Here is a 144179-nt window from a genome sequence, read left to right on the forward strand (position 1 = left end):
ACCTGGCTGAATGGGATGTGTAGTTATTGGGCTGAGACTTTGCAATATTACAACTCAAATGACTCCATAGCATGGAGTCATGGCAACTTGAAGAGGTGTCAAACTGTATTCATCCTACACTGTGTAGAAAGGGCGGGGAAAGAGGGCGGTGCCTGGTCCTTGGAGAGGGCAAGAGGGGGGTCCTTGGCTTCAGGTTGCTCTGAACTTTGCCTCGGAGGCTCCTCCTCCAACTCCTTCCATGCCAAGGCTGGGCTTCACTTGCCATCCCGCGGCCGGGAGGATGAGGGGAAGGAGGCGGAGGCGTGGGAGTGGGAGTGGGCGCAGGACCGCGCGGGCGTCGCCTCCTCTCCCTCCCCGGCGTCCCCTCTGAGCCTGCCTGCCTCCTTTCCTGCCTGCCTTCCTCCTCCTCCGCCCGCCACCATGAAACTCTACTGCAAGGCGGTGGCGCTGGCGCTGGGCTTGGCGGGGCTGCTCCTGCTCTACCTCTTCGTGGGCAACGCGGCGGGCGACCGGGAGGGGGACGAGCCGCCTTTGGAAACGGCCGAGAAGGAGCCCCGGGTCCCTTCGGGGGCCAGGAAGGGGGGCAGGCTCCCCCCTGCCGCCCCCTTTTACCACCAGACCGAAAGGGCGGCTGCTGCCGCCGCTGCTGCTCAAGTTTCCAAGCAGGAGCCACGTCTCCGCCTCAGGAAAGCGGCCGCCGGCAGAGGGAAGAAGTTGGCGCCCCCGAGGTAAAGAGAAAAGCCCTCCTCTTCTTCCTCCTCCTCCTCTTCTTCTTAATCTTCTTCTTCATCCTCCTCTTCCTCTTGTTCCTTCCCTTCTTCTTCCTCTCCCTCTCCTTTCTTCCTTTTCTTTTCCTTTTCTCCTCCTTCCTCTTCCTCTTCTTCTCCTTGTTCCTCTTCCTTTCCTTCCTTTTCTTTTCCTTCTCTTCTCCTTCTCTCCTCCTACTTCCTCTTTTTCTCCTTGTTCCTCCTCTTCCTCTCCTCTTCTTCCTTTTCTTTTCCTTCTCTCCTCTTTCTCTCCTTCTTCATGTTCCTCCCCCTCCTCTTCATCTCCTCTTCTTTCTTTTCCTTCTCTCCTCCTCCTCTCCTCCTCCTTCCTCTTCCTCTTCTTCTCCTTGTTCCTCCCCTCCTCTTCCTCTTCCTCTCTTCTTCCTTTTCTTTTCCTTCTCTCCTCCTTCTTCCTCTTCTTCTCCTTGTTCCTCCTCTTCCTCTTCCTCTTCTTCCTTTTCTTTTCCTTCTCTCCTCCTTCCTCTTCCTCTTCTTCTCCTTGTTCCTCCCCCTCCCCTTCCTCTCATCTTCTTCCTGTTCTTTTCTTTCTCTCCTCCTTCCTCTTCTTCTCCTTGTTCCTCCCCCTCCTCTTCCTCGCCTCTTCCTTTTCTTTTCCTTCCGCTCATCCTCTTCTTCCTTCTTCCAAGACTGCATCATTCTACACCAGGCATGGGCAAACTTGTACCCTCCAGTTGTTTTTGTAGGCTGTTAGGAATGGTGGGCGTTGAAGTCCAAAACCCCTGGAGGGCCCAAGTTTGCCCAGGCCTGGTCTACACTGTGGGGCCCCTTCCATGCAGCTGAATAAAATCCCACATTTTCTGCTTTGAACTGGAATACATGGCAGTGTGGATTCAGATAACCCAGTACAAAGCAGATATTGTGGCATTTTCTGCCTTTATACCCATATGGCTATGTGGAAGGGCCCTGGGATGAATGCAATTTGATGTGCACCCCCCCCCCCCCCCCCCCGAACTGCCTTGGCTCAGTGCTCTGGAAGCATTGAAGTTGTAGTCTTACAAGTTTTTTAGTCTTCTCTGCCCAAGACTAGTGGTGCCTCTGCAAGTTTACAGCTCCCAGGGCCCCTTCCACACAAATGAGTAAAATTTCACATTATCTGCTTTGAACTGGGATATATGGAAGTGTGGACTCAGGGCTCGTCCACACAGCCCTATATCCCTGAACATCAAGGCAGAAAATCCCACATTATCTGCTTTGAACTGGGTTATCTGAGTCCACACTGCCACATATATATTCCAGTTCAAAGCAGACATTGTGGGATTTACTGCCTTGATATTCTGGGATATAGGGCTGTGTGGAAGGTCCCATAGATCCAGATATTGTGGGTTATCCTGCCTTGATATTCTGGCAGCCCTTTCACACAGTCCATTAACCCAGAATATTAAATCAGGAAATCCCACAATATCTGCTCTGAACTGGAATATATCGCCGTATGGATTCAAATAACCCAGTTCAAAGCAGATATTGTGGGATTTCCTGCTGAGTTATATGGCTGTGTGGAAGGGCCCAAGGTTCTCCTAGCATTGAGCCACGACAGTGGAAGTGGTGTCAATCAGCATCCATTCTACAGTGTAGATGCACTCACAGGCTGCGAAGGGTTTTGGGATAGCAAGCTTGCAAAGAAGTGGTCTCAATGGGTGCATCTGCACTGTAGAATTAATGTGGTTTTTATAGCCCTTTTAACTGACATGGCTCAAAGCTATAGAATTGTAGTTTGGGGCTCTTCCATACATCCATATAACCCAGAATATCAAGGCAGGAAATCCCACATCTTCTTTGAACTGGGATATCTGAGTGCACACTACCATATATCCCAATTCAAAGCAGATATTGCGGGATTTTATTAAGTTGTGTTGAAGGGGCCATAGTGAGGCACTACTAGCACTCTAGCAGAGGAAGCTAAAGGCTTTGTGAAGCTACAACATTCCTGATGCCTTAGCATTGAGCCATAGCAATTAAAGTGGTACCAAACTACATTAATTCTACAGATGTACCCAAAGATAACATTCACTTCCTTGCTTGACTGCATGTGCCACAAGTACAAATGGCTGTTTTCATTTCTATTGGCTTTTTTACATTCACCGGTTTTGTCACAAATTGGGGTGTTCTGGCATCGAAAGAGGTTACTGCGCTGGGTGACAGCAACCCAAGTTATATCACTGGGCTCTGATGCATGATCCTGATCCTCGATTCAGGTATGGTTCTAGTATTTAGCTGTGCCAGGGCTCAGAGGATTGAATCCTTCCCAGGGCTTTGTGATTAGCAGGAACAGTTGCATTATCTGCCATCTCTTTTGCAGTCCCCTGAGTATTCTGATTGTTGTAATGCCTGATATAGCTGGAAGAAAAACTGTTTTTCTCAATAGAATTGCATTGTTGTGAGTCTTCTCCATTTAAAACAAAGGTGTTTTGGAGCAGACTGGTTTTGACTAGACAAGAGCTATTAGCTGTACAAAAGACCTGCTACTGCTGATAAAAATCAGGTTTTATTTTGTTTTAAAAACTATTGAGCAACAGAGCTGTTTGTACTTTTGGATTCTTCTTAGAGGTGTACCTGTAGGCCTTGACCCTTCAAAATCTATCACCCCACCATTGTTTAATTCTGAAAACACATTTGCAGGTTATCGGGATCAGCATTATAATATTGAACCACATTCCCAAAACATGAATTCAGTGTAAGTTTCCTTCATTGCAAGGAGAATGACTTTGAAGAAGGGTGAGCATTTCCAGCCTCAGGGCTTCTTCATTGACTGTGCCTAATGGACCTCACAACATGTGGAAAAAATAAATATGCATCTCAGTTTTGCCCACCTGGTAGGTAACTACAGAAGTAAAGCTGTTTTGTTCCACGAGAACAACCCAAGTTACAAAACCTACAGGTTGGCAGTAACTTTCTTGAGAACCGACTAAAATTACCCAAGTGTGCGCAAGCTTTTTGAGTTTAGAAATCCAGAAGCCTTTGTTGTTGTGTGCCTTCAAGTTGTTTACAACTTATGGCAACCAAAAGATGAATCTATCATGGGGTTTTCATGGCAAGATTTGTTAGAAGATGTTTGTTGTTGCTTTCTTTTAGGGGAGTGTGTATGGGTTTCTATGATTGAGCAGGGATTTGAACCCTGGTCTCTAATAGTCTAACCGTACTCTTGGGCCCCTTCACCATGCTCTCTTTCAGCAGGGTAGACCATATAAAATTCTGAAGTAGAGAGGACAAGATGAAAAACAGAAGACCAAGTATTTGGTGGAATGCTGTAGTTTAACTCAGCAGACATATATGCACTGTATGTATACATTTATGGGTCGAGTGTATTTGGTGGAATGCTGTAGTTTAACTCAGCAGACATATGTGCACTGTATGTATACATTTATGGATCCAGTTGTTTGCAACTGTAGAAGAAAATGTGTGTTTCATGTGTACAGCAGAATCTTTATAATACAGTACCTGCTTATTTTGTCATGACTTCAGGGCCATTTGCCATTTTGCCCTGGGTTTGGATAGCCCGAGTACCAATACTTATCTGCATTTTGGCATCAGCTCTAAAAGATGTGAAATATTTTTAAGAATAGGTGCCAAGATGCTTACTGTTTATCCTTTTGTTTGGCCAGAAATCACAGCCATATGCGATTCACACAACTGCCTCAAGGCAATTTGTACTGTGGGATTGTACCTAAGTATGAACTGTCAAGTGAGAAACAACCATGAGAGCTCAGTACTTAGTCTACAGCTTAAAAAAACCTGACGCGGGTGATAGCTATAATCTGTTGCTTCATCCTATAATATGAAAAGCATGTACCTGGACATTGTGGCTCAAGGCCGAGTCCAGAAAAGAATCCAAACTGAAAATCTGTGTCTTCAAGGAGGGTGTAACCTGATCTAGCATAGTCTTTAAGTACCTGTTCCCTGATTTGTCTTTTGGCTGATCATGAGTCTTGTCTGGATTAAGCTTCTTTGTTCACTTTCAATCAGTCCATTATTGGCTTAGTACAGTGATGGGTTGAAGTAGAACAGAATTATAGGGCTTTGTGCCAAGCACATATTGATGGTTCGAGATCCCAAAATCATCTCAGTGGTTTCATTTATATAGCAGGGAGAACATTACTAAGCCTACGGGATCTCACAGGCCAATGATCAAGCTGCACCACTTTAATGGTTTGTAAAAAATGCATCCAAAACCCACTCCTGCAATGCTTTCAGAAGGATACTGTGGTTACACTTTCCTTGTGCAGCTTCCAGCATATCCCTAAGGCAACAAAAGCTGTCTCTGTCCTATAGCCTGGACTGAAATTAAATTAAAATGGATCTAATTAATTCATTTCATTCCAAAACTTCCAGATCAGACTATCCATTCTCTGTTTATCTTCAATTGTGAAATGTTAGCACCTTATCCTTCCCAGCGTTGTTTGAAACTTGACTGTTTTGCTACATACAGATAAATAAGTAAAGTGCCCTATTCATTGTGTTGAGAAGTGTATGCTATCTTCCTGGACCATATGTTTGGCTGAAATAAGTTCTGACAAGGCATTTCACAACTGTTAAAGCTTGGAACGATTTGTTTGGGGAGATTTGTTGTATGCCTTTCGACTTACGGTGACCCTATCATAGGATTTCTTGGAAAGATTTGTTCAGAAGGTTTTGCCATAGTCATCTTTTGAGACTGAGGGTGCATCTACACAGTAGAATGAATGTAGTTTGACAGCAGTTTAACTGTCAATGCTATGAAATCCTGGGAGTTGTAGTTTTATAAGGACTTACATTTTTCTGCCAAAGGGTGATAGCACTTCACTTAACTACAATTCCCAGGAGCATTGAGCCATGGCAGTTGAAGTTGTGTAAAACCACATTCATTCTACAGTAGTATAGATATACCCTGGGAACCTGACTTGCTCAAAGTCACATTAGGGGCAAGAGTTCCCAAAATATTCTAGCCAGTGCTATATGATCAAAAGAGTAACTTTTCCCAGCTCTGTAGGAAATATCCATGTTTTGTAATGTCATGTATTGAGTGATGGACCTTTCATTTCCAGGACGATTTCTTCCTGAGACCAGTCAGAAGTTCAGACCATCCCTTCCCCTGAAGAAAAAAAGTCTCTAGCGTGATAATGTAGAAGTATAGTAAAATCTCTAGGGTGATAATGTAGAAGTATAGAAAATTTCCCATTTCAGTGTCTTACCCTTGATATTATGGGTTCCCATATTCACGTCTTTCTCTTTTTTTGCTCGTGAGCCTAGTGAGTGAGTGAGTTGATAGCTCTTTAAAGATAAGCTTCAGGCAGAATTTTAAAGAGACTTTTTTCATAAAAAATCTCCTTGACTGACTTTTCTTTTTAAACAGTCATGGCTACGTTTATATTAATAGTAGCACAAGAACATCCTGAACTCTAAAGATGTTTAAGATTTTTCATCTGGCCTGTTTCACTGCAAAGGCTTCAAAACTTACTTTGCAATAATAAAATATAATTAAAATGAAATAAAGCTGTCATGTCTGGCTCACAGTTGAAAGGCTTGCATGTGACAGTGGAGCTTCCCTATTTTAGGATCCTTGCAGTCTGAAATAAATGTGACATTGAAAATCCCTGTTCTTGATGGCTCCATCTCTTTCTCTCTCTTGAAGACCAATGATTTGGATCAGGACTAAAGCTCTTGAATCCCCCAGCTAGCAATGCTTGTAGATACTGCAATCCAAAATTTCCCAGATCTGGTTCTAACAGGAAGGAGCAAATCACACCTATTTCTTTAATTACCTCATCACATTGAGATGGGAAAGCATGAGTGACCATCCTTTTAGCATAGAGAGTAGCCCTTCTTATATCAACAGCAGTTCTGTTTCAAGTTCTGCCTCCTCATCACACTCAAACGTGGAAACTCAAGAGCTGGCAATACATTCATCTCACATGCATCACATGGTCAGTATTGGGTTTTTTTAATCAGGAGAAACAGCAATATCAGAAAGCCAAGCAATCCCTTACCCTGTCCAACACCCTTACATTAAAAGAGACTGACACCAGTTTAAAACCACTTTTTTCCATGGGGTAAAATTGGTCTGCCCCAAACCACATATTATACAAGAGATGGTGTTCCAGGTTAAAACCATTTCTTTCCATGGGATATTATTGTTCTGCACCAAACCCTATATGCTACAAGAGGCTGCTGACAGCTGTGTTCAAAGTTCCTTCCTTTCAAGACATTTCTGCCTCTTTTTAGCCCTGGAACATGTGATAAGCTCCATGGCTCTCCATGCTTGAAAAGATGCTGAAGTGTCCTATGACAAGGGGGAGATTTCTCAATGTGATGAGGTCAGATTCCCCCCTTTCAGGACACTTCTGCCTCTTTTCAACCAAGGAGGGCTGTGCATGATGGCCAGAAGCAGTTTAAATAATGTGATGAGATCAGTGCATCTCCGTGCTTGAAAAGAGGCTGAAGTGTCCTATGACTGGGAAATTTCTCAGTATGATAAGGTGGTAAGTTAGGGTCTGTCTACACCAGGCATGGGCAAAATGGAAAAAAAAGAAGGGAATGGAGGGAGGAAAGGGAAAAAGAAGGTAAGTCAAAAGGGAAGGAGGGAAGAAAGGAAGAAAGGACAAAAGGGTAGAAGGGAAGGAAGGAGGAAAAAAGAGGCAGGTAAGGGAGGGAGGGAGGGAAGAAGGAAGGAAAGAGAAGGAAGGATAGAGTGGTGAGAGAGAGGAGGGCTTGAGAAAAGAGGGGATGCATCCAGCCCCTGGGCCTGGGCTTTACCTATATCTGATCTACACTGTAGAATTAATGCTGTTTGACACCAGTTTAACTGCCATGGCTCAATGCTATGCAATTGTAGGAGTTGTAGTTTCACAAAGTGTTTATTTCTCTCTGCCAAAGAGTGTTGGTGCCTCACCAAACTACAACTCCCTGAATTCTATAGCATTGAACTATGGCAATTAAAGAGGTGTCAAACTTCATTGATTCTACAATGTAGAGGCACTGAAAGTCTTGGTTTTATTGTGGAAAATTTATTGGCACCCAGTCTAATGTGGGACTCCAGTTTTCTCACACAGATAAAAGATGTGTGGTAGAACCTATCTTTTTTCAAAGAGAAACCAGACTGAAAAAACAGATCTTGAATTTATTTATTCTAAGTGGTGCTCCTGTTTAGATTACTGTGGCGATTTAGAATAGATCTGTCAACACTGAAAAGCTAATTTGTTTTGTCTTTTCTTCCTCCCAGCTCCACAACACACACACACACACACACACACACACACACACACACGGGTATCCAAATTAAAACAAAATGTCATGACAGGTGTGTGTGGCTTCATTAAGTAACATGGAGCCGGGTAATTAACTGAGCAGTCAACATGCCTTTAATGTAGACATTAATTAGAGCTTTTGATATAATTGCAATTAGAAAAACATACTGCAATTTGTGCCTGTTATGATCTTTCAAAAATAGGGTGAAGCTGAAATGCTAGAAAATAATAGGCTTTTAATTCAGGCAAGTATAGATAATTGCTAGGTGGTTTCTCTGGGCTGGAAATCCGCTCTCCCATCCCCTTTCCAGCTCAGTGTGACCTCATCTATCAAACCAACCCTGTGTGTCTTTGATTCATGATTTCACAGAGATGTTCTGAATGAAAGACTGCCCCATTCTCCAAGATCTTATTCTTTACCCCATTAAAGCGGCTGGTTTTTTGCCGGCATTGTATCTGATTGAGACCAGGGGATGTTTACTGTGACCAGGAAGTGGATCATGGACTGAATTCTAATGGGTGTATTAAGGCAGGATTATTTTCCATTAGCAACTGTACCTCCTGGAGCCGTTTTTCTTCATAGCATATCTCTTAGATTATCATGGACGTTTGAGGCAGGACTAAATAAATGAGGAGTTATTTGTGGTAGAAGCTCCCCTGGAAAGTGTAAATGAGAGCACAAACCTCTCATTTTATCTACACAGGCTTTAGCAATAGCAAAATACCTGCTGTGTAGGTGGCATTTTAGATTCTTCCCTACCATGTGGCATCTAGCAATGCCACTTGGTAATACGTTGCAGTTGTCAGACATGTTGTCGCTCAAAGGAAAGGGCAAGATGGTTTTCCACTCCCAATTCCATGAACTGGAATTTGCTGATGGGACAAAATCTCCCATTGTGATGTTTCTCAGCTGTTTGCTTTCTAAGTGTTTGGACTTCATCTTCTAGAGGTCCCTGCCAGCTTGGGTAATAGCCAGGGATTAACAACAACAACAACTTTATTTTTGTACCCCACCTCCATCTCCCCGAAGGGACTCGGGGCGGCTAACATGGGGTCAAGCCCAAACAATTAAAATACAACAAAATAAAATGCATACAAAGCTAACATAGTAAAACAGTAAATAGTAACAAGAGCATAATAAAACATAATATAAAAACAGTACAATAAACTGGGTGTTCAAGTCCAAAACATTGAGAGGGCCAAAGTTGGAAAACCACCACTTTGAGATCAGTAGACTAGGTGATGGTAAAGCCCTTGCTGGTGATACATCAGTGTACCTCCTTCATCAGCACAACTCACTCAGCATACCTGATAAAATGTGGATACATATGTAGGAGAGGGGAGGTGTCAGACCCCTGGCAGCTGGGCACCAAGAACCATACACGGAGGCCAGTCTCTATCTAATATCTTTATTAAGGAAATATATAAAAGCAATAAAAACAAGTGAAGAATATAGTTCAGAAGCAGACCTTTCAAATGAGGTCAAATATAGTCCAAAATGTATAGTCCAATAAATGATATTAGAGTTCAAAGTTCTTTATCCAATATCGAAACACACACTATTGCCAAGCAATAGCGTGCGGAAATGTCAGAATCTTAAGAGTCCAAGGTAGCTTGACAACAAGGCTGGAACAAGGCTGGATATAACTTGGTTCTTTAACAAGGTCCGTGACTAGGTACAAAGGTAACCCGTGAATCCTGGAACAAGGTCCGTGGTTGAAAGCAAAGCGATGCAAAACTTGAATACTTGATCCGGGAGGCAAGGAACTGGGTTACGAAGTCCACACACGATCTCACTCCTGAAGCTGATCTGTTGACTCCGCAAAGAATCTCCCGCGCCAAACACCTATATTGGGTCTCGTTTTCCCGCCAACAATCTCTTTCCCTAGAGAACGAGAAGCGAAACCCAACTCTGTCCAGATGCAAGACTCCTTAGAATTTCCCAAGGGAAGCAGGCCTAATCAGCCTGTTGTTTGGCAGCGATCCGTAAACTCCTCCGACTTGCTTCTCTGACTCCTCTGTCTCTAGAGTAAGATTCCCTCCTGGGAAACGGATGTTTTTACCATCCTCTTGGAGGCTTCCCCTCATGGGAAGCTAGAGCTGACAGATGAGAGCTCCCCCCGCTCCCCAAATTCGAACTGCCGACCTTTCGATATGCAGTACTGCCGGCACAAGGGTTTAACCCATTGTACCACAAGAGGCTCCAATGCAGAAATGAGGGGAGTTGACTTTAAATTTGGGCCATCCCTATGCTCTCTATAGGTCCTGTAGATGCTGTCTACTTTTTTGTGTTACATTAAAAAAAAATCCGTAGTTATGAGCAATGCAAGAATTCAAACTCTGTGTGCAGGGATGCCTATCCTTTTTTGTTTCTGTTATCTTATTTTTCATGTAGTAACGTAATGAAAATTTCAGTGGTACCAATATATCTGGTAGGTTGTATGTTGTGAGATAGGATGGGATGGGATGAAATTGTGCCCCCATTTTGGCATTTGTGGGGTGGCCCCTCCATGTCCAGCTAACACAAAGCTTCTATGCAATTTCATTATATCTTCTCTACATTTCCCCCAAAACTTTGCCATATCAGAGACTGGATGTCCATCTGTCAGGAGTGCTTTGCTTGTGTGTTCCTGTATGGCAGAATGGGGTTGGACTGGATGGCCCTTGGGGTATCTTCCAATTCCATCATTCTATCATCATCTCTATGACATCACTGTACTCTGATGTGTTGTCAGGATCCACCTTTGGGTATTTTTGGAGCAGTATTTTTCCTCTTTCTGTTCGAATCCCTAAACTGAGATATCAATATGCCCAGTCTGGCCTATAAACATCATGTGCCTGGCACACTGCAGTGCCGGAATGAGTCTCCCACTGATATGACTCCAAATAATCTGATGTCCTAAAGTTTTGACGTATCTGGTTTCTATTTATTTGCAGAAGCTTCAAGTACATCTTCATGTTGACAGGCATTGTTCATCAGCAGAGAATGCTTCAGAATAAAGATGCAGAAGTAGAGAGTTTATCTTCTTATGCTTTCATAGTCGTTGTCGTCCTCTTTTTAAAAGTCCATATGGAATAACAGTTTGGTTTGCCCAAAGTTACACTGATTTAACTATAAATAATGCTAGTGAGAAAGAACATATCCTTACATTTTATCAGATAATGTTTCAACACTGAAAGATAGAGATATTGGTTTTTAATGGAAGTCATACTTTTAGCAGAATTGAATGCTAAACTTCTATGTTATCACAACGATTCAGACAAGCATTAGAAACTCGCATACTGAAAGATAGCATTTTGGGGAGGAGGGGTAGAGGGTGGTAACAAATGGGCACAGTGACTGGTTTGGGTAGATATAGTGAACTCCTGTTATGTATCCCCCCCCCCCCCCCCGACACCAAATCTGTGGATGCTCAAGTCTCATGATATACAGTGGTATAGCATGGTATCCCTGATATAAAATGGCAAACAACTGAAACAAGTGCTAGAGAGAGTGAAATGGCATAAGATTATATAAGGGTATGCCAGCATATCAGCCTAATGCTCGGCATGCAGCAATATCAACCTTTGTTTTTAGGATTTTTATTCTGAATATTTTTGAATCATGGTCGTTAAATCTGTGGATATAGTCCTTACGGATACAGAAGACAGACTGTATTTCCTTAGAACTGATAGCTCATTTGTCTCTCTGCAACCAGTACAATTATCCTATAATAAGGATCATGTGAAATGCGAGAACTGAAATTTTCAATTTTTTTTGTTTAGAAATATTTGGAGAGTGTGATCTGTCAGTCTTTTTTCCACTGGGCACATATATTTGAATATTCATGTATAGCATCTTATTAAGAATGGGACATTGATCCAAATTGGGACATACATACACACACTCAGTAAATTTGAGGGGTCAAAGGCAGAGCACTTGTTTTGCATTAAGAGGATTAAGGTCTTTAGCCCTTAGTATCTTTAGCAATAGCTTGTAAACCATTTTTTGAAGCTTTGGAAAGTTGCTGGTACTGACTGTTGACAGGACTCTATTAGATGGAATAATGGTCTGATATGGTAAAAGATCACTTCTTAGATTCCTTTGAGTATGTCAGTCTAAAAAGCACACATGAAAAATAGAGCGTGGGACTCGGAAATTTTAAAAAAGGTACATGAAATAAGATTAGAAGATATAGAATTGTGGTATACTGTACTTTGGTGAAATAAATTAGTCAAGATCGAGGTTCCTAAGGATTTTGTATTGAAATCTTGACTAATCTCTAATGACTGTGGCATTCTGGTAGACCAAAAGAGTAATATTTCCATTTGCTGTTGCTTCTAGTTTGTAAATTACCTTTTCCCGCAAAGAGCTGGTTATTGACAGAATGACAGCAATAATAACAGCTGGAAAGAAGCTGAGACCACCTGGCTGACCTCAAGTAATTGCAGTGGAGTAGTATTACTAGAGAAATAATACTCTGTCTCTGTTATCACTGCATTAATGTTGTGTCATTCAGATTTCTTTTTCTTTAGAATTGAAGATCTTACAAGGCCTGAGTTGTCTGTGAGTAACTACTTGATGGCTCACTCTGATATGCAGTTGTGTAGTGGAGCCAAGATTCCCCAGGTCAAATCTGAGATTTTCTGAATAGCAGGGAGTATGATTTCATTTGGCATTCTCTCTGACTTTCCTGTTCTCTCTGGTTTAACTGTAGTGTCTGCAGCAACAGGAGGGGAAATTGACATTGCTAGAAACAATTAATTGGATTGAGCTGTTCCTATTGTAATTCAAAGTACATTTTGGAATATCTTGGGGTTCATCTACACCAGTGTTTTTCAAACTGTGCTCCCCAGGTGTTTTGGATTTCGGCTCCCAGAAATCCCAGCCAACTTACCAGCTGTTAGGAATTGTGGGAGCTGAAGTCTAAAACATGTGGAGGGGGACATTTTGAGAAACTCTGATCTACACAAACCACTTAATCTGGTGTGTTCTGAGACAGACCATAGGGGTGTTTACACTGCCTATCTCTATCTTATAGCAGTGATTGGATGGATTCCAGACCATTCAGCCAGGCCAATCTACCCAGCCCCTTCTTTCTCCTTGGTTGCTCAGGTACCTTTTCCTTATGTAGGCAAAGTGCCCAGTAATGGCCAGGAGCTCCACAGAGCTCCATGCTGCTCTTCCACAGCAATGGGCACTTTGATTCATCCGGTTTGCCCTGCAATGTGGCACACAGGAAAAAGGGGGTTGTGGTGCCTGACTGTGTGGGCAGTGGACCAGTTCGAATTAGAGCTGCTATAGCTGTCCTCACTAACCCCATGAAACTCCAGAGCATTCCCAATCTTCTCCTGCCATGGATTAAAATGGGTTCACTGGTTTTACCTTACATTACAAACTAGAAGTCTCTTGATGTCATGTGGATATCCAGGAGTGATTTAGTGGATATCCAGTAGTGCTGATTTTTATGGACCTTATATGTTTGTTTAGATAATTATGTTATTCAATTATTAATGTTATTTTCTTGTTTAATAATTTATGAGCTTATAATGATGTTACTTTGTACTGTTTTTTTGGTTGTGTTTGCTCATTGAATAGTTGCCTTTTTTTCTTGGAAGCCACCCTGAGTTCCCTAGGGGAGATAGGGTGGCCTATAAATAAATAATTATTATATTAGTATTATTTCTGGATCAATGCTTGGTGTAGAGTTAATGAACAAGACCTGCCATCATTGAGAAGATCTCTTAGTACTACAAAAATCCCAATCCTGATGAAGATAAAAAGTGGTAAAAATGCATTCAAAGAAATAGATCAACCCACCTATCTAAATTTTTGGATTCTACATCATGATGTGAGGATTTACAACTACATCACCACTGATGTGTTTGCAAGGCCCTTAAAAATCACATCTGCTCTTAATTGCACTCCACACTTGGTTGCATAACAATTTCCAGGAGGCCTCCAAAACTTTGTTTAGTTGTTGCATGCTTAGGGTGTGGACACAGTTCTTTCAACTGTTTACTTGGTGATCTAGACTCTTGCCCATTCTTGGTTAACTGTTGCTTGCCAGGTCAATTATTATCAGTGCTGTGAGTCAGTGGTTTTTTAAAGAAGTAGAGCAGGTGGCTTGTAGATCCATGATATCCTATATTGGAGTTTTCCTTATGGAATTCTTTCCCAGGGAATTGTGTTCGGGGAATTCTTTGCATGTGTTTGTAAATGGAGTGAAGAATTTGCACATATTTCCTGTGCAGGCTGCAAATGTGTGAATAACTCCACTGAAAAAAAATGAGTAAAGATGAGTAGGATCATGCTGTGTGTGCTCATAAGACTGTGGGTTATTGTTGCATTTAGATTTAACAAGGTGTGTATTGTAAAGCCTGAATTATGCCACATTTAATTCTAAGAATACATAACTGACATACATGGTTGACAGCAGGGTGTAAAATTTCTAGGGCTGTCTCTTGACAGATAAGCACTGTTTTGTCTAGATCTGGAATTGCTCAAGAGTGATGGGATTTAAGCTGTGTAAGGATCAAGTGAAGTTTATCTAGTCTTCCTGGCAAACCAAAGCATTGCATCATGCTTGGTGTTTGGCCACAAAGTGTATGCTAGCTCAGATTAAGATGCTAAAAGATGTGAGCTCATTTGGGACTTGAAACCACTGGTGCTTCCCTTGCTGTTACACATTTGGTGGCGTGTATTGAGTGATATTCTTAGCAAGTACTCTTTTAGGGCTTTTGTGTCATGTTTTTTGAAGTGTTCAGTACAGTGTGCTGCTTAGGCAAGCTGCCAATTTGTGCTTAGGAGATAGCGTGTAATAAAGAGATTCCTCAAAGTCCCTCTGCTGTGCTTAATTCTTGTCCACAGCCATTCAGCGCTCCCTCACCCCCAAATGTGTATGGCTCTTCTCTGTTCCAGCCTGCTCCTCCCTCCTGGATAGATTCTGTTTATGGATTTCAAGTCAAAAGAGTTGAAGATATCAGAAACCATGTGTTCTAGTTTATATAATCACGCCAAGTTTGGGTTTCAAGGCTGTTTTTTGCAAGCAATTTCAACCAGCATTCCAAAGGAGAGCAGCAGTTTCATCCTATGTTTATTCACTGAGGCTGATGCCACCTGCACTTATCTTCCCCTCCTAGGCACACAACAAGGTGATTGCAAATTTGGACATTTATATCACAGGTGATGGTCAGAATCAGAGCTTAGAAAATCTACTTTTGGGGACTAGAACTGCCCGTCCGTAGCTGATCATGCTGTCTAAGGCATTTTGGGAGTTGTAGTACAGATATGCCTCAGTTAGCAAAGTAGACGTGTTCTTTCTTTAACATAATTTGGTATGAGAGGCAGAAATAACATGGGAAGAATAGGGATATGATCCTGGTACCACAAAAAAAGAAGACACAATATATTTCAACCAACTTTTCATTCAGAACTTAACAATACAGTATCCACATTTGATATCAAACTATCAAGTTATGTAAGCCTTGCATAGATAAAGAAAAATATTTTGAACCTTTCAAAGACTTCTTGAAGACCTCTTCCAAAATATATCCCATGATTACTTTCTTTCACCAGCCTCCACTTTTTTATGATTTTTATTTTGGTGGCCAAGCATACAGATCTATGTATTTCACATGTTAGGAGTACTTTACAAGGCAAATACTCTTTTTCCGCTTTCCCTAACTGTTGTTTATCTTTTATTTTGTAGGCAGACACATATGGTTACAGTAGGATCAGCTAGAAACCTATTCTTTTTCACCTCTATCTTAATTTATTTATTTACACTAGAGGTACTGCTGTAACCCAACACCAAACATCTTGTATTTCTCCAGCTCTCCTCCAAAGGTTGATGTAGCTAAAAATTATCTAGCTGAACAGAGGATGAAGAATAACAAGGGAAACATGCTGGATGTAAAAAAAAAAAAAGACCCTTTTGAAAAGGAGCTTTTTTCTCAGAAACGTTGTCAACTGAGGTTAACTTTACAACAATTAACCTTTTAGGTTCTCGTCAAAATGACAAAAAAGCCTCTAGAAAGCCTCGGGGTGGAATTTTTGAGAAATTAGGGCATCCTGGTATTACATGATATGAGGAAAAATGCTGAATTTTTAAAAAGTAGGTCACCAGATTGTTTAAAAAAATTTGATGCACTTTCAAAAAAGGGCAGCCTTGTTGATTCATCTCCATTTTCCATTAAAGGCAAACTACTATTGTTATTCCAGAAGCAGCACCATTTTCAGAAATCTGTGCTATCACCTGAAACATGCATGGTTGCCCATTCCTATCTCTTTTTGTACCAGTGATGTCCACATTTTTAGTTTTTCTCTATATTCTGATCACTTTTTTAATTATTTTCTCCTTACTAGCTTTGCTTTTGGTTAGGTGTAAATCTCAGCTCAATATAAGTTGTAGAAATGTGCAGGATTGCGCTGCTAGGCTTTATACGAGAAGCTGTCTCATACTTATAAATCTGTAGTGTTTTGTAGTGTTTAGAATCTGCGATTTAGGAGAATGAAATACCTTTTGGGCCAATCATGTTTTCTGTCTACCTCTTTTAGCTTGACCTACCTTTTGGAGTGTTGTGAAGGTAAAGTAGGGAAGAAGAGAGCCATGTATGCTGCCTCTAATTTGATGGAGGAAATGCAGGATAGAAAAATAATTGGTCAATTAATAGACAATATGTACATAATAACAATAGCAACATGCATACCTACATCATAAAGCATCATTAAATACATTTTTCTCATTCCAATTTTCATTCTACAGCAGTACATGGATATGGAGAGAAATATTATTAATATTTGGGAATTAACTGTTTTATGTATTTTCTGCATGTTATATGTTAAGTTAATCAAGCAGCAAATCTATAATAATTGTTTTCTCATCTGTATGTATCGAATTCGTCACCATGAAGATGTGAGTCAGGTAATGGAAAAAACCAAATACTAAATATAGAATTTCTCATTAATTCAGAGGAAGTCCAATTTAAAAAGCTTAAAAACCCAGATGTTAGTACCTCCAGGTATCTATTGACCTGGCTTCAGTTTGTAAAAAGCCATATGGAAGAAAACGAGTTGCAACTATTACACGGTGAAATAACAGTATGCCTCAGAAAAACAGTTTTCTCAAAGAAATTGGCGTAATACACATTGACATAAAAAGGGTCCTGAGAGTCAATCATGGGAGAAAAGTAGGATATAGACCACAATTGGGTTGCAGCCGTGGTCCTTGGACCTTGGTGTACAGGAGCTCAGTGATGAGGCCAAGTCGATAGGAGTGTATCTGTTGGGTCAAACCGCTCCAGCCCTGGAGAGTCATTTGGGAGACTTTGTTGGGTTAAAGCTGTTATTTCTGTTGGGGCAAGGCTATATGTTTGTTTATGTGAGTTGAATGGAGGCTTTTTTGCTTGCATGTTTATTAGGGCTCTATTGTTCTGGTGTGTAGCCCCAGTCCTCTACCTGATCCCCTGGTCTCAGGAGGTCAGGGAATCAAAGATTTGGTTGGAGGAGTTGTTAGCCACCACTACCTCTCTGTATAGTTGCACTCTAGTCCCTGGAGCATTCGTTGTTGAAAAGGTGCTGAACAAATGCAGAGCTTTGAGATGCTCAAGGATTATTTTAATTCATTTCTTGAATGATCATTTGGATATTCCACCAGAAAACTTATGTGCAACATGTGAGGAACAGGGAGAGCATTTCCATCAAGATGTTAAGGAGATAGAAGAGATACCAAGGCTGGTGCAACACATTGAGGCTTATTGCTGGATGCTTCGTTGTGAAAATTGGGAAGTAGGGCATAAAAGAAAAAGCAACAGATGCAATTTCACTGGCAAAAGAAAAATGGGATTACTAAGCCCTTTGAATAAGTTACAGATGTACATAACCAAGTTTTATAGCTTCTGTAAATAAATACTGTATATTCAAAACTGGTCACAAAATGGGTTTCATGTGGTAATTTTTAATGACTAATTCCATTCAGTCACATATTACAACATAAAAATGTCAAAGCAAGTTACGCAAAAAAACAAGTTGTGATAGTGCAAATCTGAGATCATTTTTAGATTTGGAAGGCTAAATCCTATAAAACCAGCATACATTTTAAAAAGGTTTTATGACCTTCATTTTTGTAGGCCTTAATTGGAGAACACCCCAACGTCCCAATGGCTTTGGTTCCAACTGAAGGGAGGTCTTAAGTGGAGTGCTTTAAATTCTATCCTGGGCTCTTACTCATCAACATTTTTATCACTGACTTAGATGGCAAGGATAGAGGGGATCTTTATGAAGTTTGTAGAAGACACAAAACTGAGAGGGGAAGCTAACTCATTGTACAATAGGAACAGAATAGGAAAGGATCCTATTACATAAATTGAGCCAAGTTAAAGAAAAAGAAATTCAATGGAGACAAATGTACATTTCTACATTGAGGCCACAAAAACCAAATGCCACAGGCATAGGATGATGGATACTTCCCTGAGCAGTATTACACATTAAAAAGATCTTGTGTTGTTTGTTTATCATAAATTGAACATAAGCCAGCAGTGTGATGTTGCAGCAAAGAATGTGAATGCTGTTTTAGCCTACGTTAATAGAAGCATAGTTTCTAAGTCAAGGAAAGCAATTGTTCCAACATATTATGCATTGATAAGGCTTCATCTCAAGTACTTAATTGACTTCTGGGTGACTTGGTTTAAGAAGGATGTAAACAAGTTTTAGGAGGTTCAGAAAAGAGTAACAAGGATGATAAATGGTATGGTAAAAAAATATGAGGAATAGCTGAAGGAGCTAGGCTTGTACAGCTTGGTGAAGAGAAGACAGGAGCCACATAATCGCATTCTTTAAATACCTCTAGGGCTGCTATAAAGGCAAGGGGGGCAGGTTTTTTCTCAGAGGATTCTTTGCCTATGATAACAAGAAAACATTCATGAGGTTGCCATAAATTGACAGGCAATTTGAAGCAATACACGTGCATACAGTAGAGGGGTGTTTTTAAGTTTTACTGTTCATTGCATGCTTTTGTGCCCAACTACAGGCTATATTAATTCTACTTTGAAATAGGTTTATTTAGCAAACTCATTTTAATTTTGGGAAAAGGTAGCTATGGGGCTAAGGATTTTCTATTTGTGTGTGAATGGATGTTCTGGTTTACAACATCAGTTGGCTATAGATATGGTTGGTGTGTGTTGATTTCACTGTCTCAGCAAATAATTCCTGGAAGTTTCCTCACAGTTACAGCCATTCTTCTGTTTGTTGTTGTTGTTATGTGCCTTCAAATCATTTCCAACTTACGACGATCCTACGGTGAATCTGTCATGGAGTTTTCTTGGCAAGATTTCTTACGAGGAGTTTGCTTTTGTCTTCTTCTGAGGCTGAGAGAGTGCTATTTGCCCACGGTCACCCAATGCGTTTTTGTGTGGGAGTTTGAACCCTGATCTTATAGAGTCATCATTTGACACTCAAAGCGTTATAACATGCTTAATACATAGATGGAAAAGCAATAGTTAAGATACAGACCAAGGATTGCTGGTGTATCTGTCTGTGTTGCTGACTGGACAGATACTGTCTGACAATCTGTTTTTTCAATGTGCTGTTGGGATTTTCCTGGGCCTACGATGTTCAACTTACAAAAATAATTGGGGTGAAGGAATGCTCATTATGCACTTGTGTCTGAAATCCTTTGCGTTCTAGGGAATCCCCCTCCAGCCCACTCAACCTTGACAGGAGCAACGTTAAGTGCCAAGAAAGACAGCTTTGTTGGTGCTGACAATGGCAGCTTTGTGGAGTAATTCAGAGCTGGGGAAAACAGCGTTGTCTTTTCTTCTGTTTTCCTTTTATCCTTCCAGAGCATCATCATTCTACCCCCATCTACCCTTCCTTTGTCCCATACGGGTTGTTTTTCTCTCTAGGATTCATGTTATTCCATCCTTCTCTGTATATCAGCCACCCGTCAGCATCCCTCACTGCTTTAATGCCTTCCTTCCTCTTTTAAAAACCTGGATCCCTTCACACTACACAATTATAGTGTTATTATTCCGCTTTTACTGCTGTGGAATCCTGGGATTTGCAGTTCAGGAAGAGTACTAGTTCCTCACCAAACTAAATATCTCAGGATTACATTGTCTTCCCATATCTGTCAAAGCAATAATTTTCTAGTGTGAAAGGGCCTGGGGACTTTTGCATACCCTTTCCCCCGTGTTTGACCTACACATTCATTCTTGCACTATGAACCAACTACACTCCCAACCCTTTAGCAAATCATCTAAGCATCCAGCCTCTGCAATCCTTTGATGCTGAAGTCGTCTCTTATGCCAGTTCTATAACACCAGAGATTCTCTGCACAAATTCTCAGTATGTACCTAACATGCAAAGGCTACCAGGGTAGAGTGGGGAAGTCACCTCAGGATGCAGATATGGGGTGGCGTGAGAGGGCAGCTCATTATTAGCTATTTAACACATCCCTATTTACCTCAAGGGTTGGGGAGCAGCATTTAAGACATTTTCTTCCTATTGTGCTGGAAAAACTTGGTTGGTTTTAGGTGCTATATACCTTGACTTGGATAGGAAGAGAGTGCCACTTACTGCTCTACCTCAGGCAAAACATCTTGAATTCCCCTCTCCAATTCAAGTCAGATAGAGCTGGCCAGAGGATTGGCGGGACCTAAGTCAGATGCGATATTGGGGGTGCTGCCACTGCTACCTTTTAAAAAGGAACTGGTCCAATTTGGAGCTTCAGTTCACCAGGCGTGGTCTTTTAACTTCTCCTAGAGCAACGGTTCTCAACCTGTGGGTCCCCAGGTGTTTTGGCCTACAAATCCCAGAAATCCCAGGCAGTTTACCAGCTGTTAGAATTTCTGAGTGTTGAAGGCCAAAACATCTTAGGACCCACAGGTTGAGAACCACTGTCCTAGAGTTACACGTAAAGGAAAGTTCCCCTTAACTACTTAATACACTGATCTTCCAACAGTTAAGTATTTGTCATTGTTGATACAATCGAGAGGTGGATATGTGTTTAATAAAATGTAATGTCAAACCCTACCATCTGGCGGTTATACTTTACTACATTATATTTTACTAAATACATAACCATTAATGTTTCCATTGTGCCACTGAAAATTACAGTAAAATACTGCCTCGTTCTCTCCTCATCTCTGAGGTGTACCGAGGATCACCCACTCCTTCTCTAAACTGTCCCTCATAGCTCACACCAATCCAGTACAAGTATACACCTATGCTGATGTTTGGAGCAACCAGCCTGATAATCCCTTAGTAGCCTAGATCACTGCTTTTAGAACTGTGGGCCCCGACTCCAAATTGCTCAATGTTGGGGTCCCAAAGCATCTGACAACAACAGAAGTTTTCTGAATATCACCTGATGATGATGATGATGATGATGCTTTATTTGTATCCTGCCTCCTCTCTCAAAAGGAACTCGGGGCTACTTACAACAAAAATACAATATACATAGTAATAATCAGCAACCAAAGCATGTATGTATTCACATAAAATACATATATGTGCATTTTTAGAACCATGATTCAAAACCTCATATAAGAAAGATTTTCCATTTAAAAAGATATAACTGTGGTAGAAAACGTTAGGCCTTGATATGATAAACAGCTGCCATTCTAATCTTCTTTATGGAAGAAGCATGGACAAAGAGCATTATTGAAACATTCATCTTGATTTAGAAGTACAATTAAGGGCAGGCATAGAAGAAGCGTGCAAAAAATCAGAGCTGTAAGCAACGTGAAAGAACATTACCAATCCAATCCAAGTAACCAGCCAATTGTGCATTTTAATAATTCAGTAATTTTGCACTTAATTGGCTGGAAAGTAAATAATATTTGCATAACTGTAGTGTGCCATTATTTATCTACTGCAGAAACAGGGGTTTAATTAAGACAAAAGTCCATGGACATTTAAGCAATTAATGAAATATATTGCCTTGCTGAAACCAGTCAGGTACTGAAAGTTAGCATCCCTTAAGGCACAAGTAGATTTATGCTGTAATATAAAATAGCAGCTATTAAAGACTATATTTTAGTTTCAGGGGGTAGAGAAGCCTTTTTTTGCCAAGGAAGCAAAGATTTCTGAGCCAAAATAATTTATTCAGATTAATGGGTTTCATTTGCATAAACAATCTCTATATGCATCTAGTCTAAGAATTTCTGGAAAATGCTGAGTTTGTTAGTGTATTAGATAACATGTATGGTAGGACTGAAATATCAGCCCTAAAGTATCCTTTGAGGTGGAGCACGAAGTTTGGATGAGCTCTGAAACAGAGCAGGAAGGCAAAAAGAAAATAAACAATACCTTTGGCCAAATACAATACCAAGTACTGTACTAACAGCACTGACCCAGATAGAGTTTATTTAAAAAAATCCGTATTTTAAAGGATTTTAGAGCTACAAAAAAGAAGACAATGTGAACATGAACAATAGCTAACATATACATAGTTCCCTTCAAGAAGGAAAAAAGAGGATTTAAACAATTACAGTCCAGTCATCCTGACATCAATACCAGGAAAGATTCTGGAGCAGATCATTAAGGAGGCAGTCTGCAGTCACTTAGAAAGGAATGCTGTGATTACTAAAAGTCAGCATGGATTTCTCAAAAACAAATCATGCCAGACTAATCTTATCTCTTTTTTCAATAGTTACAAGCTTGGTAGATGCAGGGAATGCTGTGAATGTAGCATATTTTGATTTCAGTAAGGCCTTCAACAAAGTCCCCATGACCTTCTTGCAAACAAACTGGTCAAATGTGGGCTCGGCAATGCTACTGTTAGGTGGATCTGTAATTGGTTAAGCGACCAAACTCAAAGGGTGCTCACAAATGGTGCATAAGGGCTGATCATTAGTTTAAATTTAATAGAGGGACTGTTGGAAAATCAGCATGAATGGAAGATAATGGTACTGTATATTAAAAATTCTGCCCCCAGAACAGAGGAACTCCGGTGTTTTATCATTTGCAGAGCTAACTACCACAATCAGGAAGGCTGCTGACCAGATGTCCGATTCAGTTGTAACTTTGGCTTGCAATGTTTCCTGTAACATTTAAAGCCACCCAGACTTTAGCTGACGGCCATAAATGTGTTTCCAGATCTTCCACCTTAATTGTTGTTTGAACAGCTGAAGTATGTAATGGATTCTGCATAAGGAAATGATTGTGATGATGGAAGATAATTATGTTAGTACTTTAAAAGTGTGGTCGACTGATTAAAAAGGTCTCTAGCAAATTCTTGCAGTCAACTCTTAGTAACACATGTCTTCCTTCAAACAAAATGAAACAACTTTGTATTTGTTTGATGCCAGAATTCCAAAAAACGGTAACTGTCACACTCAAGTATATACATATCTATAATTTTTAGGAGACCAAAGGACCAGAAGCCTCCTACGCCCCTGATCTCATCTCCACAATGGATGCATTTGGCAGTTGTAGCATGTGGTGACCGGCTGGAAGAAACTCTCATCATGTTGAAGTCAGCAGTTCTGTTCAGCAACAGGAAGATCAAATTTCACATCTTTGCTGAGAACTCCCTGAAGCCTGAATTTGAAAGGAAAGTGAGTCTCCTTCAGTAATTTCTTTTCTCTTTTTTTTTTTTGGTTTTTTTTTGGGGGGGGGGGGGTCTGTTAAGAACAGGATGCCCAACTGAGCATAGATCTTTGATTGTAAGTTTTTAGATTCACTTGAAAATGCTTGAAGTGCCATATGTTAATGAGTGGATAAACACTTTCTAGTAGCAGGTCCTGAGCTTTAGCTCAGCTTTAGTAAGGGATTTGCCTTGATTTGTTTGTCTTTGAAACAATAGCCTAGCCACAAGTTCTAATCTCTCATTTTCTTCTTGTGCTTTACAGTTGCAAGAATGGCCTCCCTCATTCACAAAGAAGTATGAATATCATGTCTATCCAATCTCTTTTTCTGTTGGAAACGCTCAGGAATGGAAAAAATTATTCAAGCCATGTGCTGCCCAGCGTCTCTTTCTTCCGGTAAGGTGATCGGACCCCCCTAAACATAACGAGTCTGATCAGATTGAAATGGGTTTAGAAAATTAGTCATGCTAAATGCCTAAGTACGGTAATGCTAGAGATGACCATTGCTGATGTATTTTTTTCTGGAGTTTTCTGACTCTATACGACTTGGCTCATTTCTGTTTCTTGGCTTTCTGTAAAGTTTGGCTTCGGTGAGTTCCAAGACCCTGTGCTATTATATTAGACACATGTGTTTTGGGAGGCTTCCTCTTTGAAAATTGGTTTCTTTCCCTCTTTAATTTTGGTGAGACAGTTTGCTAGCCTTGTATGTGTTTCAATACCAAAAGAAAGGGGGAGGGGATAAGAAGGGGTGGCAGTCTTTTAGATAGTAGGTTGTACAGCAGCTCTTGCTTCCTGGAAAGGAGGTAAACAGATGTTCTTCTGCTTCCAACATCCTTTGCTATGAACTAGTCAGTCCAGAGATATTCAGGATTGGAGGCCAGCAACATTTGGAGGGCTGCATGATTCTCACCTTCCCTTAGTTAAATGTTATGATATAATATTCTTTAACTACTTTTAATGATTTAGCACATACAGTATAACAGTTTCTGGTACTGTGTAGTTTTAATTTGGAATTCTTTGGAGAGCTCTTTCAAAAAAATTTTTATTACATAGCATGGCTGCAGTGTCGCAGTGGGATAAACCCTTGTGTTGGCTGAACTGCTGACTTCAAGGTTGATAGTTCGAATTCGCGAGATGGGGTGAGCTCCCGTCTGTCAGCCATATCTCGTGTGGGGACCTGAGAGAAGCCCCCTGCAGAATGGTAACACAACCGGGTGTTCCCTGGGCAACGTCTTTGAAGATAGCCAATTCTCTCACACCAGAAGCGACCTGCCTCAATTCGCTTCTGACACAATATAAAAAAATTAAGACATTTCTTTATCCTTATTTTTAGTTAGAAGGTTTCCCAGTGAGTGTTACGTACAATCAGTAAAACAAGGCAGCTCCTTCCTGCAGGTTTACAGTCTCAAACATGACACTGAAAGGAAATATGATGGGAAGAGAATGTATTTGTTTTTCATTTAATTAAAATACATGTATATCACACCCTGAATCGGTGAATTTTAGGGTATTGTATAGTACAATCAGGATAATTTTAAAAGGCTAAAAACATAGTAAACCATTTAACACTTAAAATGAGGCAATTCAAAACCAATTACAACAATTTAAAACAATTTAATGCGTAACACATGTGCAAATTGGAAAAAAATCAATTAGGAATTAAAGCAAAACCAGACTCATTCTTTAAGTTAAATGGTTGGTCTTATACTGGCCAACAGGAAGGAAAGAGTTCCAGGAAAGGAGCCCAATGGAGGTGTATTTTCAACAAACGTGAAGGAGTGGGCCTGTATCCCATGAACATCTGTTCCATCTTAAATAAATTAGCCCAGAGAAACAACACATAGATGAGAGGGAATCTTCTCATTTATGTCATTTACCAGAGCCTTGAGTTACATGAGATGTCCAAGTATTATTTCCAGCTTTATGAATTGAAGATGGGATTATCTCTCCTATTTTAGGCTGTGTAACAAGGCGAGTTAAGCCTGTTGAACATCACACCTCTGATAAAAGAGCCCACCTTTTGATCAAGCCTTGGAAACCCATATTACAGGAGTAATATGGACTGTGGCGCAGGCTGGATAGCAAGCCAGCTGCAACAAATCACTCTGACCAAGAGGTCATGAGTTCAAGGCCAGGCCGTGCCTGCGTCTTGTCTCTGTCTCTGTTCTATGTTATGGCATTGAATGTTTGCCTTTATGTGTGCAATGTGATCCTCCCCTTCTGGGTGAGAAGGGCGGAATATAAATACTGTAAATAAATAAATATGTGTTCCAACAGAACTACAGGTTTCTTAACTTGAATTCCCCTTGGTCAAATTTGGTTTGCTGGATATAGAACTTGACTAATAAACAATACTGAAAACTTTATCCTTAAATACTAAGGCCTAAAGTGAAGTGCAATGCTTATCCAACAATACTCATCTAGATTCAGAGTTTGGTTCATGCTATATGATGCTAGAGAAAGCTGGTAGTTTATGCCTTCATGTTTCCTGTCGATTTATGGAGATACCATAAAATTCATAGGGTTTGCTGGGGCTATCAATTCTGAAGTGATTTGCCATTGACATTGAATGTGTCACAGTAAATAACATTACTTATTTTATTGGTGGTACCCTAGATTCCACTGCAGTCTGTGTGTGCATGCACACATTTGAAAGATTGAAAATAATAATAATAATAATAATTACAAAATCATAAACAACTTTGAACTGCAGTGTAAAATCAAAAAATATGTAGCAAAAGTGTCACAATATTTCTAAGTGTAACACATATTTTCTTAATTGGAGCTTTTCTGATGTAAAACACATCTGCATGGAATAGCAACCTATGCCACCACTAGTGCCACATGGCTAATCCTAAAAGCTGCAGGTAATAAACAGAAATGTCCCTGGAAAATAGACTGGTTTTTATTTATACCATACAAATATTTATACAATGTATTTATACAATGCAGAGTATCTGTCTATAAGAAGTGTGGCCTTGTTTATGTTTAACCAGTCTGTTTTTTCATCATTTTGGACAGATTATGACGACATAGTTTCCCATGCTGGGAGATATTCTATTAAATTTGAGATTCAGATGTTGAGACCTTGAGGCTAGTCAAATGACCAATCAATTTAGACTAGCAGTCAGGAATATGAGAGCCTTTTTAATTTGGTAAATGTCATCATATATGTTAATACATGCTAGTTTTGTAGCCAGTTTCAAAGCGTACATGGTTTTCTGGTTATATTTGTATCCCTTCCTTCTTACAAGGCCCCTAGGTGGAATTTGGTCCCCATTCACAGTTACAGGGATGCAGAAAAAAAGTAAGAAATATGCTCAAAAGCCACTTAGTGACATTAATGGTGTTTTAACCTGGGTTTCTCACCCAAAACTCCAACTTACTGTCATAGTTGTGTAATATGAAAATTATCTGGGAAAGAAGACAGACATGCATGATAATAATAATAAAGTGAAAAAAGGAAATAGGTGCTCTGCTACTTTTGAAAAAATATTGAGATTTACTATAGTGTCTTTTAAGAAATAACTGAAATTGTGAATGGATACGTATGAAGCTGATGGCCACAAGAGGGCATATGCCAAATAAGAATAGCAAGATTCCCCTTTTGCTATACAGACATTGAAATAACTAGTAAATTAATAGACTCAGAGTTGCAACAGAACACAGGTATCATCCAGTTCAACCCCTTAATTGCCAATAGAGGATATTGCAGTTTTGTCCCAAGATTTTAAAAGTTGACCAGACAGAGAGAGACCTACTTAGAGTACTTCCTGTACAGGCAGAAGGTCTTCGGTTTTGGGAGAAGAGCTGGAAAGGACTTGTGACAGAGATCTTGGAGGCCCAATTACAACTGGAGAAAAGAGCGCAAAAGCTAATTCTTAGTATTGTGTCTCTATGTCTTGATATTGTTGTGTGTCTTCAAGATTTTTTCCAACATATGGTGATTGTAAGAAGAACATATCACAGGAGTTTCTTGACAAGATTTGATCAAAGGAGAGTTGCTTTGCTCTGAAGATAAGAGAGTATCATTTAACCAAGGTCACCCAGTGGATTTCTGTTACCAAGTTGGAACTCAAAACTGGTCTACAGAGGCATAGCCAATGCTCAAACCACTATTCTATGCTGGATCCTTTTCTCCTCTTCTTTAATCATTCACATATATCTGAATGGACTGTATTAGGATTTTTAATTAAAAGTACCTAGGTCAAAAATTTCTGGAGAATGGAATTAGAGTGGTTTGTGTTTATGTGTGTACATTTGAGTTGTAAGTTTCAAACCTTGATTGTTGCTAATGGATGTTTAAGAGAGACTGATTACCTAAGTCAAATGTATCAGAGCCACTGGCTCTTGTACAATGCTGCCCATATCATCACTCTGAATAAGACAAACAGATGTGTTTAGACAATTTGATTGCACTAGGAAACACACAGAGAAGAAGACATCTGCACATTCCTGGGATCACTCGCTCATTACATAAATAGCAAGAGATATTTTCCTTGTTCTGAGGTATATTGTCAACAGAACCCAGCAAGTGTGCATTGCTGCTTCTTGGCTCTGATAGACAAAATCTGTGCTTAACATGCCTTCCAAGATGCAAACTCAAGGTGAGATACTCGGAAGAGACTAAGAATGGCAGGGAGGCTGAAATTATTAATGTTCTTCTTCAGAACCTCAGTTAACATTATGGATTCTAGCTAACCAGCAAGAATCTTATTTAATTATAATTCATTCATGTGACTGGAGTACCAGTAGTTGAGGAAAGTCCACAGTTATAGGAAGGCCCTCTCAGTATTTGAAAGTGACTGTTACTTTGTCTCTTTTCACATGATGACCTTATGTGAACAAATGATGACATAATCACTGTTTAGTAAAACTATAGGGTGAGGCACTTGCTTGATGATATGAGTTGAGCCCATATTACATCGTTATTGATCTTGTTTTTCAGCAGTTAAAAATATTTTTATTGTTTGTAGTAATATTTTTACTTCTAAAACTAATTTAAAGTTGCTTTTTTAAAAATTAATTTCCAATTGTTGCCTTTCTTTTGAGGGCACAAATTCAACAGTATGATATGATTATTTTAAAGAAAAATAATGAACATTTCCACTGGCATACCGCTTTTTAGTTCTTTTTTCTCATGACCTCCCCTTTTTGGGGTGCCACAGTGTTAGATTCCTCTTTCTTATTGAGTATGAGATGTATATTTTGTACATCTTCTGATATAGAATATACTGAGCTCTATAGGTTAGATGAAAAAATATGCCAGGCTATTGTCTTGCTCTAATCTCTCAACTTTGGTTTTCCTGTCTCTTTGTGAGTGTGTTTCTATGAATACATTCTGTGTTTCCCACCCCACATCCACACTTTTCTATTCCATCTCCAAAGATGATTTTAAAAGATGTGGACTCCCTTCTGTATGTGGACACAGATGTCCTCTTCTTGAGACCCATTGATGACATCTGGAGATTTCTGACAGCATTCAATTCCACACAGCTGGCTGCAATGGCGCCAGAACATGAGATACCAAAGATTGGCTGGTACAGTCGCTTTGCTCGCCACCCATATTATGGAACAACTGGAGTCAATTCCGGTGTCATGCTGATGAATTTAACCCGTATAAGAAATGCCCAGTTTAAGGTAAGATGTGATTTTTTTTGAAGGAATTCAAACTTCAGGATCATGCTTTGCGTCTTTCTTTCTGCATACCCATATAAAAACGTCAGGGGAGAATACTTCTGGAAAATGGCCATACAGCCCAGAAAATTCACAGCAACGCATATAGAACTTTGTCAATCCAAATTCTTTCCTTCATTTTTATATAGCTGACCATTTATGACAGCCCGCTCCAGTTTGGCCCCAAAGCTCCAACCTTTGGGCTTCTGTAACGCTTCATGTAATGGTGCTTCATGCAGTCATGCCGGCCACATGACCTTGGAGGTGTCTACGGACAACGCCGGCTCTTCGGCTTAGAAATGGAGATGAGCACCAACCCCCAGAGTCGGTCACGACTGGACTTAACGTCAGGGGAAACCTTTACCTTTACCTAACGCTTCATTGCTTACCTTCAATATCTGTTCTTTAGTTTGGGGCTTGAGCTTTTAGATGATTCCTTTTGTGGTCAAATGTGTTGTTTGTGTTGGTCAGTGGTTAAGCGTAATAAAGCATGACTGGTTGTCCCTTATCAGTTATTAAAATAATACCTTCAGAATGATATATAAAATAAAATAGTTTGTTTTTGTTAACATGATTTATGTATATAGCTCTATCAAGAGTACAAGCAAACATTTATTATATAACAATTAGGTTAAATTCTCAAAACCTTTTCCTCATTAATAAGTCCCCAAACCTTTTTAGATCTTATCCATTCCCATCTTCCTAATATCTCTTTCACCAGCCTAACTCATTCCCAAAAACGTCTTTAGCTTGTGGCCTTTGCCCCTCATAGGCCTCCCTTCACAACTTGCTGTGAGCTGTGTTATTGTCTGGTTTTACCCATGCTTACCTAGCCTCTCACTTCACACCATGGGACATTCAGAAAATGATGTTTTAAGAATTGTGTATTTTTTTTACTGGAATGAATAAAATTTCTAATAGAGCTCAGAACATCATAGATAACTTGACTATAAATGACCATGCATTGGGATGAAAGATTTCAAGTGCTGCTACAGGTGAGAATAAGGTTTGTGTAGCTTTGTGATCATGAGGGGTTTTTGCAGACCCAAGAAAGAAGAGGAGCTAGTCTCCACACAGTATTTCTGCTAATTCTTAAGGCCCACCCCAAAAACGACCGATGCTTCAAATGTGATCATGATACTAAGATAAATATGGCAGTGTTCCTTATTGCTACATTTTTAAAGTACATTTTTAAATTTCATTTCAGAACAGTATGATACCGACAGGCCTGACATGGGAGGAAATGTTATACCCTTTATACCAAAAGTACAAGAACTACATTACTTGGGGAGACCAGGACTTGCTCAATATTATTTTTTACTTTAACCCAGGTACATGCTGCATTAACTACATTTGTATATATTATAGACTGTGTGTGTGTGTGTGTGTGTGTGTGTGTGTAATGTGATTTGAATATGTGAAAGAGTAGTCTGTAGATTTTTCTTTCTTTTCTTTTGAATCTACTGTTTGAATTGCTAGCACTGAAGACGAGAACAGATGCAATGTTTGGCCCTTCAAATTGTTCTCCATGGCCATAGTTGTTTGGGGAGCACTTAGTTGCTATGCTACTGGAAGCCACAGACAAAAAATTATTTTGCTAGTGCAGAAACGTAGGAGATAGCTTCTCTTTCTGTGTAGATAGAGCCAAGAACCAGACAGTCTTACCCACCAAATCAGTTTATACATAGTTTGTTTATCCAAGCCATGCTTTTAGGGGAATGACATTTTTTAATATTTAAGTTTCTGTGCTGTGAAAGCTTTACCATCGTGAATGTAGCTGTGCCAGAATAAAGCAGGGGTGAAAATATATTGGCCTTTAGGTGTGTTCATGTAGCATTAGATCATGGCAGTGGTTCTCAACCTGTGGGTCCCCAGATGTTTTAGCCTTCAACTCCCAGAAATCCTAACAGCTGGTAAACTGGCTGGAATTTCTGGGAGTTGTAGGCCAAAACACCTGGGGACCCACAGTTTGAGAACCACTGGATTATGGTTTAGTATTGCATCTAAACTATATGTGCACATTATTTTAGGTCTCCTATTTTTCCTTTCTCTAAAATATTAGCTAAATTGCATAAGCAGAAAAATTACAATAATTAAATGTATGTCTGTCTCAGCTGTAGGTTTTGCATGACAAAATTCAGATATATTTGTAGATTTGTTGCTATATGTTAAGACTCCCTCCCCCTCCGTTTTCCATTTGTTCTCCAAATGGGTTTTCCAGAATGTCTCTACCTGTTTCCTTGCCAATGGAACTATCGGCCAGACCACTGTATGTATGGCAGTAACTGTAAAGGAGCAGAGGAAGAAGGAATTTCCATTCTCCATGGGAACAGGGGTGTCTACCATGATGATAAACAGCCTACTTTCAAAGCACTCTTTGAAGTCATACGTGATGTAAGTTTTTGTTTATTTCTTTTTAAGCTGTTGTGCTCTACTGCTATAGTAATACAGTGGCAAGGAAGGCCTTAGAATACACTGAAAAAATGTCACTCTACCTCTAAAGCTGTAGAGCAGGTAGGTAGCCCACTGGAGAGTGTTGAAGGAAAATCACTCTAGTGCAATTAAAGACAGTGGTTTTTAAAAAAGAAAAATAATAAGGTGGGGAAACTTGTGTCCTAAATACCTAAAGCAGGCATGGGCAAACTTCGGCCCTCCAGGTGTTTTGAACTTCAGCTTCTGGTTTTGTTTAGTACTTGAATGGGATACTGCCAATGCATACCTGTTGCTGTAGGCTATATATCCGAAGAAGGATCAGGCAAACCCATCCCTGAGTATTCCTTGCTTAAACATATCCTATGAAATTCTTGGGATCACCATAAGTTGGTAGGCAATTTGAAAGCACATACACAGGCTGTGCAAAAGTAACAACAGCCTTTCAGTAAATAGTCAGATAAAGATAAGAGTTAGGTAAGAGTATGGGGGTGGTCCTAGTAAGCCATCTCAAACTAATCCCCTGTGTGGCCAAGTTATAGCATGAACGATAGCTACATTCACAGGGCACCAGCAGACAGCCTATCCCAGCTGCTCGAGACTGTGTCGGAGTGGTCCTTGAGGTTCCCCAGACTTGTTGTCCTGGGGGATTTCAATGTCCACGCTGATACGGACTCTTGCTCAGCAGTGGCTATGGACCTAGTGTCTACCATGGAGACACTAGGACTCTTGCTCTGCAGTACTGGGCCCACGCATCAAGCAGGACACACGCTAGACTTGATCTTCAGCGCAGGAATTCAAGTGACCCAAGCCTCTATTTTAGAGGTTCCATGGTCGGATCACTGTGCCCTGAGAGTCAGGCTGGAGCATGCCTACCCACCTGGCAAGGGCGACGAGCCGATTTGGGCTCGCCCAAGAAGACTTATGGAACCTAGTAGGTTCCAGAATGCTCTGAAGGATCTGGAGCCTGTCAGTGACTCAATCGATGTGCAGGTGGACACGTGGAACATCAGGCTGTCCAATGCACTCGACGAGATCGCCCCTAGACGCCCTCTCCAACCCCGCCGAAATTGGTCTCCTTGGTTCACCGAGGAACTTCGATAGATGAAGCGGGAAAAGAGACGGCTAGAGGGCATGTGGCGAGAACTACATGAGAGAGCTTCGAGATCAGCTTACAGGGCATTTATGGAGTCCTATGAGCATGCTACCATCGAAGCAAAGCGAGTATACTATGCCTCTTTGATAGAGTCCGCCAGGTCATGCCCGGCAAAATTGTTCAAAATAATTAGATCTCTAACGACGGTTCCTACCAACCCAAAAAGTGATGATCAGGCCCCTTCAGCCGAGGCTTTTCAAAGCTATGTTGCTGACAAGATCTCACTACTACGCCGGGTCCTCCCCGCCACAACTGATACAATGAGAGAACTTGAGACTACGTGGCCACTTGCTGGGCCCACCCTCGACCAGTTCATCCCACTGGACGCAGAGGCTCTCGATAGGCTCATAGCTGCAGCTAGACCGACCACTTGCTCCCTCGACCCGTGTCCCTCTTGGTTGGTAAAATCCTGCTTGGAGGGATTACGTGACCCGCTGCTGAAGATAATAAACAGCTCCCTTGAGCAAGGAGTCTTTCCAGAGGGATTAAAAGAGGCAGTGGTCTCTCCTCTGCTGAAAAAACCAGATTTAGATCGTTTGGTTCCCTCCAGCTACCGTCCAGTTTTGAATCTTTCATTTCTGGGCAAGGTGATTGAGAGGGCAGTAGCGGTGCAGCTGCAGCAGTTCCTAGACGACACAGCCGGACTGGATCCTTTCCAGTCTGGCTTCCGTGCGGGGCATGGGACAGAGACTGTATTGGTTTCCATCACAGATCATCTCCGATGCCAGCTTGACCGGGGCGGGTCGGTGGTGCTTGTGTTATTGGATCTCACAGCAGCATTTGACACAGTCGATCACAATCTTCTGACCCACCGCCTTGCCGTTGCTGGAGTTAGGGGGACAGCTTTAAATTGGCTGGCCTCCTTTCTTCACAACCGTGGACAGCGAGTGGAGAGGGGAGGCTTGGTCTCTGAGAGGTCCCCTCTACATTGTGGGGTTCCTCAGGGGGCCATTCTCTCCCCTCTGTTGTTTAACATCCATATGCAACCACTTGCTCAGCTGGTCCGAGATTTCGGGCTTGAGTGTTATCAATATGCTGACGACACTCAGCTTGTGTTAAAGATGGAAGGCCAACCGGAGTCTGTACCCGACAGTTTTCACCAGTGCCTCGAGGCCATTATTGGATGGTTGTGTTCCAGTAGGTTGAGGGTGAATCCAGCAAAGACGGAGATCCTATGGCTGGGCCGACCGGGCAGTGGGGATATCCAGTTGCCAACCCTGGATGGCGAAGTGCTACGCCCGTCTTCACTAGTAAAGAGTCTGGGAGTCCTCTTGGACCCTCCATTGACGATGGAGGCCCAGGTCTCCGCCGTTACCAAAACTGCCTTTTTTCATCTTCGGCAGGCTAGATGGCTAGCCCCCTATCTATCTAGGGACAACCTGGCTACAGTGATCGAGACTGGATTACTGTAATGCCCTTTACATTGGCCTTCCTGTGTCGGTGATCCGGAAGCTCAAATTGGTGCAAAATGTAGCTGCCCGGCTCCTTGCGGGAGTCCCGATAAGATGCCACATAACACCAATCTTACGGCAGCTGCACTGGTTACCAATTGAGCACCGGATCACTTTCAAAGTGATGGTGCTTACCTTCAAGGCCTTACATGGTCTAGGGCCGATGTACCTGAGGGACCGCCTCACCCCCTACAAACCCCAGAGATCCCTCCGTTCTGAGGACCAAGACCTGCTGGATGTCCCCAGTTTTAAGACCTTGCGTCTAACTGCAACTATACGCAGAGCCTTTTAAGTAGTGGCGCCATCTCTGTGGAACACCTTGCCACCTGAAGTTCGTGCCTTGCGGGACTTGTTGGCCTTCCGCAGGGCATGTAAGACACACCTGTTTCGGCAAGCTTTTGAGTTCTGTTGCTGATGTTTTAAAAGGTGCTTTTAGGATGTTTTTAAGATGTTTTTTTTTTAAAGATGTTTTTAAAATGTTTTTTAAATTGTTGATTTTAGCCGGTTCTTGTAAGCCGCTCCGAGCCCTAGGGGAGTGGCGGCATATAAGTTTGAAAAATAAATAATAAATAAATAAAATGTGAAACGTGAAAGACAGCATTACAATCTCAGTAGCTTAGTGGTATAAGCTGTGCACTTCTTCGGAAGAATGAGCGACTAATGTGAAGATGCAGCTAGACTGGAAAGAGGAAATCACACTGGAAATATGTCTGAGGGAAAAAACATGATTCAGTGAAAGAGGTTTTTTTAAAAGAAAAAAGAATACAATGAAAAATGTAACAAGTCTTGTCTGTCTTTTTCATTTTTAGTTTTCATTTGAAGACAATCTCTTCCAATCAATGTACTACCCACTTCAGACAAAATTCCTTGATACTGTGAACACTTTATGTGGTCGAATTCCACAAGTGTTTTTGAAACAAATTGAGAGAACTATGAAGAAAGTGTATGAAAATCGAGTAATTGTCAACATTGGGGCCAACTTCAGGTTGTAATTGTGGATATTGACGTGATTTTCATAGTTTTATACAACCTGCTTGAAGGATCTGAATTAACTGGATTATGATGTTTAAAGCTGCAATCTTTTACATCTACTTCTGAGTAGACAAGTATAGGGTTGCATTGAGGCAGACAGTTGTCACTTAATCAAAACTTGTCAGAGTGTTCTTAATGTTTGGTTTTAATAGTGCACACATGGTTAATGAGGTTGGCGACAATGAACATCAACATCTGGAAAACATCTCAGAATTTCAGCAGAAGACTTGGAAAATATGAACAAAGATAATATGACTTTTTTAAGATTGACAATTACGAAGCCCTTATTATGGGCAACTCCAATGGAAGTAAATGACCTTTCAGCATGAAGAAAATATTATCACCATTTAATACAGCGGTGGGGCCAATTACCTACATAAACCATCCTACAAACCATCCACTCCCCACAAGAAGCCTTCCTCAATGTTCCTCTCAAAGTGGCAACAGAAAGTATGTGGCCCTTGTGCATTTTCATGTGTTTTCATGCATTGGGAGATCCTTTCTGCATGATTTGAGAGCAAAAATTGCCTGAAAATAGTGCTGAGTCCTAAAAAAGCAAATTGGAGGCTGGGGAATTTGGGGAAATGGTGTGTTTTGAGGATTGAAAAGTGGTTCCATGCCACTCAATTTGCTCACTCTTGATCTAGTGTATTAACAGGGCTATTCTATACATATTTACTCACACGTGAACCTCATTTACAGTGGGAATGAGATGTGTATAGGACTGCTGCTTACTTTACTAAGTTTCAGCTGCCCAGGAAAATGAATGGCCTGAAGTGGGATGATATAAATATTGGCTGAACACTGAATTTTTTCTGTGCAATTATGTAAGCCTTTAAAGTCATTACCTGGTATGTAAAAGTAATTGCGCACACTATGCTTACAGCGACCACTTACATTTTATGGCAGAGGACAGGAATGAATGCATTCTCATTGAATGTACTCTTTTTTTTCTTAGACATTATAGCATTTTGGATCTGGTCACTTCTCACACGAGGCTTTGTCCTCCTCTGGAACCACCAAATTCAGTCAAGCAAGTGGCCGTGTGGTTCCCACTTCAATAACTGGACCGACCATATGGATAGCCCACAAGGGGGAAAACGGTTTGCAATAACAGTCATGGCAGAATGGTAATTGATTATTAATTAACGTCTGAGTGTGACACATATAAAATGAAGGGAACACCATTATTGTTACAGCATGCTTGCCTTATAATGCCAATTAACCCTTTCTGTGGCAACAAAGGTAAGGTGACAGTGACTACAGCATGAATACATTACAAGCAAACTCTACTAGAAACTGTAACAAAAGTTAAAAATAGAGGTGTAAGCAGTCCAAGTCCTTCAAAGTCCCAGTAGAGCCAATGTGCCTCCCCCAACATCTGCTAATATAGCAATTTGAACTTCTGATGTTGGCAAAATCTTTCTATCTTGTAGCATAGTACAAGGATGAAAGTAACATTTTCAAGAGCTTGGACAGATCTGAGGATATTAAGCTAGCAATCTTTAGGGGCTCACGTATGCAACTGTGTTTAAAATAATGCTAGCATTAAGGCTTGCTTGTTTAAATACAGCAAGCTGGGTATGTTTATCTTGGAGAAGGTTAAGAGGGGATATGATAGTGTTTAAATATTTGAAAGAGTGTTGTATTGAAGGGAGAACAAGCTTGTTTTCTGCTGCTCCAGAGATTAAAACATGTAACGGATTCAAACTACAGAAAAAATATATTTCACCTAAACATTAGGAAGAACTTCCTGACAGTAAGAGCTATTCAGGATATGCTGCCTTGGAGAGTGGTGGAGTCTCCTTCTCTGAAGGTTTTAAAACACAGGCTGGGTGGCAATTTGTTGGAAGTGTTTTGTTTATTCCTGCATGGTAGAATGGGGTTGGACTGAATGGCCTTTGTGGCCTCCTCTAATTCTACGATTCCATATTATCACTGACAAGTGAAAATTTTAGTTTTAGCACCAAAGGCACTCAAATAACACCAAGAATAAAAGAACAAGCAGCAGTAGTGTGCAATGCATGGCAATAACTACCAGTGTTTCAACTACATAGTGTCATCTCATGTAATTTATTACCTCGTGGGCAGGTGGGGTGAGGTAGGGAAGATTTCTCACTGCAAGTGTTTACAAAGCAAATGACAACAGCGCCGTTGATGTTATTTCCTTTCCATGGATGGGCAGGATTATGTGTAAAGGACCAAGTAGGCTCTTTTTACTTATGAAGACCCATTAGCCAGCTGTTATGGTGACATGAGACTCTGTAGTTATGATGCAATACGGAGTTAAGTGTCCTTAAATCCATTAATCTCAACAGGTTTAAAGTGTGCTTACATCTGTGAATGATTGCACCCTTTGTCATCTCTGTTGACAGGTTAACACAGCTGTTCTTCAGAAATTTGCCCTATATAGCTGTTAGCGGGGGGGCGGGGGGAGGCTTCAGAGTGAAATCTTTTATGGAAATACAGAATGCTGCATTTGGAAATTTTTGAAAAGATAAAATCAGTTATCTTATTGCAGCAGAGACAACCAAGAATATTATGATAACATTAAAACAAAAACATTTATTATGATGTAGGCTTTTATGGCTACATAGGTCACCGCTTCAAATGCATGAAAAAGTATTCAGATTTTCAGATAAACACAATGAGTTCAGAAGGCAATTAAATGAAAGAATAGTACTTTCATAGTGACACTATTAACCCTGCCAATTAAAAAAAATGTTGCATATAACACAACTGTTTTGTGGTAATTGCCACCATCAGTACTTTTTACATGTAATTGCTCTCTGACAAAAATTAATATCAATAGCCAAACAATGACTTGGAAATAAAGCTGAAATTCTGGACAACATTTAATGTGTCCGATGGCAATGGATTGTATTTTACAGTCCTAGAAGCTCACTTTGGGCCTGTGGAACTTGTTTTAAAAGTGATAAAAATGCCAACATTTGATTTTAGACAGGTTGTTTTTGCCTTTAATTTTTTTGTAACTGGAAGAAATAGATGCTACATCTCTCATTATCATACACTCTCTGCAGGAAGTGCTGCACCTTCAGTGCTTTTTCCTTCCTCAAGAAAATTACATTCCTGCAGAAAATAGTCTGGTAGCTCTACTTTCAATATTAATTTTTGAAGGAACAAGGGTGTGGATACCTCTTGAAATGTCATACAGAAATACAAGAGACCCTACAGAGTTCTTAGCTGCCAGGGTTCTCCAGATGCAGAATACTATATTACTTCAATGATAGAGTAATCTAGGTGGCAACTGCATATGTTTTATTCAGAGGTGAAAACCACAGAATTGAGCCAGAAGGAGGTATGTGGTGCATTGGCTAAGAGAGAGAGAATAGGTGAAATAAAGCCTTTAAGTACGCACACAGTGTTGACAACAATACCAAAACAAAACCTCACACTAACCAAATGTGTCAAATATCACAGTATGAATTAGGTTGATTGACATATAGTACTAGAAGAGCATTGAATTGTTGCCAGGCAATAATCCCTGAGCTTATTTAAACATTTTTTTCAGTTGTGGTTTAGCAACGTCCTTGTTTAGTCTGGTTCCATGCAGGATATAAATGTTTCTGTAAAATGCATAAAAATGTAACTTTAAGTATGCTGGCTTCTTTGGACAATTTCTGATATGTTCTTAGGTTCCACAACTTGTGTAGCCCCCTCCTCCCAAAAAACTTTATTGATTCTACATTTCATATACCTTTAAGACTTGACAAGATATTTGAAAATCTACCTTCAAACATTGTACATAGGAACAAGGAGAAACACTATCTGAAAACAACCCATTCTAGTCACCTACCTTTCCTTTCCAAATGCAAATCTGTAATCCATTCTGTGTATTCCAACTTTCTGTTCAAAACCAGAGTTCCACTGGGTTTTTTTTTTTAATCGTGTCAGAAGTGACTTGAGAACATACTGCAAGGTGCTTCTGGTGTGAGAGAATTGGCCATGAGAGACGTTGCCCAGGGGATGCCCGGATGTGTTACTGGGAGGCTTCTCTCATGTCCCCACAAGCTAGAGCTGACAGACAGAAGCTCACCTCATCTCACAGATTTGAACCAACAACCTTCAGGTCAGCAACCCAACCTTCAGGTCAGCAGTTCACAAGGATTTAACCCATTGTTTCCATAATAGGAACAAAACAGGGTTGGTTACTACCAAGAGAATCAAGAGACTTGACTTTGTTGAAGTATTTTTTTTCATAGTGCTTCATTTGTTTACAGATGTTCTTGTTTTTCATTTTTTTACAAGAAACCTTTTTGATATATGAAGGAGTTAAATATAAAAAACGTTCTGCATAGTATCAATGGAATCATGCAAGATAAATATTTTTGTTATGCGTTGTTATTGTGCATGTGCTTGACTGCAGCTGTGAGAATGTTTTGAAACAATTGTATGCTTTTAAAATGTTTACCCATTTAATCATAATTTATACTTTTCGCACTATATCACATTTCAGTTTTAATTGTAACTTGCTATTGTATTAATATTTCATACTTATTGCTGATTTCTTTTTTAAAAGCTTTCACTTTTTCCTAAATAACTGAATATATATAAGCCTTTCTGTCATCTTCCTCAGCCATATACATTGTTATTATAGTCTGGCCTAGCACAAGTTCATGGGAAGGACATTTTCTATCTATTTTGACTAAGAAGGAAGATAAGTACAAACCAATATAAAATAAAGTCACAAGATGGAAGCACATGAGTTAAATATATGTTTCAAGATAAATCCTGTGGTAAAGCCACAGTGTTGATCACCTACTTGCCAATTAGCCATCTGTACTATAATATAATCTGTACTATACTATAATAAGCTCATGATGCATTAAATGTAATCAGTGAGTAAATTATACATAAGTGCTGCTTAAGCATCCAATACAAAGGACTGGCAATTGCCCATTGACCACAACCATCTCTTCTTTCCTACAAACTTGAAGTGCACCATCACCAGTCCACAAATGAACACTTTGTGTAGCACTGTTGGATAGCATTCAGATGCTCATATTCAGGGTGATAGTTTATGCATGTCAATATCAATTTCAGCCTTCTCTAACTGAACAGACTTTTGTGACATCTTAAAGCAGCAGTGTCCATTACAGACTAGCCAATACTGGGTTATATTGATAGTTGTTATGAATCCACAAACAATTGCAATACCTTCAGTTACAGAAAAGATGAAACTGAACCATATAACCACCTGTATTACAGGTAACATAAACTGACCATTACTTTTGTAGTCATGTTTAAAGTAAATCCTTTAGGAATCAGTACTAACTGTATTCTAACTATTTATATATGCAAATTTATTTAGGTCAACCCCCCACATTCACAGCTTTCTTTTGCAGATTTGATTATTCACAAGTTTGTAGTTGCAGCTTAACTATCTCGACCTCATCACCTCACTCCTCCATCTGCTTTTCTATTTCCTGCTAAAAGTACCAGCCCTTCATTCCACTTCCTACCTTCCCATCAAGAAAACTGTCCTGTTGCCAGACTTTAAAACCCTTTCCCCATTGACTCAATACCTCCAACCTCCTCTTCTGCTGCCATATTTTAAATCCCTTTTTCAAAGTGATAGACTTGGCAAGAAAAACTTGCCTCTCCCTTTGCTGCCAGATTTTAAAACCCCTTTCGGCAGGAAATGGGTTTGAAACCCGGCATCAGACAGAGAAGGGGTGGGTGGATAGTTGGGAAAAGGATTTAAAATCTGATTAAGTCTTTATGGTAAAAAAGGGGGTGACATACCAGGGCTGTTGGTGGAAAAGGAGTCTGCAGCGTGTATGTTTGGGGGGGGGGAAGGGTCTTGGCCTGGGTCTCTAACTTCAGTGAATGGCACATTTCTGTTAAAGGATGATCCTATGCAGTATTAGATTTGGCAGCATTTTTATTTTATTTCAACCTCAGACATGCCTATCTGTCCATACTATCAGGCTGCAAGTATGTTTGATTTCAACACTTGTCTGATCTTTGCCTCAAAGGGTTTGAGGTTTGATGTTGTTTTGATGATTCAAGCTCAAGAGATCTTACAAGAACAAATGAAGTTTTTCAACATCAAGCATGTCAAGAGCTACCTTGATCCGGATAGGTTTTTATCAATAGTTAAGTTGTTTCTGTATGTGAAGCTAGAATCTTTATAACTTCATGAAATTTGAAATTCAAAACTGCTAGCTTATGTAGACTTGCCAAGCAAAAACTAAAATCTCCGAACTTCCCCTGGAAAATATCTAGAGAATCGTACGGCACACTCAGATCTTCAGCACTTTGCATAAAACATCTCCCATAGGCATATAGTATTTCTGAATAATGTGTTTAGGTGTGCTGTTATACTCTCATTTGTTCAACACAAAAACTTGAAAATGGTTCCTGAAACATTTCCTTAAAGGTATTTGATGAGAGAAATGAAAATTTTACAGTGTTTTTTATCCCAACTAGTGATGAGTCCATTGAGGTCCTTGTTCTATGTAGCTCTATGATTACATGTAACAAAGTAAGACACTTCAACATAAACTGAAATGCGAATGGAAATTACAAAATGTCTATTGTGTGTGTGTGCGTGTGCAAAAGTGTTAGCATGTTGGTAAGGAACTGCAATCAATGTCATGTCAGTTCAGCATCTTGCTTATTTTTTATTTGACAAATGCACCAAATGTTTATACCTCCTAAGGAGGTAATTATAGTGCATTTCAAAGTCATTTAAAATGTTAGGCTTACCATGTAAATAAATGAACATTTGAGCAAACTGCATGCTTGGGTAACCTTTTTTTCCCTTGAACAAATACAATAACTCATGCTGCATGATTTTAGTAAATACTGGCTAAGATGACACATGAAAGTGTTAGATATAAAGCAATCAGTTCACTAAATATGCAATAAAAGTGTGTTGCTGTTAGGCTAGTTGAGAAAGTAAAATGTTTCACAAAAAAAGGACAAAGATGTACAAATTAAATGTGACAGACCATTTGAAGACAGAAGACTGCATGCCAAGCTGTGAAGTGCAGGTTTCTTTTTAAGTGTTGGAAAGCATAGCTCATTTTCATTAATTGCATTGCTTGTTGTCAGTCACTTTGGGTCAAACTTCTGAGAAAAAGCATAGTATAAAATAACAGCACTAACAGACATCAAGTGCTATATTAGAAAAAATGGCTGATCTCCACTGGTGTTTTGTGGTTTTAAAAAGGGGGGTTGGAGTGGATGGCCCATGAAGTCTCTTCCAACTCTACTATTCTATGATTCTATGAATTGATGGCATCATTATTCAGTATCCTGATACCTTGCAAACAACCTTTTCTCCATTCAGAACTAACACCTTCTCTAACAGCAAGTAGAATTTATGTGTCTTTCACATTAGTTAGCAGCTACTCTCATCTTATTTCAGCTACTATTTGGTTGAGAATGTTTTGGTAGTCATTGGTTATCCTTGTCTTTGTTCTCAGCCCTTCAAAGATCTAGGACAGAAGAGAGTTGCCTTTGAACAAGTCCAGACTTGTAAGACTGAGCAACACATTCTTGGCCCTTTTCCATTCATTGTACAAGCCAATGTGCCAAATGTTAATCAATACTAATGAAATCATTTAAAACATCAACTGGAGATTCAGTTATCCATGTCTATAATTGTCAAGGGCAGTTTTTCTCACACATTAACAAAAATGGGAAATTAATCGTTGCTGGATAACTGCATGATACTCTATTTGGACGAATCACTAAGACAGATTGCCCTGTTCTAAGGAGAAAGAAAATACCTTGGGCAGATGTGCATGCCTCTTAAGACTGAATCAGTCTATATTGGAGAAAAGGGGAAAAGATCCAAATTGGACAAATCACCAAAGTTAGAGGTACATAACTACTTTGAGCTCAAAATGTCAACTTTTGGGGGTGTATAATGTACATTCTTTCCCTTTCTAGATACTTAGATCTCTAAAATTATGTGGCTTTAAGATGAGATGTATCTAATACTAGCATTATTGATGTCATGCTAGAACCATGACTTGGAAAGGGTATTTTGCTGGGAATTGTAGTTCAAGAGCTAACTTCTCCAAAGTTCTGGTCAAAACATTTAAAAAATGGCTTTTGAATTGAAAATTATAATCACAGGACTCCCTCAAATGGGTATACACAACCAGATTCAAAATTAATGCTACTTAAATCAACTCTTTCCTCCTTCTGAAGGTAGAAAACCTTGGAGATATAAATCAAGGTAAGGAAGCAGGTACACAGACTCATTATCTGAGCAATGATAATCGGGGGAACCTTTCACACTATACAGTTAAAGCATTATGGCTGTATCCTTTGGATTTGCATTGTGGCTGTATGCTTTGTATGTAGTTTGGTGAGGCATTAGAGCCACTGAGAGTCCGTGCCTGGCGAGACTAGAAGCTAAAACCTAATGCTCCCCAATCAAAGACATCTCACCAGTTGAAGAAGCCACCAAGAAATTTATTTGATCCTGCCAGAAAGGATGACAGCCAGCGGTAAGCCGCTTAAAGAAGCTGACATGTTTTGCAAGCATAACACATATAGTACATTTTTTATACAGTGCAGTCTTTTGTTTTTTGTGTACCCACCCAGCAAGGGCTGGCTTCATGCTGATTGGCGGAGCCGGCTTTGATGTCCCAGACAAATGGGAGGGTTCCCTCCATGTGGGCGGCAGCCTCCAGCAGCCAATCAGAGTTTTCCCCACTTCCAATGCAGATTCCTGCTCTCCCAACAGGGAGACGGGTGACCAGTGGAACAAAAGTTTTGTAAATGAATTACCATGTCTCAATCTTGAGATAAAGAGGAGCCGGCCCTCAGATCCCATGGGTTTTATTGTCTGTGTAATGGTCCTGTGAGTCTAATGCCCATGGCACTAGTGTCCATTGTGTTTCATCTTGGTATATTGTCCAGGGTGATGGGACTAGATGATCCATCCTTACGAAAGAGGTATGGCAATAAGGAAGAACAGTAGCAGAGCTTCCTCAAATTCCAGGAAAAATGCATGGGTGATCGTGAGTCCTTTGTCCATGTGGCTGGCACAAAAGAAGCTTGGCCCAATTCAGGGTCCGGTAATCTAGTTCTATTGATCCTGGAGATTATGGTTGTTTGACTTCATTGTTGGAGTGATGACCCAGAGGACGCATGAGGAAATCTGGGTCATGGTGTGCCGGTGAAAGGTTGCCAAGGTGGCTCCGTACTCCAAAGAGCTATGTATATAAAATTATAAAACACAAAAAGGTTAAACACACACGTAAGGGTCCCGGTATCCGCTCACCAGCAAATCCCGGAGGCAGCAATGGCCCGGGACTTTGGGGATTTGGGGTTGACTCAGGGGTTGGGGCTTCATGGGGAAGGGAAAAAGAAAGGAAAAGGTTAGCTTGTTCAGAAGTGGGAAGGCAGGGAACCTCAGCTGGGAATAATGGGGTCTGTAGAGACAGAAGTTGGCTGTGGTAGCAGAGAAAGGAAAAAAAAGCTAGTCAAGAAGGATACAGAGAAGCAAGCATAGGTTAACAAAAGATACTTTTTAGTGGGGAATAGTTTCATAGTTTAAGGGAGAAACAATGTATCTCCCGGAACTGGCTCTGCTGCAAGTCCTCTCCCAGTCTTCTGTCAATTCATAGTTTTCCAGGAGGAGGGTGGTTGTGGCCCAACATCAAGGCCACTGCTGAAAAAACCCTCCCTGGATCCCCTGGACCTTAATAATTACAGACAAATGTCTAACCTCCTTTTGGGACAAAGTGATTGAAAAGGCAGTTGCCCTCCAACCCCAGGTGGTCTTGGATAACACACACTTCCTTGACCTATTTCAAATCAGTTTTAGAGCAGGATACAGAGTTGAAACTGCCCTAGTGGATTATTTCCGTCTCAACACTGACAGGGAGTGTGTCCCTGTTGGTGCTTCTAGACCTCTCAGCAGCCTTTGATACCATCGACCATAATATCCTTCTGGAATGCCTGGAGGGGCTGGGTATCAGAGGCACTGTGCTGCAGTGGTTCAAGTCATACCTCTCAGGCAGGTTCCAGATGATGGTACTTGGGAATAGCTCCTCCTCAAAAAAGGGGCTGCTATGTGGTGTCCCACAATGTGACATTCTATCCCCAATGTTTTCTAATGTTTATATGAAACCACTGGGCAAAAATCATCTATAGGCATGGGGCAGAGTGTTATCAGTATGCTGATGACACTCAAATATATTCCTCCATGCCTTCAAAAAGAGCTACAGCTAAGGATAGCATGTCGCCTCTGAATGAATGCCTGGAGAAGGTAATGGCTGGATAAGGAAAAGCGAATTGAAACTGAATCTAGAAAAACCAGAGGTGCTTGCCATCAAGGGTCCTAATCTGGGGATGGAGGTGTGTCAACAATCAGTTGTGGATGGGGTTACACTTCCCTTGAAAGACTTGTGTTCACAGCTTGGGAGTGCTCCTGGATCCGTCTCTCCAGATGTCAGCCCAGGTAGATGCAATGCTCAGAAGTGCTTACTACTAGCTTCGACTGATACGCCAGCTGCACTCCTTCCTAGATTTGAAGGACCTTAAGATGGTAGGAGCCCCGGTGACGAAGTGCATTAAAGCACTGAGCTGGAGACCGAAAGGTCCCAGGTTCAAACCCCGGGAGTGACGGGAGCGGCCGCTGTTAGCTCCAGCTCCTGCCAACCTAGTAGTTCAAAAACATGCCAATATGAATAGATCAATAGGTACCGCTCTGGTGGGAAGGTAACGGCGCTCATGCAGTCATGCCGGCCACATGACCTTGGAGGTGTCTACGGACAACGCCGGCTCTTCAGCTTAGAAATGGAGATGAGCACCAACCCCCAGAGTCGGTCACGACTGGACTTAACGTCAGGGGAAACCTTTACCTTTACCTAAGATGGTAGTGCATGCAAGGTTGGACTTCTACAATGCACTTTACACTGTGCTACCTTTAAACCAAGTTCAGAAACCCCAGCTGATTCAAAATACTGCAGCCAGATCAGTTACAGGAACATCTAGGAGTGAGGATATTACACCTATCTTGAGGAGAATGATGATGATGATGATGATGATGTTTATTATAGTGTGGACCTCTGGAAAGATTCTTTGTCAGCCCAAGAACAGAAGAAACATTCTTAATGGCAGCTTGTTGTAATGATGACTGAATTAGGAAACATTTCATATGGTCATCTGAACCCTTATGTTTATCTTCTAAACATTGCTCATGGAAAGTTACTGAAGCTAGGACTCTAAAACAAAGTAAAGATTGTAACTGTTTCACCACACAAGTATGGATGGGATTTGTTTTGGCCTCAAACATGAAACCCTGCATTGAGTAAATTGTAGAAAGACAAGTTTCCTTTCCTTTGACACAACAGGAAATGCGTTCTGTGCATCACTTTGTTTTATTGTTGCTGCTGGCTTTACTTTTGGTTTTATTCTAGCATTGCAAAGAGAAATACACTTCTGTCCTCCAAACATTCAATCCAAAATCTCAAATTACTTCCAATGGAGAGCGTCTAAACTCTAATAAAAGGCACTGTGTACTTTTTCTGTATAATAGACTTTTAAGGTTAAACAAAAGTGATGATGGAAGCAATAATGAGAAAACATGGAAAATGAGACAACTCTAAAATTCTAGGGCATGCTTCCCAAACTTAGGTCCTCTAAATGTTTTTGACTTCAACTCCCAGCAGCCAGTTTGGCTAACAGTCTGGAATTTGGGGAGCTGAAGTCCAGAACAACTGAAGAACCAAAGTTTGGGACCCACTGCTCTTGGTGGTATATATATCTGCATTATACAGTTATATCAGTCTGATATCACTTCTGCTATTATGGCTGAAGTCTGGGAAATTTGTAGGCCGGTGAGATACTCTGATAGAGATCGCTAGTTCACATCTCTGATCTCTGAGTTTTCTGACTCTGAATAGAGAGGGACTGAGTACACAACCAGTTTAAATAAATAATGTAAACAGGCATTTAGAGTACCAAAATTATAGTCCAGGGTATATTGAAGACAGATATTATATTGAAGACACACTTTACCTGTGAGGAAAGATTTCTGCATAATAAAATACTTGATTTCAGCCTCAATCAAGTTAAGTAGAAGATCAGATCTCCTCAAAATAGACAAGGAGATTCAGTCTGGATAGGAATTATAACACCAGTAATTATGAATCCTGTTCATGTACAGAAAATTATGGCATATAGTCCAAGAGCTACAGAAAAGTGAACCTACTTACATGGAATCAAGAACATTGTTTTTCTTGAAGAGCAACTCTGAACTGCCTTTGCTCAAAGCATGCTGGGCAATCTCTACATAATATGCAGATCTCTTCCTTTGGTCTTTCAAATACTTCTATTGCAGTAATCTCCCTCACCTCAATAAAGGATTTTCAGTATGCTAATATCTCTTCTCTGCTAAATTCTCACCAAAACTAGAGCTACTAGGCTGGATCAAGTAGATCCTTGACTGGTTAGTGTTATGTCACACTTCTTTTGTCCCCTGGACAGCAATTGTTTCCTGTCCTTATTGGACATTACCGAGGCATAATATAATATGCACAGCCACCAGGAAAAATGTTAAAAGATGGATGAGCCTTGTCAGTTATTCCATGGAATGACAAATTGGCTCTGCTGTTCTGAAAATTGAAAAGGAGGAGGAAAATACTCTCTCTGTCTCTTTTCTCCCCCAACAGCCTGCTGTGACTTGAATGCTATGATAATAGCCCACAGCAGCAAAGAAAGGGTATTGTCTGGTGGGGTGTGTTAAATCCAATTGTATTCAGAAATTTTCTAAAATATATTAATACTTCAAAGGCCATTGATTCATTAGTGTTTTTACATTTCCTCCTACTGTGTAAAAGAGAAAGAGATGAGAGATAGGGAAAAGCACCCCAAAATAGAAGAACGAAGAAAGAGCTGGTGTCTGACATTGGGTGCATCTATACTGTAGAAGAAATGCTGTTTGTCGCTACTTCAACTGCCATGGCTCAATCCTATGGAAACCTGGGATTTTTATAGTTTGGTGAGGCACTTTGGTGAGCATGTTTTGGTAGAGAAGGCTCAAGACTTCGTAAAACTACAAATTCCATAGCATTGAGCAATGGCAGATAAAGTGGTGTCAAACTGCATTTGTTCTACAGTGTAAACATACTCATTAGTAATATATGATATGAAGGCGGTCCAGTACATGTGTCTGATTCCAGTACTCAAACAACTAAAGCAGAGCTTTCCAAATAATTCATGTTGGGGACACACTTTTTAGAAACTCATCATTTCACAACACAGCAATTCAGTTTTACTAGAAAAACAGGCTAAACCAACTTATTAAAGAGGATGGGGACACATACATAAATTATATTAACAAAATGAATGGGGATACAACATATCTCATGAAAACATTTCATTTATATTTTTAAAAACAAATGATTTGTAAGATAGATAAAGGTTTCCCCTTGACATTAAGTTTAGTCATATCCGACTCTGGGGGTTAGTGCGCATCTCCATTTCTAAGCCAAAGAGCCAACGTTGTCCGCAGACACCTCCAAGGCCATGTGGCCATCATGTGGCCGGAACGGTACCTATTGATCTACTCACATTTGCATGTTTTCAAACTGCTAGGTTGGCAGAAGCTGGGGCTAACAACAGGAGCTCACCCCACTCCCTGGATTCGAACTGCTGACCTTTCAGACAGCAGCAGCTCAGCGGTTTAACCTTCTGCGCCCCCGGGGGCTCCAGTGATTTGTAAGATAACATACATTTCCAAGATTTTTGTCCTTTCTCGCATGACACACTTACACGATGCAACCGACACACTAATGTGTCACAACACCAAGTTTGAAAAGCTCTGAACTATAACTTGTGGCATATCAGAAGAAGACATGCAACAATACTTTGATCCTAAGAAATACCTTGCTGACGAAATTTGGCTGGTGAGAGTTCAAAGAGGTAATATTACACAGAACAAACCTGCTATGTTCACAATAGAAATAGACTCTTATTATTCAAAAGACCCACTTAGTGGGATGGGTGAAGTATTGCAGAGCTTTTCGTTAAGTTGCTGATATGGTTTCATTCTGTTTAGCTGATTCCCTAGGAATTATACCCTAGAAACTTTTGTCTGATCTAATTAGGTTAGCTAGAGGTTCTATTGCTAGGGCAAAAAGTAGTGGGGAGAGAGGGCAACCTTGTTTGGTTCTGCTTTTTATTTCAATAATTATTGAATTTGATGCTGGAAGGCTTGTCCCCACAAGCTTGAGCTGACAGACGGGAGCTGACCCCGACTTGCAGATTCGAACTGGCAACCTTCAGGACAGCAACCCGACCTTCAGGTCAGCAGTCCAGCCAGCACAAGGGTTTAACCCATTGCGCCAACATCGCTCCTTTCTAATGTGGCTTTTAGCCTGATATATTTTAAGAAGAGAGTTGTTTTGTTTGGCAGAACACATGGAGTCAGTTATGCAGTGATATAATCTATATACATATTTATCACTATATTTTGTAAGAATCAAGTACAGACGACGTAATAGTCCTAATAGGCACAATGGAGGACTCGGTAAAGGCAGTAACAGAAGTAATTAAAACATTTGAAAAGATTTCAGGCCTAACTATTAATATTGAAAAATTTGAAATTTTACATAAAAACCTGAACTGGAAAGAGTTAAAAGAAGCCCAATCTATCCTAGGGGTGAAACTAGGGGGAAAGAAGTTAAAATACCTATCTAGGCATTTATATACCTAAAAATTTAAGCAATATAATCCAGATAAATTATAATCAATTATGGAAAAAGTAAGTAAACAAATTAATGATTGGAAAAATGGAATTGGGACATTACAACAAGGCTGAAGGCATACAAAATGATGAGATTACCCAAATTTTATACTTATTTCAAACCCTCCCATTTGGTAATGAGACAATTCAATTAAAACATGGATAGTAGGTGCCAGTGAGAATAGAATTGCTAACACAGTATTTTTCACTCCACAAGAAAATGGAGGCTGGGAGCACCTTGCCTACGAAACTGCTTTGAAGCCTGCCAACTGGCCAGGTTACTTGAATTGAATATTGGCGAGCCCAAAAGATGGGTCGCATTAGAGGAACTAATAAATGGATGGGAATATGGATCATGTCTGAAAGGGAAAATTGGGAAAAAAGACCTAAAAATATTAAAGGAGGCCATTGACCTCAACAATGGTATGTTGGGGAAAGTGGCAAAATAAACTTCCAATAAATAAAATAGACAAAACTCTCAATAGGATCCATAGAGAACAGAAAACCCCAGCTATACCGGAATATGTTAAAGAAATTAGAACAACATTGTATAACAAAGATCAAGGACTTACTGTCATACAATGGGAAGAGATAAAAGATAAACGCGGGCAGGGTAATTGGCTACTATGAGGAGAGTTGTCTAAAAAGCTAACAGAATGGAAGAGTAAGGAAACTCCAAAACCAGATCTTGATAAAATAATAAAATGGAAAGTAGAGAAGGAGAAAGGAATCATGAGATTCATATACAAAATTATCACGGAAAAATAATATAACACAAAATATACCCTGATAGAAGTCTGGAAGGAGGAATTAAATTGCAACGAGAGAGAAACAGACAATTGGATAAAATGAATTAATAAAATCAATCGTTTAAAGCAGGGGTCCCCAAACTAAGGCCCGGGGGCCGGATGCGGCCCATCGAAGCTATTTATCCGGCCCCCACGGCACAAGGGCAGAAGTGGGTTGGGCTAAATGACTCAAGGGGTCTCTTCTCTTACAACCATTATTATTATTATTATTATTATTATTATTATTATTATTATTATTATTATTATTATTATTAACATTGAGGATGGGTGGCCATCTGTCAGGGATGCTTTGCTTGTGCTTTTGGTCCACAAAGGCAGAAGGGGGTTGGACTAAATGGCCCAAGGGGTCTTTTCCAACCCTCTTTATTATTATTATTATTATTATTATTATTATTATTATTAACATTGAGGCTGGGTGGCCATCTTTCAGGGGTGCTTTGCTTGTGCTTTCGGTGCACAAAGGAAGAGAAGGGGAGTGGACTCAATGGCCCAAAGGGTCTCTTCCAACCCTCGTTGTTATTATTATTGTTGTTGTTGTTATTATTATTATTAAGGTAGGTAAAGGTTTTCCCCTGATGTTAAGTCCAATCATGTCTGACTCTGGGGGTTGGTGCTCATCCGTAGAGACACCTCCAAGGTCATGTGGCCGGCATGACTGCATGGAGCGCCGTTACCTTCCCACCGGAGTGGTACCTATTGATCTACTCACATTGGCATGTTTTCGAACTGCTAGGTTGGCAGGAGCTGGAGCTAACAGTGGCCGCTCCCGCCGCTCCCGGGGCTTGAACCTGGGACCTTTCGGTCTCCAGCTCAGTGCTTTTACACACTCTGCCACCGGGGCTCCATTATTATTATTAATTATTATTGCTTGGTGGCCGACTATAGTCCGGCCCTCCAACGGTCTGAAGGATCTTGAACTGGCCCCCTGCTTTAAAAGTTTGGGGACCCCTGGTTTAAAGCTTAAGGAAATGCAACGGAAAATACTTACAAAATGGTACAGAACTCCTGTGCAATTGGTTTATATAATGGGAACCTGCCCAAAACAATGCTGGCATAATTGTGGGAAAACTGGAACATATACCCACATGTGGTGCGAATGTGAAAAAATCCAAAGATTCTATAATATAATTAAGAAGGAAATGGAAGAGCTACTGGGGACAAAAACAGACTGGAACAAAACACAATTTTTTTGTTCAAAAAATGGAAGGCAATGGGGAACTTAAAGAATGGGAGGAAATAATAAAACACCTGTTAGATGCAGTTAAAGCCTCAGTTGCCCTAGGATGAAAGGACCAAAAGAAATGGGATACAAAAAATTGTATAAGTATTTAGCCGACTACCTACTTCAAGACTATATTAGTGAAAGAAAAAGCTGTTATAGGATGGGCCAAACCAAAAAGACCTGGGAGGCAATATAGAAGAGTCTCATTTCCAGAATAAAGGGGAAGGATAAATATAAGGAATTAAATAAGATTATCCTCATGATTGAACAACTAAAATAAGCATACCGGTAGTAAGATCAGTAAATTGTTTCCAGGGGGGGAAGACGGAGGGGGGGGGAGGAAGGGAGAAAGAAAGAGGGGAAACAATGTAAAACAGGATACAGGATAAGGAAGAAAATAAAATGAGTATTTTTGAGAACCTCAGACAGACGGCTATGTATAAGATTAATAGGATTCTGAGTGATAATAGAATAGCTGGTGAAATCAAGAGAAATGTTTACATGCTTGATCACACTGAGGTATAAATATTCAATAGTATTTCTGTACCCTCGTACTACGTAAGGATATAAGTTCATGGGTGAGAATGGGGAGGTGGCGGATTGGGGAAAAATACTTGTATTTTGAACGTGGAATATCAAGATTGTATGCCTCTGTGTGTGTGTGTGTATATATATATATTCCACAATAATTTTTTTTAAAAAGAGTCACTGATGGTGCTCATCTCCATTTCTAAGCCGAAGAGCCAGCGTTGTCCATAGAAACCTCCAAGGTCATGTGGCTGGCATGGCTGCATGGAGTGCTGTTACGTTCCTGCCGGAGCTATATCTATTGATCTACTTACATTTACAGTAGAGTCTCACTTATCCAAGCTAAACAGGCCTGCAGAAGCTTGGATAAGCAAATATCTTGGATAATAAGGAGAGATTAAACATCAAATTAGGTTATGATTTTACAAATTAAGCTCCAAAACATCATGTTATACAACAAATTTGACAAAAAAAGTAGTTCAATACGCAGCAATGTTATGTTGTAATTACTGTATTTACAAATTTAGCACCAAAATATCACGATATATTGAAAACACTGACTACAAAAATGGCTTGGATAATCCAGAAACTTGGATAAGCGAGGCTTGGATAAGTGAGACTCTACTGTACATGTTTTTTAACTGCTTAGTTGGCAGAAGCTGGAGCTAACAGTGGGAGCTCCCTCTGCTCCCTGGATTCGAACCACCGACCTTTCGGTCAGCAAGTGCTTGACATAAACTGTAGAATTAATGCAGTTTGATACCACTTTATCTGCCATGGCATCATAGGAGTCATAGTTTAGTGAGGCAGAGGACTCTTATGACTGAACAGCATTAGGCCATGGCAGTTAAAGTGGTGCCAAACTGCATTAAACCTACGTTGTAGATGCAGTCATGGTTACTGGCCACAATTATAAGGGGATTGTTGTCAAAATATGTAACTTTTTACTCAAAGGTATGCTGAGAAGCGTGGAAAGCCCCACTTTAGGGACTCCCTCAAAACCCACCTTCTCTCTTCCCTCTCCTCAGACGGAATGAAGAAAGGAAGAAACCTGGTTTACATCGGAGCGTGACGTCACCGAGAGTGGGCGGGGCGGAGAACCAATAATAAAAAAAGAAGGCACCTCCTCTCGAACCGGTTCCCACCGAAGCCTGACGTCACCCGGAGTGGGCGGGGAAGAAGGGGGGGAAAAGAAGAAGAAAACCTCTCTCTCTCTCGGCAAATCCGAACTCGAGCAGTTCCTGCAAGGCTTTCAATCATTCTCGGGCTGTGACGTCACCACCCCTCCTCCTCGCGCGCCTTTGCGTGCGCGCCCCCCGCGGCCGGCGGGAAGAAGCGAAGCTTGTTTCTTCGCGGTGCGTGCGTGAGTGCGTGCGCGGCGGCGGCGCGCACGGCGACGGCTTGGGCGCCATGTTGGAAGGTTGCTGAGCCCGGCCGCCGGGGGGTTTGCTTCTCTCTCTCTCACTTCGAGTGTGTGTTCCCTCTCTCTTTCTTTTCTCTTGGGGTCTTTCGCCTCTCGGTCGTTTCCCTCTCCCTTTACTCGCTCTCGGAGTGGCTGAGGCTGAAGAAATACCTTCCCGGTGGCCGCTTCTGGAGGCCTGTTCCCTGCGTGAGGGCCCGAGGGGCAGGAGGAGGAGTAGGAAGAGGTAGCTGCGGACCATGGATGTCGAGAGGCTTCAGGAGGCACTGAAAGGTGTGTGAGGGGGTTGTGGGGTTTGGCTATCTGGCTGGCTGTGGGGGTCTCTGGGTTACCTTGAGGTCATGCAGAAAAGGAAGAGGACACTTCCCTCAGGAATTGGGGGGCACGAGGCCTCGGCTTCACTTTAGTCTCCTATCGATCCCTATTATTATTATTATTATTATTATTATTATTATTATTATTATTATTGGTTGAGCATCCCTTGAGCATCGCATAAGCGGCTGAGGGGGAAAAGGAAGGGGGCTGAGGCTGTTAGGAATGGTGGGCTTGAAGTCCAAAACACCTGGAGGGCCGAAGTTTGCCCATGCCTGCTCTACACAATAGAAGGAATGCAGTTTCAGTGTCACCACTTTGACTGTGTTGGTTCAAGGCTATGGAATCTTGGGAGTCGTTGTTTGACAAGGCCTTTAACCTTCTCTGCCAAAAACTTTTGGTGCCTTGTTAATAATCATCATCATCATCACCACTACCACCACAATCATCTTTATTTATACCCCGCCACCATCTCCTAGGGCCCTTCCACACAGCTCTATATCTCAGAAGAACAAGGCAGAAAAATCCAAAATATCTGCTTTGAACTGGGTTATCTGAGTCCACACTGCCATATACAGTAGAGTCTCGCTTATCCAACATAAATGGGCCGACAGAACGTTGGATAAGCGAAAATGTTAGATAACAAGGGAGTAAGTAAAAGCCTATGAAATGTCAGATTTAGTTATGATTTTGAAAATCAAGCACCAAAATATCATGTTTTATAACAAATTGACAGAAAAAAACAGTTAAATGCATGGTAATGTTATGTAGTAATTACAGTAGAGTCTCACTTATCCAACACTCGCTTATCCAACGTTCTGGATTATCCAACGCATTTTTGTAGTCAATGTTTTCAATACATCATGATATTTTGGTGCTAAATTTGTAAATACATTAATTACTACATAGCATTACTGCGCATTGAACTATGTTTTCTGTCAAATTTGTTGTATAACATAATGTTTTGGTGCTTAATTTGTAAAATCATAACCTAATTTGATGTTTAATAGGCTTTTCCTTAATCCCTCCTTATTATCCAACATATTCGCTTATCCAACGTTCTGCCGGCCCATTTATGTTGGATAAGTGAGACTCTACTGTACTGTATTTACGAATTTAGCACTAAAACATTGCAATGTATTGAAAACATTGACTACAAATAAAGATAAAATTGCATATAATGAACGTACAGTAACAACATTGTCGGAGGATAAATCCGTAAAAAGTCCAGTCCTGTGAAGTTTTTTTAAAATCTGTGAATCCTTGCCTGCCTAGAGAAACAGCTGTGGATCTGGGCGGGAGGCAGACTGTGTTGGGTAATACAGAACGTTGGATGAGTGAGGTTGGATAAGCTAGACTCTACTGTATTCCAGTTCAAAGCAGGAAATGTGGGATTTTATTCAGCTGTGTAGAGGAACTTGGGGCGACTTACAAAGCACTCAAAGGTGCAACACACAAAACACGCAGATGACCAGGCGACTTGAAAGGCGCAGAACAGATTGCACTCTGGCACCAAGAGATGCAGAGCCAGTCTTAAAAACTGGGTCCACAAAGTGGAGTCTGCAAGTGTGGAGAAAATCAAACCACAGACCACGTATTACAATGCAGTCTGAACCTGGCCAAATGCACAATGGAGGACCTTATAGCAACACCAAAGGCTCTCCCAAGTGGCCAGCTATGGCCAAAGGATATATAGTATAATGCCAAGTTGTTAACTTTGTTTGTGTTTTTAAATACATTACAACTGTACCCTCAGTTTATTTCTGATATTATATAATAATAATAGTAATAAACTTTATTTATACCCCACCACCATCTCCCAGAGGGACTTGGAGGCAGCTTACAAAGCACTCAAAGGGGAAACACACAACATATAAAAATTACAGAACAATAACATAAAACAGTAACAGCCAGCCTAAATATATCACTTTACAAAAACCCCTGGTGAAAATCAGAAAAATACAGCAATAGCTGCAGGTATAAAACAACAGTAGTCAATCTCAGTCATGTAAAGTGTTTGGTGAAATCTGTAGATCCGCACATATGTTCATGAAAGACATCTAAATATGGTCGAAGACTTGTCGGGAAAAGGATGTCTTTAGTTGTGTGTGGAAGGCTTGCAGGGTGAAAGCTAGTCTGCTTTCCCTCTGGAGGGCATTCTAAAATGGGGCATCCCCACCAACCGCAAATGGGGCATTCCCACCAACCACATTTGTGATGGAGGTAGGACCGAGATGAGGGTCTTCCCAGTAGATCTTACACTATACTACAACTCATGCCATGCCATAGCAGTTTGTGCTTTCATTCTACACTGTAGATGGCTCAAGGGAGTGGAATCATGGGAGGTGTAGTTTTGTAAGGCCTTTAAGCCTTCCTGTCGAAGATGCCTTCTCAAACCACAAATCTCAAGATACAGTTTGACCCCACTTGAAAATGCCATGGCTCAATGGTAGAAAATCATGGGAGATGTCATTTTAAAAGATATTCACCCTTCTACCAAAGAGTCACCAAACTACAATTCCCATGATTCCATAGCATTGCACCATGGCAGTTGGAATGGTGTCAGATTGCATTGATTCTACAGTGTATGCATTCTGAGATCCTGATACTTTTGCCAAACCAGAAATCTCAAAATACAGTTTGACCCCACTTGAAAATGCTATGGAATCATGGGAGGTGTCGTTTCACAAGATCTTCGGCCTTCTCTGCCAAAGAGTGTCACCAAACTACAACTCCATTGCGCCATGGCGTCAGTGCATTGATTCCACAGTATGCACTTTGAAATTCTGACACTTTTTCCAAACCATAAATCTCAAGATACAGTTTGACCTCACTTAAAACTGCCTTGGCTCATTGCTATAGAATCATGGGAGGTGCCGTTTCACAAGATATTCGGCCTTCTCTGCCAAAGAGTGTCACGAAACTACAACTCCCATGATTCCATTGCATTGCGCAATGGCTATTGAAATGGTGTCAGACTGCATTGATTCCACAGTGTATGCACTCTGAGATCCTGACACATTTGCTTTCTGAGTGTACAATGCACACAAATGTTGTTTCCTTCACAAAAACGCAGTGTAACATTACATTCAGACTATGTCTAAAAGGTGTATGTGAAATCTTGATGAATTTTACTCCAAGACATCGCATTCTCTGCATATATGCAAATACACGTATTTCAAAATTGGGGGGGGGGGGGGAATCCAGAATATAAAACATAATTTGGTCCCAAGGATTTTGGATAAGGGATTCTCCCAGTCTGTATTGTTAATATAATGTTTTATCTCCAACATTGGGATTCATAGTGGCTCACAATTTCAAAGAATAACACAGCTAAAACATATAAAAAGTAAATATTACCATAGAATGACATCCTTTGGGAAAAGGAAGACATCTTTCTGCTTTACTGCTTGGGGGACTGGGAGAAATGGAAGCCATTCCTTCCCTCCCCCTGTTTTCAAACCATTTTTGGAGAAGGTAGTCATACAGTTCCCCAGTGGTTTCACCTTTCAGCTGATTTTCATACCCCTTCCTTAAAAGGGTTTTTAGTGCCTTTTCTTCAGCATTATCCCTTTTATCTGTTACATGACTGTACACTCTTCTAATCTTCATTTCTGGTAACCTTTACCTCACATTTATCCTCCCCTTCCCACCCACTCAATGAAACCACTGGATTGCATTGGCTTTCACCTTGATTTCCTACCTGTAGTCTAGCTAGTATTAGAAACTAGCTTTGAAATAGAAGTTTAAAATCAGCTGTCCAGATGCTAAAATATACTTGATGTCCCTTCAGAGGCCTGTTAAGGAGCATGCCTGAGTGTGTTTACATATCCATGTTAGTTGTGTGCTTTCCATTTAGAATGCAAGGTATTTAGAAGGTGAATATGGTACGTAACAAAGAAGTGTGTACTTTTAATAACTATTTTCTTGTTTTTCTGTCATCTTTGTAGATTTTGAAAAAAGGGGGAAGAAGGAAGTGTGCCCAATATTGGATCAATTTCTTTGTCATGTTGCCAAGACTGGAGAGACAATGTGAGTGAGTTTAATTGATTTCTAGTTTCTTTCTATGTTCTTGGATGAGTCAGAAAGAAAGTTAGCAACTGAATGCCTTTTATGTGTTGATCTTTTAAAGGTACCTACATTCCAAATGAATAGTTACGCAGTGTAAGTGTTTCTCAAGTTTTGCTAATTAGGTAACTTTCTTTTAGACTTAAAAAGCTGTTCATCAAAGATTAAGAAGTATCTTTCTGAGTACCTTTGATTCTTTCTAGCGTTGCTTGTTAACTTTAATAAATTCTCCTGAATGCAATAAACCCAATGCTGTCGCTATATTACACAGTATTCCTACTTTAATAGGCAAAACGTGGACAGACATTGTGTGTTTTGCAATCAGTTTTCAGAGTTTTGAATCAACATGGATTCTTATTAACAAGTGTGAAAAGTGGAATTGTATTAGACTTATTTCACAAAGATGGACACACTGTTCTTTTCTTAGCATTTGACTTGTAAATTAGCACATTATTTTTTCAGATAAATATAGTTCTGCAATTATTTAGCAAAATTAGTTTAATAGCATTGAATAAATATGTCCAAATGTTTAAAGTATATTAATTAGTCATGGGAACTGTTCACAACACATCTTTTCTGTGTGCACACACTTCTTGACCCAAAAATAAACCCCATATAGAGATGTGCTTAAGAACCAATTTCTCTTGGGGGTGTAGAATGAGTACTGTTTGACACCACTTGAGCTACCATGCCTCAATGCTGTGGAATCCTGGGAGTATTAGTTTGGTGAGGAATCAGCACTCTTTCACAAAGATTGTTAAATATCTTGTAGAACTACAACTCCCATGATTCCAGAGCATTGAGCCATGACAATTCAAAGGGTGTCAACTTCATTCATTCTACAGCGTATGTGCAGCGTTGTTCTTTTTCAGGTTCGGTTTAGATATGGGGAATTAATGAGAAGCATAACTTTTTCAAAACATATTCTTTTTGGGGGGTTGATTTTCCTTCTTCATATCACTTTGCCTAGTTGCACGTCCTCATTCACATGTGGACAATGGCATCTGAAATATATAAACACAGGAGACCAAGAATAGACTTGGATGACTAACTGTTCTTTATTGGGCCCAGGGTTCTTATTTTGAGTTGGAACCCTCTTACTTCATCTGAGATTTCAGGTAGTGCTTATTTAAATGTGTGTTGCTTCTTACCAGAGTGATTAACTGTGTGGTTGAAGAGGCAAGGACTGAGATGCCAATGTGAATGAAATGCTTCCTTTTTCTAGTTATGATAACATACCCCTTTCCTACTCATTTATTTTTGTCTATGCAACCAGTAAATGATTATATTCCTAGTGGTCTCATTCACTCCCGATGAAAGCACACACAATCCTCTATCATAACCTGCACCATAGTCCTATTTTCTGACCCTGTCCACTCTATTAATTTGCAGTGGTGAAGATGATTTTGTTTTACCACCATTTCATTAAAAATAATAGTAAAGAAAAGTAGACTATTATAAATTACCATATTTGAAACAGTTTAACTAACTGTTTAGTATGCTAGCAGCACTGACAAATTAACTAGGAGGCAGTAATGGTGGTGGCTCCCCGGTTCTGGAACTCTTCCCAGGGAAATCAGATTAGCCCCCACCCTGTCCACATTCCATAAAGACTTGAAGACATTGATGTTTCAATGTGCCTTTGAATAACAGGCAGCTCGTAACTATCACTGCCCAGTCCTAATTGTTTACTGTTTTGATTTCCAGTACTTTATTCCCACTCCTGGTCCTATCGCCTTGTGTTTTGCACAAACCCTGTCCTTCCCTTACAATGTTTAATAGCCTCACTTTTTGGTTCCTTGTTGATCATTGATGTATTTTATGATGTTTTTATTCTGTGATTTAATTGGTTTTAATTATATTGTTTGTCATGTGTTTTAAATTTTGTATCTTTAATACTTGTCTTTCGGGCTTGGTCCCCATGCCAGAGTTCCTATGGGGAGATGGAGGCGGGTTATAAGAATAACATTATGATTCTGATTATGATCATTATTAATGTTGACAGGTACTGAGAAGTCAAGCATTTGTCACAAATTACTATCTATAATTCAGTACAGGATATAATAATGGCACTTAGAATAGTTCAATTGTGTTAAAGACGTCATGGAATAAGTGAATTTTAGAAGTGGGTTTGAAGAAAGTAAGGGGCATGGCATCATAGGTGGATAGCAAGAGAAAGTGTTGAATCTTTGAAGGGAGAGAACTATTTTCCGAGAACATAATATGGTGTAGGTGAAGGCAGGGATGTATTGGATGTAAGAGCGAAGCAATTGAGTTGGGGAGCTTTTGCTTGATTTGATAGCAAAAGGGGTGGCAGAGTAGGAATGTAAAGGGGGGTTATTGTAGCCACTGATTAAAAGAGTGCAGGGATACAGGTGAGACAATGGAATATGAGTGAGAACAGTACTGGAGACATTGGAATCTGCTCTATACTGAGTTGATCCATTGGTTCATCTCGCTTAGTGTTGATTGCTGTAGTGACTGGTAGTGACTTTCCAGAGTTTGGGAAGGAAGGCTTGCCGTGTTTTGCATAAGAGTGGCAGAGTTGAATCTGGGACAACTGTTATGAAGCCTAAGTATATTAACACAATGTTTATTTGTTCATTACATTTGTATCTCAGCTTTCCTCTAGTGGACTCAAGTTACAGCAGTCAGGACAAGGAAATACATGTGCTTGTATATCTAGATTTTATTTTCTGATGTTGCTCTGACTTCCTTATTATCTTACCACTTAGCAGAAAACCTTGTAGTGTGTGTAAATATTGTGTGTGTGTGTGTGTGTGTGTTTTGTTTGCTCCCAAGCTGGCATAGTGTGGTAGAGTACTGTTAACATATGCTTCGGGGGGGGGGGGGGGAATGCTTATTTCAGTGAGCTCCAGCTTACAAAGTACAACTGTTCTTTATCATTGGACACTAGAAATAACAATCCCTGAAATCCTGTCTATTCTTTGAAACAAAAGGTTCAGTTACTGTTATGGTTGAGCCTTCTGGCTCTGATACTAGGAGACGAGGTCGTAAGACTCCTCGAGAGTCAGACTCTTTTGAGGAGCGCGAAAGGAAACGGCTCCGGGACTTATTTGCAGAACCAACAGACGAAGACTCCTTTGAGAGTTTTACCGAGGGAATGGAGGAAGAGATGGTTAGCTCAGAGGAGGATGATATGGAATGGACTCGTGTGAGGGAGGGTTTGAGTGTCACCGGCAATGATAGCATGGGAGGCGACTGGCGGGTTGCAGGATCGGACCCGTGGACGGGCTGGAGGGATGGAACGGGATCCACAGCTGGGGATGCTGTGGGGCTTAGTCAAAGGTGTTTTAGTTCTGATGAGGATGATGATGAGGAGGCACCTGGAATTAGGATAGCAGCTGACAGCGATGAGGAGTTATGAACTGGCATAAAATGGGGTCTAGAATCAATGGCTAATTGCGTTGGGCAAGGTAATCTGGACGAACGCTTGGGCTCTTGTTGGGGAACTTCCTGAAGACGGGTGTGATTCGTTTGCTGGATACGTAAGTTACCAAGGACACTGGGTATAGACGGCGGGAGGAACTGTGTGGGCTTTTTCTGTGCAACTTGTGTTTAATCTTGATAGCTTGGACCTCCGTCGTCTTTTTGACGGACATTAATTGCCTACTCTGGATTGACGCTGGACTGACTGACTGACTACGACCTCGGACTATCCCTTCTGTGGCTATCGGTGGAACTTGTGAACTTAAGACGTCTGTACCTGGCTTTCGACCTTGGACCGGATTGGGACCCTGCTGACCGTTGCTACCCTGATGTGCCTGGACCTGGATTTCGCTCGTTGCACGGAGGAGTAACAACCTGAGTTACTCAATTGTAGCTTTTGAGTAGCAGAGAGGAATCTGCTGCCAGTTATTTGTGTTATATTGAATCTCTCTTTATCAACTTTTGTTTGTTTAAATTGCCAGGCTGAAGTAAGCATTTTTGATTTAACCCGGATTAAACTCCTGTTTAATCCGGTTTATCTTTTGAACCGTTTTTTATACGAGCGGAGTCTTTTCTGTATCTTTTCACATTGAAGGCAAGTGTTTGCCTAGTCCTTTGTTTCTTACGGGCATTTTTTAGTTCTGTAACTTTAATAAACTGTGTTGAACTTCATTTGGTGGCGTTCTGTCTGTGACAGTTACGTAAGAACAGAGTTTCCTTCCAATTTTCCTTAATAACAATATATGATCAACATAATTACATTTTTCACCCCAATAAGAGTTTACATCTAGCATAAGTCTAAACTTGTTTAATAGATATACAGGGTGTTTGAAAAAGAACTCCCTAGTTTTAATGTATTTATATTTAAAACTAGGGAGTTCTTTTTCAAACACCCTGTATTTAATGATCTGGAATTATAGAGTTTGGAAAGTTTCGAGCCTAAGTGTAGTATAAAGCAAATATCATGATGCCACAGCTGTTCTAAAAACTTGTATGTATATATTCTGTGGATTGACTTTTATATTTTCTATTATCAATGTGAACAGTCTAGCTCTTTAGGTGACATAAATCTTAGGACTTCATCACCCGAGAGCATCTATCCATTTTTAAATTCAATTGCTGTCTCCTGCAGAATTCTGGGGTTTGTAGTTTAGGGAGAGGCCTTTAAACTGCTCAGCCAGAGATGTCCTGGGCCTCACTAAACTACAAACCCCAGAATTCTGCAGGAGGCAGCAACTGGATTTAAAGTGGATAGGTGCTCTAGTGTGATGAAGTACTTGTTACTGCTTTAATACAAGTATTGATCCTCAGTATTTTTGGCTTTTGAAAATACATGTTTAATATTTAACCCTTTGAAATTTTAAAATTCTACTAGCGTGTAACATTTAAATAACAATTTAATAACTGTCAACATATTAATTTTAAGTAGAAATGGTTAAAGTGGTCCCCCGAGGCTGCATTTGACCTCCCAAGGCTATTTCTACAGGTGCCTTTAGATTACCTGTTTTTCTGCCCTTCCCTTCCAAAAAGAGTGTGTCACTTCTCTTGGAGACCTCCAGAAGTGTTGTGACATTTTTTACATACATTGCACCCCCTCCACATTGTTAACATTTTTAAAAACCCAAGATGTTCAAAATTGGAAGCGGATTTTTGGCCATCTGGTGGGGGCAGGGTCATTTTTGGCAGCCCATGTGGTCCCTGAAGGGTTGCAAGGGCAGGAAATTAGCCCCAGGCCCTCTACAGTTTCCCTCACCAGTTTAATATTAGCCACAAGAATAAGAATAGTTATTGAAGCATTTAAAAATAATTGTAGGCTTTGTGTGAGTTGGGCGTCCCCAAGCATAGAAGCTAGATACCAGTACTTAATTTCTTAAAAACACCTAGGGGGTTCCTGGAGAGGGGAATTCACAAAAGAAACAACTTTTGGTTTTGTGACAATTTATTGCAGTGTGTAAGTTTGAATGGAGCATAAATTCAGTTTGTTACTGTTTGTAAAGTTCACTGAGTACTTTAATAATACCAGATCTGTGTCCCATATTTAGTTCCCTTAACCCAGGCATGGGCAAACTTTGGCTCTCCTGGTGTTTTGGAATTCAACTCCTACCGGCTGTTAGGAATTGAGGGAGTTGAAATCCAAAACACCTGGAGGGCCAAAGTTTACCCATGTCTGCCTTAACCTGTCCTTAGAAAGATATGTTTCTCCACTCGCTACATAGTTTTTAAAACCATTTTAAAAACACTGTGCGCTCTTTTAGTTAATACAGGTATAGTTAACAATGCCTCTGAGAAAGAAGCCTCTCTTTACAAAGCTTTTTTTATGGTTGCCTACTTAGCATATTTCCATCCATGTCATCTTTGTATACATTGACAGGTTGGTGGTCAAGTGGAGAAACAGACTTGCATTATCATGTTGCAACAGGGTGTCTGTAGTAAACAATGCAAAGAATGCAATTCTGCTCTAGCCAGTACTGTTACAGTAGAGTCTCACTTATCCAAGCCTTGCTTATCCAAGTCTCTGGATTATCCAAGCCATTTTGGTAGTCAATGTTTTCAATATATCGTGATATTTTGGTGCTAAATTCGTAAATATAGTAATTACAACATAACATTACTGTGTATTGAACTGCTTTTTATGTCACATTTGTTGTAAAACATGATGTTTTGGTGCTTAATTTGTAAAATCATAACCTAATTTGATGTTTAATAGGCTTTTCCTTAATCCCTCCTTATTATCCAAGATATTTGCTTATCCAAGCTTCTGCCGGCCCATTTAGCTTGGATAAGTGAGACTCTACTGTATAACTTGTTGGGTCTGCCTACAATAGACAAGTTAAACAGTAGTCCTTTACTCAACATGTATGAACAGCAGAACAACACGTTTTTCTGTAAGTTTGAACACCAAAATTGAAATCATAAGGAAAATAGAGATTATGGAAAGAAAAAAAAAGTTATCTCTGGGTGTACTTAGGAGGGAGCTTTCAGGTAACCCCTAGAAGATTCCAGCATAGTTTTGTCTACTTCTACAAGATTTACCAGGTCTTTGTTGATTGTAGCATATTTGTATTTTTATTAAAGTAAAGGTAAAGTTTTCCCCTGGCATTAAGTCCAGTCGTTTCTGACTCTGGGGCTTGGTGCTCATCTCCATTTCTAAGCCGAAGAGCCGGCGTTGTCTGTAGACACCTCCAAGGTCATGTGGCCGGCATGACTGCATGGAGCGCCGTTACCTTCCCGCCAGAGTGGTACCTATTGATTTACTCACATTGGCATGTTTTCGAACTGCTAGGTTGGCAGGAGCTGGAGCTAATAGTGGCCGCTCATGCCGCTCCCGGAGTTTGAACCTGGGACCTTTCGGTCTCCAGCTAAGTGCTTTAACGCACTTCGCCACCGGGGCTCCTTTTTTATTTTTATTAGTTTGCCTCAATTTGTTTGAAAAATGAAGGAAGACAACTGTTCCATTTTTTTTAACCTGAGGCCAGTTGCTGACAATATTATAAAGGGTTACTTGGTTTAAAGCAGAAGTGGGAAACTTGTGGCTTTCAGGTGTTGATCTGCAACTCTTATCTGATTACAGTGTTCCCTCACTGCTTCGCGCTTCGCTTTTTGCGGACTTGCTGTTTCCCGGTTTTCTAATAAATACTAAAATAATATTATAAATCATAAAAAAATTATGGTTTACAGTTGCAGTGGTCTCTGTCGGGTTCAGGTGGCGGGATGGAGAAGGAGCCCAAATGGCAGCAGGAGGAGAAGGAGGCAGTGTTATGTTCCCCTGGGTCTTTCTTCCCTTCTTCCCTCCCTTCCTCTCTCCCTCCCTCTTTCTACTTCCTTCCTAAGAAGAAGCCTAGCATTCCTACTTCGCGGATTTTCACTTATCACGGGTGGTCTTGGACATAACCCCTGTGATAAGTGAGGGAACACTGTACCTTGAATAGGCTGGAAGACAATGTGGGTTGGCACAACCTGAAGGGCCATGGATTTCCTCACCTGGTTTAAAAGTATGATTTCTTGATAAAAAGCAAATGTGTTTTGTCCATGGTAGATAACTGGATTCTGTAAATCTTCCTCAGTTGAGGTAGCATAATAGTGCTGTAGTTACGTTTAAGAAGAACTTCTTGACTTTCAGCAGTGGAACTCACTACCTTGGAGTGTGATGGAAGCTCCTTTGGAGGCTTATAAGCAGCTTTGTTTGTGCTTTTTTCCCCCTTTGCATTTGTTAACCCAGTTAAGAGGCTGACTCATTCACTTTCATTTGTCTGTACTTGTTTAACCCATGCATGAATCTATCCGTTGTATAACTACCTTTAGTCTGCTCTGTGGTTTGTGCTTCTCCATCAACCATTGTGATTCTTGCACTTCTCGTTATTAGAGTTTACAGTGTGTGCCTACCAGTGGCAGGTGAATATTATTCCCAGTATTACAGAGTAAATAATGTGAAAATAGTGTGTTCTGCCCTTTTTTATTATCAAAATGCCAGTGATGATGAATTTAGTGCTTTTCTAAATATCTGTTTCTTATTGGCAACAATTAGCAGGAAAAAAAGCTATTCTATGTGTAGAACACCCAGGAGCAAAATATGTGGGCATGTGCAAGCCGCACCATGGGCTTTAGTTAGATTGGGAAGTCTGAATATGCTTCCATATCCCCATTATATTCTTTTCCCATTCCCTGAGTCGAGAGACCATATAATTGGGAGAGAAAAGGGAGATTTCAAAGAGTTGCATGAAGCACTTGTGCATCTCTCATAGCTATGTGCAATAAGTAAAGGGTGGAGGAATAGAGCAGTTTTGAGCTAGTGAGATTCTAGTTTGTTTACTGTATAGCCAGATTTGTTTGTTTTTGTCTGTAAACTGAATTAAAGCTTTCATCAACTGAAGGAAACCTATTCTAAATGACTATATATAAAACACTTGCAATTTAAAAGTATTCAAAAAATGAATAGCAGAAATTGTGGTATCCATAGCAGATGGTATCCCCATAGTCTTACTATCCATCAGTGGGAAATTTTCTTTGCAGAGGTTTGTTTGCTCTTGTAACAATTGGCACCTGGATGTCTGTGCTCTGACCTCTAGCTCTCTGGTCTAAGATCTGTGTTCCAGAAATAGGTGTCCCTTGGCTTTTTCAGTAACACGCTTTGTAAGAGCTACTTTTTAATACTACAATTTACCACTCACATAACATAGAAAGCAGTTTTCTTAGGTAAGGATCAATGCTATGCATTTTGTGGGATTTGAATGCGTCTTAATTCGGAATTGCTTAACGAACACAATGCAATGTACTTAGACTTGCCTTAGTTTAGATCAGTACTATTGCTGACTTGGACTATTTTATCCTGATCATGAGAAATCTAGCTGGTACTGATGAAATATATGATGTTTTTAAAATGGTTTTCATAGTTGCATTTGATTTCATTTAATGCTGTGTATGCCATCAGATGTACATATTTACTTGGGAGAGCTGCATTTAGTGTCTAGTCTTTCAGGTTTCAATTTCTAATCAAATACGTAATGTCTTCCTTAAGCTGATAAACTCTTAATAATGTCATTAATCATTATTTTGTCTGCAAGCTAGCTTTTAAACAAAAGTCACCTCTTCTTGGATAGGTTCCTCCCTCCTCACAATAGTGCCAGCACTTCAGATGTTAGACACAGAGAACTCTGGGATTCAGTCACAGTAGAAACAATACAGTATTGTTTGAGAAAAGAGCAGTTTACCAAGTACATTAATAGTATCACTTGAGGCATAACTGATTATGAAAGTTACAACATCATAGGATTGAATGTTTGAAGGGAACATGTAATCAGCTCTGTCATCAAGGGGAGACAGTATTTTTTTTACAAGGAGTTGATACTGGTGGCATATAGATTATTAGAGAGTAAGAATGAAGTTTTTTTAAGTTTGAAGAGGCCAGCTCATTTGTAATAAAATGAATGCCAAATTCACACTGTCTGGGGCTGTCTTCAGTATCTGCAAGAAAGAAGAGCATCTCCCTATTCTAAAGAAATTGTTTTAAAATGCCAGTAAAATTCCTTATGGAAATCAAGCTTTTTATAGTCTCTGAAATGATAGAAATACATTAAAAACAACGTACTTTGCAGCTTGTAATGGGAATAGCATAGTTCATTAAGCTATTATTATGGTGTCCTTTTTTCTTTTGTTTTTATAGATTTTCTTTTCTGTATCTGCACAGTTGCTCCTGAGTAACTTCTCACCATGTTTAGCTATGAACATATGATGCAGCATGTATCTAGCTCTCATGGTGCCATAACACATAAGCCATTCTTCAGGGGTAGAATTTCCTATTTAGGCATTAGTGCTTAGTTAGGGGAATAAATTACTCAATGCCATACTTTTGAAATGCCACACAAATTACAGGAAATGAGATTCCACCTGAACATTAGGAATAATTTCCTCATCATGTGAGCTGTTCAGCATTGGATCTCTCTGCCTTGGACTGTGGTGGGAGTTCCTTCTTTAGAGGCTTTTAAACAGAGGTCGGATGGCCATTTGTCAGGGTACTTTGATTGTGGTTTTCCTGCATTGCAGGGGGTTGGACTAGATGGCCTATGTGGTCTCTTCCAGCACTATGATTCTATGAAGCTACACCTGACTGAGTTACTGAGGTTCTGGGTTTCAGTTCCTTGGTCTTTGGTGTACAGATCAGCTTACCTGTCTGAACGCATCTCCTCCTATGAACCAGGACGGATGTTAAGATCTTCTGGGGGACTGCTCTTGGTTCCACTCCCTTCGCAGGTGCGGTTGGTGCGGACGAGAGACAGGGCCTTCTCATGGTGGCCCCTCGATTGTGGAACTTCTTTCCTAGTGTTCTGAGATCAGCCTCCTCCCTCCTGGGATTCAGAAGACAAGCAAAATCCTGGCTTTGGAACCAGGTGTTCGGAGACTAGCTATAATGGAATAGACAGCTGGAATTAATATGACTGTAACTGAAATGACTCATGGACCCTGATTACAGACTATTTGGTTGTTTTCATTGCTGTTTTAAATCCTGTTTTAATTGTATGTATATGTTTTATGTTTAATGATTTAATGTTTATTTATAATCTGTTATGTTTCGATGTGGCATCTAATTGTGTCAAGCTATAAGCCGCTCTGAATCCTTCTTGGTGAGATAAGGTGGGATAGAAATACAGTAAATAAATAAATAAATAAATAATGCAAGAGCCCTGCTTGAACCCAGTGCTTATCTGTCCAGCACTTAGTTCTGCTATGGTCCTCCAGATACACTAAGATGGCAACAGGCAAGGCATGAAGACAATAATCCTCTCATGTTATTGTTTCCAGGCATGGACTGCTAAGAGGGATGTTGTCCACAATCCTGCAAATGCTTAACAGATAGCTTTGAGTAGTCTTGTCCATGATTTATGTCCTATTTTAAAATTAAGTTGATGATTATCACCATGCCCTTTAGAAACAAATTCCATGATTTCAATATGTACTGTTTGAATAAGAATTAGATAGGAAACAAAACAAAACCAGAAATCCTTTGTGGCAGGGGAATGTTTTCCTTGCATGAGCATGGTTACCACATATCTTTGTGTATTTTTAAAACTATTTTTATTAACACACTTTTTGAAAAGACCTCTAGAACAACAGCAAGAGAATACCTATGTATGTTACTTAGCAGATTACACACACAGGGAGGGATAACATACATTTCTCTCCCTTGTTGAGATATATATTTTTAACTTCCATTATATCATATTTCTGTTGTACACTATTATATTCCTCTCCTATTTATTGAAAGCTAAGGCTGCAATATATCTGCATTTTATTTTTTTTAAGTAAAGAAATAAATGTTCCCCAGACTTCTAAAAATTACCTATGAGCTGTCCTTGATTAGCATTGTCAGTGTATCTGTTTCCCCTAACTCCAAATTGGTATAGTCTGAAACAAAAATAACAGCTAAAACATTCATTTTATAACAGAAATTCCACCTAAAAGTTACAATTTCAGTTTTAACCATCTCTGCAGACCTTCCTTAATTTCATTCTAAGTAATTGTATAATTGTTTTGAAATAATTTTGAATTCTTACTTGTCATATTTACACCCAAATATTTGACCCTTAGCCTCTTCTTAAAGCCACCTTTCTCCTCCACATTTTTCTGTTCCATTTTAATAATATTTTAGTTAAAATAAGTCTTATCTTCGTTAATGTTAAAGCCAGTCAACTCTCCATAATTTGTCAATCTTTTATTCCAAAACTGGACACAACCCAAAGGATTTCCCAAAAATAACACCAAATCATCAGCAAACATATTTAGTTTATAGTTCTGGGCTTTTATATTCGTTTGATTGACCTTTCCTCCCTTGTTCCCTATCCAGATCATCCAACACTTAGAAAAATAACAGTAGCGAACCTTATCTTTTTCATCTCTGTATAGTTTGGATAGCTTTCTGTTTCTCAAAACATATGCAGTGAGATTTATCATATATCAGTTTAATCCAGCCAAGAAAATAGTCCCCGTAGTCCATTTTTCCATCACTACAGATGGATAATGTCTACATTATCAATAACCTCTACATCCAAAAAACGTTAAGACAATTTGTTTCTCATTTTGCTTATCAAAATATCCGATACACATCTAATGTTCTCTCAAAGAACCTTATTTAGTAAAAATTCTGCTTGATCATCATGAATTACGTGTTTCAGTACTTTTTAACAGTCTTTCAGTTAATATTGTGGAAAACATAGCATACACGCATTTTGTCTGTGAAATACTTCCTTTTGTCTGTCCAGTATTTTACCATTCAACCCCATCAGTTTCATGTGCAGGTGCTAATCTTAAGAAGAAAGCGACACATTTTTTTACTATTAATCTATTGTGAGAATTGCAATAGACCATTTGTTACAAAAGGAAAGGTAAATGGAAAGGAATTATTTTTCTGTCTGAAGGTTTAATGTAAAGTTAAACATCCCCCAAGCAGCTTAGAAATAGAGGCCATGCCCACATGCTCCCCTGCTGGTTTTCCCTCCACTTAGTTGCCTAAAGAATGAGTAAATAACAGAAAGATTTGGAGAAACTTCATGTGACTTGAGACTTTGGGTGTTGTATATGATTGCTTAGAATATTGTCATGCATTATGCAGGATTCATCCAAATTTCAGAATAATTCTGGCGAGCAAATGTGCTAGACAAAAGAATTTGTGCTAATTTTTCTTTCATGAAAGTATAACCCTCAGTTGCTGAATAAGCTACTGTGCTGTATTCTCTTTGAGAGTCTTGTTGCAGCATTGTTTTGATGAAACCATGGTAACTAAGAAGAACTAAAATGTCAGTTGGCAGAATTAAGTTATAGGTGAAAGTTTCCAGTAAAGAAAACAGTTTTGCAATCAAACTGATAAAACTGCTAAGCTCAATTGGAACTCATGCAGGTAACGACAGTGGTTAAGAGTTTGACTTCTTATGATAATTTATCTTTTTAAAATTGTCATCTAATCAAAATCATAGCACTAATGGTTTAAAGAGATTTGCTTCTTTTGAAAATATCTTGCTTGCCTTGGATAAGCGCATTTGAAAACTCTTGGTGGCATTTGTATTTGTTTTGCTAGCTCACTCCTTCTGCAAAATATTAAGAAGTTGATAGGATCTAGGTCAGGGGTCCCCAAACTAAGGGCCGGATGCGGCCCATCGAAGCCATTTATCCAGCCCCCACAGCACAAGGGCAGAAGGGGGTGGGCTAAATGGCCCAAGGGGTCTCTTCTTCTATTACAACCCTTATTATTATTATTATCATTATCATTATTATTATTAAAATTGAGGCTGGGAGGCCATCTGTCAGGGTTGCTTTGCTTGTGCTTTGAGTGCACAAAGGCAGAAGGGGGTTGGACTCAATGGCCCAAGGGGTCTCTTCCAACCCTCTTTATTATTATTATTATTATTATTATTATTATTATTATTATCATCATCATCATCATCATCAAGGCTGTATTTGTTCCCGTTTTGTTTGTTTTTTTTTACTTCAAAATGAGGCATGTGCAGAGTGCATAGGAATTTGTTCATAGTTTTTTTTAAAAAAAAAACTCTAGTCCGGCCCTCCAACGGTCTAAGGGACCATGGACTGGCCCCCTGTTTAAAAAGTTTGAGGACCCCTGATCTAGGTGTTGTGACTGCATTAGTAATCCTATCTATTTTAATTCATATTTAAATGGAAAAAAATCCAAGTTTTCAAGATTTAGTGCATATTGTTAGTGCCTGTTTCTTACCTTTCTGTGGTGTCATTAGTGTATGGAGAGCCAAATTGGTGTAGTGGTTTTGAGTATTGGATATGACCGTGGAGACCAGGTTTTGATTCCCTCCTTAGTCATGGAAACCCACTAGGTTTTTTTTTTTTTGTGTGTCAGGAGCAACCGAAGTTGCTTCTGGAGTGAGAGAATTGGCCATCTGCAAGGATGTTGCCCAGGGGACGCCCGGATGTTTTTGATGTTTTTACCATCCTTGTGGGAGGCTTCTCTCATGTCCCCGCATGGAGCTGGAGCTGATAGAGGGAGCTCATCCGCACTCTCCCCAAGTGGGATTCGAACCTGGCAACTTTCAGGTCAGCAACCCAACCTTCAAGTCACTTAGTCCACTACGCCATCTGGGGGCTCCACTAGGTGACCATGGGCAAGTCATACTCCATTGGCCTCAGGATAAGGCATCAGAATCCCCCTCTGAACAAATCTTGCTAAGAAAACCCTATGATGATTTGCCATGATTTGGAAACAACTTGAAGGGACATAACAACAACATGGTGCTTTTCATGAGTGGTTTGCAGTTTTTAATTTGACAATAACCTGCCCTCAGACTTACAATTTAAAAACATACAAGGAAAAGAGCATGGCAGTTGAGAGGGGATTAGATTTCAGCATATATTGGTGGCTCTTCTCATCCTCTGTGGCCACAGCAGTGGCAATTGAGAGGGAGGGAAGTCTTCATCAGTTATTGTGTTGAGGCATGTGTTTGCCTATTCTTCTGTGGAACAGAAACATGAGAGTGCTGTTGTATGAGTGAGCTTCCTGTGATGTTACAACAACATCACAAATTCTGTATAGGTGTAATTTTTATCAGATTTTAGAATACCCATAAGAATGAATATTTATGTCTCATTCATTGTTTTTCTTTATTCTAAGAAATTATTTAGGAGCTCTTTTATATAAAATATGAAACCTGTTTAAAAGTATAATAAACAATTGCTAAACCTCAGTATGCACCTCAGTTCAGACTTCTGAATAGAAAAATAAAAAGATCTTTACTTACTATGTGTAGCATTGAGTTCAAGTACATCCCCTTTTATTGATGTTTTTGGAACTGAAAAGAGAAATGGCATCAGACATAATCATGTTTTAGTCAAAAGGATTAATATAAGCTTACTGTATATCCACAAAAATATTAAAGGTTTACATAGTTTAGGATCCATTTCACAGTGTATATAGGGAGTGAGATCTTGACATAATGGAACAATGGATGGTGAATATTGTCCTTTCGCTTTGGGGTATTTTAGCTACAAGATTCAGACTTGCTGCCCATGAGTTAAATAGAATGTCACAGGTAATGTCGACTCTCCATATCCGCAAATTCAACCAACCATAAGGGGTGGGGGAGGCAGAATCACCGGCGCCACCATGGAGAACTTCCCACTAACAGTTTGCCTTGCTCTGAGCCCTCCCCAATCTTCCCTTCCACTGGGGTGAGGATGGGTGAGTCGGTCAGACCCAGTTGTTCAGGGGATTTTATCCTGAGGCAGCCCTGGGCCCAGCAGCAAAATGCCTTGCCTTCTGGTCTGTGCTTTCCAACCCCCTCTTGGCTGGCAACAGGACTGCCAAGCATCCCATTGGGCTGCAGGGCTTCTTCTCAGCATGTTCCCAGAAGAGGAACATGTTCCTCCACTACAAATTTGGGGCAGGAAGCCAAAGGGAGCTGGGAAAGAGGCCTCTCCTCGTCCTCCAAGCTTTTCGCCATGGACAGACTGGCAGATAGAGGGGATATTGCCCTTCTGTCCTTCCCAGCTGCTCATCTGCACCCTCCTTTTCATGATATATCCTTCCATCTATTCCAGTGCTTGACTTGTACCTTTATTGCTCTCCTTGTCACTGGTGCTCAATCAGATCAGAGGCAAGTGAGCCCTGAACCTTACAAAGCTCAGACGGGCTGAAGGTGTCCCTTTGACCATAAAGGCCCTTGCCCCAGTTCATTCAAATAGTCACCCTATTTCTCCCTTATCCCGCTTTTTGCACCTGCTTCAGCAGCTATTAGGTTACTTCTGTCCGTCTGTCTTCAGGAATAAAAGAAGTCAGATCCCACTGGGATGGAGCACACAAGGTCCTCTGGAAGCTTAGAACTACAACTCGCATGTTCTCCCACCCATGGTTATGCTGGCTGAAGAGAGATGGGGTGAAGCAGCAATCTGATTCTAACCAGTTTGTACTGTCAACATGAAATCTATTATCAGGAGTGTCTGACCTCCAGAGAAAGTCTGGTCAGTGCAAAACTCACCATCTTCCATGCATGCCAGCAAGTTGAGCCCCTCCACAGCTGCACAGCATTTCCCATCACCCCCTTTCCATTGTTCCTCTCAGTGCCCTTAGCTCTGCTTTTGCAGTGGTCTTTCTGTCTATGGGTATAGGAGTGCTGAGCAGGAGGAAAACTGACTTTGTGTAAGCTGATCTGTTTTTTCATACATCAACAATAACTGACCACCATGAAGATCTGAAAACCTGTTTCACCATACATAGCCATTTAAAAATTGGCTTTCCACCCCTCCTTTTATACTGCTAGAGACTGAAATGACTGCCTCTTTGAAAACTGCCACTCCTGCAAATCTGAATTAGACACAGCAAATGTTGCAAGGAGAACTTTTGCTCTCTCTTGCTGCCCATATCAAGGAGAGGTGTTAAGAGCTATTTGTGTGTACACTAACATGTTTGGAATAAATACCTAATACAAGGATGTGATGCTTATGGAGCAAAAGCTATGTTGAGAGATAAATGGAGACCCTCTGGAACTGTGTTGAGCCCCATGGCTGTGACTTGGTAATTACTACTTTAGAAGCTATGCTTGCTTAAACAAGAACAAAGAGCTTTGTATCCTTGGACACTGGCAGTCCTGGGGTTTTTAAAACCTGTGTATACTTTTCAGTCTTGATTGGATACAGCAGTAGATAGGAATGTGTGATGCTTTATACTTTCTTTGATAAGAAGGATACTTTGTGATGGCACAATCATTGGATTGGGCATTATTACTGGAGGATCGTGTGATACTTGAAAGTTGACAGAAATTTAATTTGGACTTCTTTGGGCACAGGGGAGTAGCTTTTCTGTCACTTGAAAACAGTGAGAAGAAGTGACGAGGAAACAAAAAGAAGCAAAATGGTGCAGGAGTTGCCATAGCTCGATCTCCAGCCGCTGAACCTACAATTATTATTTTTTTTTGAAAAAAAGTATATATTTGTCAAACTAATTCAGATTAATTTTCAGTGCTGTAAAACATCAATCCCACCTTCTACCTTTTCTTTCACTGACAGGCTAGCTGTGTTCTTTGACATGCCAATCATCTTTAATTCCAGTCCACTAGATCTATTCTGCCACCACTTTGGCAGCAATGGGAAATGGTTCCCTAGTCCTTCTTGGAGTATAATGACTTGTCTCAATTGCAAAGAAATGGGTGGCGGGCCAGAGGTTTGTTAGATATCAGAAAGTGCTGTTTGCCACTTTTTCCAGGACTGGGATTTCTGTACCCCTCCTCAGCTATTTTATTTGATCCTAGTTTTCATCAACCAGACCCTGGTTTGTTAATGATTTAGGTTTGGCTCTGAGGCATAACAAAATACACAATATGAAAGTTTGGATCTCTGTTTTGTCTTGCTTGCCTGCAGGTAAATTTAAAGCTGACTATGCTATGCTTGCTTTATTGCTTTAATATAAATATGGCAAGCATGTGGTTTTTCATACACTGTTAAGTACGCTCTGTGTTTCTTTTTTTAGGATTCAGTGGTCGCAGTTCAAAGGCTATTTCATTTTCAAATTGGAGAAAGTGATGGATGACTTCAGAACGTCTGCTCCTGAGCCAAGAGGCCCTCCTAACCCCAATGTGGAGTATATTCCCTTTGAGGAGATGAAAGAACGTATTCTGAAAATAGTCACTGGCTTTAATGGGTATGCAATCTTACATCAAGTCCTACTTGTTGTTTGGAATGCATGATTTATTATTATTAACTTCATATTGTAGTAATTTTCTGCCATATGTGCAACAAAGTGAACCACAACTATTAATAAATGTTTAGTGGCAAAATTCAAAATATTGTAGAAAACTTTCTGAATTATCCTTGTAACACAAATCACTTGTTTACCTCCTCTTTGCTCAGTTTGGTAAGAGTTGATGAGTTGTCACCCTTCTGAGATTGATCTTTTTAATTTGAATGACAGCTTTTTAATTGCTTACTGGATGATTAAATTCCAAGTTACTATGATGTAAGAGCAGAAGAGTTGAGCTACTCATTTTGCTGAAAGTTGTATTTTAAGTTTTAAGGCAATGCAGTTAAAAATATGAATATGTCTGAAACAAAGTCATTCTTAGTTTTAATCATATTCATAGTTCAGACATAATGCAGCCAGCCCTCCACATCTGTGGGTTTAACTTTGTGATTTTGATTATTTATTGATTTGATTAATATATTCTCTGTAGAAATCTTTGGGTCCTCCAGTGCAACTCTATGAACAGTTTCTGCTGGAAGGTCCTAGAAGACCCAGAGATTAATAGAGAACTGTCCATTTTCTCTGGGGTTCTGTGCCCCTAGTCCCAGTGAAAGTAGCTATGTGTTAAAAATCAGGAGTCAGCCTGGATTGTATATATCTTCACCTTAGTGTGGTTAAGCACAGAGAGGCATGATCATGATTTCCTGCGTTCCTCTTCAACTTTAAACTAACTTCAAATCTTGATTTATGATGCTGGTTAAATAAGGACCCAAATTATCAGCCAAACCATGGTGTATCAAATATGCTCTTTAGTAGGCATAAACATTTCTGACACTAGCTCACAATTGTTAATAGAGTTAACATGGAGCCAGAGTTCAATTTGTACCAGCTCATCTGCAAACAAATTAAGTTCTTCTTTGCTCAGTTGTTTGTGGCATTTGAACCAGAGTTCAGCCAGGCTTCTCATTCACCTTTCACTTCTAGAAACAATAATTTACTACTGGTTTTGTTTTGTTTTTTGTTTTTTTGCTATGCTGAGACTTTAATTATAGAAACATAGATCATGGCAGAATTAAATTAAAGGTGAAAACATAACTTTTCAGCTTCTTGGCTGAGCAAACTTAGAAACCCAAACTTCTTGGTGTAGTGGTTTAAATGAAATCTTGAATTTTTAACAATTCTTAATTTGATTGCATTCAGCAATACACCAGCCTTTTGCATTGTTCAGAAATGATCATCTTGACACAAAATATCAGAACAGTGCATAAAAAGCATAAATGTGTTTTCAAAAACGTTATTTGATGATGAAAATTTTAAGGCTTAACTAGCTGAGGTGTAAAATTCACGAAAAGCCAACCTTTAAAATTCAGAGCATTTGACTCACTGACTATACACTGATGATACATTTTCATAAGCATAGTGGCTTGCAATATTTTTTTCTTCTGCCAACACAAAAAAAAGGGCTTTTGAGAATTATGAAGCTACCACTTTCTCTGCAGGCATAGAACCCCAATTTAGTCTCAAGAATACTGTTACTTTTACTTAATAAATTCTCCCATTTCACATTTTGATCAGTTATATGACAGATGCAGTATATAATCGCAATGTAAAATAGTTCTGTCTGTAGTGTTTAAAAGCTACATTGGGACATCAAAATTATATATATTAAGATTGTCCCCATTGGTACAAACATTTTAGCTATGGCACCAAGATTATAGAATAGGTTTTAGAGTTCATACTAGACCTTTCTTCCAAACAAATTGTTTACCATGATTCCAATCAGCAAATTTTGTGGCTCTCCAAATGTTATACTTCAGATCCCAGCAGCCACAGCATAGTCATTGGTGTTGATTAAACTCTTTAACTGCTCTGTTCACTGTTCACTGAAAATTGACTTCATCTATAGTTTTCTTTTTAAAAAGAACATGTTTATTCTTATTTGAAAATAACACTTCAGTTCAAGGTTATTTTGATTGATTGATTGATAGGTGTTGACATGAAAATATTTTTATCGGACCATACCACTTTTAAATCCATGTTCTGTTAGATTTGGAAGACAGGTGTTCCTGAAAGCCTATTTAATAGTGCAGGTGTTCAGTAGTTTGCTTCTCTGACCAACTATATGATAAGTATTTTCTTTTGAATCTTTCTGAATTTCCTCCAACATCTTGGGGCATTTTGGATTTGAACTAATTTTGGTGCTATAGTATTCTGTGATACTATAGCACCATCTACTGTTTATTGAGGCTGTTACGTTTTGAGAGGTACTAAACAGATGTGTCCAGGGACTTTGTAGTTACAGTACTCCTGCAAACTCACGAAACATTGTATGAGACAATTGGATGCAAAATCTCATTCAAAAACAGAATTTAATGTCTTTGCATTTCCCCCCCAGTATTCCCTTTACTATTCAGCGACTCTGTGAGCTGCTGACTGATCCAAGGAGGAACTACACAGGAACAGACAAATTTCTTAGAGGAGTTGAAAAGGTAATGTCTGTTACCTGGTTAAATGTTTTGCTTTACTTAAATTCTGTGAGTCATTTGTTAACTTAGGATGGCCCCATTAATGTCCTAGGTTTTTCTTAGTCAAGAAATACTCAGAGGTGGTTTTGCTAGTTCCTATCTCTGAAATATAACCAACGGTTCCTGTTGTTCATTGGTGACTCTCCATCCAAGTCCTAACCAGAGCTGACTGTTAAACTTCCATAAATTAGCAGTATCTAAAGTGTTTAGGATATCTAGTCCTCAAATAACAATGTTACATACCTTGATACTTAAAATGTCAAATATTTGTTACTTGATATAAATTGCTGTTACACCTTGTAACACATAACATCTTTTAAAAAGCAAAACAGGTAAATTGTGGTTTCATGTTATTACTGAGAAATTTTTCATTCTCTTGATGAAAGGAGTTGCTTCTACTTCTTCCTGCAACTATTTCTCTGTTTATTCTTTTTCTAAAGTATCTGACTATAGTTTATTCAGTGATGTATTGACAAAATCTGCAATTTAAATAATTTCAAAATGAATAGAGAAATGTTCTGAAATAAATAAGCATTTTAGAGCCATTGTAAAATAGTCACATATTTAAACAGTCCCCATGTGGTGCAGAAGAAGTTAATACATGGCCTGACATTATCATATTTGATAGCAGTGGCTTTTCAGCAATAGTTTGTGAAAATGTAATAGGGGAGAAAATCCAAATTTGCATGTGATAGATTTGTAGGTGGGATGCTATTACTTCCACACTACTGTGCATGTACATTGGGTCTTTGTATTCTTTCTCATGGGACAACACAAAATAGTCAAGTGTTGTGTATTGAACAGAGAAAATATTGCAATTTCAGATTCACTTTATGTAGTACATAGAGATTATGTTGTTTAAAGTGAGGGCCCTTCTCTTTTCTCTAGCTGTCTCATCAGGGAATCTTATGGGTCTTGGAGACTATGTAACATGCACTGATAACCTATAGTACTAGACTGCGTCAGAAGATGATTTTGTTAATTGATTTCAAATAACTAATCACCATTTGGCTGCAGGAACTTGAAAGTTTCTGTATTCTGTGGTTTAGATACTTTCCCAGTATAACTGAAGAATTTTTATAAGCACTTTGTTACCAAAAGATGCTGGTTAGGACCCTATCCACGGCCAAGAATATGGTTTGGGGAAATTGATGCTTGTGTTGCAGAAGATACATTTTAATCTAGATATTTTTTTGTTCTCTTTTCATGTGTCCTATAGAATGTCATGGTTGTCAGTTGCGTATATCCATCTTCAGAGTGAGTACAATCTTTGCTTTTCTTAATTTTCCAAACAAAGCTCAGGGGAATTTTCTTCCCTGTTAGAGACTATGCAACCCTCTATAATGTTAATAGGGTACTGTTTTCAAAGTTGATAAACTATCATATTCTCACTAGAACTGCTTGCTGTGTAAGAAAATGGCCTCACTGACATATAATATGGGATCTACTATAATAGTAATTAGATATTGATTTATAACTAACATGGCTGCATGCTCTGATTAGTTTAAAGTTTATATTTTAGGTGGTCACTTTTGACAGGATGCTGCCTCAAATCAGTTTTGGCACAGTTTGATGGAAAGATTAAAATCAGACCCAAACCAAATGAGCAAACAAACTGCAATTTGGGATACTAAGTAATAAAATCCAGCTTGCTGGTAACTTGCAGGAGGCTTCTAGCTGGATCTTAGCAGAATAATGTTTCCATTTGGCAGAATTTGAATAGACAGGGACAGTACGATAACTTTCCAGCACACTTTGCTGCTAAAACAGAGTTAACATCAGATGGCATGGAAATCAGAAATAGGTGGAGTTATGTGTGTACCTTTTGACCTACCTATTACACCCAAGTCTCACCTTAGTATTTTCTTCTTGTATTCTGTTGAAACCTAACCTACATGTGGTTGGCCAATGAGAACTTGACTGGGTAGCTATGAAACACCCTGTTGCCTTTCACAGTAAGGGAGTGACCATGGAAATGGAAGAGTGCTTTGTTTTTCAACAAACTTTACAGGAGTGGTGTTGCTCTTTATTTAGTTCATAAGACTAATTGACAATTGCAGAGTTGGGTTAAAATGCTGACTTGAAACCGGAAGAACCTGATATGAACCAGGGTGTTTCAGTTTCATCGAACTTAGAAGTAGTCCTTTTACATTACATAGTTACAGTGCTATGATTCCACTTTAGTTGCCATAGCAACATCTTGTGGAATCTTGGCATTTCTAATGTGGAGAGCTGCATTTTGAAGTCCCAGAGAGCTCTTGTGCCTTAATGAACTATAGAGTCCAGGATTTCATAGTGTGTTGCTATGACACTTAAATTGAAATGTATACATGTGTAATATAAAAGGTCCTCTAGCATGACATTTGATAATCATGTCTTGGAATTACTTGGCAAACAGGTTGGAGAAGCAAATGTAGAATAAATATAAAACAGTGCATGCTTTTCAAGGTTATACATGATAGCAAAGGAAAATGGGAACAGTATTTGCAGAGTCAAGAAGAATGGAATGTTCTTGAAAAGATCAGGAGACACTAAAAAGGAAATAGCTTGAATTGCAAATGAAAAAAAAAGTAAATATGGCAGTGTTTAAAGCTGTGATTCTCTATTGGATAGTATCACATTGCATAATTTCGTGCACATAGCAGCTGGTTTCATTTTATACATGCATTGTTATGACAGTTTTGCCCTGCGATAGATGAGGAGAGATTAATTTCTTGATGATCTGTACAGTTTCTTATTGTATGCAATTTCCCCGAACAAGTGGTGCAGCATAATTAAAATTAGTAAAAGGTTTTCCCCTGACGTTAAGTCCAGTTGTGACCGACTCTGGGGGTTGGTGCTCATCTCCATTTCTAAGTCGAAGAGCCGGCGTTGTCCGTAGACATCTCCAAGGTCATGTGGTCGGCATGACTGCATGGAGCGCCGTTACTTTCCCGCCGGAGCGGTACTTATTGATCTACTCACATTGCCATGTTTTTGAACTGCTAGGTTGGCAGGAGCTGGGGCTAACAGTGGGCGCTCATTCCGCTCCCGGGATTTGAAGCTGGGATTTTTCGGTCTGCAAGTTCAGCAGCTCAGCGCTTTAACACACTTTGCCACTGGGGCTCCATAATTAAAATAAGTCACTGATTTTTAAAGTCTTTGACTAAATACACATATAATACTTACATTCTTATATTTGTGAGAACAACTTGTGAGTAAAGCCCTCATAAACATGTTTGTGAATGAAAGGTAGCAGGATGCAATTTTCATTTAATGTATTTCATTGATTCTAAGACACTATTGATTGTAAGATGCACATCAATTTCAGTACCACCAACAGAAAAAAAAGCTTTGTTTAAGTATATAAAAAGCACCAGTGATTCTAAGACACCACATTTTTAGAGATGATTATATGGGGGGAAAGTGCATCTTAAGATTGAAGAAATGCAGAATTCCCCCCTTCTCCATGCAGCCCATTGCTGCCCTGAAAATTTGCTCCAGAGGACTGGGATACCTGGTACAGGAATTAGGTTCTCCCTGTTTTGTCTGCTGAATCCTCTGCTGGACAGATAACCTTTCTGGCAATGGAAAGAAACATTCTGCTTGTGAAAGGCAGACCTTTATCGAGCCCATATCTAGTTATTAACAAAATTAGAAGTTGTGCTCTTGAAGGATTGATTAGTCAATGAACTCTCCAGATTAGAGAGTTTGTTGAGTATAGCACTGCAGGGGTGTGGGCTCCATTACCCTACATATAAAATTGTCCACTTATATTTGTTTGTGTGTATTTCATTAAAGCCCTGTACATAACAACAAAGAACAAACTGTGTGGCTACTTAAAACTCTATTTTGTTGAGGTACAAAGTTTGCAGCAATATGGAAGAAGCTGGTTAGTCAGTATAGTGTGTCATTTTGAACATGAGCATTGTGCCATAAGGCACTACTTACATATTTGAATGGAGAAGACCCTGCCCTTGTTTCCCATTTGCAGGACCTAATTGATCCCATAACACTGAAAAGTTGTGAGAAGCAGAAACAAGACATGATAGCTGGTTTAAAAATAGTATATTGTGTTGCACAATAAGAGTACAGTTTTGTTTCTTGGTTGTATATTTTCCTGTTTAAACATGTGGTGGGTTTTGTTTGTCAGGGCAGAGAGTAGGTAATGGCCTTTCAAAAATTACTAGTATCCTAGAGAAATTATACTTGTGTTTTCCTGCATGGCAGGAGGTTGGACTGGGTGGCCTTTGTGATCTTTTTCAACTCTATGATTCTATTATTCTACTTAATAGGATTCTTAGCTGGACATTTTTAGCTAAAAGTAAAAAAGAATACTACAGAAATCTTACAGTAATTTTATTTCTTGTAGGAAAAATAATTCCAACAGTTTAAACAGAATGAATGGTGTAATGTTTCCTGGAAACTCACCAGGTTATTCTGAGAGGTAAGAGAAGAGTGTGCTTAAACACAGTATGACTGCTGTGGAAAATGTAAGATGATGGCTATAACATTTGTGTTCCTAAATCTTTTTAACATTTGATATTTAAACACAATTTCAAATATTTTGGATAAGCTCATTTTTGTCATGAAAAGATAACCTCTGTGGAGGGTTAGGCATGTATTATTTTTGGCATCCATAAAGAAATGAAGTTTTCCTGGGTTTCCAGGTACATAAAGACTAAAATTCTTTTAGGGGTATGCACATAGCGAAACTTATCCTATGCATATGGATGCTCTTTTTCAGGCATTTAAAAGGGTTCCTCCCTCTGGAGTAACCCCCCCCCTTTCTTTTTCTTCTGAAATGTTACTGAAGTCCTCTGCACAGGTGTACTGGCAGAATCAGAAAAACATCTGGCTATATTGCTGTTGCCAGCTGCACAAGGATGACATCATTGCTGAAATCCATCACAGTCCTCCAGAGGTCTTAGTGCTGCTTTAATCATTTCATGTCTGCCTGTGCGGAAGCAAGTCGAAACATGGATTGACTGTGCATGATGGCTTCTCTGGCATTTCAGTAGGTTGGGGGTGGGGGCATATGTCTCAGAATAGTGTAAGTCTCCAGGTGGATAATTGGTCATCTTTCGGGGTGCTTTGTACCTTTCCTGCATGGCAGGGGGTTGGACTGGATGGCCTGTGTAGTCTCTTCCAACTCTAAGATTAATGTATGTACTCTTGTATAAGTTGACATCATGTATAAGTTGAAGACAGGTTTCTGGACCAAATTATGAATTTAGATATGACCTGTGAATAAATCGAGGATCATATCTTGGAGAAGGAAAAGTGCAAGCACTGCCTTGGGGAACCAGCTGTCCCTGGTCACCACCGCTGTTTCTCCACCTAGGTATTTACAAAGGCCAAAAGCGGTGCCACAGAAGAGAGATTAGAGGGATTTGGTGCTTTTAAAGATTCTTCTGAGACAGACCAAGCTCTTGTACTCAAAAAAAGGGAATGGTTCATTTCAAAAGAAAAATACAGTAATCACATTGACCCAGGGTTTTGGAATTGATTTTTTAAACTAAAATGTCTAGAGTTACATATGAGTATACAGGGTACATTAAAGAGATTTTGGATTGTAGCTAAAGTAGTATTATTTTTATTTTTGTTAGATTAAAAAAATATAAAACAATCTCTTTCTTTTGAAGAATAACTTGTTGAACAATAATTCTTACTAGGTTTAGTCTGACATCCTAAATTCTTCTGTTATATTACAGTCTCATTTAATACATTGGAAGTTGCTTTTGACTAGTATACTTAGGACATTACTGTCAGATTCTCTTTACTTTAGTAAGTGATCTTACTCAGTTCCATCAAGTATGGTAATATTTAATAATTTTCATTTCAATATCCCATCAAATAAAAGATCTAGTGAAAATATGATACTCAAAATTGGATTAATCAAATGTAATATTTTCTTGTCTTTTGCAGATCCAATATTAATGGCCCTGGAACTCCTCGGCCCATAAATCGACCAAAAGTTTCTTTATCACCTCCTATGACAACCAATGGTTTACCAGACAGCCCAGAAAATAAAGAGTCAGGACTCTCTCAGGCAGAGGACAAAATTAGCAGGTTTGTATGAGACCTGAGTATAACAATAGGTTTGTTTATTTCACAACTGCTTTTTTATTTTTCGGTAATGTACAGTTCACTTGTAGCCAGAGAGAGCTACTTTAACAAGCTTGTGCTCTCAACTGGAAAACAATGCATACTCTGATAGATGCACAGATTTTTTGCTAGCATTGGTCATCTTTCTATTTTAGAAGAATGACCTGTTCCAGAAACAAATATTGGTGATGAACACTGGGTTGTTGTGTATAAATAGTCTGCCTCAATGTGATCTGATTGTCCGAAAATACAAAGGAAATGTGTAGTGCTAACTGAAGAACTAATAACCTTGGCTACTGAGAATCCAGTTTAATGTAAATAGTGACAGAGCTGTCCTGTTACTGGTGGAGCCTGATTCATCTATCAGTGAATAAAGCCAAAATTCAAATCAGTTCTACATCATATTTTCCTTTCCACTTGCTACATGATGTGTTGCTTTCAAATTTAATAAACACAAAATTTGTGAGTCTATTACTCACAAAGGTCAGCACTGTAAATGACAGTGTTCTGGTGATCTCTTCATGTGAATATGAACTTTCATACAAATGCCATTTTTATCTTCCAGTGAATCGCCAGCATCTGAGCCTGAAAGAGTCCAAAGCAGTCCGGTAAAAAATAAACACTCTGAAGAAGATCCAACAGAAAATGAAGGACACGAGGTGAAAAGACTCAAATTTGACAAAGAGGAGGAAGCTGAAGAAACGTCCGACCAGAGTAGTTCCAGTGAAACTTGTACAGCAATGGTGGAAGAGACTGACGCAACCTCTTCATCTCAGGACAAAGAAAAAGAAAATATTTGTGAGAGGCAGCATTGTAAAGAGGAAGAGGAGGAAGGTATATGGCTGATTCACTGTCAGTTGTTTGAGTTACTGGTTTTCTTTTCTGATTGTGTGCTGAGAATACGGGTTAGCTATAAATATAATTATCCATCTAAATCTCCATGGCCACTAAAATCAGCTGTCCCCCTACTTTCTATTTCTCTTGCTTTCAGTCTTTCGGCTAGTGAGGATATAGGCTCTCACTAAGGCTGCTGTACTTGAAGATACCACTTCTGTGTTGATTCCTTTATTTAATGACATAAGTCACACAGTAATGTATATTCCATTAAACTAATCGGAAGGAACTATAGGAAAATAACTTAAATGCTGGTGGTGTTAATAAATATTTGTATGCATAGTAATAATATATAATATGATTCAGTCTAATGGTCTTATGCTTGCCTAAAGATTGCCTACTGAAGGCAGCAAAAGTCAAAAGTCGAGGAATAACTAATTTCATATAATTTACTCCATATGAAGGCGTATTCAGTTGTTTCACACAGACTGCACATTAAATTGATTGCTGAATCTAATTATCTAAGTTGGACCCACAACCAAAGCTAGCTCAAATTCAAGCCAGGATTTGAGGGTTGGTTTTTGTTTGGTAGACTGACATTGTGAATACATGTCTCTATATAGCAGCATAAGCTTGAATTAGACTGTGCAGCCTTTCATGCCTTTCCTTCAGTCTATTGAGGGGAAATAGATTGTACTTGGAAGAGTCTCCTTGTCTGTACTGATCCTTGAATTTAATGGCATCAGGTCTGGTCTTATTGTTAAGTAGAAAGAGGAGATCTAATCCAGATTAGGGCTTCTTAAACTTTTTCAACTTGTGACCTCTTTTGCCCAATACATTTTTATGTGATCCCGGAGCATATAAGTATATAAAATAGGTATATGAATCAAAACCTTTTTGAATATCAGATGGTTAAATCCGTGGACACAGAGGACCAATTATACATCAGCAATAAAGATTAGGGCATGCCTAACTTCCAAGTACATAAAAATCAAAACCCTTAAGTAAAATACAGTGGCCCTCAGTATCTGCTGGGGTTTGGTTCCAAGACCCACAGTGGATACCAAAACCCATGGATGCTCAAATATCAATATATAAGGGTGTAGTAAAATATCCCTCATACAAAATGACAAAGCCAAAGTCTGAGAAATACAGTTATTCAATTTGTGGATGGTTCCATCCATAGATACAGAGGATATATCCTATTGCAGGCCAAACTCTAAAAAGATTAAAATTCAAAATAAATAAATAAACAAATCAGATTTCCTTCAAGGAAGGGGGTGCAGTTTAAGGAGCTCTAATCCAGATGATTAATTTTAGGGTGCTGTTAAAACAAGGTGTGTGCACTTCATAATCCTTGTTGGATCTTGAGTCATTTCTTGCCCTTTTGATTGCCAATAAAAGGGGGTGGGGGAAGCTGCAGCCCAACGACATCTGGAAAGTCACAAGTTGCACACATGAGAAAAAAACCTCATGATTTACACGATTGAGGGGCAGAGCAGGATTGCAGTTTGAATTTTCTTGCTTGTCCTTGCATCTCCAACTTGACATGTGTATGGTTAATACTAAATGTCTTCTGTGTAGCAGAGAAAATTGAAATAAGTATGTGTAAGCAGGTAATATGTATGGTCAGGTAAACACTTACTTGTGTCTACTGACTAAGTGCAGAACTGCCAGGCATTTAATTTGCTGTGGAAAAGCGGTAATATAAAGAACTATATAGCTATTGATATAGGTCTTGGGAGAGCTCTATCTTGTTTTAAGTATCTGTATTTAACTCTAAATCCAATCTTGCAGAATCCCTCATGACACCGAGAGAAACTGTTCCAGAGAGAAAAGAGCAAGAGAAAGACAGTGCATCCTTAACTGTGAAAGAAAATCTTTCTGAGGAGAATAATCAGATGGAGGAATCTGACCAGACTCAAGCAGAGAAGGACTTGCCTTCTGAAGAAAGTGAAAACAGCGGGTCTGTCAGCAGCAGAGCCGACTGCAGTGACGCAGAAGAATTGGGCTCTTATGTCAGCGAAACCCCAGAAACGGCATCAGAGACCCCCATGGAAAACTGCGATGAAGCCACAGAAGCTCCAGAAGAACCTATGGAACAAGACTAATAATTTAAATATACTTAGAGGCAGTATTTTCCATAAGGCTCTGGTTTTACACTGTATAAATAATAATTTTATGTAATAAAAGTGGACCTTTAGTTTTACAAGAAAAGCAGGCTGTAAATGGAACTTCTCAGTGCGTGAAATCCTGAAGGAGTTGTCCTTGTTACTGTGAAATATCAACACCTTCAGGTCCTGCTTGCCGCTGAAATTTCACTATGGTCAAATCAGTGGTCTGTGTATAGTCTTTTTTATTTAGAATTAAAAGTTTTTAAACTGGAAGGTAATTATAATTTTGACAAATCTTTTGGAGATTACCACGCTTAATTATTTCCTGCCTTCATTTTATCTGCTGCTATTGTAGCTTTTTTCTGGTTTTGGTTACAGTTTCAACATTTAACATCTGAATTACGAGGTTTCTTTTTGGTTTCCAGGTTTTCATTTCACTGCATTGTGAGCTTTGAAAAGCCACACTGTTGACATACAATACTTGAAAACATGCAAATCGAAAGAAAGCTTATGCTTGCACTCTGAGACTTAAAGTTTAAAAAAAAAAAATCCTAATGGAAACAGTTGAGTTCATTTACACATGGCAACATTTTCACCTCAATAAACCAAATAAAATTTGGCCCACATCACATCCTGAAGATCCAAATCCTGTTGAAAGTACCAGGTTAATACATTCCAAGAAATCTGTTCTAATAATACACTTTTGTACATTTCTGAGGTGCCTGAATGAAAGGTTTTTCATTTTATTCCTGAGATAATGTTTTTATGGTGAGAACAGACTTCAAAACAACAACTTCAGCATTTTAAAAAGAAAGATATGTTTGCATATCTGGCAAAGCATTTCTCTGAACAGATTCAATGTTTGGCTTTGGATCATTGTTTCAGAGTAAGCAGATGAGATTGGCGTGAGACACTGCTGCATTACACACCATGGTTATGTACTTGGGTTGAATGGCAGGCTAGCAGTTGTAAGTGTGCATAGGAACTACTAGTCTTTGTACATCGTTTTGAAAAAATGAACTAACTACTTTTTGAACACGCTCCTTTTGACAGCCAGTGTTAATTCTTTTCCAAAACCAGCTCAAAGCACAACTACTGCTGCTTTCAGTTCTTCACATTAATATTTTTTGAGACATTGACATGTAAAGACATCACGATCCCAACCTCCCGGTCACATTTCCTGGCTGCCAAATTTATACCTGTTTCTTCAGACTGTACCTTTTTGATATTTAGAATTTTTAAATTTCTGTAAAGTAGATTTTTTTGTAGATTGTAAAGAGTGCTCACTGCCATTGTGAAACGGTATATAATTGTATAATTCGTGTGTAAACTGGATGCTTGGGCTTTCAATACAGTATTCATATAAAGCAATAAATATTAATGTTATCAAATGTTTGAGTACATGTTAATCAAAACACAACAGAAATTCCTCTTTTTAGAGGTAAGGTTGTATACCTTGAAGTAAGAAAATTTCCACCAAAATGCATGTCAACAATTCTTGTACTGCATGGTGTTTCACTTTGGAGAAGGGTGGCTTTTGAATTCAGTTTGTATTTCAGAATAATTTGACTGGGTTTGTACCTCTGTGAGGTGACATCAAACCATGCTATCTTTCGGGTTCAGAGCAAGCAAGTAGATGTTCAGGAGAAATCCTGTTCTACATACAAAGGAAAAAATCAGTTGTTCTCAGATGTAGGAGAGTTGGGTTTGTATAGTAAGCATTTGGGGGCAGCACTAAAACCAAAAGAGAAATTAGAAAAAAACCCCAACATTTTCAAGACAGCAACACTTCTTCCTTTTTCCTTTCTCCCCCCCCCCCCCCCTTCTTTTTCCTTCAGGGATATTTGCCAATGAGAACAAAATTTAAGTTCCAAGCTTTCTGACATTTTCTTTAGAATGTTTGTGGAATTATTGTTAATAAACCTATTCTTTAAGCAATTGTGATTTTTTGACATGTTTATTTTGACAAAATCAAGTAACCCCTGATTTCCCTCCTCTCTCGAACAATGGATTTTTGAATTGTTAATTTATTTACCTAAAGGCACCAGGAAGCTGAAAAATGATTTATCTGCATAACTCAACAGAAGTCCTGTTGAATCCTGTGGGACTTAGTTCACGGGCAGTTAGCTAAAGGTTTGCAGCCTGTCTAGTAGAACAGTATGAGTTAAATGGTATTTTCGTGGTCACTAATTTCAGTGAATAATACAGTGCCTGTTTTTATTGGGATCATCACTATAGGAAACTGGTTTTGTTTAGTTGCTGGCACTGTATCAGGTAACTTTTGTTATTGCTTGTTCTCCATTTGAAATTATGAGCATTATGCTGAAAATTATGAGGATTATATGGCTTTGGGATGGTGGCTGTAGGCATCAGTGTCCTGCATAAGGAAGACATTGCCCTGGCAGAAAGAAAGTTTTGAATACTAACTGCTTGCAGAATGGTGCCTTTATGTAAGCAAACAATTCTGTTCAAATCAACAGGTCTTGTTTTGAGTTAAATGTTTATCTGGAACCTAAAATGTTTCCTAATTGCTATATTTATTGCTTGGATATGGCTGTGTTCAGTGCTACTTAAAAAGAAGTCTAATCACAGTGCATAGTCTTGAAGCACTGCCAGGTTGTAAGACAATTGCCTTGCATCAACACATTAATGCAATTACTTGTTTCAGCCAGAGATGATCATATAATCTACTATGTATATACTATGCATGTGTACGAGAAGACAGGTAGTAACTTGCACCCAAACACTTCAAATTGTACAGTCAAAATTAGACCTGAGTCACAACATTTATGAGCCGAGTTTAGTCCAATGAGATAAACATTGGCTACCGTCTTGTATATGAATGCTGAGGATATATCCACATTACAACTTGATTTCTTTTATGGTTAACGGGTGACATTCCAACATGATTTTACCCTGTCACGTTTTCTCATGCTTTCGATATAGAATTTGTTTTATTATATTTCTGTTTAACCTAGAATATGATTCAGTTAATTTCTATTTGCCATTGGGATTTTAAGAACAGGAATCATTTAAAATTATGTTTCAAAATACAGGTTAAAATGGTCATGTGAAAGTTGTCTGTGTCTGCTTCCTGAACTAGCTTTTTAACATGCCTTTCATTCTTCATGCTTTCTTTGCATTTTCATGGGCATTTTCATTTGAGTAGAATATCTTGAATTCTGAAAGTTTGGAAGGAGAGGGGCTGGTCCTCAGGAGAGGTGTGTGCTGTACAAGAGAGCCTTAGATTCAAGCAAGTATCCTGCTTGCAGGTGAGTAAATATTTTCCATATTTAATCAGAAAAGAATGTTGTTTTTTTTTCCGTGTCAGGAGCAACCGGAGTTGCTTCTGGAGTGAGAGAATTGGCCGTCTGCAAGGACGTTGCCCAGGGGACGCCCGGATGTTTTGATGTTTTACCATCCTTGTGGGAGGCTTCTCTCATGTCCCCGCATGGAGCTGGAGCTGATAGAGGGAGCTCATCCGCACTCTCCCCGGGTGGGATTCGAACCTGGCAGCTTTCAGGTCAGCAACCCAACCTTCAAGTTACGAGGCTTTTATCCCCTTGGCCACCGGGTGCTCCTGTAAGAATGTTAAAATCCTGTAATGAATTGAAAAAATTGTGTGAATGATGTTTTTGTTATGTTTATTTTGCTGGAGAAACCCTTTTTGACCAGTAAAAACACAAAAGGGGCCGGGCTCTGGCGCAGCTGTTGAGCAGCTGCCTTAAATCACTCTGACCATGAGGTCATGAGTTCGAGGCCAGCCCGTGGCGGGGTGAGCACCCGTCAATTAAAAATAAAAAATAGCCCCTGCTCATTGCTGACCTAGCAACCCGAAAGATAGTTGCATCTATCAAGTAGGAGATAAGGTACCACTTATAAAGTGGGGAGGCAAGATTAACTAATTTACGACCTGGAATGAGGAAGTGCCGTCAGTGTGGATGATGAAGCAGCTGCTCCCCCCTGTGGCCAGAATCGAACATCCCCTCAGAAGAAGGTTAACTTGCCTCTGCGTGTGTCTCTCAGTCTCTGTTTGATGTGTTTATGGGCATTGAATGTTTGCCCTATGTGTGTTATAATGTGATCCGCCCTGAGTCCCCTTCGGGGTGAGAAGGGCGGAATATAAATACTGTAAATAAATAAATAAATAAATAAATAAATAAATAAAAGAAGCCAGTGTGGTGTAGTGAGTTTTGAAGTAGTATTTTGGGAAACCAGGGCTTGAATTCCTTCTCAATCATGAATTACTTTGACTCTCAGAGGAAAGCAATTGCAAAGCCCTGACCCTGCCAAAAAAAGGGATGGAGTTGCCATAAGATGAATCCATTTGAAGGCACATAACCACAAATGAAAATGGAATGAAGTCCTGAGAGACTTGCCAGTAATACTAAAGATTGCATTCTAGCCATTTTTGTAGTTTGATAATGCAGATGTCACACTAAATGGAGACATATGAAACACATGCACATCAATGTATTCATAGAACACTGCATCACATCTAACTCCCAGTAGTGTTTTGTGCAATCACATTTCATTGTTGCATCATTTTTGATCACACTTTATTATTTAAATTGAACTGAAATCTATTAACTTTGAACATTTAATTGCTCATATATCTTCTATAAGAAGGCCACTTCGTGATTAATTTTTTCCTCTTCCATTCAGCATATTGTTCTATTTACAAAAAATTTGGAATGGAAAAGAAGATAGGAAACTTGTTCATGAGTAGAGGCAGCTTCACCTTGTGTTTTCAATAATGTTGGAAGATACTTTCAGTTCAATGTACTTTATTCAATTTAAGAAGCCAGTTGTTGGTATTTTTAGATTTCCCAAGTAGATGGTTAACAGTTCCCAATCTTTTCCCAAAATATTTGCATCCTGATTCTGTATTTATCTAGACAGTTCATCCATTTTGGAGAGTTAAATGAGTTTCGTTTTCCATTCTTCTACTGGTCCCGTTGTCTGTTGTCTCCAATATTTAGCAAATTATATCCTGGCTGCTGATACCATGTATTGAAAAACTCACTCATATTCTTTTGAAATTATTTTATGATTAAGCCCAAATAGAAAGGTTTTGGGCTTTAAAATAATTCTGATGTTCGGTATATTTTCCATTATTTTGTGTATTTTTGTCCAATATGGTTCACTCTTGAGTACTTTCATATTCAAGATTCATCAATCTCCAGATTAATTAAACAATTTGATTCCATGCCTTTTCTCCTTCACTAACCTATCCTCTTCCATTTCTTTAAGTAGAACCTCAACAAAAATGTTACAAAGGTCTCCAGTCCTACAGAACTGTAGTTGATAATTTCGGTCAAGACTGGAGTACTGGGACTGTTTTGATTCATATGAATGAGGAAAGTTTCCCTCTGCTGAAGTTTGTCTGCTGATGCCAGGAATTTTATTCAGCCAGACAAAAACATCTTGCTTTCAAAACTTGCAAATCCTAGAAGCCAAAGCATATTGTGTTACAGAAATGGGGGAAGATAGCAAACCCCTTGCTGTGTGGTATGTTCAGGAGCTGTGAGTGCTCAGGGCAGTGAACCATGGCAGTGTAATTTTAATTGTTTACTTAACATTCCCCCTGTTTTGAGCTATTTCCTATCCCCTTGTATGACAAATCAGCTTATCCACTGCTTTGCTTTACCCATGTGTCAACCTTCATACAGAAAATGTTAATATCAGATTGAATTTAGCAAGCAAGTGTTTGGCTGTAGGTCTCTTAATTCATGTTCTAAATTCTCTGAGTCTACATTATTACTACTCGTCTGCTGACATGGCTACAACCTCTCTCCCTGCTGTGAAAAAATTGAAAAGTGATCTTTCAAATTTCAACACAAATAGTAATATGCGGATTTAAATATGAATTAGTGGAGTTATTGCCACTCTTGCAAGTGGACTAACGTGGCAGACTTACATTCTGTTTTATTTTGTTTTTCTGGCATAAACAACAAATTGCCTTATGGCATGTTAAAAATGAACATGTTTCATCTGTTTTGTTTTGTTTTTTCCGTGTCAGGAGCGACTTGCACCAAGTCGCTTCTGGTGTGAGAGAGTTGGCCATCTGCAAGGACGTTGCCCAGGGGACGCCTGGATGTTTTTACCATCCTTGTGGGAGGCTTCTCTCATGTCCCTGCATGGAGCTAGAGCTGATAGAGGGAGCTCATCTGTGTCTCCCCGGGTTGGATTCAAACCTGGCAGCCTTCAGGTCAGCTACCCAACCTTCAAGTCACAAGGCTTTAAGTTGGAGTCCACAAACATGTATGCTTCCCTCCTTTCATTGTTAGCCTTTTATGGTATCACAGGGCATTTCATTCTGCAAGTTCAGTATAATTCACATCCTCATGATTGTTGGATTGTACATGGGTTCTTTCCATATTGATACTAGGATATGGAATATACAAGAAGTACCCTAGCCATCTTAGTGAAGAAAAATAAGCATGGAGTATGGAAATGTCAGAAAACGTGCATAAAAGAGCCAGCTTGAGTTACAGAGTTTGGGTTTCCCTGAAACTACAGATTAGAAAAACCAGAGCAAGAAATTAAAATGAAATAGGAATTATTTACTGGAATTGTTAAAAATGTTATTGTTAGTTAAAGGTCAGAGCTGCAGGCTGTGACTCTATATATCTTTCACTGCTTCAAAGTTGTACATTCTCAATTTCACATAAGTAGGCTCTGCCCCCATGTGGAAGCGAGGCTCTTTACAACCTTCTCTTGCCATTTTTGGTACTGCATATGTTTTCAGTCAGCAAGAAATTTTGAAATCTTGACAGTTCAGTCAAAACAATATAATTCAAAAGACTTGAAAGTAACCACAATAGAGAAGCTACAGAGATGCTTCAAATTTTCAGTGTAAATAATGCTTTACTACCATAGGAGCCAAAGTATTTTGAAGGGATGGGGAGGGGGGAGCTGAATAAAGAAAAGTTATGCAAAATGGGATAAATGGAGCTCTTCCGATAAACATTTGTGGCAAGCTCTTTTTCTATCTAAACAGCAAAGAAAAAACAAATGTTCATATTCCTATCTCAAAATAGAAGAACTGTGGTTTTTGTATGTGCCATTTTGTACTTAATGTATTCCAGATCCTTATTTCCCCTCATACTGGTACTCATGAATACAGAGAAACTTCACTTTCCTAACATGTAAGAATAGGGAGTTTACATCCAGTCCAGTGTTCATGAATTTTTTAATCATTACATGAGAATCATCCTATCTCCCAATTTTCCATCATCCCTGCATTATTGGCCAGGGGACCGGACTCCGGAGACAACTGCAAATCCACAAGTTCCTGAACTTCAGTGCAGTAGCAGTAGCAACCTTCACAGAGAAAAACTTCATATAAGCTGCTGTATATAGGTTACAACAACACCAGCTTGTACAGAATAAACTTGTCACCTTAGCTACCATCACATTATATTTCAGTAACTTCCTCCACCATTCATATAGTTATCTACTCACCCTGACTTTAGGCAAGATCTTCTCTCTTGCCTTTGCTTGTCTGTGATCATTGTTAAAAACAGAACTTCTGATTTCATCACTCTACCCATAAGGTTTGCACTTCTTTTGCTATGCACACATACAACCTGCTCATTTACAGTTTTTAAAGACTTCCTAGGCCACATGTGTCAAACTCAAGGCCTGCAGGCCAACTCTAACCCCCATGTCATTTTATGCAGCCTTCCAGATGCTGAACTACAACTCCCGTGATCCTCATCAACATGATTAGAGCTGATGAAGTTGTGATACAGTAACATCTAGAAGGCTTCAGTTTTGTTTAGTCAGGATAGTAGGGTTTGAATTTAGATACAAGAGTTTTGGATATGATATCTGACATTGAAATGTCCTTCAACCATTCCCCAACTTCAGAGTCACAAGTGTTGATGAATTACAATTCCCATTATCCCCAATCTGCATGACAGATAATCAAAAGTGATGAAAGTTGTTCAATAACATCTTGGGACCCAAACTGGTTAAAAGCTAAAGAGCACTGACCACTATGTAAAAAAAAGTTGGTCCTCTGTATCCACAGGTTCTCAGTCCATGGTTTCATCAGCCCTTTGAAAGCAACCATAAGGCTGATGTGGCCTTTGATCAAAATGGGCTTGACACACCTGTCCTAGGCACTTCACTCCATGCATCTGATGAAGCAGATTTAATCTACAAAAGTATATGTTGCCAATTTCTTTCAGTCTCAAAGGTGCTACAAGATCATTTTGCATATTGATCCAGATTAATACTTATTCAAATTGTTCTTTAGTTTTCATGTTTGCTGCATTGAGTATCCAGAAAGGAAAGAAAAATGTAACATATATGTGAATGGAACTTACTTTTGCTGGAAGATGATGAGTAACAAAATACAGGTAGTAGTCTAATAATTGGGACAGGCTGTTGTAAGCAGCTTCACTGACTTCCCATTTATCTCTGAACACAGTCTGAGCTGTTAGTGCACACCTTTAAAGTGCAATGGGTTCCTATTTTTTGCCACATGGGGCTTTAAATCGGCCACTGGATCCACCATAGTCACCCAAATCAGTTTTATCTGGAGATTTTGGAACCCTGAAAATCTATAATTTTTATATGTGAGGTATATGACCTACCATTAAGCTTTGGAAATGATGGGAAAAGTTAATTTTTTTAAGTGTTCATTGAAGCGTTATGCTGGCTACAGAACATTACAAACAATGTTTCTAAACAAGTAACTTCTTCAAGCTTTGAGCTCTGCTGTTCCTGTTCCTCTGGTGAAAGAGATGGCAAGAAAAGAAGTGACACATTACATCAGCAAATAAAAGTAGTGGAGTGCTGTTGAGACCCAGAAACACAGCATATCTGAGCAATGGTGACAATGTATAGTGTGACATCTGGCGAAGCTGATGCAACAAAGGCAACAACAGATTGACATGAAACATTCCATAAATCAAGAACGTCTTTCTCGTTTTTACAAATAACCTGTCTAGTGTTTGAGCTTTAGTGCATTCCCCTGGGTGATGTTTAGATGGCTCAGAAGTGGCTAATTATTAGCTTCTTTAACTGGAGGAGAAGTTTGATCTCCATAATTGTCTGATGGTTTCAGCCTGGCATTCGGTGTCACTAAGTAATTCTCCAGAGAAGTCTGTTTGGCTGTCAAGCAAAAGGCACATTGGCTTTTGCTAATTCAAAGCACAGTTCTGCAGTGTACCAAAAAGACTTGCACCTGACTCATTTAAAAAAGATCAAGGGTGTCAAGCTCATTTTCATTGAAGGCCACATTATCCTAATGGTTGCCTTCAAAGGACTATTGAATCAATGGATGAAAAATCAGTGGATACAGAGGACCAACTATATTTTTTTTACAAAGTGGTCAGTGCTCTTTAGTTTTCACCTAATATGGGTCCCAGATTTTATTATCACTTTTGACTGTCCACCATGCGGACTGGGGCTAATCGGAATTGCAGCCTAAACACACTTGTGGCTCTGAGGTTGGGGAAAGGTTAAAGGACATTTTAAAGTCAGACATTATATCCAGAAGCCTTGTATTTCAATTCAAACACCACTATCCTGATTGAACAGAAGAAACTGCAGCCTTCCAGATGTTACTGTATCACAACTCCCATCAGCTCTAGTAATGATGTCTAATGATGAGAAACACAGGAGTTGTAGTCCAGATTCTGAAGGGCAACATAAAATGACATGGCAAGCCGGGGGCCTCAAATTAGACACAAAAAATAGATGGATGATCTGGGCACTTAAAAATGATAGAGCAGTAGTAGCACAACAATAATAGTATTAGCAATACAATACTACTTAACTAGGGTGAAACAAGGCTTGTCAATAGTAGTGCTGCTATTTTGGAAATGGCTAATTAGCTGCTATGCAAATTTGTGGGCATTTCTAGACAACCACTCCTTAACCCTACTTATATACCAGCCTTATCCACCCATCCGCAATACCCAGTCTACAATCTCACAGCAGGCTTAGTGCTATTTCAGTAGGGTTAGTACCATTAAGGGGCCCCTGGTGGCACAGTGTGTTAAAGCGCTGAACTGCTGAACTTGCGGACCAAAAGATGCCAGGTTCAAATCCCGGGAGCGGAATGAGCGCCCGCTGTTAGTGCCATTAACTTCAAAATCTTATTTAATGTAGTTATAAGTGCCATATGTACCTATAGAGTTATGCCCTGAGCTATAAGATATACTGCACAACCCTCTTTATTTATTTATTTATTTATTTACAGCATTTTTACCCCGCCTTTCTCATCCAAGGCGGCTTACAATTCAATGGTACCAGTTATCTGCAGATTCACCTACCTGAATCCAAGTAAATATGTCCCATCTAGAGATTTCTAAATCCTCCAGCTGATTCTATCACCATAGAGTCACCCAGTAAGACCTAGAGAGTTCCCAGAGATGACATGTCAAATACAGTTAGGATACCCCCCAAGGAATAATCTAGGCCCTCCAGCATGACTCTATGGTAACTTCCAGCAGAAGTTGTTCATTGCAACAGTGTTCACTATTATCCATACTTCCTGTTTTCACAGTGAGTTCAGAAACATATCCTTGCAGATATGTGGGTTGTACTGTAATATACTTTTTTGTACTATAAATCCCAGAACTCTCTGACCCCTGCCAGCACAAGCATTAGTTATGGTGTAGTAATTGTGTAGACAACAATTTTTTAAGAAGGAACTTGTTCAGGTTCTACAGGAAAATCAGGGAAAGAGGAATTTGCAGGTAAAAAAGGGTCTTTGAAATTACCGGAAAAGTTTGGGAACCACTGATGCAGATGGACTGAAGCAAACTCAAACAAACACCCATTTGGAGTGTGTAAAAAGGTGTTTCTTATGGAGACACAGAGGAAAGGCTTTCTTTGTCCAATGAGATGAAAACCGATTTTTTTGGCCTTACAACAAATTGAATGTGGCACAAAGTCAGGGGCGGTTCAACTGGTAGGTAAACTACGCGGGTGTTGAAGGCGCCATCCTCTTGGGGGCGCAGTTGAGGCACCTAAGGCTCTAAGGCTAATGAGCACCTTCTTTTTTCTTTTTTTCTTTTTTCCCCTCCCCGTTGGGAAGGGGCATGCCCTCCGGGTGTGCCTCACCTTCCCTCTCCTGTGTGTGAGCACTCGCTCATGGCTGGGAAGGAAGATGGGAGGGGGAGGCCTGCTCGTGCACTCATGGTTGGAGTTTTCCCTCTGGCCATGAGTGCGCAAGCAGGCCTCCCCCTCCCATCTTCACTCATGAGGCTGCCTCCCGCTGGGTGAAGCAGCTGGAGAGCATGCACCACTGCTTCCAGCGAGGTCTCTTGGAAACTAGGCAAGAGGGGTTTATATATATGTGGAATGTTCAGGGTGGGAAAAAGAACTCTTGTCTGAGGCAGGTGTGAATGTTGCAATTGGCCACCTTGATTAGAATTAAATAGCCTTGCAGCTTCAAAGCCTGGCTGCTTTCTGCCTGGGGGAATCTTTTGTTGGGAGGTGTTAGCTGGCCCTGATTGTTTCCTGTCTGGAATTCCTCTGTTTTCTGAGTGGTGTTCTTTATTTACTGTCCTGATTTTAGAGGGTTTTTTTTTAATACTGGGGGCCAGATTCCCTTTCAGTGGCCTTTTAATTGTGGATTATCTGCCTTGATATTCTGGGTTATATGGCTGTATGGAAGGACCCTCAGTGCTCTTCCCCACAGCCATATAACCCAGAATATCAAAGCAGAATAACCCAGAATATCTGCCTTGATCTGGGTTATCTGAGTCCACACTCCCCTATATCTCAGTTCAATGTTTGGTGCTAAATTCGCAAATATAGTAATTCCTACATAACATTACCATGTATTGAAATGCTTTTTCTGTTGATTTGTTGTAAAACACGATGTTTTGGTGCTTAATTTGTAAAATCATAATGTGATTTGATGTTTAATTGGCTTTTCCTTAATCCCTCCTTTTTATCCAACATTTTCACTTATCCAATGCTTTTTTTTTTTTTTAGTGATTGTTTGGCCGGGGAGCGGGGGGGGGGGGGGGTGCACAAAAATTCTTTTAGCTTACACTTGAAAATTACCTAGGGCTGGCCCTGCACAAAGTCAACAGTGCTTATTATTCACAACAAAGTATAGTAGTGGCATTAGTATGTTGCCTGTGTGCTTTTCTTAACCAGGTGAAAAAGAAACTGGTCAGGATTAAGGAAAGATTGTTGTTGGTGGTGCTGCTGCTTTGTGCTTCCAAGACATTTTCAGCATATGGGGACTTTAAGGTGAACCTATCACAGGATTTTCTTGGCAGGTTTTGTTCAGAAAAAGTTTGCTTTAGGGGCATATACAAGATGGCCATAAACTAAAATGTGTTCCTGTAAAGTACCTGGCACAAGGCTGGCTGTTCAACTACCAACAAGACAATAATCATAAACATAAAACAAGACTGTACATACCTCAATCTAATTGAGAATCTGAAGCAAGACCTGAAAAAAACTACTCACAAAAATTCACATCCAACATGACAGAGATGATGGAACTTTGACTGAAAAATTGCACAGAAATTGCAGAATCCAGAGGCACAAAAGTGAGAGAGATTTACTCAAAAAGGTTTGAAGCTATTGTCTCTGATATGTGTGTGAAAACTTAACCACCCAACAAGTTCCTTTTTGTTTTCTTAACTTTTATGCCATGATGCAAAATTGCACTTTCCTGTTGCTGAGTGTCAATTGGTAACAATTCTAGTATATAACACAACAAAATGTAGAAAGGTTAACAAATATATTGAATTCTTCTGCCAGGGCACTTTGGTGACTGAAAACCAATTTTGCTATGCAGTATTGTGAATGACCAGTAGAGAGAGCACTATGTTTGTAAATTGGAAGAGGATATGCTTTTATTATTGAAAGAAAAATATCTGGAATTGGTAGAATGTAGGGAACCAAGAGAAAGAGAGGCTTTCCTTTTTCCTTTGATACCTAAAATACAAGGAGATGTGTTCAAGTATTTTTATATAAGCTTTTCCCACCAGCACAGACTATTATTGGGACTTGCTTTTCAGACAAGTGGAGGCAGACTTACAATGCTCCTTATGCATTAAGGTTCTAGTTGATTTATTATTAGTAGTATTATTAGTATTATTAGTGTTCATAGTAGTATTCATAAGGTTTGGTTTCCAAGACCAACCTACTATAATTGTGTATTGTGGCAATTTTTTAAATTTACATCTAGTTTGATAACTAGTTGCTGCAAGAGAAATGTATGTATTTTGAACCAATTTCTACTGGTACCCTAAGACTTCAGAATGCTTTTGGAACTGTTTTCAAAGTATAGGAAATCTTAGGATATTGAACTGACTAACTCAGGCTGGATCTACACTGTTATATAATCCAGATTATAATCCAGATTGTCTCTTTAAACTGGAGTATATGATTAATCCAGAAATGCATGCCTGAATAATCAGAGTGGCAAATTAAGGCCATGTTTGTCTTGTAGTAACCAATCACACAACAGAGCATGCTAAATGCAAGATATGTATGTGAGGAAAATTATTTGCTATGACAGATGTTTTTGTGAAGCACAATCGCAAAAGGCATACTATAAATCTATTGTTTAATTTTGTCATTTAAATTTGTCTTTTAACTTCCCTTTTTTCACTACTACTCCATGCTGCAAGTTGCTTCTGGTGTGAGAGAATCAGCTGTCTATAAAGACATTGCCCAGGGGACGCCCGGATGTGTCATGATCCTGCGGGGAGGCTTCTCTCATGTCCCCCAACACCTTAAAACAAGAATCAGTTTTCTAAGATCTACAGAGATAGGAACACCACAGTGAGCGAGAGTCCAAAAGTGGCAGGTTAGAACCCCGAACCCCAATCAGTAGCTGAGACTGGAAACTCCCTCCTGGGCACACAGAAGACAGGGTGACTAGGAAGGTGCTGAACAGATTGTGCTCTGGCACCACGAGATGTAGAGCCAATCTTAAGAAATGAGGCTACAAAGTGGAGTCCACAAAATACGAGTTTGGAGAAGAGCAAACCACAGACCACCTACTGCAGCATAGTCTTAGTCCTGCCACATGCACAATGGAGGATCTTCTTATGGCAGCACCAGAGGCACTCCAAGTGGGCAGCTACTGGTCAACGGACATTTAACATAATGCCAAGTTTTTTAAACTTTGTGTTTTTAAATACATTACAACTGTACCCTTGGTTTCGCTTCTGATACAATAAAGAAATACTACTACTTCACAATGGTTTAATTAACTGAGCCAGAAGTTGCTTGCAAAGATGTAAAATGAAACGTATTAAACTATGCTGACATGTACACAGCGTGGGTAAGTAAGCGAATTAAGTCCTTTGTTGCTGACTAGTTTTCAATGACCACGTCTTTGTTTTCTCTCATTGCATTACCTTCTCTCTTTGAAGTAGCAATCAAGACTAAATTAAAGCATGGTTAGGCTTAGGATATTATCATATTAGAGCACCTATCTAGTTGCTGCCTATTGCAGAATTCTGGGGTTTGTAATTTAGAGAGAGCCAGAGAGGCCAAGGACCTCACTGGCTGAACAGTTTAAAGACTCCTCCCTGAACTACAAACCCCATTTTCTGCAGGACAAGCAAATGGATTTAAAGTAGATAGATGCTCTAATGTTATGAGGTCTTTAGTTTGTCTGTTGCCAGCCGCTGTAACCAGTGGAAGGAAGCTTCCTTCCACCGGCTGAGAGTGTGCTTCTCGGAAGGCCTCGCCCTTCTCGCGAAGCCTTCCTGGAGGCCTCGCCCTTCTCGCGATGCCTTGCTCTTCTCGCGAGGCCTTCCTGGAGACCTCACCAGGAAAGCGTTCGGCGTTTTGGCGAGCCGATGGTCCTGTGCTCCGCCGGCGTCCCCAGGAACAATGCGCCACAAGCGGCCCCTTCATTGGCCTCGGCGGTCGCCTCGGCCCATGTGGTCTCTTCCAACTCTGTTCTATGATCTATGATTCTATGATTCTATGATTCAATAACAATTCATATAATCATTAAAAAATAGAAATTGGAAAATACCACCAAGGGTCATTCAGTTCAACCCTTTGCCTCATGAAACACACAATGAAAGCCCTCCTGATAGATTGCAGTCCTACTTCTATTTAAACACTTCCAAAGGAGACAACAACATACTCTCAGGCAGCACATTCTACTGTTAAACAGCTCTTGGCATAATTTTTCCCTAATATTTAGGTGGAATCTCTTTTCATGTAGCTTAAAACCATTTCTCCATATACTCGTCTCTGGAACAGCAGCAAATATGCTTGCCTCCTCCTCAATATGACATCCTTTGAAATATTTGATCATGGCCATCATGTTCCCTCTCAGCCTTCTCTTCTCAGGCTAAATTGCTTGTTAAGGCCAGGGAATGATGTTTTCCATCCTCTATTGGTCCACCTATTCCCATTGCTCTGTCTCTGAAGGTTTCTTCTATGCCTTTGATGGAGTCTGTTGTATGCTCTTTAGTTTTCGTAGGAAGTGACTTCCCTATCACATTCCACCAAATGGGAGACTGATAGATGGTGGGTGGTGAGATTGGCAGGCTGGAGTGCTTTGTTTTTTTTTCTTATAATTTATTTTTTATTGTTATTATTTGAGAAAAGTTACTATTAAATAAACATATTCTATACATTTCCCCCTCTTTTATTTACACTCACCCCTGTGCTCCCCTTCTCCAGAGCCAGCGCTTCTTCTGTAGTCCCACCAAAAGTTCAATTCTTCATTTGGAGATAAATTCCCATCTTCTTTTTCCAATAATTTTTCTAGACATTTTCTCCAAATACCTTCGAAGTCATCCCCCCCCATAATCCCTTCTTTACTTTGATGTTAGCTTGTCATTCAGTGCCATTCTCCAAACTTCTTTATACCATTCATTAATTTGTATTTTCATTTCTCCTTTCCAATATTTTGCAATTAGTAAACTAGCTGCTGTTAATAGCATGTCTATTAAATTTTTTCCATCTTATCTTTCTCATCCTCTTTTTTAAATTAAAAGTAACATTTCCACCAGATTCCTTCTAATTTGTATATTCATGATATTTTCTATTTCCCTTATAACCATTTCCCAAAAATCTTTTACATGTTTACAATCCCACCACATATGCATGTAGGTTCCAATTTCCTGGCACCCCCGCCAACATTTTTCATTATTATTCTTATTCATAATATTGAACCTTCTCAGTGTTAAATATCACTTCCAAATTAGTTTATAATATTTTTTTAATCTAATTGACATGGTTTTTAATTGTCTTGTTTTCCATGTCTCCTTCAATTCTTTTTCTGTTATCTTTGTTCCTACTTCCTCCTCCCACGATTCTCTTAATGTTAATCTTTTCTTTTTTCTATGTCTTTAATTAGTATTTTATATATTTTACTTGTTGTTCCTTTTAATTGCTCACTGTTTTCTCTTTTTAATGCTTTTATTATTAATTCCTCAAATTGCATTATTTGTTTTCCAGTTTTATTTTGGGCCCACCAGTTTTCATTCCATTTTTCTAATTGAATCCAATGAATCCAAGAAATATTTATTCCTCTCAATTCTTCTCTCATTTTTACCTTTTCCATTTTTTGTTCTATCCAATTTCCTACCCTTTTTAGTTCCCTTTTTCTAATTCTTTATCTAGCATTCCTTTTAGTTCCGTTGGGAAATCTTTGCCCATTATTATTGGCGTTAAAACTGAGTTCTTATTAATTAATTGTCCTTTATATTTGCTCCATTTTCCATTATATTTCTTAATGATATATTTCCAATTTGTTTTATCTCTTTCTTTGAGATTTCCTTAAATAATATATTATCCTTTCTCCACTCAACTGCCTTATTCCCTGATTCCATCAATTCCAAACCTTCTCTACTACATATCTTAATTGGTTTGCCTCATAATATTTTTTTATATTTGGAAGGCCCAGTCCTCCTTCTTTTTGGGGTTTGTACCAAAGTTGTTTGTTTAATCTGTTCTTTTTACCATTATTGCAATATTTGTTTATCATTTGTTGCCATTTATTTATTTCCTTTTCTGAAATCATTAATGGTATCATTCTGAACAAGAAATTTATTTTGGGTAAGACTTTCATTTTTACTAAGGCTATTCTGCTGAACCATGATAATCGTAGATTGTGATAATCCTTTAACTTCCCCTCCATATCTTTTCTTAATTCTTCTAGGTTTTTCCTTTCTAAGGATTTTATATCTTTGGTTATGGTTATTCCAAGGTATTTTATATTTTCTTTTTTGCATATTCTCATATCTTTTATATCCATTTGCTTTTTAAACTCCTCTTCCTCCTGCTTGGTATAATTAAATAACATTGCTTCTGATTTATTCCAATTTATCTTCAATCCGGTCGCCCATTCAAATTCTGTTAAATGTTTCTTAATTATTTCCATTTTCTTCATTATCTCCTTAATTGTTATCAATGCTGTTGCTCAATTGCGTAGTAGTTTCCAACTCTTTGTGACCTCATGGACCAGTCCACGCCAGAGCTCCCTGTTGGCCGTTGCTGCCCCCAGTTCCTTCAAGGTCAAGCCAGTCACTGTGTCATCCACAAATAAGCTAATTTTTCCTAAGTTTGTTCCTATGCCTTCTAATTCCTTGTCTTTTCTTATTACATTAGCCAGTAATTCCATTACATTGCAAATAGTATAGGCAACATAGGGCATCCTTGCCTTGTGCCTCGTGTTATTTTTATCTATCCTGTGATTCCATCATTTATTATTATCTTTGTATAATTATCTGAATACATTTGGCTCATATTTTTGAACCTATTTCCTAATCCAAATTTGTTCATTATTATTTGAATAGCTTTGTTCATTATTATTTGAAGGCTTTAAATATATCCAGTGCTAGAATCCCCACTTATTTTTTTCCCCCTTCTATTGTTTGTATTTTATTTATTACTCTTCCTATCAGGTTGGACATTTGTCTCCCCTTAACAAATACGCATTGATCTTGTTTTATATATTTATGCATGAACTTGCTCATTCTGTTGGTAATAATTGATGTTAAAATTTTGGCGTCTTGATTAATTAATGATATTGGTCTGTAAGAACCAGGGTCTGTCAAGTCTTTTTTTGGTTTGGGTAATAGTATTGTTAATGATTGTTTCCATGATCCTGGTATTCGTTCTCCATCCATTATTGAATTGAATAATTCTAATAATTTTGGAGTTATCATTGCCTCAAATGTTTTATAATATTCTGGGCCCAGCCCATCAGGTCCAGGTGATTTCCCAATTTTTAATTTCCTAATTACTTGTTCTATTTCTTCTTTCTTAATGGGTGCTTCTAATAACTCTCTATTTGTTTCTTCTATTTTTACTGTCCAATTTGCTTCCACATATTTATTAATTTTATCCTTTGAGCATTTCCCAGCCTGATTATAAAATTATTCAAATATCTTGAATTTGTCTTTCATTGTCCTACAAATGTTTCCAGATTTATCTCTCACTGTGTTTATCTCATTTTTCACTTTTTTTTTCTTTTGTGTGGTGGCTGGAGTGCTTTGATGTGAGAAATCAGACAACCAGTAAATGCCTGGCAGACAGCCTGAGCATGGTAGAGCAGGATTGGCTCATATTTACCCAAATGGATTAGTTTTTTTTATACCTGCTGCTGCAGGGGCCTTCTTGAGGCTGCTCTTGGGATTTGAAACCCCTTCTCTCAGGGGTCTAGGATGGGCCATCTTGTTTCTTTGAAAGGAAGTGATTTTTTTTAATTTCATAAGATTTGGGAATCTGTCACAAAAACATTAATCATATTCAACCCTGTGGGTTGTTATCCTTTACTTTTTTAACGACTTTAAGTAATCCTTGGTGACTCATATTTTAACTAGAACTTTTTATATGTTTTTACCTATGTCTTGTGAGCCAACATGGTGTAGTATTTTAATGCTAGAATACGACTCCATGAGAATAGAGTTATTTTCCTCGCAAAGCCATAGAAACCTAGTAGGTGACTGTGGGCAAGTCTCAGAGGAAAGTAGTGGCAACCGCAATCTTGCCAAGAAAATCTTAGAGTTACAATTTGAGGGCAGAACAACAAACCTGTGTCTTACAGTAGTCACTTAGATTCTCCAATGTGACATCTGCTTGGATGTTGCACACAGATTTGTGCTGGAGAGACTAGAGATTCCTAGTGAGGCCATATTAATCATATCTGTGAATTATAAAACGTTCCAGTGTTAAAACTGCCGATATGGAGGGTCAACCATAGTATGTTTTTAAAATCATTATTTGTTTTTAAATTTTTGTAAACCATCTTGAATCTTAATTTTGAGAAAATGTTGGTGCAGAGCTGAATAAATAGCAGCAACAGTTCTGTCTCCAAAGTCTTCAGTGTAGAACTCATCCATCTTTCAACTTTTGGAAATACCTGCCTCACTTGTTATGCCAGTGAACTATCTTTAGAAGAGAACAGGAAAATGCAACCCCTCCTCCTGAATAATGTAAGAGGTGTATTCAATCACTGACTCATGCCTATGCAGAGCAGCTAATGAGATAAACCTTAAGGGCCCTTCTCCAGCACTTTGGAGAATTTTAAGCATAAACACAACTAATATGCATACATTAGCCTCTCTGAATAATTAATAGGCAGAGTATAACTATATGAGTAAGGTAAGAAGATCCTTAATTGTTCAGTGTTGAGATGCATACTTATTGCTTAATGAATAAATAACTCTTGCTTCACAGGTCTTGCTGGTGGTTAATGTGTCGTGAAAAGTATTGTAAACAAATATCAATTAATAACCATTTAACATGTGGTGTTTCCATCTGATCATTACTCCCATGTCTTTTTCATGGCCATTTGGGGACTAACACAGGGCCAGCCCTGACTGAGACTGTGAAGTATCTGTTAGAGGTGTGGGTTAAGAACCACTATCAAAGGAATAACAATCAAAGTGCAAAGAAAACTAAAACCATGGTGCAAAAATAGCATTTGTTTGAGCTTGTTTTACATCATACGTTTTCAGTAGATTATAAACAGGGCATGGGTGAATGGCTGTACCCGGGAACAGATGATGAAAGTTTATATGCAAATGGATCATGGGGATAATTTGTGACAACATTCCCAAGTTGCAGGAGCAATTATATATTTGAGGCAATAAGCTTCTATCAGACTTTCAGAAATGGGCAAACATATTTTTCTATTCAAGTACTCCTCCTCTTAGAGTAATCTTTAATGGGAGAGGGGAGAGAAGAGGAGGCAGTGAACAAGGAGATGATTGTTTTGTTGTTGTGTGCCTTCAAGTTGTTACCAATTTATGGAAACCCCAAGGTGAACCTAACACAGGGTTTTCTAAGGCTAAGAGTGTGTGACTTGGTCAAGATCGGCCACTCAGTTTCCATGGCTGAGTGGGTATTCCAATCATGTTTTCCACAGTTATAATCCAACAGTTAAACCAATATGCTACTTTGGCTCCACTGTCTTATATACTTCATTCAGGACGCCCACCAATCACTGGGAAACACAATTTTCATTGAATTAGATCTGACACTTGTTTTTGACTAACTTTTGGCATCTGAATCCAAAAATGACCTCAGTTTTTTTCTATTGTATCAACTTCTTAAGGTAAAGGATACCCTCCCTTTGTCCCAAAAATCATACAAAATGTACATGCAAAGGAAAATAAAGAAAAAAATACCTGAATACACTGTTTATTTAGAGGTATTTTATTTACACAAATTGTAACTGTAAGTCAAATTGTGTACAAATAATAACGTTCTGCTACCAAACATACATATTAAGGTAAAAATGTACTCTTATAGCTTTTCCTGGAATGTTTAATCTCTGGACAATCTCACCTGATGCTCCAACAGTAGTCAGCCATCATGTGTACATCCCATCCACCCTGATATAGTGCCTCCATGACCTTCAATTTTTGGTGGAATTGTTCATCTTGCTCATCACGGACTGCACCAAGGTTTTCCAGAAAGTCAGTAAGATGGCTAAACAAAAAATGCACCTTGATGCTCATGTTGCAACCAAGCATTTTGAAGCTCTCCAAGAGTTCCTGGGCAATTCCAGTGTAATTCTGTGCCGGTGTATTTCCAAGAAAATCTTTGACAAGGTTTTTGAATGACAACCAAGCATTTTTTGGAGTTCTGACTTTCCAAGAAAGTATTTGACAAGGTTTTTGAATTACAACCAAGCGTTTTTTGGAGTTCTGACATTGTCCCAAATGAAATGTTCGTCTTTAATGAGCTGCTGAATCTGTGGACCATCAAGCACACTGGTTTTTATTTTTTCCAATGGCAGGCTAGGAAATGCCAAAATGAGATATTCAAAATAGCCTCCTTTAATTGGCAAAGCTTTAAAAAATTGCTTCATGAGACCCAATTTTATGTTCTTTCTGTCAACAAGTGGCTCATGTAGAATGTTCAGATCACCAGGTTTGAGGTCAGATCTTGGATGCCAATTCAACTCCACCTAATGCTTCTCATGAGCTCTGCTGTCCCACATATACAGAAAACAGGGATACTTGGTGCATCCATTTTGCTAACCAATAAGGAAGCAGACCATTAAGGTCAACACAGATTATCTAATTGTGCTTGTGATATTGCAACAGATCAATGACTCTCTTTATGTCTTCATATTCTTCACGAAAACAACCTTAGTCATGCAAAGAGCAAAGGTTCACGAAAGCAAACTGAATGGCCAATTGGGATTGCACCAAATAAATTGCCATTGTGAAGAAGGAGACACTTCAAGCTTTGCTTTGAGCTATCAATGAACAGTTGCCATTCAGCTGTGTGAATTGGAATCCCCAATTCCTTCATTAAACCATGTATCTTATGGCAATACACAAAGCCACTGTCACTTCAAAAGTATTGCAGAAATGCACTTTCTCTTGATTGAAGGTAGGATGCCTTAGCTCATCTTTCAAGCAAGTTTTTCTCATGCAGTCTTGATGCTAGGAGTTCTGAAGCCTTTTTTGGATAGTCCCAAATCTCATGCCAAATCATTCAATTCATTCTGATAAAATCCCTTACGAACTGAGTCATCTCAAAATCTTCATTGTTGCTGTCACTTAGTTCTTCACCATATTCCTGTTGTTTTTTTTTAAAGAGGTTAGTTCAATGAAAATTGGCATTGGGATTTCAGCTGAATGAGACACTGATGGTAGACTAGGATACTCTATTTTGCATTTATTTTTCTTGTTATATTCTGACAGTTTCACCATAAAAAGCTAAAAGTCATTGGAATGATCTCTGGGCTCTCACCAAACCATAGGTACACTAAATGGCAATTTGTCACATGTTACCTTTATCCACATCCGTAAATTCTTAATACACTGCTTGCATATCTTATGATGGGCCCAAAACTGATCTTGATCACCAGGTTTTACTTTAAAATATGCAAAGTAGGCTTGCCTGACAAATGCGCTTATGTTTGTCCTTTGTCTGGGAATGGTAAAACTGCCACAGATATAACAAAATGAATCAGAGTTGTTTAGGCACTTACGATGAGAAATAGCAGAGGCAAACATGATCTGAAGGAAAGGAAAAATACCTATGTACATAGAAAAGTAAATTCTGCAAACTCCTTGTATACAAACAAAAACTCAGACTATACTTCAGAATACGATTCACTATGGGCCCATCCAGACAGGCCCATATCCCGGGACCTATCTCCAAATGACGCGTATGGTAGAACCGAATTAATTTGGAACAAACCAGGGTTCCTGTCTTTTAGGATTGCATGGAAAAAAGAATTTCAGTCTATAGAGTTTGCATGATAAACAATACCCACTGAAATTTCATCTTCTACAGAAATATTAAAGGTGCAGAAGCTCCATTCTCTTTTTCATCCAGTAACCCTAGTGACAACTATATTTCCAATGACAACCACAGAAGTTTTATGATTTCAAAGTGATCGCATCTATACTCCTTATCCTTTTGTGTTGATGCCTTTTATGTTCATGTATCCGAACCACCTATAGGCAAAGCTGTAGAGCTGATATGACATTTGCTTTGCTTGTCTTTTAATTTGAGAGCTCTTTCATGACATAAAGCCAGCTGGGGCCAAATGAGACCTTATGAGGAACTGCGTATTCCCTGCAATTAGCTGGGTTTTCATTTCAACAACAGACTTTCCTGGGAGACACTTGACTCTGCAATGGGACTTGCAAATGGAATCTGTGTTTACCTTTCAATATGTAATCATGCTTTTGCTTGTATGATCTTCCAGGTACCCCGTAATTTCATTCTTCTCCCTTTGTCTGTTTTACTTTCTATGGCTTTATGTGTACAATTTAGAAGAAGAATAAGAATTTCAAGCTATTTTAGTGCAATTGCAGGCATAAAGCAGAGAAATAGGAAGGGTTTTTAAAAATTATATTTTGCATTATAATAGCACAGTCTTATAGATAGGGGAAAGATGAGGAATCAAGATGTAACTCCCCCCCCCCCCCATTTTCAAGGCAAATGCCATGTGTAGTGTGTTCCTAGCTGCTCTTTGCATGTCTTCGGAGATATGTCTCTCTCTAGCACCCATTAAGTCTTCACCTTCATCTCTCTATCTCATTGACTCATTGCATCAGAATTTCCTTGTTTCTGGTACAATATAAAAAAAAGAGTAGTAAACCACCCCTCGTGGATTGAAATAACACAACTGTAGAAGTGTGAGTTGTAGCACAGCCTAGTTTGGAGGACAACAGAAAATAACAAAGCCAGGGAACCTGGTACTGAAATCTTCAAAGAAGGCGGGCCTGAGCTAACACAACAACTCCACAAGCTTATTGAGAAAGTGTGGGTGACTGAGAAGATCTCAGCAGACTTCAAAGACGCCACCATCATCACCCTTTTCAAAAAAGAAGAAAGAATAGACTGTGGAAATTATCAAGGTATTTCCCTTTTAACCCAACTGGAAAAATCCTCGCAAGAATCCTTGTAAACCGCCTTCTACCTATTTCAGAAGACATCCTCCCTGAATACTAGAATGGCTCCTGTCCCTCTGGAGGAACAGTGGATATGATTTTCACTGCATGACAGCTCTAAGAAAAATGCAGGGAACAAAACCAACCTCATAGCATTCATCAACCTTTCAAAGGTCTTATTCGTAATGGACCATCCTCCGCTGGACTATCTTCCTGAAAATCAGATGCCCTGATAAATTTGTGAACATCCTGCAGTTCCTCCATTATGGCAACCGTCTTGGATAGCAATGGCTCCCAAAGTGACCCATGTGTTATTGCCCCAACCTAGTTTCCCCTCTTCATATCTATGATTCTACATCTTGTTAATGGGAAGTTTCCCACTGGTATGGAAAACACTTATCGGACAGATGGTGAGCTCTTTAATCTCAGCAGGCTGAAAGCCAAAAGTAAGATCACAACACCTTCTATTATAGAACTCCAATATACTGATGATGGTGTAGTCTGTGCTCATTCAAATGAAGATCTAAAACACTTTAAACAATGTATTGTCAAAGGCTTTAATAGCTGGAATCACTGGGTTGCTGTGAATTTTCCAGCTGTATGGTCATGTTCCAGAAGCATTATCTCCTGACATTTTGCCCACATCTATGGCAGGCATCCTCAGAGGTTGTAAGGTATATTGGAAACTAAGCAAGGGAGGTTTCTATATCTGTGAAAGGTCCAGGGTGGGAGAAAGAACTCTTGTCTATTGGAAGCAAGTGTGAATGTTACAATTGGCCAGCTTGATTAGCATGTAATGGCCTTGCAGCTCAAGGCCTGGCTAATTCCTGACTGGGGGGATTCTTTGTTGGGAGGTGTTAGCTGGCCCTGATTGTTTCATGTCTGGAAATCCCCTGTTTTCAGAATGTTCTTCTTTATTTATTGTCCTGATTTTAGAGTTTTTTAGTATTGGTAGTTGTGGTGAAGTGTGAATTTTAATCTACAGTCATGTATAATTATAGGTAGGTGGTTAAAGAGGTAAGTACTTAAAATAGCATGACTAGGGGATGGTGGCCAGCTCAGCTCATTCTGAGATGGGTTGCCATGGAAAAGGGGAGGAGCCAACTGCCACTTGGCAAGGGAGGCATTTTAAAAATAGGCAGTCTGTGGTCAGAGAACCACAGGAAAAGTCAGTTCTACTGTGTTGAGAATCAAGAAGGTTTAGGCTTATTTAGATTAGTAGTTAGGGTTGGAGTATAAAGGGGAAGAGAAAACCCAGTAAGAGTCTTTATTGTAACAGAAATAACAGAGGGAAAGAATAGGCTAGTACCTGGAGTGATCTATAAAAGAAGGAACACATTCTGAAGTAAATAAGTATAAAATTTGTGTAGTGGAAAGAACAATCTTCTTAAAAGTAGTTTTATGAAAGGTTATAAAAGTAACCATTAAAGGAATGTACCTCTAGAACTTAAGAAACATTGAAACCATTAAGCTTCTATACTTCAATAAACTTATTACAGTTCCTCTTAAATTCAAGTCTCTGTTTCTTATACTTTCGAGTCAAGCTGCGCTACACATCAAAGGAAGATAAACATCATATTATAGGCTAGTGGCTGTGTTATCGATTTTGTAGATTCATTAAAAATTGTAGGAGAACCTGACAAATCGTCCCTTCAACTGGTGGCATTGTTACAGTAGTCTGCAGTGTCTTTCACCACAGACATCAGAAATGCTGCAAGTCCAAGAACAAGATGATGCAACTCCAGAATAAGTCTCTACAGTCACTTACATACCCACCGCTAAGACTCTACCCATGGAAGACAGTCATAATAGGTCACGAGTGATCACTTATGAGATTAAGTTGAATTATCACTTACGAGAGTAAGTTAAAGTTAGTAACTTGTTAAGTTGCAAGGTAGCAAGCTGAAATGTATAGTTGCAAGACCGTGTGAATAAAAAAAAACAGGAAATAGGAGGTGGAGATTCAGGTGCTTTCATCAAATGCTTCTTAACGTTTGTGGAATGTGTCATTACTTTTGGCTTCTAGTTAGCTTATTGGTCTATGTAGCCTATTATTATCTATTTTGATCCATGATGGCTCTGCAAAGTTTTCAACTTTGTACTTCCCCAGTTGGTCTTTTGAAGACACCTTCAATGAAAATGTCAAGAAATGAACTCTCTAGTTTAGATGCTGTACAGGGGCAAGAGCTCCACTCTAATTCAGGAGCAAGAGATCCACTGTTTTAAGGCATTCTATATTTCAAGGGTTGCCAAACTTCAAGTCTGAACTGAAAATGAAAAACTGTAAGAAGCAAGAGCAAAGGGTTGGAAGTCCTTCAAGAGTCATAACACCTAGACAGCACCTACAGATGAGGAGTTGTTTGAGGGATTCTCTGGGGATGATGATGTTGCAGACAGTAGTATGGGTGTCAGAAGGGGGAAAAAGGTTACTCGGGACCAGGAATCTGATGAAGAGCAACAGAGAAAGAGGATCCGGGACATACTTACAGCACCTACAGATGAGGAGTCATTTGAGGGATTCTCTGGGGATGATGGGTCAATGAGTGAAGGAGAAGAAGGAGACACCATGGATTGGACTAAGATAAGTGCAAGCTATTTGTGAGGCAACAACTAGTGGTACTTTTATGGGTTTCTCTGGGAGTGAAGACTGGCAATAGGGGATCCAACTGATTCTTGGGGGATGTAATTCTTGACAGGATATGGAGGAATTGGAGGGAGAGTCAAAGGAATTCACGTGAAGAGCTGGGAGCAGCTGTGGGAGATGGTGATGGGGCGGTGGTCAGTTCATCCTCTGTTGATGGTTTGTAGATAAAAGTGGGTTCAGAGATGAAAGGGTCTTTGCAGAAGGCAAAGTGTTGATATGCGTTCATGTGCTGGGTATTGGGAAAGTTTCTTGTAGTCTTGCTGCTGCCTGTTTCATGTTTGGATCTGCAGTTTGGACCTGAACCGGTTTGGCTGAAGACACTGCTTCTGCAGACATTGGAGCTACGCTGCTTTGGATTCTTCGTGCTTCGACCTTGGACTTCGGCTGACGACGCTTCCCTTCTTGCAACTCTTTCTGTTAACCATTTGTGTATTGTGCCTTTTTGTTTTGCCTTAGAGCACTTTGTTTGACTTGTTGCTTTTTACATCCAGTTGATCTGGATTACATTTCTGTTTACCCTTTTGAACCAGGTCTGGTTTGGGTTTTTGAGTTTTTGACCAGTGGATCTGCATTTAAGTATCCCTGCGTCCTTTTTCTTTTGTTTCAATAAACTCTGTTTTGAAGACACTTTTAAGTCTGGTCCTTTAAGGCATCTGTAATTCCAACACTTATACTTCACTTGTGACGCCAAACAGTGTCTTTTCTTCCCTATTTACTCTGTGGCTGTGTTAGGAATTATATACCCATTAAATGACTTTTGAATGAAGCTTTCAGCATTCCTCGCTATATGTTCCGGTTGATAGCTGTTATCCAATAAAATCTGGAGCCACTCAATATGATTCCCAACCTTGACTGAGAGCAGTAATTCTCAACGTTTGGTCCTTTAGGTTTTGAGATGTCCCAGCATACTTGGCCAATTTCCAGGAATTCTGGGAGCAGAAGAAGTCCAAATCACCTAGAGGACCAAGTGCTGGGAAATACTGCCCAAAAATAAATCTGAGAGGGAAATTAATCCTGTCCTGTATCTTACTGTCATCATACAGATATTTTCTATCATTGTAAGAATCCTAGTGACATAGCACTACGGTAAATCCCAGTGCCTCTTGGGGAGAGAGGATGGGTTAAAGTTTTTTTTTATTATAATGTCTTTCTGCCATTTCTCCCATTATCTTTCACACACACACACACACACACACAGTGTGCATGTCCATAGTACCCTCCTTAACTCACTGTATTTACATTGCAAGACATTGGGCTTTCACCTGCCATAACTCTGTTGTCATGTGCAATTGACCTTTTGCTGATTACAATAAGGTCTTAAACCTTAGTCATGCAAAGACCAAAGGTTCACTTTTAAAGTATTCCATATTTTTTTTACATATTTTTATGTTGCCACACATTTTAGAGCTCTATAAAGACTCACATAGGAGAAGGATGACTGAAAAAGAAGGCAAGAATGAAATGGCCTTTGTATAATTAAAAAAAATCCCCTCTCAAAGGGCTTAGGTTGGAGGAGTGACTGTGGGTGAGATATCGCATAAGGGTTAGAACTTGCTATATAGAAGAATTGAGGCCTTCCAAGCTGTTTATTGTGTGTGACCTTAGAAGGGCTTAAGCATAGGCCTCATGAGGTAAAAGGTTAGTTTCCTTCACCAAGGTCATTTTCATTTTCTGACATGACATTATACCAAGATTTTGGTGTAGTGTTTTCCTGAAAGTCACTGTCTGCTATGAAAGGTTATTGTGGTGCTGAAATAATTTTTGGAGGCTCAGCTGGACTATGTCAATAAGATGGGTCATTGCAGTAAGAACGTGGCAGCTATAAAACATCCCTCCCTAAAAGCTTGTAAATTGGGATCATCTTTATGACATGCCAAGGAAATGGCTTGAATGGTGTAAGCTGTCCTAGCAATTTATCTTGTTTTCTGAAATGAGATATGTCTTACAAACAGCCATGAACTAATGTGGCATGCCACAAATTTTACTCTTTAAACAGAACTAATAGATATAGGTATATATGATGTTAGTGAGAGTTATGCTATTCTTTCTATGCTCAACTTCTAGAATCAGGGTCTACTTCTAGCATCTGTGGTTAACCCCTGCCCTCAGCTTGCATTGTTGGCTTATTTGCACTTCCAATTTCTGACAACTTTGGGGTGTTCTAACTCCTTGTGGTAGATGTTAAATGGCAGTACACATCCACCCAGCATTGTCTGCAGTTTGCTGTGTAACACTGCAGTGATTTTAACTAGGACCGCAGTTAGACATGTCCCTGCCTGGTGAGCATCCACTAAACCAGATCAGCTAGGACAGAGACCCAAGCTCCCCAGGTTCAAGGCAATCCACAGAGGTTTATTAGGATTCAGCTAAAAGGATGCAAGTACAAGCATAAATGTACAGAGAAATACATGACATCTTATACAGTTCTGACAGCTATTCAGACTTCCTGTTCCCTCCCCTGATTGGCTGGAAAAGAGGCAGGCTAGGATCTGTGCCCAGATTGTCCAGGCGTTCTCTTGATGTCACAGCCTACAGGAGGGATTCCCGTGGCAGGAAGAATGGCAGATCTATTGTGGAGACACGCCTTGGGAGGATATAGTTCTTGTGGAAACAATGATGTGGATAAGCAGATGAGTCTCTGATTAACTCAAGTGTCTGGTTCCATGTGAAACAAAAGTACAATACTCAAATGACAAAAGTAGTGATTTCAGACAATAAAAGACTTGACAGGTGCAGCTGGTGGGAACAAGAGAGAGGGCCTTCTTGACAGTGGCTCCTTGGCTTTGGAACTCCTTACCAAAGAACATTAGAAGGGTTCTCTTCTTGTTATCCTTCAGGAAACAAATAAAAACTTTCATTTGGAAGGAACCCTTTGGGGAAGACAACAGTTACGTTGGGTCAAGTGCAATTGTTATAGAATATGGCAGTGGGAAAGTGGTCGGTTTTAACCTTAATTATAGGGATTGAAAGAATTGTCTTATCTTGTATTATTATTCTTAGATTAGTTATATAATTTTTATATGCATTTATTGATATGCATTTTAATATGATGTGAGTTATGTTGAATGGCATCAATTAGCTGCCGTATGTGAGCCATTCTGAGTCCCTCAACGAGGGAGAGAGGGCAGAATATAAAACAAAGCAAATAAATAAATAAATAAATAAATAAAATCTATTGCAGTAGTTTCATGAATAGCTTTTAATATCATATTCAAGATTTGTCTTGATTTCTTAATGCTTAGGAAGGTCTCCAAATGACACTTAAGAGAATCATCCTAAAGTTAAAATAACAATTGCTAACCATTCAGCAACCTTTTGTTGATCATTTCTTGCTTGCCTGGTACACCGTACATGTGGTGACTATTTCAAGTAGTTTACTCACATGATGAATATGACTCCTCAGTTTGCTAATATGTGCTGAGATTAATATCTGGAGCTGGCCATGCCATTAGGAAGAGTGAAATAGGCACCCCGGGCAACAGTTTTGGTGAGTCATAGAAAAGGTAGATTGTTAATCAACTAATCATTAGTTATTTCATTATTAAATATCATTTCTTATGGTTGGAATTCATTAGAGACTTGTTTCTTCATAAGTAGACTTAAATTTGCAAGACATAAAATGGAAAACTTTTGCAATGTCTGTATTCAGCAATGTTTGTATTCCACTTTCAATGAAATTTTTATTCAGTCTCCAAACTTCTAGCATTGTAGAGAATAAGAGATTGAAAATTGTTCCCATCTAGAACATTTGCTGTTCACATTACTTTGGTAATTTTGCCTGGTTCTTGTCCCTACTTTGAAATGCTCAACTGAACTTTTAAGTTATGGCAATAGTAGCAAATTAAAGGTTGAAGGAAGATTTTAGCGTCTTTATCTAGAAATGACAATGCCTTCATTTTGCCCTTCCTGTAGCTACAACCCTGGTACTGTCCTGCTGCAGCTAAACTGATTATGTCTGCATTATAGGGTGCCACACACTGAAAGCTGGAGGAGCAAAGGACACTGATCATGTTTTGTTTCTGACAGCTGCATTGCAGACAGAAAGTCAGCAGGGGAAGCTTTCCCACCAACAAAAAAACCCTGGCCTTCTACCAAAATTATAACAAAACAGACAACTATAAAAATACAAACTACTCTTTAGGTCACAAGTAAGGACTTGATCACATCACTCCTTTATGCTATGTTACTTCGTTTGAAATCTACTTCAGTCAGTCTTGTGAGGGTAACTAATTGTTGATGCTTTCTATCGCACCCTTGCTGTGTTTGTATTTAAGAGTATCAGTTGCATGGTTGTTTGTCTGCATTACTAGTTACATTACTGAATCATGTGCCACATTCCTTACTTCGTGACTGGTTCATGTATATTTTTTAAAAACACAAGTAGCTGTACTAGCACAATGATGACAAAACAGTATGATGTTCTATACAACGTTATGATGATATAATTGTAAACAATAGAAAAAAAGGAAACCAGAAGAGGAGGTTGAGAGGGATTAAAATGCTAGAAAAGCCTTTTTGCTTGATGGAGCAACAGGAGTGGTCTGGGCCTTCTCTGCTACAGATTTCCTTGGGAATCCTTAAGTGATAGATAACCTTTCCATACCTACATTGTAGTTTCTAATGGAGTGTTCACAGAAGAAAGTGCTATGAGATATTTGCACCTGAACTGGTTACTAACCTGTTGCTGAAAAGGGTCATTAATGAATTATTTCCGGGATGAAAAAAGATACATTTTCAATAGTCCTGCAATACAGCAATGGCAAGGAGAGCAATGGTGTAATGCTGCAAGGTTGAGGCACAAGTGAAACTAATGCATCCCTATGATGGTATAACAACGTGGTGAAATAATGTTCTTAGGTTAGATTATTATTGACATGCCCTATTGATGAAGAGGTTTCCTGAAGCTAGAAAAAGAAAAACACTCAATTGTCTTTGTTATATTTTTTTAAGAGGGGACTTACCAAAAATTGCCTATCTCCAAATTGCATTACATGTATTGGTTCTGTGATCCTTCCCTTGGTCTAACCTAGATGAGGAAAAGAAGCTTCTGGGTCAGAATCTAAGTGCAAAGTCTACGTATTGTTGGTTGACTGGCTTTTCTTGGATTTAGCTCTTATTGAGAAACTGAGCACAGAGATTCGCAGAGGAGTGTTCACTGAAGCAGATTGGCCTTAGCTACTTGACATATCAGCACAAACCTTGTCTCATGTTAAAATCTCATGGTAAAAAAGGGAGGTTGTTTTTTTTGCTTTTGAACAGCTGTGTGTATTCATGCACTGAAAAAAAGGTGGAATATATTTCAGAAGTGAGTACTCATTTAATCAAGAGTAATTCATATCATTAAAAAGTGGGATGATTTGTTTTTATTCTGTGACAGCTTTTGTGGAAGTTTTTTTAAAAAAAGAAAGAAAATACACCCACAAACTTGTAATTCCTTCAAGGTGGGCGGATACGCGTGGGATGCAGCAAGTTGATGGAATGGTGTTGCCTTCTTCCACACACAGAAACAGGCCATACTTAATCTAGCATTGGCAATGAGATGGACAATAGTTTCCATTGTTTAGGGACTTAGAAGGGGGATACACAACTCTGTCCTTAAACCAGTGATAGCAGGTGGCTCCCATATGTTTAAAGAATGATAAATCCTTTCTGGGTTTTCATTATACACTGTGCTAAACTTTTTGGGGGGATTGGCTTGAACATTCAAATAGCACCTAAAGCAGTGGTTCTCAACCTGTGGTTCCCCAGGTGTTTTGGCCTACAACTCCCAGATATCCCAGCCAGTTTACCAGCTGTTAGGATTTCTGGGAGTTGAAGGCCAAAAACATTTGGGTACACACAAGTTCAGAACTACTGGACTAAAGTGTTGACCCCAGAAGGATTATTACTGTCAACAATTCATTTACAGTTCAGTCTACCCGAAAGGCACCTGATTCCATCTGATCTTGGAAGCTAAGCAAGGTCAAGCCTGGTTAGTACCTGGATGAAAGACTGCCAATGAATCCTAAGTGTTGTGGGCTATATTTCAGTGGAAGGAACTAGCAAAACTACCTCTAAGTATTCAGTTGGGAAATGAGTCTTTAGCAAATTCTAAATAGTCAACTTCTTGAGGAGTAATAAGCAACTTAATATCTTCAAGACATTTTCGATTATCTCACCCAATATTATTAATCATCTTAGTCAGGGATGATAAAACTGTCATTTGAAGAATATTGAGCAAGGCAATGTTGTGGTATCTGTGGACCAGGATTTGGGGAGGTTTTTTTGCAAGCACATACTGCAAACAGCAAACTTACGAATGTGTTCAGTGTGGTTTCTTGAGTTTTTGTTCCACGGATCAAGGTAGAAAATTTTCCCTCTTCTTTCAAACATCATGGTGCTGTACCTATTTGCAGTTTTATTGCCCTCCGTGGCTTTCTTCTTTGCCTTTTAATTCAAGAACATTTATAGCAGCATGCCATTTTAAGTAGTGACATGTGAGAATGACACTGAGTAGTGTTGCCAGGTTAAATCTGGGATTCGGGGTCCTGTAACTTTAATCCTCAACAGATCTGTGAGATAATGCAATGAAGCACTGGTTGCTTCTCACCTTCCGAACACAGCCATCCTCTCCCAGCAGAGTTATTGCCTTGGGAAGATGGTCCAGCTCAGGTTATCTCTTGGGGTTTGGGAAGGCAGGAATAGTTCTTCTATGGTTTTGAACAAAGAAAGAAGTACAGAAAAATAAAGCCTGCATCCTTAAAGCATCTTCTAGTTATTGCAATTGTTACAGATGGTTTATTCTTGGGGTTATTCATTTATTTTGTATTGTTTTATGGCACTGTATGTTTGCCATCCTTTGCTGGAAACCGCCCTGAGTCCTCTTCGGGAGATAGGGCAGGTTATAAATAAAGTTTTATTTATTATTATTATATTCTAAAATGTCTGTATTATTACTTTGAAAGCCTCCAAATACATCACTAGCAACGAAGTTTGGATAACAACAGCTAGGTGAAGGCAGAGGTCTGGGTGGATCAGGATAGATGATTAACAGGCTTTTGCTACATTAAAAATGAAAATAAGGGGAAAATAGCATAATGTCAAAACTGGGTTGCTGTGACATTCCCAGGCTGTATGGCCATGTTCGAGAAGCATTCTCTCCTGATGTCTCTCCTGACATCCATACAGCCCAGAAAACTCACAGAAACCCAGTGATTCCCGCCATGAAAGCCTTCAACAATACAATGTCAAAACTGTTTACAAATAAATTTATTCAGATAACCTGCTATAGTATTACTTTTCTAATAGCACTTGCAGCAATTACTTCTAGATAAATGCCTTAGCAGCAGCATGCTATGTGCAAACTTGTCCTACATCTCTCTCTTTATATATATATATATTAAAATTCAGTATACATGTTTGTGGGCATGCAAGTCCCCAGTTTAATTACAAAACAAACCTTTCCTCTTGGATCCAATCTTAGTGTTTGCACATCTATATTAGAAAAATGCACAGGCCACAATCTAACACATTCTGTGCCTCCCACAGTAGGCCTTACTAGAATGAGGCCAAATTGGAAGATATTGACATTAGATGTTGGGAGCTTAACTGTTTTGTTTATTTAATACACAGCTTTTCTCACTGAGCTCACAAAATCCCCTCTACAGAGTTCCGTGGATATACACAATTTGTTGTTAAGCGCCTTCAACTAGATTCTGACTTACGGCAACTCTCTCCTAGGGTTTTCTTTGCTACATTTATTCAGAAGAGATTTGGCGTTGCCTTCCTCTGAGGATGAGAATGTGTGACTTGCCCATGGTCACCCAGTGGGCTTTCATGGAGATTTGAAAGATCAAAGTCTCCAGAGTCCCAGTACAATGCCCCAGCCAATGCAGCACACAGACTTTCATATGCATTAACAATGTGCAAATATGTAATAGGAAGATGACTTTTCAAATTTCCCCCTCCTACTTTAGCCCTCTAATGACCTATGCAAAAGTTGTTTATGAAGAAAGGATGTGCCTAGACTGACAGTTTGTTGCTGACATTGGCATGTGCTGACTGAATTACTATTTTGTCTTGCTTCTGTACTTCTACACAGACCACGTGCAGCTTGAAGCTGGCTAGAGGCAGTGTGCCCAAAAATGCACACCCACAATGCATAAAGTGTGCATAAAGCACCTAACAGCCCATTAAAAACTCACTAGAAAGTCTGTAATAAGACAGATAACGCTCTTCAGTAGATCAGATTATATCCCATGCAGGGTTCAAAAGCAAGACCAGAAAATGCAGAGCGCTTGTCAAGACACCCCTAATAGTAACACACTTTTAAAAAAACCATCAAATGGTAAACAATTACTTCCGCAGGAGGGGGAATCACACCATTCCTACAGAAAGGCTTACTTTCCACTCTTTTGCCCTTGTTTCCTGTGCCCTGCCACGGCCTAGCCCTGATTCCTAATGGACATTGCATTGTACATAGTGCATCTCTGCAGGAAAGAAAAAAACATTCTTGAGTTTGGTTCTGATCCACAATCAGCCAATACTATGGTCACCATACCAGCCTTGAATAAGTTTATGGTGTGTTCAGGTAGACAATGCACAGTGAAACCAGTTTGTTTAAATCCACAGCCAAACTGCATTATAATGTCTGTGTAGAAGCACCCCATAATGACTAACATGTTAAAAATAAAAGTGTTGGTAGTATTAGGCAATGGACAATCCCTCTGGCACCACTTGGCAATGTTTATAATGCACAACAGCTACACCTTTCTGCTCTTAGTCTATCATGAGTCCTACATAAGGCAAATATTCCTGGTGAATACTAAACTTGCAGTAGTTACGAACATGGGGGCAACAAGGGAAAAATGAAAATGATGAAGAAATATGTGAGTAAAACAGAAAAGTCTTCAATGGATGGTAGAACACCTCATGCAGGAAGTCCTTCTGATTTTTAAAAAATCCATTCCATTTTGCAGGAGCCACAATGGAGAAAGCTAAGATGATTATACAGAATTTAGTTTTCAAAACTGAACAGGGCTTTTGGTTAATGCTTCTTTCAATGGGCTGCTTGTGCTGCGAAGCAATTCTTCTTGTCTGTAGCATAAGAAGAAAAGGAAAGCAGCTTTCCACCAGCCCTGACAGGCTTGCCAGCCCGTCTGGGCTTTGCCTCTTTCCAAGTGCAGCTATTCCATCAAACTGAGAAACCTCAAAACAATCAGAATTTTCCCCTCTATATTTTCTTGTCCCCCTTTGCCTTCCCTCTCCCCCTTTCCTTTGTTTCCTCATATCACTTGAGATCTTAAATCCCAAGTAAAGGCAGTGGCCTATTCTTTTTAACAATGTGGAAGCCATCTTGAAAGGCTTGCAGGTATTGGGTGGAATATAATGCTAAGAGCAAACAAAGGATTGGTAGAATGAAATCTGGAGAGGACTTCTGTACTTTTAATGGTTGTGTAGAAAAGAGATTTCAGCAGGTGTTGCTTGTCATGCAACCAGGTAACAAGAAACACCTGTGGAAATTCCCACTTTTACACAACCATTAAAGGTTCAGGAGCTCTGTCTCATATGTTACTGAGAAACCCTAATTATAACCAAGACACCCAGACAAACACACATTTACATACCTATTCCTCACTGTCATGTCCTACCTCAGGCAGCTGCCATGCTCTGCCTCATGATAGAGCCATGTCTCTTGTTATCTTTTGGTCCTGTATGTTAAAGCAACTCTGATGCAATTTATTTCTGTTGCTGATTGACCTTCTCTTGTCGGTTTTATGGTATTATTTCAAATGCGAACAATTAGATGTTTCTATCAGGTCTCTGTAAACTGAGCCTCACCTGCTTCCCCCAATTTTTAACCCATTGGCTTTCTTGGGGATGTATTTAATTTATAAAACGTGATAAGGGTACCTATTGGTGTAAATATTACTAACACTGCCCGTAATTGAAGACGAAATTGTCAAGTGCATGTATCAAGCAGTTTTACAAAGTAATCATTTATGAACATGGCTCTATTAATTTGTTTAGTCAGATGCAGGGAAGTAATAAAAGTGATTGACTAAAAACAATTAAAACAGTAAAAGTAAATTGTGTCCATTAAAACCCGCTGAGCCTGTCAGATGGAAATTGTGGGTTTAAATGTGAAAATTAAAGCTATTGATTTTATCCAGTACGTTTGTGAATATCTGAGTTCTAATTTGTTTACTTTTCCCTACCAAAAGCCCCCGAGGTCAGAATGAAGGTGTTCCCCTAAATTAGCTTCTGCAGATGCTGCTTGTAAACCTCCTGAAAGTCATACATGATAAATAACGTCTTTAAGACGGGAATGTTTTTTTGACAGGGGAGAGTTATGTTTGTTATTGGTATCTCTGCTTTGCAGGACTGAATGCAAATGTTTACCAATAATGGTAATTTATTGCATTTTTCGAAACAGAGTCAGGAAGAAGAAATTGACATCAGAAAAATATGACAGCTAGAGTTTAGAGTTGTGTGTCTTTTTAAAGTTTATGTATGTGATTTTTATTATTGCTTTATTTTTTTTTATGTGCAGCACTAAATCTTGCATTCACTAAGCTATTATTTGTTAGTTTTCAATTAAAATGGTAGTATAAAATGGAGTTTTAGACCACTAAAGAATATTTCGGAAGTGCAGGCGACGACAAGACGAGCTGGACTAGACAATTGTCTCTTCTTTTTCCAACTGTGGCTGGATAGACAAGTTTGAAAAGCTCTACAGACAAGGCATTTGCTCAAACATTGCTTGGTGAAACATAGTGCCTTGCACTTTTACACTACATATTGCTTATTGAACAATGGCATGTAGGCAGCACATTTATAAGTGTTACTCAATATTGCTATTCTGCATGAGGGTTATGTAGTGCTGGTGCAATGTATCTCTGCATATGAATGTTTATGCTACGCTGAAGGGATGATATGAGGGTTATCCAGAAAGTAAATTACATTTTGGAATTAAAAATGAACAAAATATAGGAGAAAACATTTACCATAAGCAGTTGAAAGCCACACCCAAATACCACTTCTCAACATAGTTGCCATTCAAATCTAGGCACTTATATTAGCGATGAATAAGCTTGGCAACTGTGATGACTCATGGGCCTTGTAGTCCTGTTCCTAGTACTATTGTGGCAGATGAAGATGAAAACATGGAGTTTTCGCCGGTTCAACAAGAACTGGAGTCTCTTCACCTGCAGGATGTTGATGTTTGCCCACAAGAATTCAGCCAAACAGGCCTTGGGCAGAACTCCCCTCCGTTTCCCAGGAAGGAAATTTATTCTAGAGAAAGGGGAGTCAGGGAAGCTAATCGGAGAAGTCTAAGAATTGCTGCCAAACAAATGGCTGATTAGGTCTGCTTCCCTTGGGAAATTCTAAGGAGTCATGCATCTGGACAGAGTTGGGTTTCGCTTCTCGTTCTCTAGGGAAAGAGTTCTGTTGGCGGGAAAACGAGACCCAATATAGGTGTTTGGCGCGAGGGATTCTTTGCGGAGTCAATTGATCAGCTTGAGGAGAGAGGTCGTGTGTGGACTTCGTAATCCCAGTTCCTTGCTTCCCGGATCAAGCTTCAAGCCTTGCCCTGTCTCACGGTTTTACCACGGACTCTGTTTCATGCTTCATGTTTGCCTTGTCTCCAGTCACGGATCTAGCCAAGAATCAAGTTTATTTCCAGCCTTGTTGTCAAGCTTCATTGGACTCTAAGACTCTGTTATTTCTCCACACTATTGCTTGGCAAAGTGTGTGTTTCGGTCAAGTGGATTAAAACTTTGAACTCTAATATCATTTATTGGACTATACATTTTTGGACTATATTTGACCTCATTTGAAAGGTCTGCTTCTGAACTATATTCTTCACTTGTTTTTATTGATTTTATATATTTCTTTAATAAAGATATTAGATAGAGACTGGCCTCTGTGTAAGGTTATTGGTGCTCTGCTGCCAGGGTTCTGACAGTTTGACTCCGCCACCCTAAGCACCAAATAACCTAAGGCCAGAATGTCTACAGGAACCGGAGCAGAAGCTCAACCACCCAGTTACACCATTTCCCAGGAAGAATTCAATAGGATCCGAGACACACTCCGTACGCAGGAGGGGGAAATACGGGGCTTGAAGGAACGCGGAGCCCGACTCCCTGCCCTAGCGCTACCAACCAAGTTCTCTGGAGAAGCCTCCAAGGTTCATGTCTTCCGTCGCCAATGTCAGGCGTACTTAGAAGCCCGCCAAGCCGAGTTTCCCAAAGAAGATGTCAAGGTGGCGTGGATCTTCAGTCTCCTAGATGGGCCTGCGGCCACTTGGGCAACGGCGTTGTACGATGCAGGTTCCACGCATCTAAACACCGCGCAAAATTTCTTGAACCACCTTAGAAAGACCTGGGGGATCGAGGACGACGAGGAGGCGGCCGGCCATAAACTCCGGCGTCTCTTCCAAGGGGACAGACCGTTGTCCCGGTACATAGCCGAGTTCCGGGTGCTGGCTCAGAGCACCGGCTGGAACGATATAGCCCTCAGAGGACAGTTTCGCGAGGGCCTCAACATCGAGATGCAGGAAGAAATCTCTAAGGTGGACCCCCCAGGGACTCTTGAAAGACTCATCAACCAGTGTTTACGGGCTGAAGTCCTGCTTGCCAACAAAAAACAATGGCTCCGAGGCCAGAGTAGAAGAGCTGGAGTAAGGCCCCCCACTTCTACCAGCGTTCAGCCCCGTCCAATATGGAAAACCCCACCGCCAGCCCCAAACCCCATGGGAAGCGAGGAGGAGCCGATGCAGTTGGGCAATGTGTGCCCCAGACTAGATGTTGCTGAAAAGGCCCGCTGCCAACGTTTGAATCTGTGCTGGTACTGTGGGAATGGAGGCCACTTTGCCAGAGAATGTCCAGCCAAAAAGAAGCCCGCCGCCCGCCTCGCGGCGGCGTCCGCAGAGGCAGAGGCGGCCGAGGCGGCTGCAGCGAAGCCGGCGGGGGAAGCCAGCGACCGGGCATAGAGAGGCTCGCCAACCCGGTCAAAAACTCCACTCAAGAGCCGCAAACGGGGGTCCTATTTCTCCTGGTGGTCACGCTGTGGTCAGTGAAAAAGGGACCCGTCATGATCCATGCCATGATAGACTCAGGGGCAACAAACAATTTCATCGATAGAGAGTATGCTGACTCTCTGGGATTACAATATCATGATTTCAAGAATGCCCGGGTGGTGCAGGCCATAGACGGCCGACCCCTAAAGACAGGTCCAGTAAGCCAATGGACTGAGCCCACCAGAATGTGGATAAGAGAACACATGGAAGAAATTTCCTTCTTCGTTACCGAGGTTCCCCACTTCCCTGTGATTTTGGGTATTCCATGGCTGACACTCCACGACCCAAACATCTCCTGGTCCAACAGAGAACTGCAGTTCGCCTCAAGATATTGCCAAAACCATTGTCTAGTAGCCAAGGTCTGCCATGCCACAGACGCAGAGCCCATCATCACCTTGCCCAAGAAATATTCGGACTTTTGGGATGTTTTCAATGAAAAGGAAGCCGAGAAACTACCCCCACTTAGACCCTATGACTGTGCCATTGACCTGATGGAGGGGGCCCCAATTCCGCAAGGACACCTCTACTCCCTGACTGAACCAGAGCAAGAAGGTCTCAGGGAGTTTATAGAGTCAAACCTCCGCAAGGGGTTCATCAGACCCTCTCAATCCCCAGATGCTTCTCCAATGATGTTTGTGAAAAAGAAGTCAGGGGACCTACGCTTGGTTGTGGACTATAGAGCATTGAACAATATCACGAAGCGGAACCGCTACCCCCTGCCTCTGATCTCAGACCTATTAGACCGGCTCTGAGGGGCCAAGGTTTACACCAAGCTGGATCTCCGTGGGGCTTACAATCTAGTTCGCATAAGAGAAGGGGACGAATGGAAAACCGCCTTCCAGACCAAATTCGGATTATTTGAGTCCCTAGTCATGAATTACGGTTTATCCGGAGCTCCCGCAACATTCCAGCATTTTGTCAACGATATCTTCCAGGACTATCTAGATCGGTTCTTGATCATATATCTCGACGATTTTTTGGTGTTTTCTAGATCACAATCGGAACATGAGCAACACGTCAGAATGGTGCTACAACGATTGCGGGATCATGGACTATATGCCAAGTTAGAGAAATGCGCCTTTGATCTGCAAGAGGTAGACTTCCTGGGATACCGCGTCTCGCCACTAGGGCTCTCCATGGACCCGGCAAAGGTTTCAGCAGTATTGGAATGGCGGGCGCCAACCAACAAAAAGGAAGTACAACGCTTCTTGGGGTTTGCAAACTACTACCGCAAATTCATCCCAGACTTCGCTCGTTGGTCTGACCCAATCACCAGCTGCATCCGAGGGAAACAGCCTTTCCGCTGGACGGAGCAAGCAGAGAAAGGGTTCCACCAGCTAAAGCAGTTATTCACGACCCAGCCATTTCTACAGCACCCTGATCCTAAAACCCCTTTTGTTGTGCAGGCTGACGCCTCCGATGTGGCAATTGGGGCTGTACTCATGCAACCAGTGGGAGAACATCTTCATCCTTGTGCCTATTACTCCCGTCAACTAACAGCCCCAGAGAGAAATTACACTATTTGGGAGAAAGAACTTTTGGCCATAAAGGCAGCTTTTGAAAATTGGAGACATTGGTTGGAAGGGGCCAAATTCCCCATTGAAGTTCATACTGATCATCGAAATTTAGAGCACCTCAGGACCGCACGGAAGTTAAATCAAAGACAGCAGCGCTGGGCTTTGTTCTTTGAACGTTTTGACTTCCAGATCCATTATGTGACCCGGCTCAGACCAAGCAAGCAGATGCTCTATCACGGAAACCAGAGTATGCTGCAGGGCGCAGAGAGACCTCAGAATCTCGATTGCTGCAACCCGAAAACTTTGCCACGCTCACAGTGGGAAACACCAAATCCACCTCAATTGAACCAACCCCCTCTAACCCGGAATCCCTTTTCACTCAAGAAATTAGAGCCAGTCAACAGACAGATGCCTGGGCTCAAGAACAGATTCGCCAAGGACTACGTTTCCCATTCTCACTTAAGAATGGGCTACTATGCTACAGGAATCATGTTTACATTCCTCCAGGTCCCGGCAGAGAAAAAGCACTTCATCTATGTCATGACAGCAAGCCAGCAGGACATTTTGGGCTATTTAAAACCATGCACTTGATCCTGCGAGATTTCTGGTGGCCCAAGATCCGCAAGGATGTGGAGAAATATGTCAATACCTGTCCTGTATGTCAGCGTTCCAAGACACGAAGGAAGAAGCCGTCAGGGCTATTGCATCCCCTTCCCACTCCTTCTCGCCCATGGGAGATAATTTCCGCGGATTTTATCACTGACTTACCACCCTCCCTTGGATTCACCACGATTCTAGTAGTGGTGGACCTTTTTACCAAGTTGGCCCATTTCATCCCCTGTGATGGCCTCCCCACGGCCAAAGAGACTGCAGATTTATTCCTTCAGCATGTATTTCGACTACATGGATTGCCCAAGAGTTTGGTCACTGACCGTGGATCTCAATTCACCTCTCGTTTCTGGTAAGCACTACAAAAACTATTGGGCATAGACTCTCGTTTATCTTCATCTCACCATCCCCAAACGGATGGACAAACTGAGCGCACCAATGCCACTTTGGAACAATACCTTCGCTGTTATGTAAACTACCAACAGGACAATTGGGCTTCCCTATTACCTCTGTCAGAGTTTGCATACAACAATGGTGTCCAGGCTTCAACTAAAGAAACCCCGTTCTTTGCAAACTATGGTTTCCATCCACGTTTCTTTCCTTCTGTCATCGAAACCTCAGAAGTCCCTGCAGCGGAAGACTCCGCAGGAACTCACAGCAGTACAAGAACTCTTGCACCAGCAACTGGATCAAGCCAAAGAGGACTACAAACGCCACGCTGACGGCCATCGCCAGCCGGGCCCCGAGATCAAGGTAGGAGATCGGGTTCTGTTGTCCACTCGCTTTTTACCCTCCCACCGTCCCTGCTGGAAGTTAGATGCCCGTTTCATTGGTCCCTACCCAGTGGTGGCGCAACTTAACCATGTGACTTTCAAACACCAACTTCCGCCCTCCAAGCACATTCATCCGGTGTTCCACCGTTCCCTGCTCCTTCCGGCGGATGGTGTCCGCCCCGACGTGAGCCGGCCGCCCCCTGCCCCTGTTCTAGTGGACGGAGAGGAGGAGTTCGAGGTTCAGGACATTTTGGATTCTCGCTTCCATCGCCGCCGCCTCCAGTATCTCATTGACTGGGTGGGTTTTGGCCCCGAAGAACGCTCCTGGGAAGATGCTTCCACAGTCCATGCCCCCGACTTAGTCCGCCGCTTCCATCAGGCCTTCCCTACCAAGCCGCGGCCCCGCGACTCGAGGAGAGGGGCCCTGATTGAGGGGGGCCTTGGGGGCGGGGATAGTGTGATGACTCATGGGCCTTGTAGTCCTGTTCCTAGTACTATTGTGGCAGATGGAGATGAAAACATGGGGTTTTCGCCGGTTCAACAAGAACTGGAGTCTCTTCACCTGCAGGATGTTGATGTTTGCCCACAAGAATTCAGCCAAACAGGCCTTGGGCAGAACTCCCCTCCGTTTCCCAGGAAGGAAATTTATTCTAGAGAAAGGGGAGTCAGGGAAGCTAATCGGAGAAGTCTAAGAATCGCTGCCAAACAAATGGCTGATTAGGTCTGCTTCCCTTGGGAAATTCTAAGGAGTCATGCATCTGGACAGAGTTGGATTTCGCTTCTCGTTCTCTAGGGAAAGAGTTCTGTTGGCGGGAAAACGAGACCCAATATAGGTGTTTGGCGCGAGGGATTCTTTGCAGAGTCAATTGATCAGCTTGAGGAGAGAGATCGTGTGTGGACTTCGTAATCCCAGTTCCTTGCTTCCCGGATCAAGCTTCAAGCCTTGCCCTGTCTCACGGTTTTACCACGGACTCTGTTTCATGCTTCATGTTTGCCTTGTCTCCAGTCACTGATCTAGCCAAGAATCAAGTTTATTTCCAGCCTTGTTGTCAAGCTTCATTGGACTCTAAGACTCTGTTATTTCTCCACACTATTGCTTGGCAAAGTGTGTGTTTCGGTCAAGTGGATTAAAACTTTGAACTCTAATATCATTTATTGGACTATACATTTTTGGACTATATTTGACCTCATTTGAAAGGTCTGCTTCTGAACTATATTCTTCACTTGTGTTTATTGATTTTATATATTTCTTTAATAAAGATATTAGATAGAGACTGGCCTCTGTGTAAGGTTATTGGTGCTCTGCTGCCAGGGTTCTGACAGCAACTCCTTCCCCACAAAACTCTGCCGCTTGCGTCCTCAACGCAGCGTTTTGGCGACGATGAGCAACTGCGGGAAGGGGTGACCGGCTGGTTGAGGATGCAAGTTGGCAGAGTTTTGTGGGGAAGGAGTTGCCAAGCTCATTCATCGCTATGATAAGTGCCTAGATTTGAATGGTGACTATGTTGAGAAGTGGTATTTGGGTATGGCTTTCAACTGCATATGGTAAATGTTTTCTCCTATACTTTGTTCATTTTTAATTCCAAAACATAATCTACTTTCTGGATAACCCTTGTATATTGCAGCCATTTCTTGATATTAGTTGGATTCTGTTGACTGGGGGATTTGCCAAGCCCTAGTCCAAAAAAGTCTCACCCCCCTTTTCAGGTTCTAGAGCAGACATGGGCAAATCTCAGCCCTCCAGGTGTTTTGGACTTCAACTCCCACAATTTCTAACAGCCTGCCAACTGTTCTAGAGACATGCATGTCAAGGAATGGGATTCTTGCAGCCCTCTTGGTATTGTTTCCCTAAAACTCCCATCAGTTGGCCAGTACAACCAAAGGTAAAGCATGCATGGAGCTGCAGTTCAACAGCATCTCCACTCCATTATCACCATGTTTATTATTGTTGTCAGAAAATGGGGCAGCTCTGGGTTTCACCCTTTTATATTATCAACACCTCATCATACTAGAGCTTAAAGAATAGGTAAAGTGTGTGCATCCCACTTGAAATCCTGTGGCTACCTCCTGCAGAATTCTGGGGCTTCTAGTTTAATGAGACCCAGGACCTCTCTAGCTGAGCGTTTTAACCCCCTCTGCCAAACTACAAGCCCCAGAATTCTGCAGGAGGTAGCCACAGGATTTCAAGTGGGATGTACACACTTTATTTGCTCCTTAAACTTTGTGACAGGGAGATACATACAAGGTGACCAGCATTATATATGAATAGGAGATGCAGCGCCCCTATCCACTTCACCTGAAGTAACTTGCAGTTTCTCAAGTTGCTCCTGACATGAAAAAAAAACACACCCTGAAGCAACAAGTAAATGTGATCCAGAAGATAGAAGAAATACTAAAGCGAACTGTTTTTTTTTTTTCCATGTCAGGAGCGACTTGAGAAGCTGTAAATCGCTTCTGGTGTGGAAAGCTAACTGTGAAAGATTTTGGGCATCCCTTGTGATCTTGGTAGTGTGGACTATGGAAAGCTTAGATAACCCAGGAAGATGCTTGCCCTATTTGTTGGCTGGATGACTTGACTGAGAATATGGGAAGGACCAGGAACATCACCAATTTGGATTTAACCAAAGAAATACCTACCTGACAATGGTGTGGACTTTGGATGAATTAAATCCTTACCTCTGAAGAAGAGAGTTTGTGTTAAGAACAGATCATTCTCCTTTATGTTGGTTGCATCACACTGAGGGAACAATTGTATGCTCTTATACTGAAGTCTTTTGCTGCAGAAATAAGATTTTGATACAGTACTATCCATCAAGAGACATGAAAATGTGGCGGCAGACTCATTGTTCAGACAGGCAGAGTCTAAACGCATTGGTTAAAAGAAATGTTTGTAATTAATGGTATGGACTATTATTATGCTGAATGCTTAAATGTAATAAGAATCTCAAGGTCTTCTTCTTCTTCCTCCTCCTCTTCTTCTTCTTCTTCTTCTTCTTCTTCTTCTTCTTCTTCTTCTTCTTCTTCTGTGATCCCTCATAGTTCAAGGATGATGGTCTTCCATCTGTGGGGTTTTGGGTGTGTGTCCGTAGGTGGCTGAAGAGACCTATTCTTGATCTGCATGTTCTCCCACAGTGAGGACATCGGTTTCCAGGTGAAAGGCGGTCCCGGTCAGGGTTGGCTTGATGGGCCTTCCTCTTGGCACATTTCTCCCTTAAACCCTCCATTCGTGCCTCTTTGAACTCCGCAGCACTGCTGGTCACAGCTGACCTCCAATTAGAGCGCTCAAGGGCCAGGGCTTCCCAGTTCTCAGTGTCTATGCCACAGTTTTTAAGGTTGGCTTTAAGGTATAAGGAAATGTATGTATGTTAATGCAAATTGATATAGTACTTTTATGTATATTGTTATGGAATGTAGCATATTAAACTGATGAAGTATTGTAAATATAGAAAAGAGATGAATTTTTCCTAATTGCTTGGTGTATGTCAAGACTAGATCTGTAATGTTTTTTCAGATAGGCAAGTGGAGACTAGGCAGACCTTGTTTAAAGGCAACAAATCATTGCTCAGGAAGGTTGTGAAAAGATGTTGTAGGGGGACAGCATGTACTGTAGACAAAGAAGTTTAAAGTTAGCATAGAGATGGAGCCCCCAGTGGCACAATGGGTTAATCCCTTGTGCCAGCAGGACGGCTGACCAACAGGTCGGCAGTTTGAATCCAGGGAGAGCGGGAGAGCGGGTAAGCTCCTTCTGTTAGCTCCAGATCCCCATTCGGGGACACAAGAAAAGCCTCCCATAAGGACGGTAAAACATCAAACATCCGGGTGGCCCCCTGGGCAATGTCCTTGCAGACGGCCAATTCTCTCACACCAGAAGAGAATTGCAGTTTCTCAAACCATTCCTGACTCAGAAACAAAGCATAGAAGGAGTTTTCAGCTGATAGAGACAAGATTTTGGATTTGAAAAAGAAAGGAGAACTTCCTATGGTTTGGAGAACTTAAAGAAGAGATTTCTAGAGCTATTCTAGCAATCTAGATTATTCTACTGTCATCATGTTAAACCTCACTCTGAGGTCCAGCAACCCAATCCAGCAAGAGAATAATTTGGAGAACAAGGGTAGGGTGCGTGGCAAAATTCTTAGGGCTTTGCATTTTGGGGCCACCCTGGGTTAAGGGATCTGTCATAATATGCAATTAGAAGATGTAGGGTTCCTCAAAACTTTTAGGAGTTTCTATACATATTGATTTTTCAGCTAATATGGATCTAAGCAATGTAAGGTTTTACAGGTCAGAGCCAGCATTTTGACTTGTGTCTAGAAATAGAACAGCAGACACAAGGGAGTTATGCCCTCCCTTTAGCCAGGTCCAGTTAACAATCTGACTGTGGATTTAAATAAATGAATAAATAAATAAGCTGTAAAAATGAATAGGGATGAACTGGATTTTAAATAAAAAGAACAACTTTCTAGTCTGTTTTGAGTTATGAGCCTGGTCTTATATGGATAGTGAGACAATTGGAGAGCTGTAGAATGATATGAAAAGCCAGATGCAGGCCTGAAACTGGTTTCTTACAACTCAGTGGAAGCAGATCAGACCCACAATAGTTGATCAGCAAATCATCCTCTTCCAGTTGAGCCATTTGACATCTTACCAGAGAAAAGGTAGAGATGGTGAATGGGTTAAGTTTCATGGATTTCCACACAGCAGATGTTCTGACTGTGCATTTTTATACAAATAATCATTTATTCACGCAGGTTTTATTTTGCGGTCTTAAAATCTAACATGTTTTATGCTTTGCATTATCACAGGAGGGGAACTATTCCCTTGGTGGATGAAGCAGAGTGAATTTTTACATAAGCACCATCCCGGCATATCTTTCCTTGAGAAGACTGCAACATTCAGCATTTCCAACCCTATTGGGAACCATAAAGCAGTGCCATTATAGGAAATAATTTGAGCAGTTATGCTCCTAAGTAGTGTTACCAGCCATACCATGCCGAGCAGTTCAGGAAAAAAGCAGGTGTGATTTTTATTTCCGTCTTAAGAATGGGCGCATTAGCTTTTCTCTTCGCTTTCAGAAGATGCATCTAAGAAGAAGCCCAGAAATGACAATACATTTAAAAAGAGGGGGATTTAATTGTAAAACCGGCAGGGAAGAGAAAGGTGAGTGGAAAGTTGCTGATTCTTTAATTCTGTTTGGACAAGTGTCTGTGATCTAATTAGGAGACAATTCTGCTTTGATTTATGCATGTGTAGATCTGCAATAACACTACAGACAACGGAAGACATGCTTGTACTGATTATGAAGTTTGTAGAGCTAATGGTAAAAACAGCAGAGTGGATACAAGGCAAGAACACAAGCACACACATACACTTGACTGTCATAACAACAACTATCCTAATTGTAGACCACTGGCATGGCATTGGGCTACAGATCAAAGCACTAGATTGCCTACCTACTATCCAATATAGATTCAGCTCTTCTCTTCTACCTGCAGGATGGGGAAACCATGGAACAACATTTAGTGAGATCTCATATGGGAGCGAGTCACTGTATAGTTCCCCTGCAAATGGTCCTTATTTGGCAGGAATCATCTTAATTAATCTGCCCACCCACTTTCTAAGCCAGTGGTTCTCAATCTGTGAGTCCCCAGATGTTTTGGCCTTCAATTCCTAGAAACCCTAACTGCTGGTAAACTGGCTAAGATTTCTTGGAGTTGTAGGCCAGAACATTTGGGGACCCTCAGGTTGAGAATCACTGTTCTAAACAGTTTTAAAAATGCCCCACCTTCCCAGTCCTCCTTTCCCCCCTTTACTTCAGTTGATGCAAACTGAGCTCAAAGTTCAAAAGTAGTTTGCATTAAATTAACTCTAGCAGTGGGAAGAGGAGAGAAAGGGCAGAATCATGGCCTTCCTTTTAGTCTAAAGGGACTCTCTCCTAGCTTTTTGGTTCTTCTTTATTAATACGTTTTATCACCTTTACCACATTCTAATGTTGCCACTTCATCACATAGATTTTTTTTTTAGTGTTCTAGGAGGCTCTGCCCACAACTGGAGTGGAAGCATCCTAGGAAGCTTCCCTCCAAACATGGGAACTTGCCAGTGTTATGCTGTCTCCAATGGAGCCCCTCATCTGTGCTGTTTTGCCATGGAGGCTGGCAAAACAGCACAGAGGAAGGGGGAATCCCCCGTGTGATGAAGTCCTTTGTCACTTGTGTCCCAGTATTCATCTGTGAAATGTTAGATGGTTTGAGCAAGATAGGCATCTAGCCCCTGTCGCTTCATAATTCCCTGCTGGATCTGGTTGTATGTCAAAATTGTACCATGTTACAATAAACAAAACACCAAAAAGGCCCTACAGTAATGCTGAATACACATCCCAAGATGCAATAATCACATACAACTACAGAATATGGAGTGAACACTTTTATGGAACATGGGGACACATTTTTATATTTTTGGCCTTCTCAGGAGTATTGAAGAAAATGTTTCTTCTGGATCTAAAACAGGCCAATGAGGCCAAAAGGATAAGAAAGTTTCCCTGCAGTTCCCTATGTGAGCATTTGTTGTTGTTGTTTTTTTTAAAAAAGTATGTTCTTCAAAAAAATGGGCAGAAGGTCTTGTTGCTTTTTTCTTTTTGCCAGAACATTGCCAGAATTTGACCTATTTTGTTTGTTTCTTCTGGGAAGACTTTAATCCACCCTTTAGTCATTTTTCATCTTGAGTATTGTGATCTTTTTTTGACAGATCTTCCATTAACATACCTTAGTCCCTTGGTTTCTGTTCCACATTGTACTTCTAAGATCTTTTATTTGACTCACTGCTTTGATCACGTTATTCCACTTTTGAAGACCCTCCATTGGCCCCTGTCTTTCTCTCTTAGGAGTCAATACAAACTTCTTGTCCTAACTTTTAGAGTACTACATGATTTGGCTCCTCCTTCCCTTTCAGTCCTTGTCTGTTATGATCACCTTGAATGAATCTTTATTCTCTGAATTCCTCATTTATAACCAAACCAGGGGATGTCTACTTACTAGCTCAGCATCCTCCTTTCTCTCTTGCTGCTCCATACTCTTGGGATTATCTTCCCAAATACATGTGTACTGTGTTTCTAGTTGCTGTTTTTTAAATATAAACGAGTCCATCCCATGAAACTTGGTTTTAATTTTATCTCTCTGATGTATATCCAGAGTATGTCTCCTGTTATTTATACTTTATTCTACTTTTGATACTAATGTGCATCCATCTTGGCGTTCATTTATTTAGGGTTCATCTACTGTGGAGTTGGGGAAGGAATTGGCAGAGGCAGGTTAGTGCTAGGAGATTTGCATTAAGTGATAAGAGCTAGCTAGGGGCCTCACCCCACTTCGCTTGGCTTTTGTGAGAAAAGAGAGGGACACCGGGGCAAATCTGTCACCATGTGTGCAGCTCCCTCTCGGCAACGTTTTCCCTATCACATGTGGGGAGAATTGCTCTTCTGCAGAGGATCGTGTTGGCTCCATTGGAGCCAGCACAACACAGGAAGCCTCCAATGATGGTTTGGGGCGGGGCCAGAACTCACATGATATTGTGTGATGGCCAGTGTGGGCCCAAGTCTTAGGATGCTGATTTAGGTAAGTGTGATGAGGTTGTATATCAATATTAGTGCATCCCAATTTAACAGGAAATATGCATATTTTCATGCATGATGTGGTGCGGATAGTGGAGGTCATGGCCATGTGGCCAAAAATAATGCAGTGGGTTAGAAATTGTTGATTGCCCCCTTGAACTAAAGTGAGTTTGCCAGGGACATATGTGTGGCTGGTTATGGTGATCTCTCCATGACTTGTGTGATTTGTGAGGCATTAACCAGGTCACTGTGGATTGGGAAAATGCAGCAAGAAACAAATTGATTTGTCAGTGTAGACAAGCCCTTGAGACTGACCACAGTTTTCTTGTATGTATATGCAGCAGAAAGTTAAACATAAACATGTCCAGATGTTAAAAAGAGCAACTGTTCTATCAAAAAACAAATCAACATGAGCAACTGTTTTGACAGTTCATGTTTTTGCTTTAAGACAGATTTAGGAATTAATTTCCTACCATTGTGAGCTTGAGGCACACACTGACACCTGAGTTTTCTTTCTGCCTATATTGTATGAATTTTTTTTTTCAATTCAGATGGTGCCGGAGTGAGGTCTTCAGCAGTATGAGGTCATTCCACACTACATGGTTTATGGTGCTCAGATTTCACTATAAGTCATAACATCCTATGAAATACTAGGATTTGTAGCGTAGGGAGGGATATTTAAAATCTCCCATGAGAACAGTCCACAAGTACCCTATCAGATGACAAACCCCAGGATCCCATAGGAGACAGTCAAGGCAGTTAAAATGCTATATCATAATGCCATAATTGTTTTGTATGAAATAGCTCTAGTCTATCTAGAAAGGTCTCAATCCTAAACGTAGAAACTCTGCTTCAGATTGGCTGATCTTCCCCAGCAGTCATGTGACTGCTTCAGAAGATGACATCAAGCAATCTTCACCTCCTCCATACCGGGTTATGCATATTGGGACCCAGGTACAACTGGGTTCCAATAATTCTGATCTGCCATTTACAATCACTGATCAGAACAGTGATCTAAAGTAGAACAGGGGAGGGCAACTGTACTGCTCCAAATGTTTGTAGACTGTAGTTTCCATCGTTCTTCAGTACTGGCTGTGCTGGAAAGGAATAGTGAGGACTGCAGTCCTATGACCATGGTCTAGAAATTGCTTCCTTGTTAGGCATTTCTTTCCCAATGCCCTTTCTGAGGACTTTATAAACCCCGACCCTTAGCACAGCAAGCAGTAAGCAGCTTATTTTTACTTATGAAAAATGCCTTTAAATGGTTAAAAATTGTATTTAAAAAAATACTCTTAAGTGCAATTGTACAGCATTTGTGGGTAGGTTTCAAGAAACTACAGCTGATGAACCAAATGGTATGCAACAAAACAATAAAGCACTTAAAATGGCAAAGTCTATTACCTGTTTATTACCTCAGTTCTCTGAAAGAAAGAAGAGGGGAGGGGACCCATTTGAATAAGGCGCTGTTAAAAAAGCCATAATCGAGGCAACACCAACTGGCTTTTCCCCTTGGACCCACTATTATTGCGAGCTAATGTGTGCCACTTTCAGCAGTCCTGTATAGATGCATGCTGTGACTAATGTATATGCAAATAATTTGCTTTATAGAAGCAAAACTTAATATAAATTAAGGAGATAATTAGTGATGCAACTTGGACAGTGTAATATGCGCCATGAAATTCGCCATTAAACATCGGATATTGTTCCATCGCCAAGGCGAAAATAAATTGAAAAGGGGGGCTGGGAACAGATCTTGGTAAACAAGCATATGGTGTGACGTGGTCCTGTTGAAATGAACAGAGAAATAATGCAAGCTCTTTCATCTAGAATTTATACACTATCTATAAACTTATCAAATTAATATCACATTAGGGTTTACAAGCTGGTTCAGACAAGATCTATTTTGTTTGTTAGTGAGGTTTTCAATATAATTGCCCTGTAATTATTCCACTGTAAATTAGCAGAGAATTGGCTAGGTTGATGTTTTTGACTGAACTTAATTTAAAACAGGAGTGACACATTCAAGTTACTTGGGAGCATAGTACTTTTTATTTTTCTACTCATTTAAGTCTCAGTGTGACATCAACTACAGAATGCATTTATGCTAGAATTTCAATTGTTTTTGCAAATGACTTCTCTTTAAACCAACTTTTTCTCTTGGTGTACTATGTGTTGTCTCTCACTATCTTTTCTCATCATGACAGTTTATTTGGTCAAGGCTCTCTTCTTTTGCTTCTCCACATTTGCAGGTTTCACTTTTGCAAATTTGATTATTCATGGATTTGATTAATATGTTATCTCTAATAACTTCTAGGTCCCTCCCTGTGATGTTATGGTCAACTTCCTCCACAGCTTTCTGCAGGAGGACCTATGGATTCATAAAATGAACACTATAGAACCTCCAGCGTGTTCTATGGTGGAAAAACTATAGATTTCTAGAGAGGTGATGTCAGGTTAAAAAAACTGTGTTATATTTGCAGTGTTTTCAGTTTTGCAGGGATGCTGTACCCCAAACACTCGCAAATGTGGAGGGCTGACTGTAGTACTCTTTCTGGACTTGGGAAAAATGGGGGGAAACAGAGGAAAGTAAGGGAAATTGTCTTCTTGTGTGTAGAATTGTCATATTTGTGTGAGATTCCATATTTAAAGAAGAATGAGAATTTACTTACCCCTATCACACAGGATCGCCTTCTTCCACCTCAACCATCCACTTAGAGGAGACCCATGGTATCGTTCTTCAGACAGACATCACTTCTGAGCTCTTTGACTTTCCCTCTCAGTCCTGTTACTCTAGAGCAGGCATGGGCCACATTGTGAACTCAGGCGGGAAGCCAAGGCTGGGAGGGAGGGCGGCTGGGAACACACTGTGCGGTACGGGACCGGAAAGGAAAGGACCTGGGAGAGGGAGGGACCAGGAAGGGGTGGGGCAGGGCCAGAGTCATCCTCAGGTTATTCACCTGTCATAAGACAGGTATACTCCTCCCATCCTTATGCTGGGAGGAAAACAAGACATGCGACGATTGCCCCGATCCTCCTCCCTTGATCTTTGGGATGTCCTCTCAGCATTATGCCAGGAGGAAGGTGAGACAGGTGATGTCTGAGACTGCTCCAGAGGGCTCTGAACAGCTGTGTGCCTTCCTCAAGCTGTCCTCCCAGCATAAGTACACTTGCACTGACCTTATGCCGGGACAAGGGCGAGACATGAGGTGGCTGAGAGCTCTCCAGAGGGCTCTCAGCTGCTGTGTGCCTTCCTCCCCTGTCCTTATGCCAAGAGGACAGGAAAAATGAGAAGGGCCTGAGGTAAGCAACCTGGGTGCTGCATCTGGCTGCAAGGCCTTAGTTTGTCCATGCCTGCTCTAGAGGATACCCAAGGCACTGTTCTTAAGAACACCCATGTCATTGAAACTATTCAATATGGGTGAACCTGGCAGATCCCATTCCACGTGATTTTAGTATTTTCTTCAATTTCCAGTCTCATCAGAAGCTGAGAAGACAATTTATCCCCTCCTTCAGTTTCCCGTTTCTCTACACTTCTGACACAGTTCACTGTTGAAATACCACATATGACAGCTGTGTCATGTGACGGCCTTTGTGGTACTTCATCTATGAACTTTTAAAAGTGTGTGGAAATGGGGGAACTTGCATGTGAAATAAATATACAAGGCTGCTGCATAGCCATAATGAATAGCCCCAGCCAGGTGGCCATGTGCTGTCCCCACATGGACATTCAGGGGCTCTGGGTAAATGTTCAGTACCATATAATGCCAAACAGCCATGGAGAAGAATTTGCATAACATTTGCAGACAAAATTGCTCCAATATACTCTGACTTGGGTTCTATAGTTGAAAAAAGTCCAGTGGATATAACTTTATTTCCTGCATGCCCCATACTATTGAATGTATTTCCATTGTGAAGTTTGAGGATGTGAACAGGATCCTTGGAAAGGTGAGAGCTACCATATGCTTGGCTCTTAAAAGCAGCCAGAGAGGGACTAGCCAAAGGGATAAGGGAAGTAGTGAACAGCTCACTGCAGTAAGGCAGCTGTCCATCTTGCCTAAAAGATGTTTTTGTGTTGTTACTGAGTGAGAAATACTTCTTGAACTCTACTAAGTAGAGAATTATTGAACTCATCTCCACTTCTTTTGGGGAAAAATAGAGAAGGAATGTGCTATGGCCTCGTAGCTCCAGAGTTCCTAGATTATTATCTAGATCCGTTTTAATCTGTCTTGAGCTGGTTAAGGGAGAGAAATATTGTTGGAAACCTTGGTGGATGACATACTGTGGGAACTGGACAATCGAAGGGTTCAGCACCCTGGCCATTGATCCATTGGGTCCCCAGGATTCAATGCTTTTAAACTTCTGTTGAAGTTCCTGCTGGGCTAGCAGGGCTGCAATTCTTCTGAGACACAAGACACATGCCTTCCAGTAAAATAGCACTTTATTTTCTATTGCCAACACGGTAAAAACAGCAATAGTCATTTGTCAACAGTGTGGTGGTTTGGCTCTTGGTGCTGGACAATTGGTCCATCCTTTTACTAAAGAATCCTTCATGTAGTTTAAGAACACATTGTGGTCTCAAAATGCTGCTTCAAATCACTTTTAACTTCTCGGATTTTGGCTTTTATTTTTTAAATAAATATTTTCCAGCTGTAGTTTTGAAAAATCCACTCTGCTGGTTTTAATGAAGTTGTTTTTATGGATCCATATAACATCAGCACTTTAATTACTCCAAATGGATAATAAACCCTTTCTCATGTATGAAAGAATGGGAAACACACAGAGTAAATGCCATTAGGAACAATTGGATTTTCACTTGATAATTTAGTAAAAAATGTAAATACTACAAGAAAATGCCCGAGGGGAGGTCTGGTAACTACTACAGAGAATAGCTAATTTTTTCTCCATGAAGAATGCTCTTTTTTTGTTGGAAGTACTATAAAAAAGGGCAAAAACTCACATTCCTTGATTTAAAAAACCTATGATTTTTTAAAAGTAAAAAATAGTCATGCATTGGAAATTTTAATATATTTTTCCAATTCAGCGTGAGATTTCAATTAGTTATTGATTCCTGATTTTGTATGATAATAGCAATTCTGCTGTTCACACTGTAAACAGAGCAAGAAAATCAGTATTTCTGTTTCTTGACTTTTAAGAATATATGACCATACTGTCATATATATATATACACACACACACGCACACGCACACGCACACGCACACACACACGCACGCGCGCGCGCACACACACACACATATAATGTAGTCAGACACAGTTATATTAGTCTGCATCAATCTGGAAAGGGATCTTGGGGCATGTTCAGACTCTATTGAGATATATGAAGAACACAAACCCAGCAGCTGATCAAATAATACTATGTATGATTCAAATTAATAAAACTTTATTTATATCCCACACTTATCTCCCCAAAGAGACTCAGGATGGTTCTTAATGTATGACAACACCATGCATTTCATAGGATTTTCTTAGATGAGGAGTATTCAAAAGTGGCTGGCCATTGTTTTGAAATATAGCACATAGTCTCAGGTTTTCCTTTATGGCTACTCATCTGAGGGCTGACTGTGCTTAGTTTCTATGATCAGGTGAGACCTGATGCCTTTGGGAACCCAAATCTCCTTCATGTTGACTTGCCCCAAAGCACTAAATACTCCAGTTTTACTTTACTGGCCAACACAGAGTGGGGCATTGGTCACAAGCCTGTATCCCTCCTTCTTATACACAGCTTGACAAAAATTGTCAGTGTACCATGTCTGGGGCTCATTTTTGAAAGGTGCAGAGAGAATCACTGATTTGAAAGAAAAAAGGAAAAGAAGACAGAGGGGATCGGCACAGAAGAATGATGATTTGATGATGATATCACGTACACTCAGGGCCGGCCGGAGATATTTTTTGATGTGAAGCGGGGGTGCTGAAAAGCGCCCCCGCCACCGGCCCCGCCTCCCGCGCCCTGGCCCCGCCCAGCGTGCCCTGGCCCTGCCTCCCACGCTGCGTGGGAGGCGGGGCCAGGGCGAATAGTGAGGGGGCGGGGCCAGAGTTGGCCCCGCCCCCGCCCAGCGTGCCCTGGCCCCGCCTCCCACGCAGCGTGGGAGGCGGGGCCAGGGCACGCTGGGCGGGGGGCGGGGCCAGAGCTGGCCCCGCCTCCCACGCTACTCCCGCTCGCCCGTCTGGCCTTTTCTAGCAGGCCAGACTTCAGCGGAGGTCCCTCCAGGCCGCAATCGCAACGTGGGAGGCGGGGCCAGGGCACGCTGGGCGGGGGGGGCGGCGTCAGAGCTGGCTCCGCCTCCCACTCTACTCCCGCTCGCCCGTCTGGCCTTTTCTGACCTCTGCTGAAGTCTGGCCTGCTAGAAAAGACCAGACGGGCCAGGGCGCACTGGGCGGGAGGCGGGGCACCGTCAGGGCGGTGCCCCGCCTCCCGCCCAGCCTGACGGCGCCCCCCCGGGCCTGCGCCCGAGGCGGCGGCGTCAGGTGCCTCAATAGTGGGGCCGGCCCTGCGTACACTCTTG

General features: G+C 40.2%; 2 protein-coding genes and 1 long non-coding RNA gene across 5 annotated transcripts; 2 read left to right on the top strand and 1 right to left on the bottom strand.

Annotated features, from left to right (window-relative positions):
- The first annotated feature begins 224 nt into the window (after nt 1-224).
- On the top strand, nt 225-42080 carry gxylt2 (glucoside xylosyltransferase 2). 2 transcript variants are annotated; one of them, XR_010002543.1, is made up of 8 exons: nt 225-728; nt 23353-23545; nt 23840-23971; nt 28964-29215; nt 30459-30582; nt 31473-31645; nt 35098-35770; nt 36279-42080. XR_010002543.1 is itself a non-coding variant. In XM_062969712.1 (7 exons), the coding sequence occupies exons 1-7, from the start codon at nt 421-423 to the stop codon at nt 35278-35280; spliced, it is 1365 nt and encodes a 454-aa protein (XP_062825782.1). In that variant the 5' UTR covers nt 225-420; the 3' UTR covers nt 35281-42080. The 2 variants fall into 2 exon arrangements, 1 of the variants encoding a protein (XP_062825782.1); XM_062969712.1 differs by having other exon boundaries at nt 35098-42080.
- A 1673-nt stretch (nt 42081-43753) lies between these two features.
- On the bottom strand, nt 43754-53961 carry LOC100564244 (uncharacterized). The gene is made up of 2 exons (XR_118716.4): nt 53626-53961; nt 43754-44520 (listed from the first exon to the last, which is right to left on the bottom strand). It is a non-coding gene; the product is annotated as an uncharacterized LOC100564244 (long non-coding RNA).
- Nucleotides 53962-53984: 23 nt separating this feature from the next.
- ppp4r2 (protein phosphatase 4 regulatory subunit 2) lies at nt 53985-89552 on the top strand. 2 transcript variants are annotated; one of them, XM_003217789.4, is made up of 9 exons: nt 53985-54312; nt 58302-58383; nt 75845-76015; nt 78450-78543; nt 79799-79836; nt 82931-83005; nt 84487-84630; nt 85232-85500; nt 87298-89552. In XM_003217789.4, the coding sequence occupies exons 1-9, from the start codon at nt 54279-54281 to the stop codon at nt 87609-87611; spliced, it is 1221 nt and encodes a 406-aa protein (XP_003217837.2). In that variant the 5' UTR covers nt 53985-54278; the 3' UTR covers nt 87612-89552. The 2 variants fall into 2 exon arrangements, with proteins under 2 accessions (XP_003217837.2, XP_062825783.1); XM_062969713.1 differs by having other exon boundaries at nt 54015-54039.
- The last annotated feature ends 54627 nt before the right edge of the window (nt 89553-144179 follow it).

This window comes from Anolis carolinensis, chromosome 2 (assembly GCF_035594765.1).
Source record: "Anolis carolinensis isolate JA03-04 chromosome 2, rAnoCar3.1.pri, whole genome shotgun sequence".
Lineage (NCBI taxonomy): Eukaryota > Metazoa > Chordata > Lepidosauria > Squamata > Dactyloidae > Anolis > Anolis carolinensis.

Bases quoted from the DNA above. Each gene is read 5' to 3' on its own strand.
- gxylt2 (XM_062969712.1), top strand. From the start codon at position 421: ATGAAACTCTACTGCAAGGCGGTGGCGCTGGCGCTGGGCTTGGCGGGG. The intron at 729-23,352 runs GTAAAGAGAAAA...TATAATTTTTAG, and splicing joins AAGAAGTTGGCGCCCCCGAG to GAGACCAAAGGACCAGAAGC. The intron at 23,546-23,839 runs GTGAGTCTCCTT...TGTGCTTTACAG, and splicing joins AGCCTGAATTTGAAAGGAAA to TTGCAAGAATGGCCTCCCTC.
- ppp4r2 (XM_003217789.4), top strand. From the start codon at position 54,279: ATGGATGTCGAGAGGCTTCAGGAGGCACTGAAAG. The intron at 76,016-78,449 runs GTATGCAATCTT...TTTCCCCCCCAG, and splicing joins ATAGTCACTGGCTTTAATGG to TATTCCCTTTACTATTCAGC. The intron at 85,501-87,297 runs GTATATGGCTGA...CCAATCTTGCAG, and splicing joins TAAAGAGGAAGAGGAGGAAG to AATCCCTCATGACACCGAGA.